Consider the following 120,201-nt stretch of genomic DNA (forward strand, 5'->3'; position numbering starts at 1 on the left):
TCCAACGATTCTGAAATTCTGTCTTGAAAGTTACTGTGCACTCTTGCGAGCAGCCTTGGTTGCCAATTGCTTTCAGGGAGCCTTTCCTCCGGCGGAGTTTCTTGCGGTTTGCTTTGTACGTGTCATTGCCGAGACTTTACTTCTCAGAATTAATTAATTAACGAGCATGTCAGCAAGAATGTAGGAAATAGTCGCAACAGGTGATACACATACATATAATGAAATGAGAGGGATGATTGAAGGACAAGAGCAGAGGAACAGTGGTGTGGTCCGGTACGCAAAATATCTAGCTCTTGTAGCTGTAGTCATGATAGGTCGATAAATCAGCCCCTCCCCCGTGATGATATTGATTTAGGTTTAGGCCTACACATCGTCCATCAGTATCAACATAGATATTTTTTGGGGTGGGGGAGATGATTATCGGACTATAGTCAAAATGGAACAAACAAATAACCATGTTTGTGAATTTTTTTACGTTGAACAAAATGTATGCACTTACTTTTTGTTGTAAAATATTTTTTTCTGCAGTTTAAAGTTCCTTGCTGAAAAAGTATATCAGAATCAGTATTAATACTGATTATTAATAATCCGCGATAAGGTTCAGTTTGAATGTTATTAAAAATCTGCATTCAAAAAAGAGCATGACTGTTGTTTTCTATAGCAAATACACAAGAACAAAAATGGTCGGCAATGAGATTCCATCTATAAATAAAATCATACCTGAACGCATCTTCGCTATCCAAGGTTCCGATATGTTGCCCTACGTTGAGAGGGTAACATATCGGAACCTTGGTTAGCGAAGATGACTTGAGCGAACAACATTGTGTTTTAACCAGCTTCCACAGTAGCTTCCATATTTCCAATGCAAAATAACTTGGAGCAGAAGTTTTGTACACGGTTATTTCTTTTTTGAAGGTTAGTAGAGATGATCATTTCTTGTGATATTTTTTTTGTGGATTGTGGCATATTTGCGCACGACATGGGCGGATTAAGGTTTTGGCGGGCCCAGACACTTTGGCCTGGGTGGGTGGGCACAAGGGCTCGTATCGTTGCTTACAAATGACCTGTCATACACGTACCATATAATAAATATTACATAGTACATACATGACAGGTCAATTGTAAGCAACGATACGAGCCCCTGTGTGGGCAGGTGGACAGGGTACTTAAAAATAAAGAGCTACACTTACACCGACTACCATGGGACGACTTCTTCTGACACCTGGGACGAGTTCTTCCAGGGCGAGTTCTCCATAATTCCTCTCAGAACACCGTCCATTAATCTGTATCATTGTAATAGCTATATTAGGATAACTATTAGATGGCTTTAGTTTATATATGATTTATTTACACGTATGTTATTTTATCCACAGCCACCGGTTGGGCGGGGATATGTCCTGGGGCAACTGATTTTATCGTCCTCAGTATCAACATAATTTTTTTTTTTTTTGGGGGGGGGGGGGTGTGTGTCTTATTTATCGGACTACCTGCGTCCTAACCTAATCCGACGCTGTTCCACGAGTCTCTATCTGCTGGCATACATGATTTTTTGTTTTAAACAAAAATGTTCGGCATTGTTATTGAAATATATTGTTTTGGTTGCTCAGATTATAAGTCATTGTGTCGCGCAAAGATGGGAACGGAAATAATCCGGAGACTGGTTGTTGATAAATTTATAAAAATACAGAGATTTTTGTAAGTTTCGCTTTTCTGCAAGAGTAGGACATCCCGTTTTAAAATTAGATGCTTCTTTTCTAGCAAATTATGTTAGACCATAAACTATTCATGTCTGCTTCAAGCTGTAATTTTTCAAATTAGTTGAAATCCAATTTAGTGCAAGACGAGCAAATTGCTGCATATTCCAGAATTGGGCAAATGTAGGTCAAATCAATTTTTATTCAGGTTATGTTTTGATAATACATATTTAAATTTCCTCAGTTGTCCAGTAATCATAGACTCAGAATGAATTATTGATTCAATTTGTTTTTTTCCCAAGAGCCATCGGACGAAAAAATAACTCCCACATGTGAATGTGCTGTCACAAAACGAATGTTTTTCTGCACTCGCAAATGTAAAGTTTGGTATGTATTCCAGCTGCCTGCTGGTAAAAAGGATGCACTCTGTTTTAGATTGATTAAAATTTACAAACCAGTGATTGCTGAGTCCGATTATTTCTGAAGATCATTTTTAATACACTTTGAATGAAGAGTGGATCATGCGATATGCATTGTAACGAGGACTCAGTAAACAATGTAATCAGCCATTTAAAACTTTCGGCAATATCGTTATATATATATATATATATATATATATATATATATATATATATATATATATATATATATATATATATATATATATATAAGAAAAACAAACATAAAGGGACCTGTTACTGATCCCTATATAAAGAAAAACAAACATAAAGGGACCTGTCACTGATCCCTGACGCAGTCATGCAACGAGTTGTCCAGTGTTTGAGAATTCGCTTCCAACCATGACTCTCTGTGTCATCTAAGTAATCATCTCTGTGTCATTAAGTTGTCGTTAATCCCGTAGCTTTTCTAATAAGTATTAACCCCTCTGACACACTTTACATTAAGCTTTACGTGCCACACAGACGCACGAAATTTTGCTTCGGTTAGTTTAATTGTAGATGTTGTGACCGACTTCCATGAGCTGCTATGTGGTTGAATGATCAGGTATAAATAAATCAGTTTCAAAGTCTATGGAATTTTTTTGCTAATGTTAGTCAAAAGGAACATGGGTATGTAATTTGGCTGAATACATGCATCTTCTTTCTTCAATATGGGCACAATATTTGCCATTTCTCAATTTCAAACGTAACTCAGAATGACTGAAGGCACACAGTTGTAAGATTTTGGAGCAGCTTCGTTTCACTTCATTGCAGACATAAAAATGTAAATGATTCAGTTAGAACTGAAAATGGAACCAGAAATTGACCTTAAAACAACAACAACTTAGAATTTACCATTTCACCACTGCTACAGAAAATAGGTCAGATATATTCCCATATTGTGAACACGAAGGACGGTCATATACTGCCTTTTGTTATTTTAACCGATTGGTTTAAATTGTAAATAAATCAGAATCTTTTCTGCAATAAACCAGTGCTGACTAAGCTCTGCAAAAGATAGGAATGTTGTATTCTATATATTAAATTATATATATTTGAAAATCAACACACGATGAAAGCTGAATCGAGTGCAGCATGATATCGAGTATTAACGATGCTCTTCATTTCACTTATTTATGCAATGGGGGGGGGGGGGGAATAACACATAAAAACCATAACTATTATAGTTATTATCCGTAGAAGAAATGCTTTAGGAAAATCTATTTGTAGCAACACTCATCTGGACCTCGACTTTCCTTGAAGGCTTATAGGGTTCAGAAATCTAATTTAATTTCTTTGCACATATTAATGTTTGAAAACTTATTTTGTGCAATAGATGGACAGTTACACTACACATGTAATACTTGGTTGAAATTAATGCAGAGAAACAAAATTGGATATTTCGCAGCACTCTTCCGAGATAAATAAACCTAAAGCGGCGTTTCGGTAAAAGCTGTATGAATCAACAGTGCTGAGCCGAATAGGCACAGGATAATTATGTAGTTCAGCAGCAGAGAGGGTGAACGACCTTTTGCTGAAACGTCGTTTTGAAAACTAAGACCTCCTACAAAACAAATAAAAAATATAAGCGTAATAACGCTAAAACAAAGCCTCTAACTTTACCGAGGGTTTCTCTAATTGGGTTAGTTTATTTGTTACTTTATTTTTGTCGTTAGTGTTTTTCTAAATCTGTATGTATGCTTTCGTTTACCGCGGAACGTTTCATTGAGGTCGCACCCTCTCTGCTTCTATAATTAAATCATTATTATATCAAGAATGGCACCAGCTATGGAGTCTTATACTGCAAGATTAGCTAGAGAAAGATTAGAAGCAATTACAAATTTTCTTCCCGTCCGTGTTTTTTTTTTTCAGACGAAAACTTCAAGAACGCCAAGAAGCACAAGTTGAATATGCAGAAGGTACAAAAAATTATTTCAACCAATTGTTGAACCAACCAAGAAAATTGTTACAGCAACTGATGCGACTCAAAAAGCTCTTGAAACACTACCTGTTGATATTGTTGGCCGTCTTCAAGCAGCTCAGCCACCACCCTGCACCACCCAGCAACCTCCTTAACCACAACCTGAAGTTCATATTGAACCTTTATCAAGAGTCAAAACTAAAATTATGGACAAATTTACGCCTCAAGGTATTGCCGCTATCAAAGACCCAAAACAAATATTTGCTATTACCTCGTTTGAAAAATATGAAAGAGATAACTATTTAAAACCCGAGTATATTAATACTCTAAAAGCTGCTGATTGGAGAAAAGATGTATATCGTGTCGTTACTAATACTCCACGAATCCAACCTCAGGAAGATATTTATAATTTTGAGGTCTTTGAGAGAATAAAGTAGATGAGTATATTAAAGAAAACAAAAAACAAGATAGAAGACAAAAGGAAAATGAAATGAAGCAGCAACTTAAAAAGCAAAAGTAGAAAGATAACCCTTAAGATTATGGAAGAAAAACACGGATGAAACAACAAGTGAGAAAGAAGGAGCAACCGGAAGTGGTTTTCTACTCAAGGAAGTTGTTTTATTGCTTGTCCTAACAATGTTCTTTCTGACGTAGATTAGAAATTCTGATCGGAAGAAAACGCGCAGGAAATAATTCTCCAGAAAGTATTAATGAAATATCTGATATATGTCAAAGATTATTTACAGGAGGCGTTATGGATCGTAATATTTATCATTCTCTCATTAACGAAATTGTAGATTATTATCACAGCGACTAAAAAAAGAACTAATTAATCAGCATGTAATTTAAAAATGATTATATACACTGCTCAACGTGAACCGATCATGGTCAGGGTGATAAACTCACGATTGCCAACTTACTAAGCGATTTACGGAGATGGACTCGGTGATGTTGTTCAAGGTTTATTCAGAAGGATAGCCCCAAAAGCAATACCGACTGCAAAACAACTACGAATGAAATCTATTGATTTTGTTCGTAAAAAAGTCCTAGCGCATTTGGTAATGTTGCTGGTAAAGCATTCTCGGCAATCAAGGACAGACTAGCACGATTAATTCGACGAAAACCACACCTTGTAAAATTACCCAGCACTGAAGTTATGCCTGCAAATGTCAGTAAAATAATAAATCAAGCTGCAAATCAAAAACTAACAGAATTGGCTAATATACCCCAGTCAGAAAAAGAAAAAAATATAATGGCAAGTTTAATAGCAGGAAGTGGTCTTCGTGTTAGACGATAACAATTATAATAAAAATGTTCAAGCGTATATCCAATCCAGCGTTCGATATATACGCACCTGTTCTTAAAGATGAATCCATACGTGATTATCAGTTTTATTCTTATGACGCACGTGTACCAAATCAGCGTGGTCGAATCGAATTACAAGTTGAAGATACAAGTAGATATTTTTTACCTGCTGAAGCGTTTATTGAAGTAGAAGGTAGACTTTTGAAAGCAGATGATACAGCTTACGGAATTGGTGATCGAGTTGGTTTTGTTAATAATGGTGTCATGACATTATTTAACAGTGTCATATGCATGATTGACGGAAAAATATCGAATGGTGTCTCGAAAATGTTGATATTGCTACGACGATATTGGGTCTGGCAAGATACAGCGATGATTACTCGAATTCAACTGGTCCGTTAATGATGTTTGCAATGGATACTACTGATCAGCCTGAGAGTAATAACGTAACACTAAATGCAGCTGGAACTGAAGATGCATCGATGAACGAAAATTTAAACTTAGGATTTTCCGCACGTAGATCAATGTTAAATGGAGAAGAAAATTTTTCATGTGTAATTCCATTATCACATATCTTTTGATTTTGTAGAAATGTTAGAAAAGTTATATTTGGAGCTAAACACACTGTGGTACTTGTAAGAAAAGCCACTGACAATGATGCACTCTGGCGACCTAATGCAGTTGATACTGGTAAAGTAATACTAGCAAAACTGTGACTATGGATGCCGGTAATGACTCCATCTCTTGCTGAAGAAGAAAAACTAATTGCTTTTATGAATTGGTGGTAAATCATTGTTATCATGATTGACGATGACTACAGATAGCGTCCAAAGTAATGCAGCTGGGTTATTCACATGGCAAATAGCATCACAGCAAGACGTTTCTGCACCACGATATATATTCATCGCATTTTAGGAAAATACTAGAATAGATTCATAGGAACGAAATCCAATGGTATTTGACACACTTGGAGTTTCTGAAGTTGCTTTGAGGATAAACGGATATCAAGAACCATCTGAAGAAGTTTTGTTAAATTTTGATTAAACTCATGTTGCACGTGCTTATCATCGGTTGATGACATTTATGGGGCGTGATCAAAATGTTGACACTGGTTTACAAATATCGCAGCGGGATTTCACAACATTATATCCGATCTATTACTTTTCGTTGGAACATTTAGATTTATTCAGGCAATATGTGGTTGATATACACTTCCAAGCTCGTGTAGCTCGACTGCCCGCTGGTGGCTATAGAGCAATCACTGCTATACTCAGCGACAATTCAATGTTACTTGAAGGTGTTGTGGACGAATGAGAGTTACTGAGTAGAAAACATGTAATTAAATTGCTCATGATATTTATGTTATATAGTCACGTTAATGTCGCTCTGACTTCTGGTCACGTGAAAAAATTACAATCAAAATTTGCAACTAAATGCGGAACAAAAATAACGCTAAAAAAAGATAAAATTTCTAGTGGTGTTCCAAACAAATTATCATTAACTAAGATTCAACTCAGACATTTTAATAAGGCTTTAGAATCAAAAACCGGAGTTCAGCTTCACCTTTCTTCGAGTTCCATTAAAGAGTCACTTAAAACAGTCGGAAAATTTCCACTTCTTGCGGCTATACCAGCGTTAATAGCCACTGCAGCTCGTGCTGTAGGAAAAGCAGCTACACTTGGTGCCTTTGGAACCACCGCTGGAATGGCATTAAAGAAAGCAACATGACATGGATTAAAAAAAGGGGGAAAGCCCTATTATTACCAGGAACCCCTTATCGGTACGGAAAAGGTCCGAGACTTCCAGGAACACTTCGTTAATTCTTCCAATGTCAGATTTTGATTTACTTGATTCTGCAAAAACAGTAAATATAAACAAATTTAGAGGTGTTTTTATGCGTGATCCGTTCTGAGTTCCGGTCTTGTGAAAAATACCTTTCAAACCAAACAATGTTGAAACAGGCATTTATTATTCTCGATACTAGTTCTGGTCAAGGAACTCATTGGGTGGCATACGCAATTGATCCACGTGGAATTATTTCGATTCGTATGGGTTGGCTCCACCAAAGGAATTTATAAATTACGTAAACACAATAAAAGCTCCAATTTGGTATACAATATTACCAACACAAACACTAACTGATCCGCCAATATGTGGTCGTGAAGTAATTAATGTGCTCATTGCTATATCTTCATCAACATTACCCCCTCATAACGTCGTGCACGATTATACAAGTAGCCGTTAATCGTTTTAAACATTTCTTAAAGTATAATGGTTGATATTTACGGAAGATCTTATTCTGTCAAACACAAGAAAAAAAGATGATACTGATTTGTCAAATTACGCGACTAAAGATGAACTTGCCGATATTATGAACCTCTCATGAGTTGACCGTGATAAGTTTTTATTTTTCAGGATAAATACGGTGTTTTAAAGACGAGTAGTATCAAATGGCATGACATAGTTCGTAGAGTTCTCGTTGATACCATGGATAATATTGCAGTATTTACTGACGGAGGTAGACTCAGAGACTCAAATATATCAGTCGCAACTATTAGAAATGAAATTGCAAGAAGTGTTGCTAATCGTTTACGATCTACCGGTGATACAATGACATGTGAACTCTGCATGAATGGAAATAAAATAGTTGTTTTAAGAGATCCATCATCTGATGAAAATGCCGCAACAAAAAATATGCAGACAGTAACTATAATACAGTAGATACTAAATTAACCACGCTGCGAGTTGAGTATGACGCTCACGTATGTTTTTAAATCTTCGTAGAAATTTTAGAAAAATTAATGAAATCGCAGAGGAATTCTTTGGAAATCCGTTGCTTGCTGACATAAAACTATTTGAAATTAACACGAAACTCTGCGATATTAAAACAGCTATATCAGATTTTGAAACGATTATAAAAAACACTAGAAGATGTTATAAGTGGAATTCCTGATTTCGTTAAAAAATTTAATCTGATTAAAATTCCCGCCAACAGATTACTAACATAGTATACACAGTTTCATCAGACTTCTCAACATGGTCACATCAAAATAACACCATAAAACATATCCCAGAAGTCACTGGCGTGTATAGGCTATCCGTGTTCAGCGGTGCAAAATTTAGCATATTTACTACGTATCCCTGGCGTCATTCAACCGATAATTTTTCTGGAATTGTGTGTATTGTGTTAAATAAAGGAGACTAAGAAACGTTTATGCTTGAATCATTTGATAAAAAAAATTAACCGCAGCGTCTTACTGGTGGTGTCTAGAATTTGTGGCTGTAACACCTCATTTGATTACTAAATAAAATATAATGAGCTTTCCGATCAACGTTCAACGTTTTAGATACAATCAAGCACGTAAAACCAAATTAAAAAACATCGTTGATGAGTATACAGTAAAAGTAAAAATATATCGCAGATGTGTAGCTATCGCTGACATAATTGTTTATTTGGCGTCTGCTGTTATTGCTGGAACCGGCGTATTGTTATCAACAATAACGATGACATCATCAGCAGTTGTAACAATTTGTGTTTCAGCTGCAACAACAATTGCTGGTATTCATAATATCATCGCAAAACAATATGCACGTCTACAAATGCAAAATTGCATGCTTATATAACAAAATTACACACAGCGAAGTTAGCATACTCCAAATTATCCTTGTTATATCAACAAGCCTTAAAGATGGAAAATATCAGATTTTGAGTTCACGGAGATGATTAAAATCTACAAAGAAGTAATGACTGATAGAATCCACGCCTCATTTAGAAACTCAGGATTTAAATAAGAATGTCAGCTCCGAACGAGCTACTTCAGCAGATTGTCAAAAACTACGATGATATCAGTGAGCTCAACTAATCCAGAATTTAGTGTTAACTTTCCAACTGCAATTCCAGTGAAACAAATCCAATTAGTACAATTACGAGTATACCATAGTTGGCCAAATATCAGATTAAAATCATTCGGTGGATTACAGGTGAAGAATTCGCTTGTATTTGCAAATAAAAATAAAGATGATGGAACACCAGACTGGAATGTTTTCGGCGTACCTACAGGTAATTATCAAATCGAACAAATCAATGATAAATTTCAACGCAGAATAAAATCAATAATCGGAAGAGAATCGAAAATAACAATAAGAGTTCACAAACCAACTTTATCAGCTGCAATTGAAATATATTCGCAAGTTTACACCGCTGATATATATTAATCACCAATCAGATCTGTTTTATGTTGGCCTGAAATACCACCAGAGTATAAAGGACTGCCGGAACCTCAACGAGATGATTTTTCCACTAAAGATTTTTTAAAACAGAACCTGCAGAATATCAAAAAACTCATCCGTGGAACATAGCAGATATATCTTATTATATTACTATGTTTGGTGGCATGTATAGCCTATCTTGTGCTGACAAATGGCGTTAAACCCTAGAACAACAACAACAACAACAACAACTGTGATCTTGTAGTGTCTTAGAAACAACTGTTTAAATGTTTTTATGTTTGGGTATGGAGGAATTTGATACGTTACATGATCACCAAAGTCAATCACAAACACAATGATCTGTTTATTGATAAACTCGAGGTATGATGCAACCTGGTTTAGATGTTGTATTGACTCAATGATCATCGTTGCTTTATATCATCGTCGTAATGTTGTGTGACACTGGAAAATAAATTTCATAATTTATTACTTACTTGTTCATTTTCTGAATTAATGACGTCGGAAAATGATTTGATTTTTTTGTTGTCGATGAAACATTTATTCTCCTCGTCTGTATCTTGTAAATTGTCGATATATAATTACTCTGTCTTATGATAGAATTATACCCCAAACTAAGATCCCTTTGTTTCTATTTCTTTGAAAATACCGATTTGGTTATATTATTTGCATTACGATGGGGGAAAAAAATAATCTTAATGGAGAAAGAAAGCTACAGAGTTGTATCTTTTCTTTAGGTCATTCGCAGTAACAAGCGAGGTAACTACTGAGTTACTCTACAAGAAAGACAGAGTGATCTCCCTTGAACAATGCTGAAATTTTATAGTAATTTTTATATTTTTCACGCCAACGGTAAAAGCCTCATATTTAGCAATGTATAATATAAACAAAAAATTAAATCAATAAATAAATATTAATTGTAATATTAGTAGCAACTGCCGGAGATATCTTAGCTTGACTGAGATATCTTCCTTCAACAATAATGAAAATTTATTATTTTCTGCTTATATTTTTTTGAAAAGGCTGATTTGTTAATATTATCTGTGATGTACTGAACCGAGTGCTGGCAAATAACAAAATTTTTTCCAGCTGCGTTCATTCATTGAACTATCATTTCTTCACCAGTTTCTGTATTTACAGTCTTGCAATTTTTGAATGTTTACGAGTATTTCCAAATCTACTGTTCAAGCTTTGTGTAATAGCTTGCAAATTATATAAGAGTTATCGAGTTTCTGGTTATTAATATGATCGATCACAAGACCGTCTTCGAGTACCCCTCAGAAACATTCATAGACGAACCTATGACTGGAATTGTTGTTGTTGTAGGGTTTAGCACCATTTTTCAGCACACGATAGGCTATACATGGCGGCCAGTATTAATGGTGGACGAAGAACCCGGGTAAATTCCGGAAAGAACCACCGACCCACGAGAAGCTACTGGTAAGCTTTCTCACATACCCACATTAACCGAATCCGAGACTCGAACCCACGCAGAGGTGAGATGGCAGTGATCCATAATGGAGAGCTCTTTAGACCACTCGGCCACTCAGGGGCCCCTCTATGACTGGAATAATGTTTATTCCCTTTAGTACTGATCATGAGATAACCAGTATTAGTGACATTAACGATGATACCATTACGAGATGCTTCATAATTCTTGATGATGGGATGTCTCACAAGTTCTTTTTTCTCCAGTTATATATAATATCATTTGTTTAAATAATAATTTGTCTAAATCATTATTTTTAAAATCTAATTAGATAATCTTTCACATTTCTTATAACTTTATCATAATTGTCGTTATTTTTTTATCATTATATTTATTGAGCTTACTGTATTTTTTACAACTACATTGCACACATAACTGCATGTTTCCTCTAACTCCAACACCACACTTCAGACTCAGTTTAGGTCCTAAACTCCCTCTCCGCACACTTTGTAAGTGAAGTCCACAGAATTCATTTACACAAGCTTTGTTACAGAGAGTTGCAGAACCTAGCATAAGCCATTTGCATTTATTCCTTGTTTGAATCATTATATATATATATATATATATATATATATATATATATATATATATATATATATATATATATATATATATATATATGTTTGTCTTATTTATAATATGAACAAACTGACAGAGATTAAAATTAATCTTTCTAGAGATAAATTTAATTTTGACAGAATATCCCCCGACTTACCGATGCAAGTTCTGGTTGATCCGACAAATAAAAGTTTGATTAATACTATTCATAACACCAAAATAGAATTTGACAAAGATGGTGCATCTCATGTGTGGTCGATGTTCAAAATCATACCTAACACCGATGGTGTCAACAAAGTCGTCGATGCTACAATGAATGACAAACGAGCAGCAGCAGTAGTATCATGTGGTAAAAATATTTGTTTGATGAACTTCTTTAGGAGTGCTGACATCAAAATGTGCATGCTGAATTTTTTTAGGTGGTGGTAGATAAATTTGCCACACTGCCTGTTGTGCTAACCATTTCTCAGCAGCAGAATGTGTAACATTTGCTGCATCAGCGAGTTTACTGATTTGTTGCTGTACCCCACCAATATCCTCTTGGGCTATAACAAATCGATTGCATTATTTCAATAATTGGTTAATTAATTACCTGCTCCAAATAATAATGTACCTTTCATTGTAGATCTTACCAGCCAACTAGTTAAAGATTCTCTGAAAGATCTATTTTTTATAGAATTTAATACATGAATTAATGTTACATCTGCAATATGTCGTTGTTGCAGATCTTTACTTTTATAAGCTACATCATGAGTGTGACATGCTTGATCAATATCATTTATAGGATACTCTCCAGGTCTTGGGTGATCTCACTTGTCAAGTCGGATAATTTTCCCAATGAATTAGCGATATCACCACTAATTTTATTATTAGAAATAAATTTATATTTATTTGTACCACATTTTACACATTTACCTGTAAGTGCATGGTTTTTATTTTTTTGTTATTATTGTTGTTAATCCACTTATGGGGGTAGATGCCCTACATCGAACACAATATAAATCCATATTATTTATTATATTTTTACAACATGGATGTCATTGATTTCTTAGCAACACGAAAACAAGAGCCAGTAAAACATATTTCAGCATTACCGAATTCTATTAGAATGATAATAATAGGTCCATCTAGGTCCATTAAAATGCAATTATTACTTAATTTGATAATGAGATGGCTCAAGTGGGACAAGTTATATTTAGTAGCACTGTCGGTTGATGATCAGCAGTGTTATGATGTACCTAAAGATTTTAATGAAAATGCAAAATTGTTAAATGAAGATGGTGACGATATTATTAATTTTATAACTGATATTGATGAAGCACCATCTGTAGATGACCTTGATGGATTTATTAATAATCTCATAGTATACGACGACGTAATGCTGGACAAACAAACAAATCCAGCTCGGATATTTTCTCGAGGTAGGAATTAAAATACTGCTGTGATTTTTGTTAATCAACGATATACACAAATACCTAAAGTGATCAGAGATAACTGTAATATTTTAGTTGTGTTTAATGGAGTTGATACACATACTCTGCAAATATTCATCAGACTTGGTGTAGTGGGGATATGGACACAATTAAGTTCAAAAATTTCTTTTCAAAAGCACAATCTACTCCACATGGATTTATAACAATAAATTTACATGATCCTAGAACAGGATATCATGTAGGTCTTGATAAGATATTTGGTTGATATAATAATGATTTAATTATAGCAGCAAAGAGGATACAACCTCAATGAAACATCCTGCGGTAAACAAAAACACTCATACAAATTTAGAAAAACACTAATGACAAAAATAAAGTAACAAAATAAACTAACCCAATTAGAGAAACTCTCAGTAAAGTTAGAGGCTTTGGTTTAGCATTATTACACTTATATTTTTTTTATTTTTTTCGTATGAGGTCTTAGTTTTGAAAATGACATTTCAGCAAAAGGTCTGTTCACCCTCTCTGCTACTACTTCCGAAAAATAAAAATCGTATAAATACACCCAAACAATCCATAGAGATGTCGAAAGAAGTAATAGCAGTCTAACAAATTTAAAGTTAAGATCCCAGCTGATGCTAGGAATAAAGTATGGTATATAACCTCACCTCTCACTTATGAGGGGAAAGAGTTTTAAAGCAAAAAAAAGTTCAGCCATTTGTTGGAAAAGGATATGACTGAATACTTTTCCACATACTTTGACAAAAGAGCATCTGCAATGGAATATTTAGCAGAATCCTAAAGCCCAACAGGTACACCTAGTACTAACTTCAGTACTTTGAGAATATTCTTCATATCACAAGAATTTTCACCCCTCATTGATGTCATCGACTTGAAAGTAACGGTAACATCTGATTTATTCTTCTGATGTTACTGATATCTGAAGGAAACATGATGGATGAAAGTAACAGGACTTACTTAAATATCACCTAAAATACACAAATTATCAGCTGAAGTATTGTCCCTTCAGTTGCTAGCTCGATAAATACAATCTGACTAATCGGAAATTAACCAGAATGATCCTGGTCTTTAAACTAGGTGATAGATTGTCATCAAACAATTATCTACTGATTTAAATTTTGACAACACTATCAGCAATATTTATATAAAAAAACATTGCCCTTCATCTACACTGTTTTCGAAGGGAATATAATTTTCTACATAACTCAAAATCAGGGCTGAGTGAAAAGCATTTATGCCAAACTGCCCTTAAAAGGCTTATTGATACATAGCTAGCAGATATAGATGACGAATAAAACATGGGAATCATTTATTTTGATTTTTTAAGGCATACAGACTCAGTGATATTTCACACGCTTACTTGATTCTTACCTCAAAGGAAGGCAACAGTGTGTTTATATGTCCAAATATGACATCTTTACAATATGTCAAAAGTGGAGTCCCTCAAGGCTCTATTCTTGGCCCTTTGCTCTTTTTTCTTTTCGTTATTGATTACTGCTGAATATCAAAGCAACTGAAGCTGATCTTTTTGTGGCTGACACAGCCTTACACATCATCAGTGATACAGTCCCTTTCCTTGAACAAAACTGACAACAGGCTGTTATACGCTCATGCAAAGCTATCAAAATGCATTTAGACATAGGGAAAACAAAGTGTATAATAATTGCATTAAGACAACAGCAAAAAAAATGTAGAGGATCTTATAAATAAACATCAACACTTGTCTTTCTTTCTGTGTGTCCCAGTTTGCATACAAGGGGTCATGAGTTTGAAACTCCCAAATTTTTTTAATACTTTTTGGGGAGGGTACTTTCATGTTCTAACTTTTTTTATCTCATCTCAATTTTTTTATTCCTGTCCTATGAATGGTAATTAACCTAGTATTAATATGTTTCTCCAGAGAGCTAAATTAAAAAACTTAGAAAATAAAATACCTTTTGAGCGATTATTGACAGGCATTATATCGATCTCCAAAAACAAAACAGGTATAATTATGTCAAGGAAAAAAACATCATCACATTTAATCATCTTTTTAAAGTGGTTTCCTTTTAATTAAAAATAAGTTACTTTAACATGGTTCAACAGTATACCAACGATTTCCTAACTCCATCTTCCAGTATCCATCCATACAATCCACAGATTATTTCAGACTCTAATATTCATCTGCCTAAATTCAAAATTACTCTGTACAAAACATCTTATACACATTCAACAACAGTGTTGTGAAATATTATTCACAATGATATTTAAAAAAAGAAAATTAAACAATACTCTTGTATGTATATTTTATGATTACATGTATGTCAGATACTGTAGTCAGGGTTTTAGTGTGCATATCTGTTACGTTTATGTTATAATATTCATTTATTTGCGGACTACCTGTAGGATTGGTTGATTCGAACTACATATATTATTCTCAGGAAATACAGTTATGCTTATATTATTATTATTATTATTAGTCATATGGCACCAGTACAAGTGATTCATAATGTAACAATTATCCATCTAGGCCAAATGCTGTCTTCTGTGTGACAACTATTAGACATGTCCAAAAGTTAAATAATATTGGTTGTTGTTGTTGTTGTGGGGTTTAATGCCATTTTTCAGCACACGATAGGCTATACATGGCGGCCAGTATTAATGGTGGAGGAAGAACCCCAGAAAGAACCACCGACTCACGAGAAGCTACTGGCAAGCTTTCTCACACCCCCACATTGGCTGAATCCAAGACTCGAACCGGCACAGACAGAGGTGAGATGGCAGTGATCCGTAACGGTGAGCGCTTTAAACCACTCAGCCACTCAGGGCCCCCTAAATGATATTGGAATGATCAGCCTGGGTTAAATGCTGTCTTTGTATTACAACTATTTGATTGGTCTGGTAGACGTACAATGCTCATGTTAGAACAATCTGCCTAGATTGATTACTGTCCTTGTAGCATAGCTATATGCTCAGTCTTATAACGGCACAACATAAAACCAATGCGCTGAAGCTGATAGCATTTTTCTGTAATACTATGTGACTGTCAAAAAATTCCGATCTTTGCATGATAATGTAACAAGCGTCTAATGCTCATTACTATTTTTGTGCATGACACACTGGACAGGTTTGATAATTGTATAATAAATAGTTCAGCAATCTGATTTTTTATTGAAAATTCTTTGTACATGTATAGTCAGATGGTTGTTGTCTTTGTGTAATAAGCATCAAAACATGTCTGATAGTTCTCATAACTCAGTCTTTCTAGGTTTATTACTTTCATTGTATGACAGTAACTAGTCCGTTGGTGCTCATCTAAACAATCTGCCTAGCATGACTTCATTTGTTATATTACAGCTAAAGTATTTGTCTGGTAGCAGCATAATTCATTTTAAACTGTTTATTATCCTTCTAATTCCACTGGACTCAGGTCCAGCCCTAGGGCAAAGCAAATGAGGCAACCGCCTTGGGCCCCTCACTTTCAGGGGCCTGGGCTTCTGACGGAAATCAACTCCACAATGAAACTTTTGGGGGCCCCGCTCATCGCTTACTGCCTTGGGCCCCGAACATCCTAGGGTTGTTTTTGACTGGACTGGTCGATAGTTACATGTATATCAACAATTCACTTTGCCTTTATTATTTTATGGTTAACAACTATTGGATGAATTCGGAAGGTGCATAATATTACAACAGTGTGCCAAGGCTAAACTCTCACTTTGAATGTAAACTATTAGAAATGTCTGATAGTTGTATTGTATTGCAAAGAGATGACAAAAGCTGAAGATAATATATCAATTTGCTTTTTCTATATCTGTGGCAACCTGAAGCATAAATACAAAGCTTATTGTAGTTTGCTGATGAGTAAAGTTATCTAAAAAGATGGCAGTCTTAATGGAATGGCATGTTATAGATACAAAATGCGAACTCAGTATATAAAGACTGACTTGTCACATGTCATTAAAAAAATGTAAGCTTCCTGTATATGTTGAACTTGGATTGCATCCAGTTTTATTCAGTTTAAATATATTGTTTTATATTTCATGTAAAAATACAATACCCCACCCCTAAAAATATAAAACCTTTTGGGCTAAAATCTCCACTTATGTTTTTGCTATGAATATGAGATGCCTCCAGCAGGTTTAAAATAGCATATAAAATGTCTCAGTAAATGTTGTTTTTTTTCTTCAAGTTAATGTGAAATATATTTTGAGAACCATTGTCCATATGTGGGATACAAAACTGCACAGATATTACTCGTCTTTACATGGGTATACACACACTTACGAATGAAAATGGATGTCATACATGCATTTGTACCTTGATTTCCAGTTGTCAGTTAGAAGCCAAGACTGGTCAGAATGGTGAGTTCTGGAATCTGATGTCTTCAATGTTATATATTTCCACAATCTGCCTAGGTTTTTTTGTTCGTTTTTTTCTGTTTTGTTTTCATTTTGTTTTATAAGAACACTATCAGCAATGTTTCAAAGTTACATAATATCACAACAGTTCATCTAGCATGATTTAATTTTACCTATGACATCTATCAGACTAATCCCAGAGCGATAGTGTCACAATGATACAATAGTTTGGTCTGGTGAATTTCTCACTTTGTATATCCTCTAACAGACATGACTAATGTTATGTTTTGCTAATTTAAATAATACAAAACCTGGTTTGGTTTAACTACTTTAATGGCTAGATTACAACTGACTAAAACAGAGAAAACACATGCACACTAGTTTCTCATGCTATTGTTATCATAATGCATATAGGGTTACAACTGAGTGAGAGCCTTGAGTTGTCCTCAGTTGACCTGTAACTGTCAGATCTTCTGTAGCAACAGAATGTTAATACCATATATTACCACAACTAATAGTAGCATTATATTACAACAATCACCCAAGACTGCCTGCTTTTTTTCTATGACAACCACCAGGCCACTACGACTGGAATATCTCAGTCATTTCAGATTTGCTGCTCTTTCAGTCAGTCAGTTCAGTCGCAGATGCTGTTTGCTGTTTCCAATTTTCAAAGTACACACACACCTTAGCTTACGCCAAAGTATGGCCTCGCTTGACAGTGTAGCCGTGTTTTCCGGACCCTTTTTACCATGTGCTCTTTCGATGAATCATTCAGCTGAAAATAATATATGCTGTAAGCTTATAGTGCATGTAAACCTTGCAAGTTTGACCTTTTAAACAGCATAGCAAACACTGGCCTCTCTTCACTGACAGTACATTGCCATAGGTTCAGTGAACATCTCAAATCTAGGTTGATGAACACAAGAATAGAATTACAAAGTGAAAAAAAACAAGCATTGAAAAAACATGATCCATATTGACATAGTATATTTTGCAATACAGTTTCATAGACAATCCCACCCTTTTGAACCTGTGAATGTTTATTTACCTATCTCTATTGACACCAAAGGGTCATACTAATGTTAAGCATACAGACTTGTGTTAATTTGTCATCGGTGCTAGATATTATTCCCATGGACATTTATAGCATTACCTTTCCCGTTAACGCCATTGTTAATTTTTTTATCTAAGATGTTACCCATTACTGCCAATGGTGTGTGTGTTGTTTGAGAATGTGTTATTTGCATCTTCGCTGTGGAGTGTGATCAACTACCCATTACCCATTGCATGACCAGGTTTTCTCTGTTAACTTTTCTTCAAAGGGGGTATCTTTAAAAAATTACTTATCCGAACCACGCTCTGTAGGAAGTTGCCCATGCCTAAATTAGAGTATAATCAATGTAATAATTGGAAGCAGAGGGACTGAACCTTATTATGTATGGTGGATTGCAATTATGAATAGTATATGCAGTTTGCATAATTTTTCTTCACAATCATCTCTAGAAATAATTTCTTGGCTGTTGGGAAACATTACACTTAACACTTATTAATGATAATCATGCAACTACTGCATCAACGGAAACTAAAGCATGAAATATTCAGATGTTTCCACTTACTACAAATTTGGGTATGACACAAGATTAGGAATGGGGAGTATAAAATACGTATTATGACTATCCTTTGAAGATGTGCATACATCAATCAATTACTGTCTTCCCATATTTTGGGGCTAGCTCGATTACATTTTTCTCTCTCTTTCTATCTGAATACAGTGTGGGATAGAATCTTGTGAATGCAAATAGTTTGTAGATTTTGATAACTCACAATGAAACTTGGAACATATTATCTTAATCATCTGATGCACATATCGGAAAATGACTATGTTCTCACAGTTTATGCTAGAATCAATGCCCCTTTTGTCCTGTTGGGGGCCATCCATTTAGAATGTACGCAAAAAACTGGCAAAGCTTGACCCTCCCCCTCTGTACACATGCATACTTTTTTATACCCCAACCTGTGCATGTATGCTTGACGTACCCCCCAATTCTATAGAACCCATTTCCTATGCATACGTCCATTATCAGTAGACACCCCCATATGCAAACATGTGCATTTGGGTTACTCCCCTCCCCCTCCATGCGTATGTACTAAATGGATGGCCCCTAGCTGATTCTTGTAAACGCATTTTGACTGGCCATGTTTTTCCCATTATTTTCTAGATCGCTTTATAACTAGGTACATATTATACATAATCTAAAGATCCACATATTTACAAATATGTCTGCTTGCATGGATTTTGTTTTAGAGTTATCACCCTTTTAACTCAGCTGGATGGATGATATAAAAGAATTATGCAAATGAAATTATTTGTTATACTTTTTAGTGGATTGCTGTGAAACATTGTACATATCATGGTCGCAACCTAGATATATGCATGTTGACCAAATGTTGTACTCCCACAATTGTCAGATGAGTTGTATCGATTTTAATAATGTGCTCATTTTTTTCTTCGTTAACTTTACACTGTCAGAATCATGCATTATTTTCCAATATGAACAACTTCATGCTGCACGACACATGTCTCTATAAAACAGCATTGTGTATTAGGAACTACTTTGTAAACAAACTATGTACGCTCATTTAATAGACATTTTAGTTTCTGGTTTATTAGATTGGATTGTGAAAGAACTAAGCAATCTGTTTCATCCATTTGAGAGTGAAGATGATAAAGTTAACGATGTGAACTAGTTTACCGAGTCACATATGAAAATATCAAACTAGCAAACGAATGAACTTGATAATAACAATGAGAACAACAAATGTGAGAGATGTGGTATTGAAATACCATTTTGATGATTTAAACAGTTATTTAGGAGAAATGTTTATAACTTTTTGCATATAGAATGGTTCAGACTATGGCCGTTGCTCTCTAGGGCCTATAAAAAGAGCATGGAAAAGCTGAATGAGGCCAAGGGCTATCGCATTTCTATGAGTAGTCCAATAAATCAACCCCACAAGTCTGTGTTGATGCTGATGGATGATATGTTACTGTAGGCCTAAACTGAAAATCAATATCATCACGGGCAAGTGGCTGATTTAAATTTGAGAAAAATGCAACTGAAGGTTTTGGTAGAAATCTATCAGTCAAGAGCCAATAAGCCAAGACAATGAAGTCACACAACAGCTGCATTGCAAATGTCCCCATTTAAGGTTTATGATACATGTAAAACGTTTTGGATTTAGGCTAACAAAAGAAGGCATACAGGTCATGTACATAGCTTGGGGCCCTCCAACAGCAAGTGTGACTGTGATGGGCATAAACATATGTCTTCTTTAGCTGGTAATAAGAATGGCAAAACAAGTACTTACATTTCTGCAATATGATTAAAATAGATCTCCATTGTCCTATGTGTAGGTTATACTTGGAGCAAGGAATTATATTTTTCTCTGACATGACTGGCCTTCAGGCAGGGTTACTGGTTTTTATAGTATATGACACACCACAAAGTCATGACATGTAGCACACCATATAGTCATGATATATACTTGGACAAAGTTTCATTAAAATATTTTCATTGTTTCTAAACTGATATGCCACACAAGGACACAAGTCAAATAATTACATACTGCTGTGACTTGATTTTGAAGCATGGGACATGGCTATGTATTCAAGACTGCGACTGGTCATGACATAAATTGGACAAAGTTTCATTGAAATATCTTAGTATCAAAAGAAATACTCCTGGGCAAGGATAATAGTCATAGAATTACATTTTGCATTGCCATGACCCAGGCCATGAGGCTGGAGCATGGCTACAGTTTCCATCACACAGCCTAGTCATGATATGTAAGTGGCTAAAGCTTTGTTAGAATATCTTCTCCGCTTCAAAATCTGGGCAAGGATTTTCCCTTGCTATGACCCTGTGGCATAGTTACCTTACCGGCTATGATGTGCAACACACTGCAGTCATCATATATACATGGGCAAAGTTTCATTAAAATATCTTCAGTGGTACAAAAATTAATGTCAAGGACAACAATACAAGACAAAGAATTACATTTTTCAGTGCCATGACCTTAAACATAAGGCAGTGGGAGTGCCTTTGGTATGCACCACACCATTTAGTTCTCATATATACTTGGGCATTGTTTCAGGAAAATCTCTCCAACCATCACAGTAAATGTTACAGATGGACAATCAAATGCTGTAAAATAATATGCCTGACTTAAGACATGTATACAGAAATCAGCAGAGGTAACATCTGAATGAAATGAGACTGTGATTGGAACTGGCCAAATCACACCTTACTTTGTCATCTGACATAAAAACCCAAGAGATTCAACTCAATAAACATGTTATTTTCTGTTTAGGCTTTAATGCTGCTTTCTACTGAATACACATGTAAGTAACATTATTCACAGGTTAGCAAATCTCCAGCAAATTTTTTTTATCTTCTAAGGCACTACATCTACAAGGCTTAATTAGTGTAGTGATACCTTTGAGTAATAATGGGGTTAGTCCATACCCTTCCATGTTTGTGCACACACTGTATACATTTTCTTTGTTTGGAAAACCAGCATACAATTAATTTGATGCTTTATGGCTAGGCTATACATCTGAATATTCAAAAGCAAATACAAAAAGTACTGTTTCATTTTTAAAAAAAGACATGAAACTAGGCACTAATTTGTTCCAAGTTTAGGTAAGAAAACTAATGTTGAGGTACTCATTTATACATTAATAAGGTGTGGAGAAATTTGCACTAATTACAGGATATATAACTTTAACATAAGTGACTAAATGTATAACTCTAACATAGATGACTAAATACTATATCTATTAAGACTATTCAGATAAATGCATGCATGACATAGAAACACACTTTAATAATATGTAGAAAACAAATATCATATTTCTTGAGACTGTCATGAATATGATTTTACTCATTACTTGTAAAAAAAAGTGTATAACTTACATTTTCATGTAAAAATAGACATAAATTATTAAACTGCCATAATTCATGCAATTTTGTGTACCTTTAATATTTTTGCCTATAGTTAAGCCACAAAATCAAAGACATTTTTCTGTACTAAAAATAATTTATACGGATTAACAATTTTTTTGTCCAAAGAGTATTTTTTATTATTATCAAAAAACTTTTCTGTACAACTTAAGTCCTTAACTGGAAGATTGGTGTGTTGAGATATAAAGTACACATGCAAAGATTTTACAAAAATAGCAGAAATAAACACTTTTTTACTGAAAATCTGTTCCATACATCAATTATTTATTGCCTGACAATATTTAAGCTTATTTACTTTAAGAATTTCTCTTGTGGTCAAGTTCTGTTGATCTTGTGGTTCACCAATCATATCATCACAATGAAATTTGTTGAAATGTATTGTTCGGAACATATTGTTACTAATAATAACTCTCCTTAATACAAAATGCAACACTTTATCTGATAGGCTATTGAAACTAAGAAGACTAATAACTCCAAAGGTCACCAAAAATATTAACTAAACTGTTACTGGTTTCTGTCTAATCTCCATGGAGTACTTTGGAGTTCTGATTTTAAGCAGATTGTGTGCACATTATGCAATCTCAAGATTGTAACTTTATCTACTTTAGGTTTCCTGACAATGACAATGAAATAATTTCTCTATAGAGAGCTCAAATTCTATCCCATCCTTAAATAAGGTTTACTAATCAACACATTTAATTCTAAAGTCTTTTCTTATGTACGGATTGGTATATACTGGTATTTTGAATTTTTCTTATTTTCATCAAATAATGTTAATCTATATGGTATAGTGTATGCCAGATGTAAATTGTAAATTTTATAACATACCAATAACACCCTTTTACTGGTACTCATCAACAGAAGTGTCTAATTTTTAATACAAAAGTATTTTGTGATTTTGGGGGTTTAAATGTCATGGGATACCTATGTCCATCACATATTTATTCAATGTCAAACTTACCTAATGCAATACATGTGTATATAAGTAAATTCAAACAAATATTGATTAATGCTCTTAGTGCAATTATGACAGATCATATAGTTGCTCTAGACTCTTCCTTGATGTCAGGTCCATTATTTTTTCATGTTAATTTAATATTAATAATCATGTAGCTGTTTTTAAGTCTTCATTGATGTCAGGTCCATTACTTTTCTATATATGATCACTTTCCAAAATCAGTGTGGATAAAATAATTATTCTTTTGGTCTACTAAAACTTACATGAATTACAGCAGTCTGCATTATAAAATCAATCTTGGTGTTATTTGTATTTGAAAAATACCATTATATATAAATAAAATATAAAAATGCATTTAAAAAAAAGAGAATAAAAATATACATTGCTATTCTCATTAACAAAATGCTGATTCAGTAATGAATAACAAAAGTACCATGAACTGCACTGTATACATCTGATCATCTTTAATAGCCCTCTTTATAGACACAAGTATGGCATAGATGACTCTGGTAATTATTGACAAACAGTTTGCAATGACCTTGACCTTCCTTTGGTCACATTCAAGGTATGAGGTTTTGAACTAAATTGAATGTACAGAAAATATTTAACTACTTAAACGTACCATAGCTGTGACCAATGTCATTTAGACCGAGAATATATAGGTGTCTTTACTATGTTAAGTGAAAACCATCCCTAAAGTTCAGTCTAGCAGTTTAGTGATGAAAAAAACGTTATTCAACAAAACTACTTTTTTATGCCATAATTACTTTGACATTTGACCCCAAATCAATAGGATTTCTTCTTATCCAACATGAAAGTCATCCACAAACCTTGGTGAAGGTATACTGTCAACAGATTTGTGCAGAGACCCTTTCTCCTTTTTCTGTCACAGTGAAATTGAATCAGCTTTTAAATTTTTTAATTCAAAAGCTCAAAAGAATTCCTCTTACCCTAAGTGTAAATCTCCTGCAAACTTTGGTAACGATAGATGTGAACAACTTGAAATCATTGTGCTGAAACCATAATTTTTTTATTTTACAGTGACCTTAACCTTTGAATTTTTGATCCACAAATCAATCAGGTTTTTTCTTACTCTGTGTCCAAGTCATCAACAAAATTTGATAACTGTAGGACAAATTGAGATACTGTGCAGAAACAAAATTGGTAACTGACAGACAAATGGTTACTGGCCAACTTGCCAGCATCACAAAACATAACACACCCTACCTTATAGAAGGTGTATGCAAACTATATGGCTTGAACATTAAAAAGCATCCACTAACATGTGGCCATACATGTGATTCTACCAGTGGTAAGACAAAAATAACATATTAGAGACTGTCTACCACTTTTTGGTTCAATGAAATGTATGCTTTCTCTGAATACTAACAAATCACACTGGCTAAGAAACATTAAAACATGTTCAGCTGTGCTTTATATCATAGTTTAAGTGGGCATGGGCAAGTAGCAAAGGCCCTGAGTTTGCAATGCACATCTCATGCAAAGTGGTTTTTAATATAGCATATTGGGAACAAAATGATATCACCAGGCATATGCAGACACCACCACATAGTGAGCAATGATTCTGCTGTAGCAAAGTTAACAAACACACACATTTTCAAAAGCCTTATTTGAGACTAGATCAAAGGTTCTGTCATTACCATATGCCAGTGCTGATATGGAGAGCACATTCTCCATTCTTTGAAAAATACTGAATGGTTCAAGGGAAATCTGAACTAGAAAATTAGTGAGAGACTGTTAAATGTGAAACTTAGTAAGTACAATGAATTTCATAACCAAGCAGTGAACATGTGAAAGTCACTAAAAATGCTTGTGAATTTTTTGTATTAAATAATCTTTGCAGTGAAGCACGAGATAAATAATTTCTCATTTTTCATTTAACTGACAATAGCCTGACTAATGTTAATTAATTATTATGTAACATTTGCCACCAGAAAGTGATTCATGTTCAGAACTTGCAGTTTTGTTATACATGTATTAAGAACAAAATCATGGCCAAAAATCCACCTCATTCATTTTCATTCCCCTTGAAACACTGTTAAAACATTTGCAATAAAAATCCAAGTGATTCTGAAACCAATCTATTGATCAAGGTCCTTTAAATCTACTAATCTGATGTTCTGGTTTTGTCACATGTGCACGTGGCTTTCCAAAAACTCCAAACATTTTTCTCCATATATCCCGTGTCAATTCTATTTCACTCAGAAACTTGGTGGACCAAATGAAAATGACAGACTTCAACATAAAACAAGACCCATCTTTTAAGAAATCTCAACTCTGACAACATACTAATTTCAAAATTTGTATATATCACAAGTTCTAAAACAATTAAAATATTGCATTCAAGATCTAATTATTTATAGTCACAATATATATAACATAACTATCCATTAGTCTGACATGTTATGTACCAGGACTAGGCTGCAGTTTTACATTAAATACAATTTGTAAAGAATATTATGCATTCTAAACAGTTTTGGATTATGCGCCTGAGGTATATGCAATATGTTTTTATGCTATAAATGCACATAAAAAGTTAGATTAAAATATAACTGAAAATAGCATTGAACTTTGAACTTTCTCCTATAGACCCAAGAAAAGAGAGCAAAACATAATACCCCTCTTGCACATTGTTACAGGTTATCATATGGAAAATATCAATTTGGGGTACAGTGAATTTTAACTAGTACTTTATAATGACAGGTGGTAATGGATTGATGGAAGGATGGACAGACTGAAACAGTCTCTATCCCCTATACCAGAGCACATGCCAAAAGTTTAGGACATTCTTCAAAATCTCATGATGAAAAAGTGAAACTATGTCCAATCTAAATCAAAGATCATCATACTAGGCTGTGTCCATTTTTCTTCCTTTACTTTTGCCAAATGGGTTAAGCACCATACTATGTATCAACATCCTGACGGAAGACCCGGGGCAATTTTCGGGTATGTAATTTAACTGCAGAGCATCTGAAATTTCTGACTCTATTTAAATCCTCCTCTATCACTTTCCACTGATTTGTTCCAAGGTCCAGGCAACACACCTTATTGTGACGTAAACCTGTCACATCATGATCACAGTTACATGTGCCACTGGCATAAATAGCCCCGTTTAATACAGTCATACAAACATTACAGAGTTCCTGTGGTAGTTCAGGGCCCTGCCGCCACTGGTTCAGTCCCATGTTGTAAATCTCTACTGTTCTCAGAACCTCCCGAGATATAGTATACGTTGCATGGGAGTATATCTGCCCACCTGCGACATATATTTCTCCATCAACAACACATGCTCCAAAATTAAAGCGTGGTGTTAACATTCCAGCGAGAGATGTCCATTCCTCTTGTTCTGGATCATAGCTAGAGAGAAAAGGAAACAAAATTTAAATAAAGAAATAAGGTGTCCTTCTCCTTTGAGTCCTCTCACAAATGATCAATCCTGGTCAAAAGGTCACCTCACCAAACACCAAAATATGTTTGGGACTCTATAAGGAAGTTCTCTGTGACACAGTTTCAGTATAAAGCTATACAGACATGGTACCTAAGTTACTTTGTGTGAGACTTGATGCTTGTAAAGTTTTCAAAGGAAGGGATCTGGAAACTGGGTTTAGGTTATAGTGATGAGGAAGGGAATGCAATGTAATAAAAGCAAATTCATTGGGGATCAATTATAATAGTTTCTTTATAACTCTTGATATGAGACTGGGGAATCCCTGAGTGGGGTTACTGCTCTCATGTATATTCAGCCTTGTCTATTTATTAATCCACAGAATTTCTTTTCAAGGACAGTATTTTTTAAATAACAACTAAACAGTAGTGTAATTTGTGCAGTTTTTTGTGTTTAAAACATTTCTAGTACATTCTAGCAAATTACTGTTTATGCTATGTATGCTGGTCAATTATGGCCATATCTGGGTAAAGGGTCAACTATAGCCATATCTGGGTAAAGGATCTAGGTAAAGGGAAGAGGGGGGAAAGAAAAGCATAACAAGTCAGAAGTTTGGAGTTATCACCTTTACCTGTTGAATAATGCAATCAAGTTCAGGGTGTCTGATAATTCATAGATCAAATTAATGGCTGCTGATGACAGTTTTATAGAGTCCATAGTGAAAGGCCATCTCTCCTATAAGGCCACCCTTTAACTCCAGAAGGGACGGTCTCATGAAAAGGAGACAACTGTATTGCTGACATTAATTTTGTAAAATATTGTCAGTTAATACAATATATCAATCAGCTAGATAGCCATCGTAAAGGTGCTGCCAGTATATGAGAGCTGGATTAATATTAAAATGACCCAACTGAAATCAAAATATCTGACCAATCTGCAGTGGGGTCCAGATTAGAGAGGGGTCAAATGAGGTTAAGAACCCCCCCCCCAAAAAAAATACATACATAAAAGAAAAACACCTTCCAAAACCTGCATTTATTGTATATGAATTCTCTACCTGATTAAGAGCCACAGAAGCTGGTTGGTTGAGCATCATAATTGTAATTCAAGGGTTGAAGGTTCAATACTCAATTAGGACAGCTTGTGCTGGCTGCCTCTGTGTGGCCTTGGAACTGGCACAAGGCTTCCATTTTTTTTTGGTATGATATAGTCAATAATGTGTTGAAAGTGCCATGAAAATATCAACCAACCAAGCTGCTTTATCAAATGTCCAATACTGTATTACATAAAATATTAGAGGATCATAAAACTTAAGGAGGATTGCTGATAAACATTAGAACAGCTGTTTGAAAATGATAATTATAGTTAACTGTGGGTTTAAAAAAATCCAATTAAAGCACTCCATCATTATAATACTGTCCATGGCAGCCAAGCAATTGATCATGTTATAATGAAGTATATCATACACAACGTAATATAATTTTAGTATTACATAATAAAATGGGACCTGTGATCATAACCACCTTATAACTGGAAACGTAATTAAGAAGGGTACAAAAGTAAGGGAGTGCCATCTATAAATGGAATAGTTTCTGCACATTTTGATTTTAAATGCCTCAAAAAATATATACAGTGATGAAAGCCAAAAAGAAGTGAAGCTAAAATGGAAAGTGGAAAGTGGAAAGTGGCTTGCAGAACACTTTATGTTTGCCATGATCCCTGAGAGATATATGGTTAATGGAATCAATGTATTGGTTGGCACTTACACAAGGAAATCTCTGTCAAGGGTTTACATGGTCTGTCTTTTGTCCTATGAGCCAATGAGAAATAAAAATACTCCATGACTGGAATTTGTCAGTACCAACTGACAATTTTTCTCATCTATTTGCTTTTCATTTTATTTTAGAAATTAGTCGTATAAATCAAGTTTAATTTTACTCTTGGTGCTCCTAATGGTTGATATACAGTTAATATGTTTTTGGTGAAATGGAGATTATAAAGTTCTCCAAATGAGTGGTTGTCAGTTACATATATAGCCAACTGGTGAAACTTGCTAGCACCTTCTCCTGACTGAGACAGGTGGCCCAACATATCCAGCCTGACATAAAAAAGGGCTGCAACTTCATGACATTCTTCTGTCACAAAGGTAAAAAAAACAAGGATCCATTATTGTGCAAATGAAACTTTTCTTAATAGATATAAAGGATACCTGCTTGTGAAGGTCACTCCTTTCTTAACTTCATTTTTTTAAAAATTCAGCCTCTGTATAAACAATCCCTATCTATAAAGGACAAAATCTTAATAATGTATAGGTAGGTTTCCCTATACTGCTAAAACAAATTTCTTGACATAACAAAATCCCACTTTGGTCCATACACAACACATATATGTGAATAACATGCCTCATTAAAATGAGTATTTCACAATATAACAAACAATTTGCATATACCTAAAATTAATCCATATTATGAATACATGGATGGTCTTGGGCATTGATTCAGTCAAGACAAAAGAAAAAAAATATATATATATATATATATATATATATATATATATATATATATATATATATATATATATATAACATTCAAGTCAGTTAGCATAAGGAACATCCACAATACATCATATTAGGCTGCATAAATAAATGACTATACAATTACCGCAGTAAATTGTTATGGGCACCAACTCCTGTTCTGCCTCCCAGAAGATATATGTGATTCTGGTACACAACGGAGCTGAGATCCACCAATGTTGTTGGAAGCATGCCGTGGTAGTTCCACCTGTTTTTCTCAATATCATATACCTCCACTATTTCTGTTGGGTGCTTGTTCTCAGTTAAACCACCAAAACAGTAAATCTTTCCATTTAGCTCTGCTAGGGTAAAGTTTGACTTTGGAAAGAGCATTGGGGACTTTTGGATCCATTCATTGTGATCATTGTCATACTGAAAGAAATCTTTTTGTACGGTGTGTTCCTTGTATTCTAACTCTTCGAAAGAGTCATCTTCTGAGTCATCAATGATTTGGTGATAGATATAGATTCCTCCTCCTGCATAGAGTATATTATCCTTCGTAACAACACTGGCCATGTCTTCCACATCATAGCAGCCTGATGCTCTGTCTTCGGGAAAATCCTCAATGTAAAATGACTCCCTTGTAACTGGGTTGTAACAATTAATACAAGGGCGTGTATTTGTTGGTTCTTTGCCACCAACAAAAACAAGGCAGTTCTCGGGCTGAAACATGCCTGAGCGCAAGGTAATGCTAAACTCTGTACCCCCGTCATAAGATCCTGGTCTGGCTTCAAAGTCAAGAAAATCCCTGATTATGCCTTGACAAACATCATCCTTTTGAAACAAAGAATTTTCTACAATTTGCTGTTTTACATACTTGGAGCTGATCAGTCCAAGTCTCACATGTGGCAGTAATTCACCAACATAGTATTTCCTGTCCCGTTCATTGTGTTTGACCCAGTCTATCACAGCATCCAATATGGTCTCCTCGCTCTGCACGTTAAGTTCATCCGACATTATGATCTCTCGCACTTTATCATAACTAAGCAACATAAATTCCTCACACGAACATACCTGTGAGAAATATTTTTCAATACATTCCCTGGCTTTCTGTTTTAGATCATAACAGCTATGAATATGTGCAAAGTAATGCATGCCAACACAATTTTGTACATCCAACTGTGTTTCCATAAATTTGGCACATGCTCTCTGGACTGGAAGGATCTGAAAGAGTGAAGCTGCAGCCAAAAGGTTCTGGGCATTGGAACGAGTAATTTTTAATTTTCCAGTATAAGCATATTCAACAATGTATTTCACAGATTTAGCATCCACTCCATGCAATTCTATACGATCTTGCTTGCTTTCAAGCAAGTCAATTGTGAACATTAACTTGAAGTAAGGACTCAGTGAAGCAAGCACATTTTTATGGCAAGAAATTTCAAACTCTTCCACGCTAAGGGTAACATCTATCAGCAACTTTTCATCATAAAGTTTTTTCATTTCTCTCATAAGGATAGAATCATGGGACTCGTGTCGAAATACTACAGAGTGGGAATTTGATCCTGGTTGAATTAAATTTGATAAATCATCTATATCTTTCTGTGACATGGTTCCTCTAGAATTCTGGAATAAAAATGAAGAAACAGAATCAAACAGTCCATCAATTATCTAACTAACCTATCAATATATTTGATGCTTTCATCTGTACATATGTAATTCCCTACTCAGAAAACTCTCCCCACAAAAGATGTAGAAACAGAATCATTTGATTAAACAATTAAATGGTCAATCAGTTAATCAATCTATCTGTCCTCCATCCACTGCTCCGGTGGCCTAGTGGTTAGAACGTCTGCCTCAGATACGGGAGGTCGTGGGTTCGATTCCCCCAAGTCATACCAAAGACTTGGGGGGTCGAAGTCAGGGTTCAAACAGATGACCTCCTGCATCCAAGGTGGATGCTCTAACCCCTTAGGATACGGGAGTGGTCAAGTCAGAAAGAAGGGGCTAACAAAGACATATGTAAATGCATTAAGACAGGCAAAAATAAATTATGTAACACATACAGTATTCAACATAGACATCACACCATACAAAATAATAGAAGTTCAGATAGGTGGAAATGATGCTAGTGATGGTGACTGCCTGAATGAAATCAAAGACAGTTACGAAAGTCTTCTTTACACTCTGCATTCTCAATGTATAAGCAACAAAATAGTGCCTGGGATACCTCCTCATACAATTGAGTCAAGTGATCCATGTGAACCATTTAATTTGCATTCTTTTGGGGAAACATAGGTACGGTAAAAAAGTGAACCTAAAAATGTACTCTAAGAACAAGGTTCACCTGGGTGCAAAAGGAACTGTATTATTACCAAGAAATATAAATCTGCTGTACCTCTATTTTGAAGAAAATATCCAATGATGTCATTTTTGTGATGAAACAGGTTATGTAACAGAAACCTGCCACCACGGCAAGGCCACCAGGTGCTAAATTTGCAATGGACATAACCACAAGCAATAGATGAGTTCAACAAATAATACAAATTTAGGTTATGGCAAGGAAGAGAATGCCAACAGTAATTCATATCTGAATATTATTTTTCACAAGCCAGTAATAAAATAAACTAAAAATTTTTTAATGTTGTATCAGAAATATGCACAGAATGCAGTGAAACTATGTGTAAATGCACAACACTAATCCACAATTTTAATTGTCAAAAACACACTATGAAACAGAGTGTAACAATTCAAGTACTAAGTTTGTTGTACAAATATTAAACTGTGCATATTTTGCCGAAATGTTAGACAAGTCACTAGTACAATCCAACCAAATTTCATGTAAAGATATATCTAGATGTTATTCCACTGAAACTTCCCCTGAGGCTTTACAATTGCACAATTTAGTTTACTGATCATGTGAAAATGTAAACAGCAATGTCAGTGTTAGTTCTTGTACTAGTACTGATTTGAATACAAATATTAGTAATACTGTACTATAATTGTTAAAAGTGAACCCTCAAAGCCTACACACAATTTTACTTTTGCTAGGTCCTGTGAATAAATTACTTCATGTTGCAAGTCTCAATATTAGACACATCTTAGGCTCAAATAAACAGTAGCACAAGAAAGAGTGAAAACAAGCTTTGAAAAATTTAACAAATAATTTATTTCCCTAGAACAATACTGTAAAAATAAAAAAATAAGAACTTACGGTATCAAGAATCAAATCCAAAAATAATTCAAGAATAATCCAAGAATAAATTAGAAGTCCTAATAATAAAATATTCTAATGACTGAAAGTTCGAGTCCCGACAAAGAATCCAAGATGGATGGCAATGATGTATGCTGTATCCTGTTCAATGTTGTTGTCTATAATTCCTTGTAGAAAGATGAGAAATAATCCTCCGGTTTTGGAAATCCAAATAAAAATATTAAGAAATGTCTTTGTTCAAGAATTATGTATGAGCACAAAAATATTTCCAGAGAAATGAATTGATCTTTTAGAATTCTAAAAAACTGAAGAAAAATTAACATATAACTCAAAAACTGGCTACAACAGAAGAAAATGACTTGACATCAGATGTTTTTAAGCCCAGAATGTCAGATCTCTCTCTAATCATCACTATTAAAACTAAGTAATGCGCAATTTTTGAAATGCCTAATTGCAAAATAGAGGATCACATGATCATCTTTACATATAAAAAATCACATAGCCCCAGTGTGACCTTGATAAAAACCAATCATTTTACTCCGAGAAAAAAAGTTGTTTACTTCACTAAAACTATTTACAAGCCTAGGGTCATGTGTTCAATACAGCCCCAACCTCAGCCTTATTATTCCCACAATAAAAATAAATTTAAAAAAAGCTTTGTCGCGTGACTTACTAATTTTGAATTAAGGTCGGGAACCAGGTCAGCCTTATCTTTATAAAATGAACAGTCAAGGTCAAACTATTTTCTGAAAAAGTATCAAATTCCTAATAAATGAAACTACATTATTTTCACATATAATGAAATTAAAAAATAAAAAGACTTTAAAGCTTACAAACAATTAAATCAGATATAAATTAATCAAATATACATAATATGGGGTTTACTATATATATATATATATATATATATATATATATATATATATATATATATATGAACAAATAAAAGACGTTGCTGTTGTTGTTGTTATAGGGTTTAACGCCATTTTTCAGCACACGATAGGCTGTACATGTTGGCTAGTATTAATGGTGTAGGAAGAACCTTCAAAGAACCACCGACCCACGAGAAGCTACTGGCAAACTTTCTCACATACTCACATTGGCTGAATCCGAGACTTGAACCCACAAAGAGGTGAGATGGCAGTGATCCGTAATGGAGAGCGCTTTAGACCACTCGGCCACTTGGGGCCCCAGAATACATTGCAATCAGTCAGCCTGAGACAATATGGATACAAATCTGTGCCAGATCAAAGTCAATACTAGTATGTTATGTCTATAGGTCACCTTATTCACCTACATGTCTCTTGGATAGAGAAGTTTGAAATTGGATTTGAGGCAGCTATGGATCATAATCTAGAAGTTATTGTGATGGGGGATTTTAGGTTGTAAGAATGCATGATTACAAAGCATAATTGAATCTTGTGGGTTGAGTCAGCTTGTTACCTCCCCTCCAAGAGATACAGAAACATCAAGTACACTAACTGATCATGTACATGTATATAGTAATAAATCAGAGAACATCATTGAAGAACAGGTTCCTTATTTCTGAGTATGTGACCATTATCCCATAATGCAAAGTAAACAGTAAGGATATATGTGATACAAAGCATAAGATTATTCTCCTGTTCATTATTCAAAATATTAAATGTTGGTAACTTTTTATCTGATTTAGAAACATCCTCCGCTTTTGTGTAGAAAATGTAGAAGACCCCAATGAAGCACTGGATACCTGTTGCACCAGTAACGACTCTGTTTTAGATCAAAAGATTGTTTTAAAAACAAAGAGTGAAAAACCCTCAAAAACGTGAAAGGCTTATGACTGAAATCAGCAAAGCCAGATAAAATAGAAACTACTTTTATAAAACAAAAGAATGTCATAACTACAAACTTAACAAAAGTACTGCCATGATTCAGTCTGCTAAATTAAATTTTTATAAAATATCTGTTGAAAAGGCAGAAACTCCACATGAAATTGGAAAATTCTGAATGATTTTCTCCAGATAATTTATGCATGATATTGTTAATAGATTCAATAAGCACTTTATTAATGTAACAAATGTGAATTCAAATATCTCAGATACTAATGTATAATATAACAAGTTTGACGTTACAAGATTTTTAAAGTCTCAAATTCCTGAAAATGTAAAATTCACTATTCCATTTATGTCATGTACAGATATAGTAAGTGACCTGAAAAAGTTAAATCTAAGAAATTGGCAGGATTGGACCAAATAATGGATCCATTCATCTTACACAAATGTGCTGATATTATTGCTCCATCTGTTACCTACATAATTAATCAAAACTTTATTAAAGGAATCTTCACATCTTGACTGAAGGCAGCCAAGGTTGTGACCATTTATGAAAATGGATTCAAAATAAAAAATCAAGACAATGATAGACCAATATCGATTCTGCCAACCATATATTAACTATTTAAAAAACATGTTTCTACATGCCTCTATGCCATTTAAATCACCCATCCCAATCTAAACGAAACCACTCCTGTCAGTCTGTGCTAACAAAATTCATGAATGAATGGTTTCTTGCAAAAGACAATGGAGATTTGATTGGAACTGTATGTATTGGCTTTAAAAAGGCATTTGACTTAATTGACCATAATTGAAAAGTGCAAATGTCCTCACATATCACTCTCATGGTTCAAATCATACCTATCACACTGAAGCCAACAACTGGTAACATTAAATCAAAACTGATGTCCATCAACAATGGAGTTCAACTGGTATCTACTGTATGGCCTGAACTATTCATATTATTAATAAATTACTTGCCCCTGTATGTACAACATCCATGCATATGATACTACTTTGCATAAAATTGATCCTAATCTTATAACCTTGAACAAAAAAATTGAGCAAAGATTTATATCAAGTTGAATATTGGTGCTCACTGAATAACATATTTATCAATCCCCTTTATTTTTGGTAATGTTACTTGGAACTAGGCAAATATTATCAGTGAACAGAAATCCAAATTTTCAATTGTACATCATCAATAATCAGACGAAAATGTTGACACAAAAAATCTTGTGGAGTTCATGTTAATAAGAATCTTGACAGGTGTAAGCAAGATAAACACATTTCTTCTGTAGTTAACTCAAGAATTCAACTTTTACAAAGGATATAATGTTATTAACCACTCAACTATTGGAAATTATTTTACACTGCATTTATTCTTCCTCTTTTTACTACTCCTGCACAATTTGAGCAAATACAACTGAAAATAATGTTGAAATAATCCATAAACTTCAAGAATGGGCAGCAAGATTATCTGAAATCTAGTGATTGATACCCCATCTAGAATTTTATTCTCAACTATGAAATCGGTCAAGTCTATTTTAATAATCAAAGAAAATAATTAACTTTGTCAACAATAAGTCAGAAGAAAAGTACCAAGGTCCTACACTGACATTAATTAAAAATTATCATTGCAAAATACCATTTCCAAAAACATCCTTTAAAGGTCATATTTTTACTCTGGTTGTGTTCTAAGGAATGAACTTCCAAATGTAATTACATCAGAAACAAACATAAATCTAAGCAATTAAATCTTATAATAAAACTGAGTTACCCTCATTAAATAAAGTATTTTATTATTATTATTATTATTGTTTATTCTGTCATTATGAGATTAACTCCACTGCTTATGTACATTACAAGGCCAATACCTGTGATAGAGTTTCAGCTAATTATTTTTCAAGTCTAAATGTGAATTTCTTATTAGAAATTCCCAATGTTTGATTTGGTATAGTAGATTAAAAATCAGTTCCTTTGAACATCTCCAGAAGAATGTTTCCAAAAATAGTGTTTTACAATTTAGTGTGAGCAAATTAGCAAGACATTATTTATTTGGATTCAACTAAATCTAGTAGTCAAAATTCTTAAAATTATGCTTCTTTGTGCACATTTTCAATGGAATTACTATCACAACTACAAAGAGACTGGTTTTACTATCATAACTACAAAGTGACTAGTTTTACTGTCATGACTACAAAGTGACTAGTTTTGCTATCATGACTACAAAGAGATTGGTTGGTGAATGTGCATGTACCGTTACTTTTATTAAGTTGCCAATCTTCTTATAATGCACCAATGTATGATTGTCTGAACACAACAAAATTAAATTAAAATACATACTCACTCTTTAAAGTATTTCTCATTTATTATGCATCAGTTTAAGTTGTAAACTGCGTTACTGAAGCCTGTAGTTTTGTATCTCACCCACCCCAAGTCGATACACATGCAATATTTTCTTCAGTTTACTGCGATGTTTCCAAATTGCATAAAACATTAAATAAAACAAAGGTACTTTGTGGATATCAACCATCATATTAAAGTTGGGTGTCCCTGTGATAGGTTCTTTGTGGTTTCCTTTTGTACTCATTAAAGGTCTTGAAAAATTGTATCTTATACCTATGGTGAATCTTACATGACATAGTTATCGTGTATCATAGGAGTAAGACATTCAACCACCCTCCTCAATAACTATCTGGGTTGACGTCCATTTGTGTGTCTAGATAAAGCTTGTACGAATATAGTCAAACAAAAATAAAGGTGGAGAACAACTTGCTGGTCTAGTACGAATACAACTAATTATTCAGTTGTGCAGTCGACTGAATATTATAAAATATCCAAGATGGGTGGTTGTCTTAATGTTTAAGATGTTGTTTCCACAGGTCGGGAACTTGAAAAGTTGTTCAGCACAGTGGTCATGTAGATCATTACAATCACAGCTTCCATTTTCGGCTATTACATGCCTGTTTGAATCTATCTTCATGCAGTTTCATATAATCTCAGAAACGAATACAATTTGATGTGTTTTATTATTAACGAAGCACGTCTTTTACGTTCTTAATAAAACCAAACAAATTATATGGTAAGCGGTTGCTATATGAACCATACTTATATGAAAGACATACGTTTCGAAATTAGGGTAGTTTCATACTACTTCTAGCTTTGCACTACATTTCTTGCGCTCATTTTTTTCGATAACACTTTCCAAACTTAAACAAGTATACTGTGAAATCAATTACAATGTCTATTTGACGAATCAAAAAGAAAACTAAGTTACAGTAATCGGCAATCACGTACCAGTGAATCGATTGTTTACAGCTGCATGCGTTTGGTTACGGAAGTGCAAATGAAAACCTTATCAGAAAAGATCTCTCACGGGCATTAACAGTACGCCGTTCCTGTCATAGCCATAGGTGCTCATATAAAATAAAAAAGAAATAGCTTTGTCTTAGTGTACTATTAAATATACCGAATAGGTATTGTGAAAATCAGCGAATTTATGAAAAGTACACGCTTAACAACAATAGAATTTAACGCTCAACTGTATGGATATATGTTATGTTTCAAGAATATACCAGAACCCTTTTGATTCCTTTAACTTTAAAGCGCATGAGCAAATCAAAACACGAATCACAACTTCCTGTGGGTTGGAGTCAGCTGAGCGAAACAATAACAATCTCGATTAGCATCAAAGTGAGCCAAAATAGGGACAAACATGTCGAAAAGTAAACGTGACTCTGCTAAAGTTAGACGAGCCACGCACTCTGGAAGCTGGTATACCGATGATGGTAGGTAGAGCGATGGAGAGAGACCAGGAGAGAAATTGAGTATTGCATATTACATGTACCACAATAGTTGATCTTAAAACAGTTTTCATTTCAACTTTACAAAGTAGTTTTATATATATAAATATAACAAATAGAATAAATTCAGCAAATTCTACTCAATAAGATTGAAATAAAGGTTAGATAGTTTCGGAAATTCGTTTCATATATGTTGAGTTCGTTTCTTTGTGTTTGTGATCATACCGAGGCTATTCACACGACAGACGTCCACTTTAACTGAGAAAGACTATTCGCACGGCCACCATGTATCTCATCAGGAAAGACTTTGCACGGCGACCTTTTATACAATTTATGTATGATTTACGTAAATCTATTCATACAGCTGCTGCATTCCTGCTCTGCGAGATAGACTCATTTTTGCAATTGATTACCTTTAATTCCATATTTACAAATCATTTTTGGTAAAATTCGTGAAATACTATATGCTCCTTCACTTGTTTTTCAAATAAATATTTAGCAACTCTCGTTTGTGAAAAACTCCAGTATTGCCATACTGTCAATGAACTTTTCTGTTGTTCACTCAGAACATCAGATTTTATTTCTGCTCAGGTGTGTTGGCTAGCTTAAGTTTATTAAGAGTTCCAAATTAGCAGATTTCTTCAGCAATGTATGCTGTATACTGTTCATGTTAAAGCAGTATTTTGTGTACATTCACGCTGTTAATCTCTGTTTCCTAAATCTTTCTTGATTCAAGATAACAAAGAATAGACTTAAAAATGTACATTCACACTGCAAATCTGATTAACATAATTCTTTCTTAATTGAACATAACAAAGCATGCAATAAAATTATTATTTAAAACAAAAAGTGACTAGTGAGATTCAGTCCTGGATGTTTTGCATGAAACGTTGGCATTTTCTACTCAAGTACAGTGATTGATATGTTGGAGGAGGATGTCAGTTTGAAACAAAATTCTGGATTTTCGAAGTTTTTTTTTCTCATGGGGAATACCACTAATCAGTAATCTGCGGTCTAACCTAAATTTTATTGCATGTCAAATCATATTTAATTACTGTAATAAGTTTACTTGCCCTATAAAATAAACCAAAACATTGTGATTCTTTAAAGATCGTGATATATTGCCCCAATGAGTGTTTTCGTAATATATGAAACTTGTCTTAAATCTTGCTGAATGAAATTTTTTTGATGTTATTCATTGGAAATTATTTAATTACCTTGTTTTAGACATCATGAATAATTTTTGATAAAGTATTTTTTTTATAAACACCACTATCATGAGGGTAATTTACTCATACTAACCATCCTTTCCATTCCTATATCCATCATTTGATCAGATCATCAGAAAAGAAGTGAGAATTCACACCATTCCAAATTTGGAAAGTTGGTTACAATGCTGTTGAATTAAAGATTTAAAATTATACTCTAATACCTGTCTTTATAACAGAATAAATACATGATAATTACAACAGACTTTTTCCTCTTCATTTCATAAGGAATATTTGTTTGGTATGAACAAAGAAATTATTAGATACATGTTTTTCTTTTTGATATGGTGTAATTTAATAAGGTCAAAGCAGAATATGAAGAAATACTTCAGGGACTGGAATGTTAATTCTGCAGTTCTCACTGTCATGCCTGCAAAGGAAAACTTTGAATGCTCTGATTTTCTGCATAGTGTTAGCACAAAGCTTTATCTGTAATACTGCTGTTACTGTCCTTAATGTTACTGAGACAAATGAACTGGATTCTTTGTCTTGTGGTCTTGAACAGGCAAGTCAGACTCTGTACAACAGCAGCCATTTTTATAAAAGGTTATTTATTGTTTTTGTCAGGTATTGCTGGCATAATGCAGATATGTTGTATAGTTCACTGGTTAGGTATATACAAGTCAAATGAAATTTCATACTAACAATTTCTTTTCTTATTTTAGCTGATGAACTGGACAGTCAGCTGAGTAACTGGTTATCCAAGGCACAGCCTTTAGAGTCCCCAGCCAGGGCTATCATAGCCCCGTAAGTTCTTTGATGTGTAGTGAACATCGTTAAGCTAGTGCATTCTTACATAAATGCTTTAGTTTAATTATTTTCATTAGTGACCCACACTCCAACTCAGACTCTGCTCAGATTTCTGACATCTGATTTGCCAGTTATTTGACAATAGTCAGTCAGACTGAAGAATTTTGAGTTTGAGTCTTGAGTCAGAATTTCATTTGATGAATAAGTAAAATATTTCTCTTTTATAGAACTTGTTTGTTATGCACTTTTTGTCAATTGTTGTTTACTTTGTGATAAAATAAACTGATCGTACATGGTTTTCTGAGATAAAAATGTTTGCTGGAGCTCTTAAGAAAGACTTTAAATCATCAGACATTGCCATGACCTCAGTTCTTTCTTTGAGCATAACAGTAAGCAAGGTATTAACCTACAAGTATAGCAATGTCCAAGCAATTAGGATTATCTTACAGTAAAAACATGTGATGGTGTTCACCCATAGAGATGCATGTGAATGCCCCATTTCAAACACAAATTATTAGTAATACAGTCAGTTTTTAGTATTGTAAAAATTTGTGGCATATATAAAAGTTCTGATTTACCAAACTGACAGATTACCAAATGGAAAAACCTTGGATATATGCATATTTGTCAGTTCTTTGTTCACTTACCAACAATCAAGCACATTATTTTAAAACCTCATTTACCACTGAGTAGATATGAATATGTGACTTGCAATGCTAAGAACTCACCTTTCATTTATCAACTTAAAATGAATGTCTAAACATGACACTGTCAGATAAAATGTTTGCTATTAGATCTACACCATAAATATTAAGGCATATGATGTAATAAATGTGCTGGGTCAAAGAAAGGTTGGATTACAATGTTTGAAGTGGAGGAAATGAGACTTGAGCTAAAGAAAAATTGTTTGATGTTTCAGCCATGCTGGTTATTATTATAGCGGAGCCACTGCTGCATATTCCTACCGACAGATGGACCCTAGTACAATGTAAGCTTCGTACATTACAGTCGTAACTTCATTTTTTCCAGTTGTATGGAAAATGTATTTACTGGTATTTTCTGTTGGTCATAGATCAGAAGGTCTTGTGGGATGGTCTGTTGTCCATAATCCATTTTTGTCATCCATCCATTCATTAGCACAAGTTTGTTTTCATTACTTATAGACTACATGGCTTGTTATGAAACTTAGCATAATTGACATGAGGTTTTCATAAGAGGACTTCTGATAATATGAACTTGGTCCTAAATGAAAAATGGTGCAGATCTTACATCCAATATGGCTAGCAAGGTCTCCATATTGAAATTCTTATCATTCAAGAATACCAGAGATGGTTTCAGCACTCAGCATTTATCTTGGAATCCTTGAAACTATTTTACTTAGCTGAGCTTCGGTCATTTTTAGGGACTCTTTTTTTTTTCTTTCTCTCACTGCTTTCAGATTTGCTTATATCTGTTGCAGAATTCATAGCCAATAAATTTTATGATGTTCAGGCAGGTTTAAGGACAAATTTAAAATAGTATATAGTTTGTTTAACTCAACAAGTCAATGACCACAAGAGCTTTTTTTTCTTCATCCATTGTCTGTTAGCACAAGTTTATTATCACTACTTCTAAATTATGTGACGTTTGCAGTGAACACATTCATTCCAAGGTTTGGTTGGTTCTAAATGAAATTGATGCCACTTGGATATCAGTATGGCAGTCATCTTGAAAATCATATCAATACTTCTAAATGAATGTTCATATTGGCATGGGAGTTTTGACTAAAAATGTGATGATCTATTTGATCCTAAATGAAAGCAATGCTAATCTGATATCCAGTATGGCTGTCATGATTATAATCTTAAAATTGTTGTTATTATACCTCTTTCTGAATGGACTTGCATTTTGAGTCCTGATTAGAGTAGTTGTTCAGTTAATATAGAATACACATTTTACAAATATGTAGTTGATCTTTATTTTAATACATGGAGACCTATTTTTGTGTAGAAATTAAATGTTTGTTTGAAAGCCTGACTCATTTTTTACCTTGTTTTTGCATGCTGAAAATTGATTACAGTTGTACTGTCTTTCAGTGAGCCACCTAATAACTAAGTACATGACACATCCAAGTTTTTGGCCACTTATTCAAATGGGGTCAGTGACCATACCTGCCTTATAATGGAATTATTTTATAATGAAGGGCATTATAGTGAGGGTGTGTTGTATTTATGTTTTGATATTTTTAATTTTTTTTATAGTATATTATTTTGTATTGTCATAATTTTTAATGTTACCATATGTCATTGCTTAAGTCAAATCAAACTGCAAACAACAAAGATCCTTATCTGCCATAGCATAACATGTCTGCAGGTCAGGGTATATGTTGTTTGTTCTACTGATTACTCCTAACAAATGACTGTACAAACCCAGATCTACTGGTGCATTATGTGACGGCAGATCTGGGACTATACAGTTTTTAGTTGGATGCGACTTGTATGTGAGCACAGATGGTAAGTAATGTTGTCCATTTCACTAATGTCTTAAAACTTGTGTAAACTGGTGGCAGATTATTCATTTGTAACTGTTCTTCTATTCTACCTTAAAATAGTAAGTTGATTGAATTTGTTGAAAAGTAAAAGTAGAAGTAAAAGGGGAGAAAGAAAATGTAACTTATTTTGAATGTTATTTTATTTTTTAGCAAGCGTGTGTTCATTCTTGGTCCCTCTCACCATGTTAGGCTGTCAGCATGTGCCCTTACAGCAACAGAGAGATACCAGACTCCATTTTACGAACTAGTTGTTGATACTAAAAGTGAGTATTAAAGCTTGATATTAAATTGTCACATATAATGTCCATAAATTTATTAAATACAGGGAACTGTATAAACAAACATCATTATTTCTGTTGACATGAATAAGTAATTCCTACTGAAATTAAGGTTGCATAAACTTGTAATAATCTCCTGTATTTATGACTTAGCGATGAAACATCCAGCACCAAAGTCCCTGTTTATATTGCTATTCATGGAATCCATAAGTGTGCTGCATTACAACATACTGAGGTACTTTGCAAGTAGAATAGGTTGATTTCTGCACAGAATCACAACAGTTGTATTTAATAAGAGCATTTTTGTAGAATTTTGTAAATTTTAATCTAGGACGACCTTTCCCAAAACTGGTGAGTCCATTACATGGAAATTTAAAAATGAGAGTCCAGGACTTGAGGTAGATTGAAGGTCCTTGAATCAATCTGAGCTCTGTTTGGTGATGTCAAACAACATTTTAACTACTTCCCATCTTTCAAGACCTAAAATCAAGTTAAAGGAAATAAGCAGCGATTATGATAGATCCATTGCCATTCTTATGTTACATGAAAGGCTGCAATTTACTGAAAGGCTGTATAATGTGAGATCACTGTACAAGGATGGGATGAACAAACAGCTATCACCTCAGGGGTGGTATTCAAAGCATGATGTATTTATACTTGTTTTATTTTTAATTTGACTTGATGAAATAGAGGAGAGCTGTTGTATTACCCCTGGAATTGGCACTGGCATTGACACATGAGACAAATACACATATGTACAGCCTCATTGTATGTCAACCATTCGTTCTTCATAGATCTTTGACAACATACTTTTAGTAGCTTTCATAGTACCTAGCCACTGGTGTGGGGGCTGAGCGGGCTAGCTTTTTACGTATACATTATTTGTACATTCTTGGTTTACTTTTGCATTTAGCTCATGTTTATTGCACCCTGTATGCATACTGTTTGTTATACCTGTTATCATGAAACTTGGTGGGGGGATATATGATGACAAACACTACACCTCAAAATAAAAAGTCAGTAATTGTGACCCGTATTGCATATGTTGGTGACTTTGGTTACATTTTTAGCTCACCTGAAAGTTAGACCAAGTGAACTTAAGGTATAGTTCAGTATTCCTTGTCAGTCTGTCAGCAGTTGCTTGCCACCACTGTGGAATCCATATGTCTTATCCTGTTTTGATCAAACTTGGAATGTGGGCTTATATCATCAAATCTAGGGACTCTAGTTTTCATAGCATTGGTTAAGTTTTTGCACTTAGTTAATGACAGCATGGGTTTTTGGCATGTTGTTTTATACATGTATTATCTTACCTACAATCAGGAAACTCAGTAGGGGAATGCATCTTGATTAAGTACTACACCCATATTGCAAAAGAGATATCTATGACCCATATTTCATGCTTTATTGTCTTTATTGAAATTTATGTTCAGTTATTGGTACTATTTATATGTTTGTCCTAGACCTGTACAACCAAAGGTCACTAGTAATAAATTATCTGCTACTATTGCATTGCATTCCTTTTCCAATACTCCAATCCCCAATCCAAGCCAATAATTCCATCTTCCAGTTAGTATTGGAGGGCCAGACTCTTTAATGACATACACATAGCATCCTATATTGCTTATCAAAATTTCGCTTTGATTTTGGTTTTAAACAAACCTTTGGCACTTCACCTACCTTCTTGTATCGACTGAGTGTATGTCTCCTTAGTTCTTGATTTATTTCAGTGTCATCTGTGTTTTTTTTACAAAATGTAAGGCATTTTGCTTGTTGCTTAGCAAACAGTGCTTGGTTAAATTATTTTTATTTAATTCCACTGCTAGGATAAGTATTTGCATGAAGTTTTACCTTTAAGAGTTTAAATTGTTGCAAGGTGTATGCAAGTGTAGACACAGGAAAGCTCTGTGGGACACTCACCCAACCTGTTATGTATGCACAGGGTGTGAACACACAGACAGTTGTCCAATTTGTCTTTGGTTTGTCTAGGTATGGGACTTCACTGATGTGGCTGCATATACACTGGGAGGAAGATGGGTCCCTCTTCATGTTCATCATCAATGGATAACCCCGTCCATTCCCAGGAGGGGTCTGGATCTCTTCCTTTGTTCATGAAGACTGCTACTCTTGTGGGGCAAGAATATTCTGCAAATTCTGCAACCTGAGTGGTTTGGTTCCACCCCAATAGAGTAAAAAAAAATCACTTAAGAGCAAGTCATACCTCTTAGTAATGAGCTGTGCCCTCTCAAAGTCTCTGTCCTGATGAATGAGATTAGTGAATCACATCTTTGGAGGGAATGGCAGCGATTTCATTTGGTTAAATCTGATCTATGCTAGTCCATCAGATTTTTGTCACTTGACAAGTCTTTGGAGACCGGTTAACATGTTTCGAACACCAGTCACTGGGGCTTGATTGTTGGTCTGGGGACAGGGATTGGGTTGATACCTCCCCTGTTCCTATGTTATTGCTTAATCCCAGTAGGGGGTTGGATTGTACTTGTTTAACTAGAGAGAAGGATCAGATCTGCATTTCTCTATTACTATGTTTCTTTTAATTCTTACTTGATCTTGGAACACCCTTTCCAGGAATCAAGTTCTTCCCCCCGCCACACACACACACATGTGGTATGGATGTCCCTTCCTTGATTTAAAGGTAGGTCACACATGACAGGTCATGGACTGACTTCATCACCTTTGACCAGGGCAAGTAGAAAGGAGGGGGACCACCACTGACTCTCTAGATAATCTAGAAGGGATCAGTGTTCCTATTTGCCTTCGAGGTCCACAAGTCCACTAGTAGGGTTAGTCCCATCACTCACTATGAGTAACTTCATGATGAGGGCAGCCCAATTTCAGCATCTTCTTGCTGGAGAGATACTAGGAGGGATAGACCTGTCTCACCGCAGCAGTAAGCTCAGGATGATGATGTCATTTTCATCATTGTGGACTCAGATGAGTTTTCTGAGTACTCAAAGTGATTGCTGGAGCCAATATCAAAGACCAATAAGACAGGCCCCTGGAAACAGCACCAGGCCCTTTGAAACAGGCCAAGAAGCATACCTACTCTAATTGACCTATCCGCCCTTCTTGCAAGTTCTTCAAGCAGATGCAACCTCAGCAGTCCCACAAGCAGCCTCAAGTCAAAGCTCCTTCTGTCAGACAGTCAGAAAGGCCAACGGAGAAAGTCATTGGACCCCACCCTCTTCCCCAGGGAGGGACGGGGTTGGCCATGGGGAGTTGTGTACTCTCTTGCAGTATTGTCCTCTTCCCAGTGTCCTGATAGGAGCCTATCTTGTACTTTTTGTCATGAGTTGGTTCAGGGATCAGGACATCCTGTTGGTTCATTCCACCTTAGAGGATGGCTACCAGCTTCATTTCCAGGAACATCATCCTCTATCACAGGCTGACTGCTTCGGTGGCTTTGTGGTTAGAGCATCAGCCTTGGATCTGGGATGTCATGGGTTCGAACCCCAGCTGAGTCATACCAGAGACTCATGAAAATGGTACTAACAGCTTCCTCGCTTGGCACTCAGCATCAAGAGGTTAGTGTTAGGACTGGTTGGCCTGGTGTCAGGATAATGTGGCTGGGTGGGACATTATGCTACATGTCTAGACATCATTATAAAATGTCACACTGCAGACATCGTAGCGATATGAATGACTGAAAAATTGTTAAAACTACATTAAAAATCCAAATCAGACACACTCCATCATCTTTCACATTTCCAGATGGGCTCAGTTAAGGGAATTGTTTACCTTTTGCTGAAAGATGCAGTCAACCTGAAAAATGCAGAAAGTTTTGTCCAATAACCAAATCTAACTGCCTTAATCCGATTTCTTCGGGAAGAAGCCTCCAAGATGGAGACTACCACCTCAGTCGGGAACGTTATAAGGTCCTGTGACTGGGTGGTCTCCATTGGTCTTCAGGATGCCTATTTTCACATCTGTTCAATTATAATGAGATTGATGACCGCTTGTTGACCATAGTCACATCACATTAACAAACTCCACTTATTTTTGCACCATCAGATTTGGAATGGTGTGCTTGCCTTGAGGCAAAGGGTGTTGTGCTTTAGTGATTTCGCACCTGGGAAAGCAGTGACCCTTAACATGAACAGCTTGGAAATGCCAGAAGTGTTTCTAGCCTTACAGGTTGTGTCAGCTTCATAAGGCATCATTTATGTCTCACCAGATCAGAGGGCCTGGGCTGTGGATGCTTTCAGTCTAAAGTGTCATCATGTGTATGCGCATGCCTTTCCACAATTAAAAAATAATTCCATAAGAATTCACTACCGTATATACTCGCATATAAGCTGAATAATTCAGGATCATAAAAAGGCCTGGAAGAAGGGGGGGGTCAGCTTATCCATGGGCCAATGGCTGTAAATCTTTGGACATGAAACAATAATTTTTTCCCATGTCTTAAGACATAGGCATGTCAAAAAATAACTTTCGGTGACCTGACAATTATTAAACTGTTATAAAGTACTGTGATTGATTTTGTTATTATTTTGCTTGTTCATATTTTCTGATTTCTCCGATTCTCCGACACAAAATTAAATAAAGGTAAATACAGACTTCATAATTCGCAGGCCGGTTGAGTTTACCCGAAAGACCAGGCTGAACTATAATGTACAGTACTTGCACAGTACAAAGCGTTCATAGCATCACTTAAATCCTTATTTATTCACAAATATATTAGATGTAGATTTTACTTTATTCATTGTTTTGACCAAATTGAATTCTTCCAGATAACATTTTAGCTAGTCCTTAATAGCAGTTTCATTTATGTTGAATCATGCAAGTTTGTTTAACTAAAGGTACCTAAATAGGCAGTCTCATGGTATTTTCCCCTTGTACATCTGACCTTATTCCCTTATTGTCAACTCGTAAAGCATTTGGTATTGTTTACTATAAAACATGTATTCTGAATTAGTTTTTTGAGGACACATTTGCTGTGTGGTATTTATTTTCATTCCTTCTTTTAATTTCACGATGGTAATTAACTTTGGTATATACGGTATAAAAATGCCAGGTGTTCACTCATGTAAATTTCTTTCCTGGAAATGGTGTTATAACATATGGAGTTACAGCAGTTGTAGTTATCATTCTTGGGATTGATTGGGATTGAAATTAAATGTGGATGGTTTTATTGTTAGTTTTTTTTTTTTTTTGTTCTGCAAAAATTGGAAGATATGAAATCAGGAAATCAGGTAGGCATGGAGCGCTTCAAAAATCGGGCTTTTTTTTCTCCCTCCCAGCGTGAAAATTGACAGATATGGTGTAAGTTCACTTACATCAAAGCAAACTGCGACTCAGCTTTTATGGTATTAGCATAATTTTCGAAGCATTGTTTCTGAAACTTCATTATTGCATTTTGGAGATATCATTAAAGTTTAGCACAATGGTGCCCATGATTTGACTCCAAGGGACGTACTTAATTCAGCATGTAATCAAACCTACAATGTACATGCAGTGGTGCCAATATGTAAATACATTCAGTAGCCTAATTGTGAGCATTGAATCGGACCATATTATTGTTCTTTCTGTTATCATACTGAGATTACATTTTAATGAGTTAGGTATTTACAATATCAAAGCAACGTAAAAATGTAATTACCGGTGCACTGATACAAAATGTCCAATGCAATAATGCATAAACAAACAATCGAGTCAAAAGAGAGAGGTAGTGTTGCAGCAACTTGCAATTGCTAAATTCTTGTCATTGTTCCATCAAATTATACACAAATCTAAATTATGCAGAAACAATAAGAAAACAGAAAATGAAATAAATTACCTGTAAAACAAGTTTATACTGTTTCTTTTTAATAATCATGCACACCAACCTCGAGATAAGTATACATGTATTTTTTTTAAAACATAAGTTTGCCTAAATAAATGCATTTAGAACTTACCTCGTGCATCTTGAGATGTCTCTGAGTTGTGGGTCAGCTTGAACGCAGGTCTCATGCACTTTTTAATGTTTATACCTGGTCAGTTTGGGGATTGGGCTTATATGCGAGCATATATGGTATGTTCTTATCTCCGTACTTCTGCTGATCTTGGTAGCACTGATCATTTCTGTGGCTCCAGTGGTGATCAATACAATAGAACCAATTTTGGAGCCAGTTGCATGATGAATCAAAAGTAGCACTCTGCTTTCAGGGTTTATGATGCAAAGTGGAGAATCTTTTGTGAGTGGTACAGTAGGAAATGTGTTGATCCTAACTTTTCCTATTTGGGTACAATTGCAGATTTTCTTGTCTTCTTTTTCTGGGAAATAGAAATATTCAGTGTCGACTATTAAGGGCTATGTGGTACCCATTTTTATCATTCTCAAGTTCTCTTGAGTGTTGTATCACATGGTTGAACCCTCATCTTTTTGATTTGATAAGGTGTTTGGAGCTTTGGAGACTGGTATCTTGCTCACTAATAATTACAGGGTTCCCACGCTACTGGGAAATCGGGGCCCCGAGTGGCCGAGTGGTCTAAAGCGCTCTTCGTTACGGATCACTGCCATCTCACCTCTGTCTGCGGCGGTTCGAGTCTAGGATTCAGCCAATGTGGGTATGTGAGAAAGCTTGCCAGTAGCTTCTCGTGGGTCGGTGGTTCTTTCCGGTGTTTTCCCGGGTTCTTCCTCCACCATTAATACTGGCCGCCATGTATAGCCTATCGTGTGCTGAAAAATGGCGTTAAACCCCACAACAACAACAACAACTACTGGGAAATCAGGAAAAAGTCGGGAGAAATGATAATTTTTTTCCCAACCATGAAAAGTCCTTATTTTTTGCAAATATTGATGAAAGTTGAGAATTTTCCACCACCACTTGACACCCAAAACAATCACAAAACTTGAGTGGTAACTAAACTGATTGTGAGTTAAATGTATCGAGTTCTAACCAGAATATTCGGAGGGTGCAGTATGAATCATTTGGTTTCTTGCAATAAACATATATACTGAGTCAATCCAAACGCCCATTGGATTATATTTATCTAGTAGACTTTTATTTTCAAATCAGCTTGATAGCCGTATCTTTCCTTACATGGAAGATTCGAAAACCATTCTAGCATCACACAAGGCCAGCATGGTGGTGGCAAAGCGTAGCTGCTTACTGGATGGCCTTGCAAACTTTAAACGTTGTTAGATCCAGTGATACATGCATGAAATCGATATAAAAATGACTTATTTTTGCTAAAATTGTGAGTATTAAAATCGTTATGTCTTTAATCTGCTGAAAGACAAAATAAAACTATGTCATTGATGAAATGTGACCTGGTACTCACAATTTGCATTGCTAGTCGCATGAGTACACAAATCTAACAACCCACATTTTCAAATGTTGTAGAGAAAAAATTAACAAAGTATTAAATGAAAGTTGTATACTGGTTGTAATAAAAATACATAAACGAAAGAACACAACATTCTCCACATTTATATATTCCGAGAACAACTTCTGGAGTTTTGTTGTATCATGTGATTACCACATTGACATGTGCTCTCTGCTTGATAAATCAGACTGGCCTGATTGCTGGTGTTTACAAAAAGTATCTGACTTTAATTTAATATAATTTAATTTCTGTACAACATTATACAGGAGTTCATTGTTTATATCACATAACTATTGGACTTCTGATGTTGTCATTTGAGATTTGTGAAGTCATGTGACTAGTAATTCAAATGGCGAGTAACTGGGTCATGTTTTATCTATGCCGTAGTTTGGTCTTGTCTGTCAGCGGATTAATGATATAATGATTATAACACTTGCCATTTCTGAGAAAATAAATCATTTTACTATCGATTTCATTCAGATATGAGTCAATATAACATAAGTTTTAATTTTTTAGGCCCACTGGTTAGTGACTACCATATATCACTACCTCACAGTGGCAGCAAATTAAAAATTTTTGATATGCAATTGCAGTCACCCCACACCCAAACATAAATGTCCAAATATAAAAAATGGGGCTGAATTATTCAGAGGAAATTCGGACTAGAAAAATGCTATTCATTTTAAGCCAAATTTGTCATCCAACTTGTTGAATCTCAGAGCTGAAATGAGAAATTGTTGTCCCTTTTATCATACATTGAAAAACGATATGAGCCCCTGTATCAGTACAGGTTTGGGGACTGGTTTAACGAATTACAAGAAAACAAGTTGATCTTACAGAAAAATTCAGTCCTTGTTTATACAACAGTATATTATTTTGAAGGTCTTTTGTCAAAATTTAAATCCACCCCTTTGAAAATGTTTTTTAAATGATGGATTTTTAACCAGATCATCTTAAGGAGATTAGGTTGTTTGAAAAATCTTGTTTGGGATTTTATTGGCACAGATAAATTCAGGGCTAAACTCTTTTCATTGCGAGACAAGATTCTAATTATTTGTGTTTATTGTTTTTTTATATTGTAATAGGAAATGTTACTTTCTATGAGATACATATACACCACTCCCTCGATAACTCATGCCCAGATAACTCGCGAACCCACTTATAAAATGTTCTTTAGTTTCATTCAGTAATGGTTATATGTGTACCTTGAAAAAAGTTACTTCATCCTGGAAATGACCTGGAAATTTACTGTTAGAAAAGCATGGGAACCATGTAATTAAAAGAAAATTGTATCTGTTTTTATTTGTTGTCAACCCCCATATGAACTTTTGAGTGAAGTGTCATTTAAAGAGAGGAGAAGGTGCAAGATTCATGCCTTGTCAGTGGAAAAGGGTTGCCTACAATGTTAATTATGATTTGGTGTCTCATCTTTCACAACCAGGATTTCTGGTTAAGAATCATCTACCTTCAGTGTCCCCTATTGATCTCCTTAGTCATATCTGTGCTGGGGATGATAGAAATAGGGTCAGTAAGAGCCAAAATGTTCTATGGTTTTTCTAAAGGGAGAAGGAATGGTCAGAGGCATCTCTTCTAATCAGTTAAAGGTTCCTCAGATATGTTGGCAGCCACTATTTCCAGGTGGATTGCCCTCATTATGAGAGACATTTCTTATGTAAGAATTTAAAAGCCCATGAAGTTGGGGTTATATTTGCATCTTGGGCCTGTTTGAACCACTCCTTGGATTATGATATGAGAGTTGCCTTTTGGTTGTCTCATGCCACTACATTAGGCTTTTACCTTTGATCTTTGGTGCATCAAGATACCAACTCTTCTGATTTGGTCAGAGCAGCTTTGAGAATTACGCCATCCTTCTGAGAAAAATCAAAACATTAAAAACTCATACTTCTGCAGACTTGCCAACTCTCATGATTTTGGCATGAATTTCATGATTCACAAAATCATGCTGCATGCAAAAACATCACAAATTCCCGAATTCTCAATCATTTTAAATCAGGAATAAAATATCTTTATTCCATTAAGTGCTAGTCAAAATAGCAGCAGTGGTCACTGATACACAGAGCAGTCCTGTATTTTCTAGTTGTGATATTAGTAGAACTATATCCAATTGTGACAGTTTGCCTTGTAGCAAGCATTATGAAGTATATAATCTCTATTTAAAACAGAAGTTTTACAAATGCTCATGAACAAAACCGTGGCCCAACTGTTTGTTTTTTAAATGGCACATGTACATACTCATAGCAACAGTAAAATTTTTTTAAACAAACACTAAATGAAGACAGCTTTTTCGAGTGGGGTAATTCCTGAAATGTTGAAAGATTAGCATATATCGTAATTTGCTTGAGTTCATATTTTGCAGCGCATGTGACAACACCTCTAATTGTTAATCTTCCATCGTTTCATCTTCTGGATTAATACCGTTTCGTAATTAACCTACATCACAGTTAAAATATTTTCACCTCCAAGGGAAAAGATATGTATTCCACAAAAAGTGAAATATAGATTGGAGTACACCAAAAATTGTCTTTGCATTCAGCCATGAAACATCGATGGACATTATGCTTTTCGCACATTTGCATGCTGCAAATTTTAGAACTGGGAATGTACACAGGTTTTCGTGTTGTTGCTTACAATTTACCCATAATACATGTACTATATAATAATATATATATGGACATGTGGCAGAACGAAAAAGCACACTGCTAGCAAAAAGCATATGGATATTGGGAAAATTAAGAGCACCCACAGCAGATTTCAGCTCTGAAGTACTTGAAGCCACCTAGTCAAGTCCTTCAAGCTGCAATGCTGAAGCATTGTTTGTGAGTTTTCTTGTTGAACATAACCTGCCTTTCTCAGTTGGAGATCAGTCACAGTGAAAGGGTATTTGCTATTGTGAGGAAAAATAAGACAAACTTTAGTTCCTCCTTAGGTGCTGAAAGTTTGCAACAATTTTAGTAACCAAGATTAAACAGCAGGCAAGAAGCCTGAACTGTTTTGGAAACAAATTTACCATAGTCCACTTGAGGAAGTCTGCCACAGCATCATATTCTGACAAATAGCATGAAGTTTGTGTATATCAGTAAATTTGCCTGCAAATAAATTTGAACATGTAATCAGTGTAAATAATGTTTTATTTTGATTTTGGGATTTTCATATAATGTGGTACTGATCATCAATGTTGATGGAGCCTGTGTCATGGTATAATTTTTCACTAATTGTGTTCATTACTCACTATTTTTTATACTTCTCACTAATTATGAGTCTGGAGGGTTGGCAGCTCTGCTTCTGCCTTCAGAAATGCCTGAAATTGTTTGGCTTTTTTATATCTTGAAGCAATTATATTTTATTTGTATTGCATTGATCATTAGAAAAACAGAGCCATGAAGCAAACAAAAAAACACCTTCAATTCTATCAGTACAGTAATAATTAATTCTTTCATTTCCATTTGCTAACTAATCGCTTTCTTAAATATTAAGCTTTTTTTATTTGTTTCTTTAAAAAACCATACTTCATCTTCAACTGACTTTGGCATTCCTTGGCTCACATTGCATGTCAACCAGTTGAGATGTTGTGAAAACATGTCCATTTGCTTGTGTCGGAATTTTAATCCATTAGGGAAAAGAAAAAAGAAAACAGTTAAGCATCATCCAATTAGACTTTAATTTATGGAAAACTGTCAATGTGGGCTACCAAATGTGTGAGATGTTCTTGAAAATTTGGCTTCTTCATGTCAGACAAACAGGAAACATGCCGCAGTGGCTTGTGTCATTTGTTGCTTATAATTACCTATTGGTCATACATGTGCTATAAAAAGTAAATCAAGGAACACGCTACACAGCACTTCTTATTTAGGCAGTAAGACATCAATTCAAGTACATAAATATCATGGTAGACATCTTACATTGTAGGATTATCTGAGTGGCCGAGTGGTCTAAAGCGCTCTCCGTCACGGATCACTGCCATCTCACCGCTGTCTGCGTAGGTTCGAGTCTCGGGCTCGGCCAATGTGGATATGTGAGAAAGCTTGCCGGTAGCTTCTCGTGGGTCGGTGGTTCTTTCCGGGGGTTTCCCAGGTTCTTCCTCCACCATTAATACTGGCCGCCATGTATAGCCTGTCTTGTGCTGAAAAATGGCGTTAAACCCTAAAACAACAACAACAAAAAGCTAACAAAGGCCAAAAGTACCACATACCAAGCACTAAATGCAAACCTATACAACATAAAATATGAAGGACAAAGGAATTTATGGGATTTATAGTGTACATTTCATTGGCATTCGAGTGGACAATAGTTTTATTTTACTCTTTGTGGAATTGTTGTAATATTATAATAACAGCAGCCATTTCTATGCATGATTTTATTTGGCATTTTAAAAAGTTCATTTGCTAAGCAAAGGCGTACGAGTTAGTGAAAATAAAATGTGAAGACAAAAGCATGCCGACAGCTGTGCGCAATGAATAACAACCCAACAAATATGCACAAGAAAAAGCATGCATGTATACAAAGATAAGGTTGAGAAGACTATAAAAAAAAGGTTAACTGAGAAGACAATTCAAAAAGGTTAACTGAGAAGACAATATGCGCAAGTAAATTGTACAGTCTTCTTCACAATTTAACTGTGTGGATCAACTAACTTTTTCTTATAGTACATTAATTCTAAGCACTGACAACTTGTCAGTCTTCTCAACCATTTAAGTTAATTGATCCACACAGTTAAATTGTAAATAAGAAATTTGAGAGATTTCATTCGGGCAACAGATAATCAGAGGCATCTCAATCAAAGTATGTTCGTCTTAATTGCCTTCTCCAGGCTTTGGTCACATCGTATTTAACAGTACCATTAGAAGATTACTTGCGAGGAATAGCTTATAACATTAACATCTAACATTTCTACTTATGATTTATACATAAATCAGGCTAGTTTTGCACAATATTCTCCTTTTTTTCTTCAATATTATAATAAGTCAGTAATAGGTTAGTTAACCTTTCACAACAAGTATGTATAGGGTACCCGTTGTGTATAGAGTAATAGACATTCTAAGTAAATAAACCAACATTTTTAAGCAAATTTGTGTTTCATTTATTTAATGCATTATATTGTAAGAACATTTGTTCACACATTCTTAGGTGTACTTATGTCTGCACGTTTATGTCCTGTGTGCTATGTTGGTGCGCATTTGTCTTGTGTGCTTTTGTCGGGTCACCCTAAAACATGCATGTGCATTAAAGACTTTTATATCTCCAAATATAAACAAAATGCACGATAGCACCATGTTCTGCACATGCCCCCCCCCCCCCCTGCTCAATGTGCCATTGCACCTTTGCCACTCAGTCATACACAGATTTTGTATTATCAAATTTTGGCATCTCTGTATCAAAGCAAAGGCATTTTTTCCCTGGGCCAGTTAGTGATGTCACAACACATGGCTCAGCCTTCTGCCAGTTACAGTAGTGAACAATTCTACATAAAAGTAAATACAGTAGTTTTCTACACTAGATTCGTTGAAGCCTTCACCTGTCCACCTAATTGGTAAAGTCACCAAATATGATAGTCGCAGGTAATGTTACGCCATTAAAATGTAGTGGGGGGGGGAGTAAACTAATTTTAGTTATGCTAAGAATGCCTGAACTTCCATTTAAACAGAGATGTTAATCCCTACTGGCTGTAGAGTATGTAATTGGTATATCCAAAAAAAGTTCTCTTAGATGAGTTACAATAGTAATGGAAGCAGTCGGGGACAGGGGGTGACTAGAACACCCCAGCAGATGGGAGGGAATGCCTCCACATCCAATAAGTCATCTTCCCTAATTTTAATTATGTAATACTTACCTGCTACTTGAAAGATTCCCTCCTCCAATCGTGCTCTAATGTCCTGTTCTCCAGGTCTGAGTCAAAACAGGATGGTATTCTGAATGTTGGCCATGACTAAGGAGTCAGACTGGGATCATGTTCTTTTAAATTTTGGTCCTCCAATACTGACTGGAGGACGGAAATTAGCTTGGACTGGAGACTTGAGTACTGAAAAAGTAAATTAGTGCAGTAGTAGCAGGTTAGTATTACATCATTTTAGAATATGTATATCCACCTGACCTCCCAGCCACTGTCCACAAAAAAACTACATTTAATGCTTTACCAACGTCGGTTAAGTATCTGTGTATAGCTCATGATCATGTAGATTCTTCTATGCATTATATATCCAAGCCTACACAGTAGGTCCTTTCTAACCACTGCAGTTAGAAATAGCCATAAATATGTTTGTATTCATTGGTGATTTTTAAGTGCACTGTTCTGGTTTTGCATCGAATATGAAAAGTCTTTTTCCACATGTGTGGATAGAACATCATTGTTACTCATTATAATTCGTCATCTAGCTTGATTCATCTTATCAGACAAACATGATTTTGTCCTGTTTCAGTTAATGAAGAACTCTTTGCAACTGGGCAGTTTGAGACCATGCATGTAGACACAGATGAAGATGAACACAGTATTGAGATGCACTTACCATACATAGCAAAAGTGATGGAAAGGTAATTTGTTTGAATGTGTAAGTGATCAATATTCTGTCTTTGTAAGAACTGTTGAAAATATGGAAAGAAGAAAATAGTTGGATGTATATTGAGATGTAGAGACATGGGAATTTCAATAAAAGACTGAATTGTTTATGTCAAAACATCTTCCAAGTAATTCCTGACATTTATTATGTAACCTCAATATTGGAATTGTCATAATTTGGTGACATTGTAAAATTTTATTGTTTTATAAACTCATTAACTAGAAAAGAGTACAAGATTTTGATAATAAAATACAATAAATTTGATCACATAGTGACAGTGACATAAATTAACTTTAAAAATATTATAGTGTGCTTTTGTTTATCATTTGAAGTTAGTTTTACAGTGAATGTCATCATGCATCATTATTCATTTTTGTTCTACTCATCATAGACCAGAAGAGCTTATGGAATGGTCTGTTGTCCATTGTCCATCATCTGTCTGTTGTCCCTTGTCCATTGATTGGTTAGAACTAGTTTATTATAACTACTCATCTTAAATTACTTGAAGGATTGCCAGGAAACTTGACACACATTTTTACATGGTCTAGTTGGTCCTAAATGAAAATGGTGCGGCTTGGACATCCAATATGGCTACCGTGTCAGCCAGCTTGAAAATCTTGTTATCATTACTACTTCTGAATGGATGGTCATATTATCATGGTGTTTTCACTGAAAGTCTTCTCATGATGTCTATTTGGTCCTAAATGAAAATGGTGCTTATGTCACTTCGAGATATTGCCACCACAGTGATCATCTTGAAAATCTTGTTATTGCTACTTCACCTTAATGAAAAATGGGGCCCCGAGTGGCCGAGTGGTCTAAAGCGCTCTTCGTTACGGATCACTGCCATCTCACCTCTGTCTGCGGCGGTTCGAGTCAAAGATTCAGCCAGTGTGGGGATGTGAGAAAGCTTGCCAGTAGCTTCTCGTGGGTCGGTGGTTCTTTCCGGGGTTTTCCGGGTTCTTCCTCCACCATTAATACTGGCCGCCATGTATAGCCTATCGTGCTGAAAAATGGCGTTAAACCCCACAACAACAACAATTAATGAAAAATAATGGGATTTTTTAAAGGAAAAAATTAATATGGTGTATAGCTGGTCCCAATGAAAATGGTGTTATTTTTGCATCGGAAAATCTTGTTATCACTATTCCTTGAATGGATGGTGGTTTTACTGAATGGCTTCTTCTGAATTAAATTGGTGCTGCTAAAACCTCCTGTATGGCCACCACACTGGCCATCTTGAAGATCTTGATTATCACTAATCCAGAGTCAAGGACCATGTCAACATGTTGTTTTCACTGAATGACTTCTTATGATGTTTAGGTGGTCATAAGTGTAAATGGTGCTAATTTGACTTACAATATGTCCACTATAGTGGCCATCTTGAATATTTTGTTTTGGCTACTTCTATTTGGCTGGTCACATCATTATTGTGCTTTCACAAAATGACTTCTTATTCTGTTCATTTGGTCCTAAATTGAAATGGTGACAATCTGATATCCAATATGGCCACTTTGGCAGCCATCTTCAAAATCTTGTTATTGTTACTTTTCCAAAACAGAAATTTATATCAACATGTGGTTTCCAGCATAAGACTTTTTATGATGTCTTATTGGTCCTAAATATAATTGGTACTAATCCAATATGTCCACAACAGCTGCTAATTTGAAAATCTTGTTATTGCTAAAGAAATAAGTTTTCAACACTTTAGAAGTAAAAGGAAGTCAGTAGAGCAATATTTACTTACTTTTGATGAATGTTATATTGTGATTTATTAAGTAACATGACTAATGATGCATGATAATTTATAAATTGTAAAATGAGTGATTTTATAAACTTAAATTTGCAGCTTAGTTGTGAGAGTATTGGACTTGTATTCCAAGGGTCTCAGGTTCAATACTGGCCTTTGACAGTTTATATCCTTAAGAAGTTAATTACTCTGATGACCTATTTTCCAGATAGAATCATTGTCTCCTGATGAGTCAGAGTGTTTTAAATATGTGAGAATTAGAAGCAATTTTAAACAAATATTGGGTTTTAATGTGTTTTTAAGTTTAAGAGTTATAAAGGTTGTCCATGTTTGATGGCTTTATCACCCTCAGCGCTGAAATAAGAGATTAGAAATATATTTTGGGTTTTAAGATACATTTATTTTCAATAACCTAAGGGTTTGTTTTTAAAAATTGTTTGTATTACTTTATTATATGCCCACAGCTTTCAGAGGGGGCATCTTGATTTGATGTCAGGGTTGCATAAGAACCACAAAATGATAACTGACTAGTGTATATAGGTGACCTGATTACATTTTCAGGAAATTTCAAGAGTTGTTCAAATTTATTTAAACATTTTTTAACTTTTTGCTTTTGGCACTTTGGTATTTTTGGTGCAACTGTAGTTCAGACAAGGAGCAAATATCACTTGAAGTAGACAAATGAAATCTTTGCAGGCATATTTGTATTCTTATGTTCTGGTTAAATATTCATGCCATAACAAAAAAAATTCCCATATTTTTAAAAAGACATTTTTGGACTTGGACTTTTTAAACAAAAGCCTTATTTGCGTGATTAAATAAATAAGTCTTGAAATAGACCAATTTGGCATGCATGTTTTTATGTAAATCGGGATGGTCCAAGTAGATTTTCATGCAGTTATTGCATTATTTAAAATGTTTCTAAACCTTATTGTTTATGGCATTGGACATTTTTGGTCTGTAATGGAGCCATATGTTTGATTTGTGAAAATTGAAAATAATTTATTTCACATCTTTTCCAGCCGTAAGGGCCAGTTTACTGTGATACCTGTGCTGGTGGGTTCTCTTTCAGCAGAGAAAGAACAGATTTATGGAAGAATTTTTAGCAAATACCTATCCAGTCCAGAAAATTTCTTTGTGGTATCTTCAGATTTCTGCCACTGGGGTATGTACTGAGTATTACATTGAAGTAGGAATTATCCTAACTTGCGGATTTGACAGAATAATTTGTTCAAAGTCATTGATGAATACTGTGGAAAGTTGGTATTATTAAATCATGTAAGTGCAAATTATTTGACACATCAGGCATTTAAGAGCTTTACTAAACAGGTCAATGTTTATGGCTGGACAAATTCACTTGCACCTTTGTTTAGCATTTATAGGTGAAACATGCTTGTGTTGCATAAATATCCACATTTTGTTCAGCTATCAAATCTTTATTTTTACATGAAAGTCTGTCACTTTCATCCTGTAGTCATTGTCAAGGTCATTCTTTTTCTTGCATTTAAGTGATATTGTGAATGCTTATTATTTAGTTTTGGCAGATGGGGAATAAATATTTATATTTTCATTTATCAGTTATATTTTAATCCTTACATGTATGTACCAGATTCACAGACTTTCTAGTCCTAACATAGCCACAGGCAGTGAGCAAGTAGACCCTTCCTAAATATGCTGACCATGGAAGCTGCATGGCTCATTTCTAGTCTAATCAAGCTTGGTGTTTGTCAGAAGTTGGCTTGTCAAAGATTGGTTTGTTGCATGTCACCAATTTCACGGTGACTAGGTGATAATTGTTGATGACATAAGTAGTAAGATTTCTGTTAAGGATTGTTTTTAAATAAAGGGCACTCATCTCTTATGATGAGACATATAGATTTCTCTAAAGGTACTGTTGTTGTAGTAAAACATAATCACCCATGAGTAGTGTTGATCAGCTATTAAAAAAATTTCAGTTTCTCAAATGGTCATGGACAACAAGCTTTATGAGATACAGAACCAGCCTTTGTGTGGTGGCATATTCCATACTGTATTTAAAATAATGAGTTTTCCAATTGTCAGAAATAATGCATAGTAAAAATTAATATTATTTTCAGGAGAAGCCTGTGTATGGGTAATCTGTATGCATTAGTAGACCTGAACATAACACCATTTTTATTGTATCACTATCACTGCATAGGTACTACTGAATGTAAACAGGCAGATCCCACCAGGCTGGATTATTAGAGTGGGCACCTACAAGGGAATTTTTATGAAAAACAAGGCAAACATCATATCATTTTCATCATTTTAAAGGTTTCCTCTTGGATAGATCATTCATAAGATATAAGCATGAATCGCCAATCTTACCACAGAAGTATAACAGTATTCTCTTTGTCAAGATATAACTCAATTTTGATTGATTTAATTATTGGCAAATAGTTTTTAATATACAAAATAAGATAAAAAGAGAACAAATTAAAGTTATTTATTTGTAAAATAAATACAAGTTTCATAAATACATCACATTTTATTTTACATAATTTTTTTAACCTTGGTGGTGATATTATGTTGTCATATTTTTGGGCAATCTCAAGTCTCCCAATGCCAAGTTCAGTTTTACGGTCAGCTTGGGCAAGCTAGACTTGTATAAAAATTTGCACAGTCCTATTGTTACTTGTGTCAAGATCCTGTGACATGCATTGTAGTCCTGTATGCTGCTTCACCTTCATGACCCACTATATTCTAGAGTCTGGGTGTTAACTCTGCACATTTTTAGCCATGTGAGCTTAAGGTATGGCCCTGCATCCATCATAATGTGTCATCCATCTGTCAGCAGTTGATTGTTTGTTACCCTTCTTATTAGTTCCAGTCTAAAATGGACTATGGATTTATATCTTAAAATCATTGGTTGAGCTTGTTACCTCTTTGGAAGCCATGTTTGAGCCAGTTTTTAACAAACTTGGAATATATGCTTATATTATGAAGTTCTTGGATGGATTCTACAATGAGTGAGATGCATGCATATTTTTGAAATATTCTTGCATCTGGCTGAGCTTGTTATCACTCTGCAAACCACATGTTGGATTTTATTATGAAAACAGACTGAAATCTGGACATGTCATCAAAATCTTGGGTAGGTTTAGTAATGAGTGAGATCCATATATAATAATGATGTAATCTTACATATGATTGTCTTAGTTTGTTACCACTCTTGAAGCCATATTTGTGATCTGAATTTGTTCAGACTTGGGATATATCCTTGTATCTTGAAATTCAAGGACAATTTTGATAAGGAAAAGATCCATGCATGTTAATGAGATGAACTTGCATCTGATTGAGATTATTACCACTCTGATGGCACGATTCTGATCCAGTCTGGATGGAATATGGACTTGTATATTCCGAATCTTGGATGTGTTCAGTAATGAGTTTGACTCATCCATATTATCAAGGTGATCTTGCAGCTGATTAACTGAGCTTATTACCATTCTGGAAGTCATATCATCTTTGATCTAACTTTGACCAAACTTGAAATATTTTCATCTGTGATCAAGATCTTGCATGACTTTTATAATGCATGTGATTCATGGAGATGAATCAGGTGATAACCACTCTGTATAATGTATTTCTTATCCAATTTTGATCAAACATGGTTAATAGGTTTAATTCATTAAGGCTTTAGATGAGTACAATTAGATGCAAGATCTGTGGGTATGAATGAGCTGATTTTGCATCTGATTGGTTGAGCTTATCACCAATTTAGAAACTATTTCTGATCATATTTTTATCAGATTTGATAAATAGGCTTATATCTTCAAAGTATATTATATGTTGTAATGTTTTAGTAAGATTTTTGCATATTAATCAGGTGATCTTGCATCATCAAGATCTTGTATGACTTTGATTGTGAGCAAGAGGCTATGAATAAAATCTGTAAAATTAGATGGTATAATGTTAAAGTGATAGTTAACATAATTGGGTTTTTAGAGTATAGTTATGCTACACAATTCTGCTTAGTGAAATGGTCAGCTACTATGTAATTCTGGTGAATGATATCAAGTCCACTTGATTCTCTTGTTTAGTATTTAAATCGTAAAGTTTGATAAATGTTACAGTGTAGAATTATGTTTTAGCATTGTGATGGGATCTGTACACCATAAATCATTGCTTCCAAGAGTTTTTTTGCCTTTGTGGATCTGTATGACTTATTTTATTTTATTCAGATAAGAATATGATTCTTTGCAGAGACATGTTTCACCAACTTGTTTTTATGTGATGTATTTCAGGAGACATGTCAGTCGCATTTATAATTATGCCTTGCATTTGCAAAGGTATATTGACTTTAATTTAGTTAAATCTCATGTAGACACTTGAATGAAATCAGTACTCTTAATATAAGCTAAATTATCACTAAGGTTTTTTTTTATTTTTTATAGCTTCTTGTCAGTCAACACTTTTTTAGCCTACTTTAGTTAAAGTGTGAGACGGAGCAGTCACCTTTCCAATGGTAGCATCAGCATTTACATTTTTGTTAAGATTTTTATTTAAGTTTTTGCTTGCTTGTATTTTTATAATGCCTTAATGAATTTTGTTGATATTTGACAATGACTGTTCTCTGACTAATTTGCTTATCCCTTTGATCTTCAATTAAGGTCAAAATGTTTACATTAATCCTTTTGAGTGCGGGCTCAATTTGCATGTAATAGTCTTCTTGTGTCTATATTTAGATTGGTACCTAAATGTTCCAAACATGTACATATAAATGTATTGCTTTTGATTTTCTTTTCCATTTACTATCGTTTATGGATACTGAAAACTTTACAAGCAATTGCTTTGACTAATTTGAAGTATTAAATACAGTTCCATGACCTCCCTATTTTCAGGTCAGCGTTTTCATTATACATTTTATGACAAGACTTTTGGTGAGATTTGGCAGTCCATAGAAGCTCTGGATAAAATGGTAAGCAAGATGAATGTACCACTATTCATAGTATGGTGCTTCCTTAATAATACGCTGTTCATGGAAATTATAAAATATCCTGTATTATAGCTAGTTAACTTATATTGAGGTATGTTAGAAGTATAATGAGGTAAAATTGTACAACATGCATCAAAACAGGATGTATAACATTTACATTGATTCTTATCGCTGAAGAACTGAAGTCAAGTGAAAAGAAGATGTTGCAGTGAAAGAACCTAATTCACATATAAACTTCCTAACAAGTCAATTTTACTAGAAGTCAAACTTCTCCCTTTTAGGGTTCCAAACCCTCCTTTAAGCTGAGGTGTATTTTGCAAGTCAGATCCGTCTGAAGGGATGAATTGCACTTTGGAAAAATAAACAAGCCTAGATAAATAGATATGAAAAAAATTACAGAACCGATGTACAATACAATTATATTATTGCGTAGAACATGTCACAAATAATATTACAACCTACAATTTGTCGAAATTAAATCCATTAAAATCCATATTGCCTGGCATTTTTTATCCATTTATATGATAAATCCATGAAATCAGTTATTGCACACATGCTGGCATATAATAATATTTCAGAATGATCAGAATTCACAATATCCAATAATATATTAATTTCACACATCTTACCATAAACAATGAAAACTGAGTCCACTTTTTTTAATTCACAGTATCCTATAAATGTCACTATCTAATGCCATCTGGTACAAAGTCCAAGAATTCATACACATTGTCTGAATAAAGTTCTGAAGACTGCTCCAGTGGCCTAGTGGTTAGAGCATCCACCCCAGATGCGGGAGGTTGTGGGTTTGATCCCTGGTCAAGTCATACCAAAAACTTACAAAAATGGTACTTACAACTGCCTCGCTTGGCGCTTAGCATTAAGAGGTTAGTGTTAGGACTGGTTGGCCTGGTGTCAAGGCAATGTGGCTGGGGTGCTAGACATCACTATAAACTCAGACCAGCCAACTCTTATGATTTTGCCGTAAGTCTTACGAAAATCACCCTTAAAATATGGACTTACGGCATAAAAGCAAAAACTATGGAAAAATGAACATTGCCAAAAAACCTGTTTAATTTATTCATCCGTGTTTCATATTGGAATAGTTAAATTGGTCAGGTAACCAGACTACTTTTACAGCAGCACCTCAGATGCTTTAAACTGCACCTAGTTGTTCATGCGAAATATACACATTTCCGAATGGGAATAGCAGCATAAAAATGTAAAAATACATGAATTCATAGTATTTTTGTATACTGCAAACATCTAGAGTTTCCAGCATTACTTATAGATTATCGATTTTTGGGGGTTTGTCATGTTTATAAGACAAACCCTGTTCTGCATGAATGAAATTTTCATTAAAGGAGGTCAATTTATAAGCTAGTATGTTATGCTAAGTTACTGGGATCCATACCCATCTCCTTCTGTATGAAGGTTACTGGGATCCATACCCATATCTTCACTCTTTGAAGTTTACTGGGATCCATACCCATATCCTCACTTTGTGAAGGTTAGTGGGATCCATACCCATATCCTCACTTTGTGAAGGTTACTGGGATCCATACCCATATCCTCACTATATGAAGGTTACTGGGATCCATACCCATATCCTCACTTTATGAAGGTTACTGGGATCCGTACCCATAGCCTCACTTTGTGAAGGCTAGTGGGATCTATACCCATATCATCACTGTATGAAGGTTACTGGGATCCATACCCATATCCTCACTTTATGAAGGTTGCTGCGATCCATACCACTATCCTCACTCTTTAAAGATTACTGGAATTCATACCTATATCCTTACTTTGTAAAGGTTGCTCGGATCCATACCTATATCCTCACCATATGAAGGTTACCGGAATCGTATATCATTATTGTATGTTGGTTACTTTGATCCATACCCATATCCTCACTTTATGAAGGTTACTGGGATCCATGCACATATCGTCATTGTTTGAAGTTTGCTGGAATCCATACCCATATCCTCACTGTGTGAAGGTTACTGGGATCCATACCCATATCCTCACTGTGTGAAGGTTACTGGAATCCATACCCATATCCTCACTGTATGAAGGTTACTGGGATCAATACCCATGTCATCAGTGTATGAAGGTCAGTGTTTGTATTAAAGGGCTCTAATTGATCGGAAACACAGATTCAAATATTTTTTTCTGTGAGGCAGAAAGAATAAACTAATCTAGAGCTACCTTGAATGGAATAAGTCATAGAAAAGAACATATTCATTAATATTTTACTATTTCATTCTCACATCTTAACCAGCACTATGCGTATCATAATATGAACTATGGCACACCGTATATATTATGTACTTTGGGAAAATGTAGATGGAATGGTCTTGTGTAGACACTACAGATTTGGAAAATTGCTCAAATTCACGTTCGTTTCAAGCATTTTACTCTTTGACTACAAAAAGAATAGATACAAAATTCTCAGAATAATTTTTTGTCAGTCACCATTATACCCAAAGTGTAGCAGAACAAATTGCATATTTTGCATAGAGAATGTTCTTTTAAAACACTTTCTCCTAAAAAAGATGTATTTTAATGCATACTTTTACCAGAAATGAAGACTTTTTATTAGCTTTTGACTGAATTTTGTATAATTATATTAATTTATGTTCGGAGAATGAATCTTAATTCTAATCTAAAATCTATATCATTTCTATATCAAAAGAAAGGTTACGTATGTTTGATGCACCTTTTTTATCTTCAAATTTGAAATGCTGTGCATTTTTAGACTTTCAAGACTTGCATGTTTCTTGGATATGCATGTAAAGTATTTTGGTACAAAATTTGTTGAAATAACATATTTCAGGAAACGTCTCATGTAGAATGCATGTTCTTTTGATTCATATTGCTTGACTGTATGATACTTTCTATTTAAAAGGGTATGGAGAAAATAGAAAATATGGATCCAGTGGGTTTCTCTGATTACCTTCGACAGTATCAGAATACCATATGTGGTAGATTTCCAATTGGAGTTATGTTAAATGTAAGTACACTGTAGCATATATGTTTCAGAATGACAAAAGGAGAAGAAAAAAACTATGTGGTATGAAAACATTGATGATCGTGACTTATGCTATAACTTTTATATCAATATGTTTGTCCATTCAGGACATTTGGGCCTTTCACTAATGGTCAGAAAAACACCCCAAGTTATGTTTCAGAAGCAACAATTGCATGCAGAGTTGAGTTTCATTGTAAATACATTCCCTAATTACATTACATTTTGGATTTTAGTGTTTGTTACTTCCAAATCCAGCTGGTGGGAGAGAAAAAAAACATTTGAATATGTATGTATATATCTATGTAAGAATTTATGTATTTATGTATGTATGTATGTATGTATGTGTGTATGTATGTATGTATGCATGCATGCATGTTTGCATGTGTGTATGCATGCAGAGTCATACCCTGTATTCTGTCCATGCTTGACAATGTTCTTGTTGGACGTTAGGTCGTATTATCTGACTTGTACAACTGGCTGGACTGAATGAGCCAAAATTCGACTTGCACAGACAGATATATGGATGGCTGTAACACACAACAATCACAGCATTTATGAATGTGTACTAGATGACTGCATGGGTCATGATTTTCTTATCTCAGACTTGCAAACTGGCCATCCATCCACATAGTCCAACAGCTGTGATATCTTATGCCAAACATACTGCACATCAAAATTGATCTGTTGGACCAAAAAAAATTATGCATTTCCATATGGAATGTTCTAGCCATGGACCATAAGTGTACAAGATGTGGATAATCCCCAGCTAAATGAAGTCCAATCCAAAAATGGAGTCGATAGAATTCAGCTTTTTGGCAGCTATTGAAGAAATGTATTGCATCCTGTCTGCATCTAAATGTCTGCCTCCATCAACTGTCATCCCTGCCTACAAGGTCAAAGACTGTTGATGATGATGTTGATGACTAAGACATTGCCTGAGTCAGCAAATGTTTCAGAAATCACTGGATGTTTCTCGGAAGAAAAATATGCAACCCTGGTAATGCAAAAGCCTTTTTTTTCATGTATCATTTGCCAGCTTGCTTGTCATCTCACTGGTTTAAGTTCAGCTCTGATGCATTCTTTTCAGAAATATCCAATGTTTACAAGCATGTTTCTGCATTTGGTATCATTACACCACTTTATTTTAAAGTGGATTGATAAGTCTGCAGTGCCACCTCCAGGCAAGTGATGAAAGTTAAATTAGCTTTCTTATTACTTAGCATCCTTGGTGATTTTTCACCTTGCTGAGAAGGCCAAAAGTGATGACACCTGGGATTCAGTGAGCCATATTGCCACGGTTATTTATAGGGCTTCTCACCACACCACGGCTAATGCCATGATGGCCTTTTGCAACTTGGAAATGCACTCTTTGTATGTTGCTGCAGCCTTGTGTACCCAATTGTTCACCTTTCCCCTTGTTTTGGGGGGGTCAGATTGAGGTCAGAAAGCAGGCAGCAGAAGAGTTACTGCTATATTTGTCAGTACAGGCTCCCTTATCTGGATGTCTTACTCCGGAGTCATTCCAATGAAGGGACAGTCATCAGCAGCAATACAGTAGAGGCAGTTCCCATAGACAATAGAATAGCCATAACCAGGTGAATTATTGGAGATCATGCACCCCCTACTTCTTGCCATCAAGCAGGGAGTTCAGATAGAAAACAACATTTCTCCTCTTCCAAACCTCCCACCACCTGTCAAAGACTTACATTTTCCCCTGCCCACTGGCGACCCATTCATGGGCACCAGACTCCTTTTTCATCAGGATTGAATCGATGTCTTGCCGCAAAATGATTGCATGATCCAAGTCATGTCGGAGGGCCTTCTCCACTTTCCATGTCCCTCTTTTTGATGGAAACCCCAACTAATCCCATGAAGGTTGACATACTACAGAGATAAATATTTTACTCATAAAGTGGGCGATGGAAGCTGCATGAAAGCTATACACTCAAGGCTTCTACTCCAGACTGTTTCTGGTGATGAAGTCCAAGAGCAAAATTGAGACCTGTGATCAATCTTAGCAAGCTCAACCAATTCATTTTGGCCCCAAAATTCAAGATGGAGATGCTAAAGTCAGTCCGTCTTTCATTGTGACACAATGACTACACAATCAATTATGACCTGTTCAATGTGCCTTTTCACATTCCAATCCACACTACATTGTACAAATATATTTTCTTTGCCTGTTGGGGCACAGTATACCAATTCTTTATTCTTCCTTTTGGTCTCAACCAAAGCCATTGGGGCTTCGCCAGAAAAAAGATCAGACTGTAATTTCAAGGTTCAGGACAACCTCCTCACAGTGACGGGAGAGTAAATAGATGACATTCTTCAAAAACATTGGGTAAGTTCAATTTTGGTCCAAGATATAAACAACCTTCCTATCCTCATGTGCAATCTAGGGTAGATAATAAACATGAAATCAAATCTTATTCTGAATATTTTATCCTTATCAAAATTCCTTACACATCTCAGTCTCATATGTCTGCCTCAGAATGCATTGAAAATATTGTTATACAATTAGAGAGGAATTTTCATCTCCTTGGTCTGTTTAGTACTGCAGCAGATTTGTTACACTTTGGCTGCCTTTACATGAGCCCATTCCAAATGGCCCTTCTATCTCAGTGGTGACCTTTCATAGGCCATCTAGATCAGAATATTATGATATTGACGCACATCAAAAACTTACTTCTCCTGTGGCGAGACAGGAAGTGGCTCACAGCATAAATACCCCTCAAAAACCCACAACCACAACATCACAATTAATTTATATGCCAGTCTGTCAGGTTGGGAAGCACGTATGTTACCAGATTTTATAACAGTTGGTGTCAGGAGATGGCTATTCACATCATATTCCAGGAAATGAAATCCATCAGCAGTGTATCCAACAATTGGTAGAATGTTTGCACAGACTTACAGACCTAATACAGCCAGACAGTTTTAGTGGTAGCCACATACTTTCTCAAACAGGGATTGAAGAAATCACCTGACCTTTGTGTCGTGGTAAGGGATTACGTTTGGTGGTGTGCCCAATACTGATACCAAAAGTAGTCCAGAAAGTGAGGGACATGAACTGACTTATAGATCTGAGAGCCCTTCCACAATGTAACAAATCCTGGATTAACAGTCTGATTTCTCAGGCAACAGATGTGGCCAGGAAAGTCGTGGCAACCTCCATCCTGCTCAGGCGAATCAGATTGCTACTGTTTCATCCATTTTAAGAGAAACTCCTTCTGCCTGGCTCTTGCCAGGGATGTTTTGTGCAAAAAGGAGTTTGGATCTTCAGTTGTGGAGAGGATTGCAACAGCTAGAAGGTCTGTCACTCAGAAGGTATACAAAGGGAAATGGAGGGTTTTGAACAACTGTAGTCACATCAGTAATGTCACATCACTATCTGCCTCCATTCCACAGCTGGCCAACTACTTTTTCATTGAAGCCAAGAAGTTAGACCCAATCATTGTAGAAGGAAACTGGTCTGTGAAATTGGATATGTTCCAACATCATGGACGAGATGATAATGAACACAACACAGACCTTTCTGACTTGTGCAATTTTGATCTATCCAGACTGGTTCACTCATGTTACTCCACAAAATATGTACAGTTTCCATGAGCCTGTCATTTGAACACAATCTCTCCATTTAAGACATAGTGGAGTCAGATGGATGGTATGCCCAGACTATACCTTCTCTGGCTTTTATCTGCAGGACATGGTCTCGCAGAAGAGAGAACTGAACTTCGATCCAAGGGTAGCTGGATATACCTTGTAAATAGGCAGTGTTGTTCACTGCCCCTTGATTCATCTGGGAAAAACTTTAAAGACGAGAGCAATTAAGTGTATAACTATGGTCTCCAGCTGTGCTAAACTAAGATTAGGAGAATTTCATCCATTAGCAGAGCATGCTCCTTCACGGTGACATAGGATACTCAGTATATTTCCTTCTCTTACCTATTTTCCTAATGTAATGTAATCAGGTACTGAATTTGCAGGAGAAAGCAAATTTTTAGGGAATTGTGTTTCTTCTATAAGATTTACCTGATCACATTATAAATTATCCCTCCCACCCTTTCCCACTATGTGAGCATCTTTTAAGGTCTTACTCAAGTAAAACAAAAACTTGTTTAAATTGGATATACCAGTAGCACCTTAGTGGTTTGAAAAGGGAGTTAATCTGTAATAGTGGCTTCCCATTGACTGGATTACATATAGACAAAGATTTGTTTTAGATGTATTTTTGGGAGGGTTGGATTAAGAGAAAGAAAGCTATCCTTATGTAAAGTAATTAGGTAAGTATTATAGGAGAAACATAATTTCATACACAATTTGCTTTATTACAAATGACATATGATGTCACAAATAATCAAACAGTTCATCTAGATCATGTAACATCACATATCATCAATGTGTTCATTGAAGTCACCTATCACTTTAGATGATTTCTTAATGTCTGAGACATAAGTTATCTTTTCTATTTTAGAAAATTTATTTCTTTTATCTTATTGAGATAATTTCTTAAGATTTTTTTGGGGGTTCTATGGTACCTTGCCATTTTCTATCAATTTGCCCATTTTGCTGAGTCTACCATGGCAGAAGCTTGACATGGTGAACACTTTGGCAGCCAGGTATGTATCCATCTGTATATTTTATTAAGTTCAAGGTTAAAGTTGTTTACTTCCTTGCTGAACATAAGTTGGGCTTGGCATAAAGGGGGTTTCCCAATATGCTGTATTACCTTATCTGAGACAGGTTTATTTGGTTAAAAATAGAAAAAGCTCAGGTTTTCATATTTCATCATTACACTGGCCGATTCTCCATCTCTGGGACTATGTTCTGGTTGTATATAACATGACTGTTATCATTCATGCAGATTTAGGTATGAGTAGAATTTGTTCAGACTTGAACCTGAAAACAACTACTTAGACAAGCTTCCCCTTGTATTACATGAAGATGTGCATATATGCATCTTCATATATCACAGAAAAAGGACAAGAGAACTCACTTGGCATTTAACATCAGCATCTTTTACTTTTTTGTTGTCAAACAAGGTACACTTAACTAGTAATGGTTTTGTCTCAGCAAGGTTGAGCCAGCAATGATTTTGCTTGCTTGTCTGTATGTGTGTGTTTTGAATTTTTTGCATAACTTTAAAAAAAATTCAGCCATACTGCTATGATATCTGCACTGGGGCATCAAGCCATAGACATGTAGCATCATGTCCCACCCATTCACTTCATCCTGACACCAGGCTGATAAGTCCTAACACTAACCTCTTCATGCTGAGCATGAAGTGAGGCAGCTGTTAGTACCATTTTTATAAGCCTTTGTTATGACTTGGTCGGGGTTTGAACCCGCAACCTCCTACAACTATGACAGATGCTTTAACCACTTAGGCCACCAAAGTGGTCATTTTGCTTGCCATTTTTTACAATTACTCTCTTTGGAGTTTTTTCTATTTTGTCTGGCCATCTGATAGCAAGTCATTTTCCTGTGATGTCCAACTTGGTACAGTTTGAATCTTATGAAGCCACTGTGATATTTATCCTGTAAGTATGACATGCAATTGTTTCCCCTAGGGTTGTAAAATTGAGAGTCAAAAGTCCCCTTTGTATCAGAACTGTGGGTCAGAATGAGAAGAAAACAAACCTTAGTGTCAGAACTTGGGGTCATATAAAAAATTTGGGGTCTCAGCTGCACAAATGAGGGTAAATGAAACATTGCATACATCCAGTCTGGCATTTCTTTCAGTTTAATTTTTGATGATTTTAATGCCAGTTAGAAAACAAATACCAAATTTTATACTCAGATTCTTCTCAGTTCCTAATTATGTTTGGATGTCTAACAAATTTAGGTGTCATTTACATCAAAGGAATAGGAGACTTGATACACATATATGTATCTACAAGGTACCACTACATATTATTTTGGAAGATCCTTTTGAATTACATAGTTTTCTTATTATCCTTATCTTCTTTTCTACTTATTATTATATAAAAACATCCTCATTTTCACTGTATATGTTATCATTATGTCATTTCAGGCTGTTGATGCTATTCGTCGAAATGGAAACGGGTTTAAAATGTCTTTCAAGTTTGTGAAGTATGCTCAATCCAGTCAGTGTAAAAGCATGAGAGATTCATCAGTTAGCTATGCAGCAGGTGCCCTCATGGTTCAGTGATGTCACTTATCCTTAGGCCCTACAATTTATAGTTAGTAAAATTCATTCTATTTTGAAGAGAACAGTTCACATGTGTGGATGGATGTTCTGTTGGGAGTTTTCGTATTTTAAATTAAGCTGCTTAATTCCTTGGTCGTTTTCAGAGTTTGAGAATAAGTTGAGCTTGTACTTATAATCTGTGTTCATTTGTGTATTTGTGCACTTTTTTGCATTTTGCATGCATATCTTTACTGGTGAGTCGAAGGAACTGTAATCATGTTCATAAACAAGTTTGTACATGTCTGGGTATTAATTCGACATGTACTGCGATTTGTTTTGATAAAATTATTGGGCTATGGCTCATTGTTTTATTTATTATGGACCATGAGTAGAAGGTGTGAATGAAATAAAGTTACTGTTTATAGTTGGATTAATGCTTATTTTCTTAAATACAGTCAGGTCTCATTACAATGATAGGGTTCATTTCCAGGCATTTAACTTTCATGTCTTATTTTTGTCAACCACATAAATAAATGAAATTAGAGTAATAAGTCAGAATATCAATAAATACTTCCTATCAGATATAATTATTTTTAATCTGAAACATATTTTCTTCCATTTACAGCTAATTTTTCTTGATAAAAATGTTAACAAACTATCCTTTGTCATGCTGTTGATGGAAGTCAAATAACAGGGAATGACAATCTCATTGTCAAGAATAATGAAGACAAGAAATATGAATGTTTGTTTTTTGAGAAATTGCAGTCTGATTCAGAACTGAATATTTCATCATGAAGATCAAAGTTACCACTGAACATATTTGTTCACACTAGTTTTCTGTTGGAACCCAGATATTCTGTTGTGTTTAATCAGCTTGTAATGAGGGTTGACTGTATTTCAAATATCTCAGAAGTTGATGCTTGAAATATATTACTCCTGTAAAAAGAAAAATTAAATAATACTTGTATAACATGTAGTTGATCATTCTCGGTCTTTGCCTTTTTATAAAATTTGTGCTCATGCATTACAGTACGAGTTTTTAAGCTGTTTGAATGGATTTAAAGATCTGGAAGTTGATGTTAATTTAATGCTTCGTGTATTATACACACAGAAGTTTTGAATGCCATTGTTATGCAAGACTTTATGCAACATATTATTTTACTTTAATGAGATATTTGATTTTTGTAAGTTACTGAATTGTATTTTGCATATTTAATTAACTGTATTTCCTCAGAGTAAAACCTTGGCACCAAGGATTTCTTCCATTATGATTAAAGTTGGATGGTAAATTGCCAAAATAGGTGGAGCATTTGGGGGACCACTGCAACAAAGATATTTTTTTTTTTTTTTTTAAAGTAACTGGGTGTAAAGTAAAAGTAGTCAGGTAAATCAACCAGCTCCTGGCTAATAGGGAAAGTCCTGTTTACTAGTATGCCATTTTTTACCCTAGAACTGCTGTATATTCAACTTCAGTTCTTTACAGGCAGGAAAGTGTAAGACTCGCTGGATTATAAGTAACTGAGTCAATTATTCTTCAGACAGCCATAAGATCATCATAATACTTGCACACGCCATAATAAATGCAAACTCTCCTATTTCGGTCAAAAGCCACGCCACAATATTAATTTCTTTGTGATTTTTAAGTATAGAATGCCTCATGGGAGGGTAGTGGCTTCTTATATCTGCCTAAAAGAATATAATTTTCTTGGAATGTACCATGCATGCCTGGTTTCTCATTTTCTCTCTAATTTGAGAGTTAAATCAGTCTAAAAAAACATGACAGTAATTAGAAAAAGAAAAAAATCCCTCAGAAGTTGAGAGTTCATAATGTAGATAATGGGAGTTAAGTTTTTTAGTATGTACAGATACATAATTAAGATATATATGACATCATGTGTACACTTATTATGATTAAAATTAACTTCGTAAAATTGATCCACAGTGCATGTATTATACAGCATTTGAATACAGTCATTATACTGTGTCAGCCTTAGCATATTGTGAAACATGGGTATTTTTTTTCTCTTGAAAATGGTGACACTTGCAGCGGGAAGATTTTGTGTCAAAATTTTGTTATGTACAAAGAGGTCATGCACTGGTTTACAAGCAAGGTATTAATATGTGGACACTTTCATCTCAAGGTCTATGGCCTTTCTGTGAATGGAAATAGCTCTCAAATAATACAATAATCCCCATATTGGAATCATTAAAGTCACATGATACAAAAATGGATGTAATCCAAGAGAGACACAATATTGTTCATGTGGGCTGGTTGGAAAAGCCATAGATGTTATGTTTGTGGTTATATGAGTGAATGGTCAGAATTTGGCCCATGTTCAAAATTAGATCATATCTTCCCAGCTTATTACATTTGAGTTATTTATTCACCTGGCCAGAAGGCTAAATTACCTTGTGGTATGGTCCATTGTGCATTGTCCATTCACAATTGAGTTATTTATTCACCTGGCCAGAAGGCTAAATTACCTTGTGGTATGGTCCATTGTGCATTGTCCATTCACAATTGAGTTATTTATTCACCTGGCCAGAAGGTTAATTACCTTGTGGTATGGTCCATTGTGCATTGTCCATTCACCTGGCCAGAAGGCTAAATTACCATGTGGTATGGTCCATTGTGCATTGTCCATTCACCTGGCCAGAAGGCTAAATTACCTTGTGGTATGGTCCATTGTGCATTGTCCATTCACAAATTACCTTGTGGTATGGTCCATTGTCCATTGTCCATTCACAAATTACCTTGTGGTATGGTCCATTGTGCATTGTCCATTCACAAATTACCTTGTGGTATGGTCCATTGTGCATTGTCCATTCACAATTGCTTTTACATCTTCTCAGAAAGAGCTGAACAGAATATTTACACAATTTGACAGAAACCATCGTTTGGATAAATCTCTCAGATTTGTTCAAATGATGCCAATATGCCATAAAACATATTTGCCATTATTCATACTAAAAAATTTTTAAAAAATTCTTGGCAAGAACCACTGAACAACATAAAATGAAATTTGATGGAAAGTGTATTCAGGTGTACGGCTGCCATAATAAGAATGATTAAAGCTGGGAAAGTCACCTGTGAGAAGGACTGTTGAGAATCATATTTTGGAGATTATATGAAGTTTATAGCAGATTTATAAAAAAACAAAAACAATTTAGAATACAGGATTCATAAATTTAAACAAATCATTTGCATTAATAAAATACTACACATTGAAGATTATATTTAATAATTTGTAATTTGAAGTTTAAAAAAAAATGTAAAATAGGAATATAATGAGCAGCACTCGAAGAAGATTGAACAAAGTATGTTTAAGAATAGCATGGAAAACAGGTGTATGCAGTCTTGTGGAATCAGTGTAGTCTGTTGTGCCTTTTGGCAAGAATCTTACTTTTATAGCCCAACAAGAACTACCCATAGTTGTTAAATTCCTCAAAACAGTAATGACTTATTATAGTGTTGGAAATATTTTTGTTTTTGTTATTGCATGCATATGTATTATTTTATGGCATTTCTTTTAATTTTTAATTTTAATGTCATTGTTCACAAATTATTTTAATTTAAATTTTTTATTAAAACGAACACAACAACCTCACAAATAGTTATTCAGTATGTTTTTCTCTTTAAACGCTTCAGATTTAATTACTGTCCAGACGTTCTAGTTTTCCAAAAGCTAACCATGGACATTTTCCAACCATAAAGTAAAAGAATTAAAAGAAAATGACAACCAACAAAAAAGATTTTCTTGAAATTGTGACCAGATTACACATATCATTTCAGTCATTGTCAATATTAGTTGACATAATATTCATTAAGAAGCTTACCATTTCTCAGTTTTTTTAGCACCTACTTGACATGGAACAAATGTCATGATTCAGTTATAGCTGCTAATTGTGATCTGTTCAGATTTGCAGCAGGTTGTATCAAATACAAATTATTCAAGTAATTAAATAGTAAGTGCACATTCAACTCTTGTATAACATGTTGAGTAATGCTGACATGGTCATTTATTTTTGGAATAAAATTAGGTCATAAAACTATGGTTCACTTTCAGTAAATAAATTAGTAAAGATTAAATCTTATTTTGAATGACCAATCCGGTTTTTTTTTTAATCGTGAAATTGGAAACACTCCTATTATGTTGTTTAGGTCTAATAGGCAGTATAGCAGTTAAGTACTCCAAACTTTTCTTTCTAGTCCACATTGTTCTATATTTATGGATTTTGTTCCCATGCTTACTTGTCAGTTACTCAGAGGAGCAATATGAGGCCTACTAGAATCTCTTGTTTTTTTGCCCGCAGAATAATCCAAGATGTTACAGTTGCATTATCCATGTTTTGTGCTTTACTATGGTGCATGTCTTTAATCTGACAAATATTCATCTCTAAACATAATTATATAGCTTTACATTAGATTTTTAGTCATTTTGCACCTTAGGATCACTTGTTTTTGTCTGCAGTATTGGTACAACATTTGTTGCTGTCATTATTTCACTTTGGTATTCTTTGTTAAACAATGTGAATTTTTCTCTCATGAAATTATTCCATCAGGCTCATATTGAAAATTTTAATAAGAATTGTGTGAATTTTGGAAAATAAGAACAAAGTCTTGCTTTGGAGTCAATAAAGGCCTTAAAATATTGTTTTGATATATATTTATAGACATTTAAATTTCCGCCAATGCTGTGGTGCAAACTTCAGTTATAGTTAATTAATTTGCTGATATGCTGGTGCAGTGGCATACTAAGGTTGGCGTGAGGGGGGTCCACCCAGGTGACAGCCAGAAAGAGGTGGGTGCCATCGGGAGAGTTGACATACCAGTACAGGTTTTCAAACTGAATAAAAAATTTGCCAAAGTAAAATTTATTTCCAATTTGCTTATGACAGCACTGTACTGTTTAAAATTCTACATGCAAACATATTTTTCTGTGTGTTTATATTTAAAATTATTTGCGGGGGTGCCAAAGGAAGGATCTGCCCTGGGTGCCAAATACTTTAGGTATGCCCCTGCTCTGGTGTATTTATTTCATTTTCCTATATACTGGTGTATTGTTTAATTTGCATATAGACTGACATATGACATTTTAATGGAGGTAGCACAGAATCATTGAATGGACTTGAATGATACAGTTTTGCTCCAGTTCTTATGGAATATTTTGTATTCCTTATAATCATTCACCCTCTTTACATTTAAACAGTGGTTAATCAACAAAATATCTTCATCAAAATTATTTCATAGCAATAAATTTAGCACTGTGCTCATTTTGAGAATTTACCTTAAATTTTTTGTTGATAAAGAATGAACAATTAGGTCTAATTGACAGTCACAACTGTTTGAACATTGTATTGTCAAGCCTGCCTTGACAGAGGTTTCACATAGAAATCACTATGATGTGTGATGCATGTCTGTCCTTGTATCCATCCACACCCTAGATCATCTGTCTTTGTATCCATCCACACCCTAGACTGGCTGTCCTTGTGTCCATCCACACCCTAGATCATCTGTCTTTGTATCCATCCACACCCAAGACTGTCTGTCCTTGTATCCATCCACACCCTAGATCATCTGTCTTTGTATCCATCCACACCCTAGACTGTTTTCGTATTCATCCACACCCTAGATTGTCTGTCATTAGCTCAGCATTAAGAGATTAGTGCTAGGGCTTGTCAACCTGGTGTCAGGATAATGTGACATGATGCTTCATTTCTGCGGCATGATGCCCCAGTGCTAGATTTCACTATAAACTGCCACACAGCAGAAATCATAGAGATATGATTGAAATTTTTTAAAAGTTACATTAAAGATCCAAATCACAGACAATCACACACATGAGCACACAATTAATTTACACAAAAAAGCATGGGAGTGAGCTCTGCATGCAGACCATGGTCAGTTTCATGTACTGGACTGGACACATATGCACTAGTGTTCATAGACTGCTCAATAATAGTCTCCATTCCAATCGCATTTCAGTGAATTATGATTACAGGAGAATACTCATATTTGTAAAGTATATGCTTTTCCTCTTGTATGTTGCAATGATGTTTGGTAGGCTCGTCATATTGCAGTATTAGAATGGTCATTTGGTCATTGATTATTAAAATGTATGTATGCTATATCAGGAAGAAAAAAATTAAGGGTCTTTTCTTTTAGATCAAAATAAATTCAATGAAAATTTGTATTATGTACAAGTTATTCTTTACTTTATTACATTTTTACCAAAAATTTGCAAATGTCATATTTTCAGTCAACACTTATTTTCAGGCTTCACTAGTATTTCCCATGGGGAGTTAAACAATCATATTTCAGTTTGTTCTGATGCATACATTTCTCGAGTGAAATGTTGATCGCCAAGAGATTGTACATCCTTTCATGTTGTCTTACTGGTAAGTTTTTTCACTAGATGATATTGATGAGATTGTTGATTTTCTTTGTGACCCAGATGGCTCTTAAAAATGTGATGTTTTGCAATTGCATGCTGTCAGATGAATTGATTGGAATTTAAAGGTTGAAATGAGACCATCATATCACTTACCTCAAAATTATTTAGTATGAAGATTTATACAATATCAGAAAATTTGGACAAGGCATGATCATTTGTTAGCAAGATATTTAGTTTTAAATTTACATGTCAGAATGTTCCCCCTAGACCATGTACAACTTTGTGGCAGCTTCTGTGATTTGATTCTGTGTGATGCACTGGAGAAACCATGCATTGCGAATCACCATTCTTGTTCATCATGGGATGGAGGTTTGTCATTGGCGGATTTATTAGTGCTATTATGTTCTTGCCATCTCAACATCACAAAATATCACAAGTATCTTGAAGTAGCAAGTTTGTTATCAGCTAAATGATATGAAAATTCAGTGTATCAAACCACAGTTTTCTTTTGTGAGAGAGAGAGAGAGAGAGAGATGAAGATGTAAGACCATTGTATGTTCCTTAACTTGGACATCTTTATTGTAAAACTTAAATAATTTAATTCTTTAAGTTATAAACTGAAAATTTAAGAGAAACTTGCTGTATTATGAAGTAAATCCAAAATGATTCTAAAATGTTCTAAAATAAGTCTAGAATAATTGAGTGTTCTGAATGCATTTCCAAGTCTCGAATGTGCTGATGTACCAGTATCTTTCAGTATGCTGAAGTGCCAACAGTCTTGATGTATTGTAATGGTGTTGTCCAAAAACAACTTGGAATGAATTCACAGTGATCACGAAATGTCCAGACTGTCATACAAGCACGTGTAATTCCAATTAATAATTTAAATAAATGATTCTTCTCAGATTAAATCTAAGCACTACATTAAATACACCTGCAGACTGATATTAAAACAAGTACATACCAGGCAATGGGAACTAGGAATCTTTGTACTTCTATCTATCTATCTATCTATCTATCTGTCTGTCTGTCTGTCTGATTTTTCATTGCAATTCATCCCACTTGACTTGTGATTCAACACAACCCACCTCACTTAATCATCCAATGGGAAATTACCCCCAAACTTACCCCAAACTTGTCAACAGGTTCAATATATAGAGCATGAAAACAAATCAACCTATTTATAGTTCATTGCAATCTATAGTCATGGAATAAAGTTAGAGGTACAATATAGATATACATAACACTGTGCTGATAACTGCTGAAGACATGTAAATCTACAATTTCAGAATACATGATATTTTGTCCACCCAAAACTATATAAACAATGCAGTATATGGGATGAGGAAGTTTCATATGCAACTGCTAGAGAAGACTTGAAGCAGGAGGTTAAACAAGTGGACGCATGCAGCCTCAACATCACACAAATAGAATATGAAAAACTAAATTGTATTGTCAGCTAAAAGTCAACTGGAAATACATGTTACTGAACCGTATTCTGGAGAGAGAAATAGAGAGAGAGATCCGTATGCAATATTACTGAAGATAGATGACTACAGCAACAGATGAATTCAAGGCAAAGGTGGTCTAGTTCCTTCCTTCACTCCCACCATCTCCACCCCCATTCTCATCCCAGAAATCGCTGACAATTTCAGATCTTAGGTACCTCCTAAACCCAGAAGAAAGAGAGGGGGCGATTAAAATTTAAATCTGGACAATTTTTCTACGTTATAATTAATTTCAGCAGTAAATATAATTTGGCTTTTATATAGAGCTGTCAATCAGTGACCAAACTTCCCTGTTAATTATTGGGCTGTTAAATATGACGCTTGCAGTCGGAGGATTGCATATAGTATGAAAGCCACCGTGTTTCCTCACATGCATCTGCATACTTTTAATATCAATAGGAAATTTACTGCAGTTTGAGTAAAATGTAAAAAAGCGGAAATAAGACAATTAGAAAACAAATTGATAGTATTCTAGTGTCAGGACTTAACATTTTATGAAACATAACCTTTAATTTTCTACCAATAATGCTGATGCATTTTCTAGCATGGTCATGATTACTAAAGCTTGTAAAGACAATAAATGACTTCGTCACAAAACTCTGAACAAATTCATATATGTCTGTGTCCTGGCCCTTCACATTTTATGCAAATAATACATATTCTCCATAAATGTAGGTTGTCAAAACCGAAAAGTAATATAAAATTCGGAATAATTCCTTCTTAATAAATATTTGACCACTTTTTGATTTGTACTCGACTGGATATCCTCTCAGATAAAGGTATTTGTATCCGGTTTTGTACAAACGATGTTGATTTGTAATCATATTTGGTGTCTGATGTTAAAACAAGAAGTATTTATATCTTTTAAATCACATCTACCAATTTGACCTTTCACGTTGTTGACAAGATGATCTATGTTCCATGTCAGACATAATTGAAAAAATATAAACTACTCGTAGGAAACTGCTCGATCAACTTTTAGCAAATCAAGTGGGAATCAAGCTGAAGTAGAGTCAAAACACTTGCATTTTACGCTCAAATGAAGATTGTCAATGGTTGTTTTTTCTATGAAAATTATAAAATTAGGTACTTTTTATGGTCAGTAAACGCTAGAAATTAAAAAGTACTTGAGTTTTTCCAAAATATTTCTTGGGGCTGAATAAAAATATATAATCTAAACTTGTCCCGACTGCACATGATTTGGCGCAACAACTGCGTTTTCATCAAAAAGCTCCATCTGATGTAAGCAAATACCTGGTAGCAAGTTCAATATGTGGAATGCGCTCACTCAGAACTTTTAGTCGATTTTCCAAAATGAACAGTCGGTTGTAACATTAGTAATAATATTTTCTGGCATTAAGATTACTTAAGTATGATTATTCATGTATCACTGTAAACTAAACTACAATGGCGCAGGATGACTTGCTACACGTGAATAACCAGGGCCAGATTAAGGCCTTGCGGGGCCCTGGGCACAGCCAACATAGGGGCCCATAGCTATCCTGCCTTGTCCATGGTTATGGTTACAGTACTATTAACTACACTGCCTGTGAAATCAAACGATAATATACAGGACCCCTTGAGCCTCGGGGGTACTGGGCACGTTGCCCAATTTGCCCTATGGATAATACGGCCCTGTGAATAACACTGTGTAACACTTCGTTGTTACAGTTACAAAGCATAATACACGCTTGTCCTGCCTTTTGCACATCCACACTAATGGTAATGGGTGTTACGTACCTTTTTAGCATGACAATCAAACACGAATATATGATGAAATATTCTAAGAAATAATTAATTTTTTTAAATCAAAGGATGCGATGGCCTTATTTAAAGGTTTTGCCATCCTTATCATCCAGACCTAGAAATACAAAGTGAGGTTTAGTAAAAATGGAGAAAGTTTGGATCAAATAGAGTAAAAGAGATGTGTACGATTTTCATTTTATTCGAGGTCTATAAGTTATATGTGGATATGTCCCATTTAACTTTAAAAAAAAATATACACAACCATGGCAAATTTCTGCAATTACGGAAAGAGTTCCGTATCCAAGCGAAAAGAAAATATTGTTACGGAACTTAAGATGTAAACGTTCCGGTGAAAATCGATTAGAGTCGTCGTATGCCACGTTTCTCTTCTTCACCGCTACCGTGTCCACCATTAATACTACTACTACTATCGTTCTCGTTTCTGTCGGAGATGGTGCTGATGTTGAAACTGTTGTTGGTGTTACTGTTGATATGCTACTGTAAGCTAGTTTTGTTGCTGTTATTGTTGTTTTTGTAGTCATCTGAATGTAAATATTATGAACTAAATGATGTGATTAGCATTCTGTATCAGTGTTATATAGTGATTTCATCTGCCAACATAATTTTTGGAGCGAACACTTAACAAATAAAGTTTGTTCTCATTCGAAGGTAATGCATAATCTAAATCAGTTTCAGATAATAAAGATTACCAAGGTTGAACATATTATATACAGTCGATGGAACACGATAATTGGAGGATTATCTTGCAACCGATGCATCATTTTCATTATTTCGTCTGTATGTTCCTTAACTTGGACAGCGTATATCAAAATTAATTAACTGGTCAGCCTGGTGTCAGGATAATGTGACTGGGTGGGACATCATGCTACATGTTTGCGGCATGATGCCTCAGTGATATACATCACTTTAAACTGCCACACTGCAGACATCGTAACGATATGACTGGAAATTGTTACAGCTACGTTAAAAATATAAATCACACACACACACACACACACACACACACACACACACATTAGGTTTGCCAACAATGACAATAACAGTAACAAAGAAGATCCAACTGTGTGTGTGTGTGTGTGTGATTTGGATTTTTAACGTAGCTTTAACAATTTTTCAGTCATTTTTTTAAATTAAATTTTGTTCTAAATTATGGCATGATTTGTATGCTTATGGCATGATTTGTATGCTTGAAACCAAACTTTGTGTTTCAGACGTGATTTATAGGTTTATTCACCAAGTAACGAAACAAAAATGTCTTAGGAATCTTGATATCGTGTTATTTATAAAAAAAATAAATTTTAAAAAGAACGAAGAAAAAGAGCTCTATGGCTACATTACGTATATGTATTCATTCTATGAGCATGTAAGTTAGTTAAAATTATAAAAGTTAATCGCTAATGATGATAAAGATGACGGTTTATGTTTTGTTTATTTACTCCCTGAAATATTTATTTTTAACTGGTGAGAATATTTAAATGTTTGATGCAGAAATCACACCCCTGTGTATATCGCATGCCAATCTGTCTTTATTTTAGAGATATGAATGCAAGAACATCTATTGATGCTGCCTATATGGAGGTTGATACATTTCTGGCTGGTTATTTGGATTTTGATAATACAATTACAGATTATTTTAACAAAGTTTCTTCGCTAGATTAAAAACATTGATCACAAAAGCCATCAAGTCAAGACAGATGTTAAGAAAGGAGGAACACAACTCATAATAATCTTGAAATACTGAATATATGTTGTAAAGATCAAGACGTGAATAAATTCTCTGTTCTTAATGTATCTCTTATTGATTCTACTGTTTCGAGAGTAGAATGTCTAAAGCCTTATAAAAAAAAAAGTTCGAAGTGATCTATATACATTCACTTTTAGTGTCGGTCATTCTTTATTGACTCTTCCCATTAATCCACGTTAGTGTTACGACTCTATAAACTAAGTAATAGAAAGAAGCAAAGCTGACAAATTTTTCTAAATCTTAACAAATAATTTAAGTCTCTAAGTTCAAAAACGAAACTTTAAGAGGAAATTACAGTATTATGAATTTAGTCCAAAATAAACCTAAAATGTGATAGAAATAAGTAAAAAAAAAAACAATCGAATGTTCCGAATGAATTTCAGATCATCGAATATACTGATCTACTAACAGTCATGATGTATCGCAATGTTATTTTTCAGAACTCCTTTTAATAAATTCACACTAGTTCCAGAATAATATTTTATTCCAATTAACACTTGGTAATTCCAATGAATAATTCAAACAAGTGTTTCCTCTCAAATTATATATAAAAACAACATTAAACACATCTGCAGACTGAGGTAAAAACGAGAAGAAAGGGAACAAAAATGACATAATTGACAAGCTCTTCCTATTTATATATGCCCATGCAACCCTATTTGTTACGTAACATTTCACAATACCCTATATCGCAAAGAACCCACCTGACCAACCCACTGAATGGGAAATAACTTAATTCTTCTAAGAACACATCCGACCCGACTATCCAATGCGAAATTACTACAAACTTGTTAACAGGTTTAATATATGGGTTGAACATAACTGATTAACACCTATTTATAGCTGAATGTCTTGAAAATGGAATCAACACCCCTTGACCAAACGAAAAAAAAAAAATAGCCATGTAGTATCTTGTTTATATAGTTGGTCACTGCAATTTAGTCATTACAAAAATTACACACAGTATGGATACAGTCATGTAGCAAAGGTTACCCAAGGGGTGTGTGTGTGTGTGTGTGTGTGTGTGTGTGTGTGTGTATATATATATATATATATATATATATATATATATATATATATATATATATATATATATATATATATTACTTACATTATACACTGAACAGATTTATAAAATATTGGGATGAGGTGACAAGAACAAAAAATGTTTACACCAATTTAAATCTCAGCGATTTGAGTAAATTTTTATTATGACGAAAAGAAACCAAAGCATTATTACTTAGTAAATAAAACCGATTTAAAGTCCTAATACTGTATGGACCCATTATCATCCCTTTTCAGAACACTAGCTTACAAAACATTTGAAATAAGATGCAAAATTGTTACTCATTCTGGATTAGGATGACTGTTTTGGCAGTGAATGTTATAGGATTAGGATGACTGTTTTGGCAGTGAATGTCATAGGATTAGGATGACTGTTTTGGCAGTGAATGTAATAGGATAAGGATGACTGTTTTGGCAGTGAATGTCATAGGATTAGGATGACTGTTTTGGCAGTGAATGTAATATGATAAGATTGGATTATTCAGAGGATATATACGTTAATTTTTGTAGATATACGGAAATGTTTCACACGTGAAGTTGAAACATTATATTGCCATGAGTGTCTTCCTGGCAATATAAGATGTTTCTACTTAACAAGTAAATGAATTCTTTACGTGTGACTGTATTGCTACATCGACAAAACAGTCCCAAGTTTTACAATAATTTTAGGACAGCGACCGTTTAGAAATATACCTTGTACATATAATGCTTCGATTTGTATACTTTGCCAAATAAATGACTGATTTCAAATGAAAATAAGAGAATTTTATTTTATTTAAAATATCTCTTGAGCGGGTTCATACAGTGAACATTGTTGGGGTGGGGTTACTATAGCAACACCATAGAGTGGTCGTAGAAAGCAACAAAAAAAAAAGAAAGAAAAAAAAAAGAAAATGAAATAATTCTTACAATGGAAATAAATTTTGAAAAACATACAAAGGAACATATATATTTCCTAAATGGGAAAAGAAGGTACAGTAGTTACAATTTTGATAAAAGTGGAATCGCTAATGTGGCATTAAAAAAGTAAAAAAGTATATAATATTCCGAACAATATTACCAGGAACAAAGTTTCAAAACTTCGCTCAAGGAAAACAAGAGGGTTTTGGGAAAATCATTAACAAATTAGAAATTCGACAGGAGAATTCTAACATGAATATTGAAGAGTTGTATATTTTTGAAAGGCCTGTAACACAGCCCCAGTAACAAATGAAAATTGGGAAGATTATAAAATCATCAATGCCTACATTACTAGTGATTACATTACTACATGTTTTACTTCATGTGTTACGAAACCTAAGAATTGTAACGCTTTTGCTATGACGGAATTGTAACCGAGTATACAAAAGCATCTTAAGTCGACATAAAACTACATTCATCTTTACTGAACGTAAACGGTAGCGAAAAACTAAACGTTGTTTCAAAGCACTCCTGTCTATATACTACATGCAGAATTTATAGGCAACCGCTATACATCATAACAATTATGCGTATGATTAACTTTCGAATGTCACGCATTCGCGGAAATACAATACATTGTCAAGTATGACATCTAATGATCAGCTTCGATGTTGATCTGACATTTTCGACCATAATTGGAAAATGCTTATAAAGACCATTCTTCAAAAAGCAGGGTGATATGATACATGGTTAAAAATAGAAGTGATGATATTAGTGATATAACAATTATATTAAAATCATCCTCTTATATAAACGCAAACAAAACTAGTTATCTGTCTTAGACAATTGGTCCAAAGAAAGAAATTTTTCCAAAATGTCAGAATACCTTTAGGGTGATGAAATCCGTTACCTGTCTGAATATGAATTCTTGATGGAGGGTACACTGAATTTGATTAAGAAATATTACATACGTCCTACTATTTTTAGGTATCAAAATTAAACGGCAAATAACGATACAAATAATAGTGAAAAATGTAATAATATTTCTTAGCAAAATTATAAATGAATTAGAAACTGAACCTAATTTTCGATAGCAGCATATACCGATTCTACATTCCTACCTGTGGCGACTTTTATATTCGAACTGAAATATATCAAAATATTTTTCCTTTAAAATCATTCCTTAGATACTCCTTGGACTTTCAAGCAACGTTTAGATAATCCATGTACTACACCCCTACTTTCTCTTCCTCCCCCCCACCCCGAAGTTTATTGTTTGGTCTCTTTCCTTTTTCTCTCTTATCCCTTTATTTAAATTACACAACGGTGGCTTCTTATGTTATAGCACCTTAATTACAGCTCATTGTTCCTGACTCATATGCCATATATGTATGACCTCATTATTATATTTTTTCTTCAAAAAGGTTTTGTTCTAATCTGTAAAGCAATTCTATTTCTGAAAATCTGATGTTGTATTAGTCGTATCTGTTATTTTGTTATTCCGGTCAGTACTTTTTTTGTAACCAAATTGATCCCTTATAATTTTAATTTCTTGATCCTTTTGTTAGATTTTGGTTCATTATTTCTCTGGTATCACTCTCTGGAGTATCGATCTCGGCGTTTGTTCTGTGCTGAATTAACTTTAAACATTGTCATATCTTAGGTATACAATCAATATTTTTTTCTCGTTCTATTTACATCGTTCGTTCTATCGCAGTAGAGATTTCTCTAAACTTTTTGAAAAGAATTCATATTCATCCACATTACTCTTTTTCTGGAATCATCAATCAGGTTATTAGATCCGTGATTTTGCTCTTTCATTTACACTCTGTTTAAAAGGACTTCACTTCTCAGTGTGTCCCCTCTATATCGTAAATTCATCAAATTCTAATCATCCAGAGTCTTAAGTATTTGATTATCAACAAACTTTGTTAGCCGCATCAACTTTTTCTGCAACATCTACTAAATTGTAATTGTTGCTGTTGCTTTGGTTTTAGTCGGTGTTTATTGTTCAGCTTAATGCAACATGTTTTTCGTGTCTTACTGACTTAATTTGCAATCTTAAGAACTTAATAAGACCTTTAAGCAGTATTTCTCTAATCGCCCTATATATTATTTGATATAGGAACGTTATATACATATATTATTCATTTGTAACCTTTTAATTTTCGTCTTTAATACTGATATTCTATCAGTTTACTATACCCTTCTGTAGGTGTTTGTAAGTATGACAATCGGATGAAATACATTTGTTTAATGAAACGGAGGAATAAAACAATTACTTCTTGAGCTACAGCATTACTATCGATAAAATGTCAATAATTGGTTTTTTAAAAGCAAATATATTAGAACTGTTGTCTTTCCTATTACACGTGCATCTGGTCCTACGTCTACTACCCCTTCATTTTTTCCTTTTGCATCTTCGTCTCGTCCAACTCTATTTCCAACTCCATGTGAACAATTTGTTGACATTAGTGAAAAACTAAGTCAAGTAATTATTTGAGCTAATTAACAAAAAAAGTAGCATTATTATGGTTTTATTGTTGGTGTGACTAATTATTTAAGGGTATTGGACAGATTGATTGTTTCTTTGCTAAACATGATATTTTGGTTGTTTTAGCGCTAGTGAGTTTGTTACTTTCATTGCTGATCAAAACTCATGAAGAAGCTCACAAGTAAGAAAGAAATTGTTGAGTACATACATATTTCTCATAGATCCAGACTTGTGAACGTGAACAGAGGTGAAATGGATGGTGTTACTGAACTTTATTTTGATATTTTATTTACCAGATTTGGACAGGGGATAAGCGAAAGCACAAGATGGATGTTTGATAAAAATGAAGTACATATATATCTATCAACCGCTCCGAGAAAGTTCGTATATATTGTTCTGAATGGAATGAGAACAAAGAGCTTGTTAAGTCGTAACCAATACGGATGAAAAATGTTTCTTTTATGCCGTGAATTCTGTCTATTGTACACCAATGACTTGTCCCTCGATCTTAACTTGGAAACTATTAACATGCCCACGCAATAGCGATATAAAGAGTTGAAATGAAATCACACATATATCAAAGATATGTCCTAGGTCATGCCCCAGCAGTAGAGGACTTGCCTCTGGGCCTTAACTTGGACACTGTTAAAATTCACGGCCTTTATACAGGAATACATTGAATGGGCATGAGGAGATAAATGTACTTTTGAAGCGCCACACATCTCTCGGTTATGCCCCTTGAGTAGCAAGGGACTTTGCCCATAACTTGTATGCTCTCAAGACCCACGTCTTTAACGGGCCACGAAAATACCTATGACTTATTTACAATGTTGCAACATTGTCCCCTAGGTCAGGTTATGCGTCTAGTGTCAAAACTTGGATGCATGATTTTTATTTCAGTTTAAATCATATTTGCTATTTGTTATGTGCTCATTTCTTTTGTACATATAGTAAGACAATGTTGATATCTTGCCCGGCTCCGTACATGACTATGTCTGGTCTTCAAACTTGCACATAACGTACTAAGTTAGAGATAAGATACTGACCCATTTATGAGCGTAAACACTGCTCAACCTACGTCAAAACGCTGTGGATTCAGTCTTAGACTGGTTTAGGTAAGACACTTTTGTAAAAATATGTTTTATCTAGAAAATATACATATCGTAGGGACGTTTTATTTTTTTTATTCTTTGAAAAAGTTCTTATCATTCATTAAGAACAATCATTTCTATATTTAGAATAGAAAAAAGGTCAGAAGATAAACTCGAGTTATTGCAAATGCTTGGTTTTGTTTGGGTATTATACATATGTGGCATGTATTAAGTGTCTGATTAGTACAAATATTAACTCATCTGGGATTTTCTCATGAAATTTGTTAATGTTCGTCCTCCCCATCAGACCCACTTCAGATATTAATCTGTTAATGTGACGGATGATTTGGACTTCTATTTGCTCACATAATTTCGATTAAGTATCAATTTTTAATTTTTTTTTAAATTTCATATCTCAAAATGTCACCGTGATAACAAGGAGAGATAATAAGAGTTTAAGTTGCACGTGACGTATCGAGGTGAAGTGGATTGATACAAAAATGCTTCGGTTGGCGATACAAGCATGAAACTCAGCATTAAAAAAAATTATACACAGATAACCGTGCCAGAAAAATACACTGATTTATTTCTCATTATGTTACACTAATAACAGTTCAAAGGGGGAAATTATTATGCAAAATGCGTGCCGAAGTGAGTATGTCTGCCGAAGTATGTGTTTCACGTCTCTATATCAGTCACGTTATTTACTTCGACTCCGATCCAACCCTCCAATAAAAAATTTATAATGAATATTTAATACTTCACAAAAGATACCCCACTGACAGAATGGGGAACATAATAGATGCACTCTGAGCTATTCAGTGTAACAATGCCTATTGCACATTTTGTATCTTTGCTTACTGTCCATTGTGTATCTTTGCCTTTTGCCCATTTTGTGTCTTTGCCTGTTGTTAATTTTGTGTCTTTTCCTATTTCCCATGTTTTGTCTTTGCCTATTGCCCATTTTGTGTCGTTGTCTATTGCCGATTTCGTATCTTTGCTTATTGCCCATTTTGTGTCTTTGCCTATTGCCCATTTTGTGTCGTTTGTCGCTTCTTTTTAAAGAAAAGTAGACATTTTAGTGGCGAATTCATCCCCAATGGCAGCACTAATATCTTACAGTTTATTTGGCACTGGCATAAATCCGAATACATGTATATTCAAGCAACCAGCAACATAAATAATGTTAAGGTCATGACGTCATAATTTTTGTGACTTCAAATGAAATCTAAACAGTACATAAAATAGTAAATAACTAAAACAACAAGAATTAAATTATGCGAGGAAGCAAAATGAGTTTAAGTATCTTTGATTTATACAAAACGGAATTTTCTGTACTACTTTACATTTCATTTTTATTTTTGTTGCTCATTTTATTACAATTTTCGTTCATTTTTTGACGAATGTTGGTATTTCTGAAATCAAGTATAATAGGAGAAAAATTATTGTATAGTATTAGAAAATCAGTTTCTAATGTTTATCATATTATAAATTGTGTAAAATTTTTAATATTAAAATACATGTACCATTTGTAGGTAAATGAAGTTTCGGCAACTTTCTACTGAAATAATGCTAAGTTATTTTGTTAGTACTGTTTTACTGTAATATACGATGATATGAACGGAAGGTTAATGGTCTTCAACTCATGCCAAACAACATTTTCTTTATAAAAAATAAATCCTGATAAGTTAAGGTGGGCTATTCTCCCGATCATTGTAAGCCGACCGCATGTTTTACCAAGTATATCTACGGACTGGATGTTCATGTGTGTGTGTGTGTGTGTTTTTTTTTTGGGAGATAATTTTATAATTTTCTCCCTGCTTAAATGAATCTACATACATTGAATAACAAGGGAAGAACTTGGATAAATCCTTAAACAGATACCATCCAGTACCAGACTTAAGAGTACATCTGACCAATTTTCGTGGAATAAAGGTAACATAATAAATTTTATCTGATTTCTCCCTTAATGACAAAGGTGTCATTCTTTCATGTCATGTAGTTTTGCGCAAAATGTTAATAATTTCTGTTTTTTCTTCTTTACAAATACGTATAAAACAAATATCATTTAAAGAATTAACCAATGCATTTTTATTGTCAGCTAAAATGGAGAATATCATGCTTTTGTTTGTCTAAATATATGAGGAAGGAATTTTTGACGCTTTGTTTCGCTGCAAAACTAGCACAATTTCAGCACACTGTCCACAGAGTAGTATGTTAGTTATAAAATCTGATTTGCACAGGTTCTTCGTGGTCATTACATTTGTGGGTTTTCTGAAATACCTGCATTGATTCTCGAAATCTTTATTATTTATTGATTTTTCGGGGTTCTACGTTTGAACTCCTTATTGGTGTTCTTAATCGACCAAACTACCTCTTAAATATTTTTATTTGTGAATTGATTACTTGATTGTTTTTCAAGTCCAGCGTTTGAACTTCTTATTAGATATTAAATTATAAAAACGATTTGATCTTGTCCGTCCCTATTAGGATCATTATTTCTACACAATTAAGGTTCAAGAAGACGTAAATAATAACATTATTGTGAAATATACAAAGGATTAATCGTGGATTGACCAGGGTGTCTAATTCTGTAAACTGTAAAAGTAGCTGATAAATGATATAGTTAAACATTAGTAATTTTAAGAATTTATTTACAGGCCAATGCAAAATTTGAAGCAAATATAGCTAGGTTTAGAGTAGTAATGACCTATCGAGGACTTGAACCTGACTTAAGGACACAATCCATTTCGGTAAATGGCATAGAAAGCTCACGTGCAGTTGTGGGGATGGTTACCGAAGCATTTACAGTTCAAATAACAAGTTTTTTCTCTATAAAATATTATTTTAAAAATTGGTTGATGTCCCACAGGTTATAATTGCCGTTCTCCCTGGCCAATTTATGATAGCTCGACTAAACTAAACTAAGTTCGAATCCCGATGAAATCCAAATTGTAAGGTGATGACGTATGATGTGGTCAGCGTCATACTGATGTGTCAACAGTTCTTTGTGTAATCACAGAAAATAATATTCCAGTTTTGTTTTAATTCTCTATAATTTTTGATAAATGTCTTTGTCCAAGAATTAATTTAGAGTACTAGTATTTCCAGGGAAAACAAACTTGAAATCCAAATAAATTGAAGAAAACAAAATAATTGGCCCAAAACTGGTCACAAGATTAAACACTTTAACCTCTCAAGTGTTAAGGCAAGAATGACTATTCTTTCTCAAAACATCAATAATAGATCTAACTGCAACGCAGAACAGATGTCCGAATGTGGGTCAATCCTCTGGAAAAACCAGAGTTTGTAACAATTGCTACATGTTGTTTGACACGTAGGCCAGATATGATCTTGACTGCAATCAATGTTTCTTACTTTTGGAATGAATAAAAAAATTATTTAAAAAAAGTTGTTTACCAGAACCTTTTATGGTTCTGAATCAAGGTCAGAAACTAGAAACAGTGTTTCTATTATTAGTTATTTATAACTGAATAAACTTCTGGACAATGTCAAATCCAATAAATAAACTTATATTACAATAACATGTAATGAAATAAAATATTTAAAACTAACAAACAGACAATTAAATTAAATCAAATATAAATTAAATTAAATATGCATAACACCATGAACCATACGTCCTACGAAGGATAATTTCATGACAATGAGATCTACACAACTTGCTCCGTTTACTAACTTGTGACTGTCTGTCTTCAACAGAAATCCACTGGTTGTGTTGGGTCATCTATTGCACTAATTTCTGAGTAGTACACGTAACAACAGGTGATAACATGACACGTAGATCTTGTTGTTGCACTATCCAGCCAGCATTTTGAATTGTTTTATTTTTATTTGCTTCGTATAGTTTTATTTTGCTTTCTTTAAAAGTCTTATTTTAAGAAGATTCGTCTTTATTATGTTTAGTTCAATTTAAATACGAGTTTAGAAGTACACAAAAGCGTTAGAACTTGTATGAGCTCCAGGGAGCGAGACTATAAGAAAAATCGTCTCTAGGATTTGTTAAAGTATAATTTAAATACGATTTTAGATGTAAACAAAAGCGTTAGAACTTGCATGAGTTCTCAAGGAGCGAGATTAGTAGATTATTATGAGGCGATAATAATGAGAGTTCCCCACTCAGGAAAGAATGAAACTAAGCTGATGTACGCAGACTTCTATCTGATATTTTTTTTATATATCATTCTAGGTATGGGAATGACATGGAATGTTCCTCTGTGGGCCGCAGTCTGTCTCTTTAATTTAGTGACCCTTGTAGCTCCATGGGACCCAGATGCAGGAATTGAAAAATCCCTGACCAAACTTAGTGGTGTTCAAGTATGGGCGACGTCTAATAATGAAAGCGCCCACAAAGTGCTAGACAACGATGATAACACTCAATGGACGTCTAGCAACTGTCTTCCTATGGACTACATCCGTCGATCGGACCAAAACATCCTATACGGTTTATGTCCGGGACGTTGTCACAGCAACAATCCTCAGGACCAGGATCTCGATAAAATAACTGACGGAAAGATTTACACTGTCTCCCAAATAAATCCATGGACTGAAACTGTGAGAAAGGCGAGTTTTCAGATAATTCTACCCGAGTCTACGATCCAAGTTCTAAGTATTTGGGGAATATACAAAGGTAACACCAAGGTCATTACTGTCGATGGTGGCGGTCATGAGACAGACATAAGATTACTCAATGCCACCGATAGTCATCACGAAATCAGGTTTAATAATTTGTCTGGTGTATCGGCACTGAAGATAGAGTCGCCACATGATCTCATTGTAAAAGAAATCTCGGCCTTAGGTGCGAAGGGGTGTGCGGAGCGAATCATTGTTGATTTGGGGCAAGTTCAACGGATTGGTGTTGTGCGGACGCGTCATTGGGCAGGAGCTAAAGCCGCTATTTCGGCAAAACTTGTGATGTCCAATGACCAACAAGTTTGGACAACGGTCAAGGAGTTGGTTCCAGACGCACTGGGAGCGGTGGAAACTGTTTTCTCCCCTCCTGTCGGGTACCGATACATTGCTGTTGACTATGAAGTCTTTTCTGCCAATTATCGCCATGTCTACTGTTGGGAGATCGATGCATGGGGTGAACATAGTAAATGGGGTCCTTTGCCAACACCTGTTCCTCAAGAAAATACTGTTCGAGAAATTTTGGGAGTGAATGGCATCTGGGGATGGGGTCATAACAAATACAGCGATAGCTTGGTCGCAGGGGAAGGTCCCTTCCTCTATAATCAAATGTCATCACATGCGAGGAATTACCACAATCTGAACTGGGACGTTTTAGACCCAGATTTTAGTCCCCGATTTGCGCAAATGGCTGAATTTCATGGTACAAACGCGACATGGTGGTTAAACTGGGACCGGGAATATAGTACATGGCATAAGGCTGGATTATATGTGGATGTTTCGTTACAGTTTACTGCCAAGGACTTCCCAGAGTCTTCTTGGAATACTCCAGAACAATCTGCTTTTCAATATGGCGAAGAGTTTGCATCCCATTTCGGTCCGGCCATTGGTAATGGATTCGTCAACGCTGTTGAGGTAGGAAATGAGCCATGGGATTATCATTCAAGTTTCTATGCATCTTTACTGAAAGCCATGGCTTCAGGTATTCGTGCGGTAGATCAAAACATAACCGTACTTTCTGGAGCCTTCCAAGCCCATGACAAAAACGCCGACAACCCGCCATCAGGCAATTATATTGGAACCAGAGTAAAGGAGGATGCCATTGGTAATGTTAGCGTTATAAACACACATGCATATAGCTTTATCACCAACGAGAATGGCCAAAGAATCGCTACGTATCCAGAAGATCAAACATCATCTTTTAACAGTATCAGAAATATTTTGAGATGGAGAGACACCAACTGTCCCAGTAAACCAATATGGCTGACTGAGTGGGGTTGGGATTCTGACGGCGAAAGTGAAGCTTGCAAAAACTCAGAGTGTGTTTCAGAAAATGCTCAAGCTTTGTATGGAGTCAGAGGATTGCTTATGATTACGCGTCATCAAATTCAAAAAGCAACATGGTACTTTTATGCCAACCTCGACAACTGTGACACTCTATTCTGTCGCAGTGGGTTGACTAGTTCCAGATTGCATAACTTCACGAAAAAAGCTGTCTTTCGGGCCTTTGAAACCGTTTTGCAACTGATAGGTGACAAATATTTTGTTAATGTTTTTAAAGAAGATTCTGGTGGATACGTCTATTTATTTGGCCAGCAAATGAATAATCCTGATACAACTTCCAGCAAGGTAAACAGCTTCGAGAAAGCAACTCACATTGCCGCTTGGCTTCCAGTTGATGCTGCCAACACAACATCGATAAGTATAACTCTGGACTTTCCGAGAGCGGTGAATATTCTGAATGTCTGGCGAATAACTGGAGCCACGCCACCAAAGCAGAATGCACCTGGAGACATTACAGTTAACGGAAAGCACGTATCACTTAATATTTCTGCAAGACCATTGATCATGGAGATCGTACATCCAGATCACGTTGGCGAAATTGTGGGCTAGGCACAAGGCGGTGAACAGTGTCACATTTATTTTGTACTCGTTCAGCATGCGATTCTAGTTCCTGACGATGTAGAGAAAAATCAAATGATGATGGCCTAAGCACGTTTCATAAATGTTATCATTGTTTTAGTTGATGCAACTGTAAAACATGTGCAAATAAACATAATAATCTTTCACATATTTTTTTACTTTAAGCAACGTCCGTTTATTCGTGACCTTTTAGCTCGGTGGCTGGTCAAAGAGGAGAGGGAGTTGAGGTTGGAGAATGACGTGATAATAATAATAATAATAATAATAATAATAAGAAGAAGAAGAAGAAGAAGAAGAAAGATAAGGAAGCTGCAGCTGCTGCTGCTGATGATGATGATTCATACAGTGAACACAAAAGTACATATATAGGTAGAATGTCACTTAAAAACAAACTAACTGCGTCTTACCGATCCAATGGCCCAGGGAGTTAAAGTATCCTCCTCGGATGCGGTAGGTCGTGTGTTCGAACCCCAGCCGAGTCATGCTAAAGACTTATAAATAATTGAACTAACAGCTGCCTCAGCATTAAGAGATTAATCACATTAGTGTTAGGACTGATCGGCCTGGTGTCAGGATAATTTTATGACAAGGTGGGACATGAGGCCACATATATGCGGCAAGATGCCCCAGCGCTAAACATCACTATCAACTGCTACACTGCAGACATCATCACTATCAACTGCTACACTGCAGACATCGTAGCGATATGACTCAAATTGTTAAAGCTACGTTAAAAAAACACACACACACACACACACACACACGCACACACACACGCACGCACGCACGCACACACACACACACTGCGTCTTGATCCAGAAGCGACCTCGTATCCTACAACCTATGGTTCACTAGTAGTGAATTCAGGTCCAAACTGAATGAGTGTCCTTGGAATAACAAAGTCCCTACTAAAATCTAATGGTGTACATTGGTGGTGTAACTGCAGTAGCAGCATTACACAATAGTATCAATAAGAAGGGACTCGGCTGATAACGTTTATGTCGCCATGGTGGCAAATGTGATGCAGATATACTGGCGAAACGTGCATGGAAACCACAGTTTTACTGGCCTAAGGTGGCGTAGTTAAAATAGTTCCCTGTGTTAAGGGATAGTTGTATAGTTTCTACGGCGTAAACCGCTAACGTTACGGAAACCTAACGAAGAGAAACCATGCAGATGTGCGGTTGATAGATATTTGGCAGGTTGTAAGATCTGTGAGCTTGCAGTGATTAGAGTAAATATTTATGTACAGAACTGAAGTTGTGTGGAAGTCTTTGGAAATTAGGGGTAAACTTATGACTTCTAGCATGAATCGCGCCAGTGTTTGACACCGCTCGGTCAAGCAAAAACCCCTGTCTTGTAACAATATTATCCAGTGTGTAATGTTAAGGAGTACAATATCTGTTGACGCTAGCAACAGGTAAACTCGCCGAAGGTTATCAAATTTCCAGATGGCATTTTCCAATGGAATATGCACAATTTTAGCAATTCAAAGTTTCGAGTCAACTCGTATTTATCTCTGGCAGCTACCGAATTTGCATGGAGAAAAACACTTTTTTAAAACTGGATGGCTTTTTCTCGCAGAAAATCGAAACATTAAAAAATCTCTGCTCTTTTACCTTTTGAATTATCGACAATCTGTCTCTGGAATTGAATGATTGGTTTACTCTCACATTGTTCACGAGGCACAGTGCTGTATCCTTGAGGAACCAACCTATACACCATTCCTTATAGATTCATAGAACCATCTGCCACTGTCCACAAGAAAATACTGATGTATACGAAGATTCAACAAATAAATTACCGAGCTCAAAATTTCAGCTCACAATTATTTAACATCTGATAATAGGCTATCTTCTGTGCTGTAAAGATTATGAAAAGCCAAAATGCAGTTAGCTCAAATTCGATTTATTTAAAATATGATTTATTAATCTCCAGTCATTCCTTTTTATGCTGATTTCTGATAGAAAACGACCTTCATACTTTTTTTTTAATGCAATATGTTTAACTATTCACGAGAAATGGAACACATTCTTTGATACAGAAGTACTCGTTCTCCTTTTTAGATGCTATGCAAGTTATCAAACGAGAAAGATTTGCTTTTGTAAAATATTTACTAACTATTTTCGCATGTGAAGCCCATATAATTTTAGGTAGTCAGTTGTGAACTGGATAAAAAAATGAAATTATTAGCTTTACTACTTCTTCAACATCTATTCATCACTGTAGGCCAATTGTAAACCTCAGTAGGGTTATTACAAACATGTTGTGGCCTATAGTCGAGAACAGAGTTTAATGTTGCATGGAAAATTGTGTTAACAATAAATTTTGTTTAGTCTATATTTCTCTCTAGATAGATAATGTTATGCAATTTATTATTAAAAACAAGTTTAATGATTCAGCAATATACATTTCGCTTTCCCTTCGCCTATCCAACGTTAACGATTTTTTCCGGTAAAAATTCAGGTGATATCGTGTAACTGAGTGTGAACTAAGCAAAAATAGAATAAGTCTACCTTTTTTTAAATACAAATATCCGTGTTTGATGGTGGACATATTTAAATTTTAGCACCCTCGTCTAAACCAAAATTGAGTAAACTATGAAAGCCGATTTAAGTGCTGTAGTATAAACAAAATTAATAATTCATTTTAGCTACTGGTAAAAGGTTATCATATTTATCTATTTACACCATTTAGCAGTTAAGTGCTGCAGTATAAACAAAATTAATAATTTGTTTTAGCTGCTGGTAAAAAGTTATCATATTTATCTATTTACACCATTTAGCATTTCAGACATCCGACTGGACAGAGTCTTGTCGTGTTGCAGTTTGTGTGCCTTTGTTGATCATGATCTGAATAGAAATATATAAAGATGGTAAATGGAGTGTTTATTTGCTCAGCCAAAAAGCTGCAAGATGGCTTGCTTAATATGGATGATACTCATGATCGAACTCATTTGAGGTCTTGATGATACAAACACATACCATATCTGGTCAACATTTAATCAGAATATGGCATCTAGCTTAGCAAATGCAAGATCGCCTCATTAATCTGAGTTGATTTCATCTCATAATTGATTAAATCCACAATTTGATGATGTATTCTTACAAATCAAGTCTGATCAAAATAAAAAGCATGGCATCTTTAGTGTTCACAAGAGTAGCCAAACACATATAAAATCACTTCATTAATATCCGTGAACGACGCTCATAAATTTTTCGAGATGTTCATAAAATAAGTTGCACACCAAATCAAGTAAAAATAAGATTCAAAATCACCTTGATCTTGATGACAAAACGTATGTATGCCTAATTTGATAAAAACGTTATCAAAAAAATGGTCTCTGTCGTGTTCATAAGATCAGTTTATCACGTGCAAAATCACCTCATTAATATGCATGGATGCAGCTCATAATCGAATTCACTCTGAGATTTTGATGATATAAGCTTACATACAAATTCTGATGTTAATATAATATGGCATGTGGAATGTTCACAAGGTTTGACAATCACTGCTAAATATCCTCTGGATTTTAAGACTGTTGATCGAAGCTTCGCTTCTTCCGTTCAATGACAATACATACAATTAACCAGGAAATATATATACAAAGAACATAAGAACCACTGAATTACGGGTAGAGAATCTAAGATTATAGGTGACGAATACAACAGAAGAATTAAAAGCGGAAAACTCGTATCTGTAGTGCAAAGGTTATTCACTACGCAAGGGGAAATATAATTATTGGCTATGTTAATGGAGCAGTATTTGTCAATTAAAAATTATAATCTTTGCAATCCGATGCTGAAACATATGAAAAATAGACTGAAGAGTTCAACAAGACATAACAGAGAGCCAAACTAACAAAATGTAAATACAGTCAAAAAGTGTAAAATGTAGAAAAGCACAAGTAATTCGATATATAATAGAGTTGGAGAGCGCTTTCAGAAACAATGTTAAAAATTAATTCAGAAGTTAGAGAAAATTGCCTTTAGGTGAAGGCTGAAACGGCTATTGAAAGAAAAGTATGTAACAATGGCCGTTATTGCCAATGCACTTGGCATGACCATATCAACAGTAACTCTTTCTATAACATGTCCAGTTCGTTTTAAGAGAGAAGCGTATTACATTGTGAATAGTCCCAGTCAATGCTGCTGGTGTTGCATATTTTGGATGGCTCAAACAATTATGAACATTTATTACACCGTTTTCTTTTTGTTTTAAATAAAAGCATACCAATGAACGATTTAGCTTTGCTTCGTATATGAGCACTACCGCCATATTTAAACCCTTTACAAAATTAGAAATTCGATCTGTATGGGCTCTTCCATCGTTCTGCTCGGCTTGAGAGTGGAATGAATACTGGAAGGGAAAACACTAACTCTTTATATATAGGCTGATCTGACATGGATGTAAAGTGACCCACGGCGTTTAAATTGAAGTGATTTGACTTTTCGCAGTCAAGATGAAACGATCGTATCATCTCGTGCAGAAAGGAGAAGACAGTTAGAGGCAGAAACGTGATTTATGGCCTCGTACAATAGCCGAACTCTTGGCACAAATTCATGCCAGTGATTTTGAAGATGACTTGAGTGAGCCAGAATCAAGACCCAGAGAGTCTACACCCAACCAAAATCCACCACCATTAGTAAACCCTAAAACTACTACCACATTCAAGAGACGGAAAAGCGCTCCTCTAGAAAATGTAGAACGACGGCTTACACTTACACGGTGAAGTTTAAAGATCTCAAGTCCGCAGTACGGTTGGAGAAAGCAGAGGGGTTCATCACCGATGTGTGGGATTCTGTGTTAACCACACTGAAACGACAATATGAAGCCAATGAAGACGATCGCTTGAGACTTTCCATTCATCACGATAGTTTGACGTCCCCCGTTTGGATCGAGTTTAGCAGCCCAGCAGAACTGACACCTTCCAAAGTCGTCGATAAGATTCAATACGTGCAACAATCCAACGACAACTTTCACATCATCGATGGAAAAGCCACACTGTTCATGACCCACGTATCTCTTCCCCAAGGGACTGGACGCAAAAAGGTAAGCGTGTCCACATTAACAACCCTGAAGACCATATGTGTTTAGATCGTGCCATCGTGGTGGGACGAGCGTATGCCAACAAGAACGACAGGGCAGAATGGAAAAGAGCCTGGAAAACTATTCGATAATCGGACCGAGCCAAACAACGATTAGAAGCAGGGCTGTTCTTACAGCAAGCTGGGCTATCCAAAGAGACACCATGTGGCATTCCTGAAATGCAAAAATTGCAAGATGTCTTTGTTTCACGCTACACCTTGAAAGTGCACCCTCAAGAAGTGCGCGGACCTCTGTTATTTCGAGGCAAATATTTCAAAGACGAAAAATACATTCACGTCTATTATCACGATGAACATTTCGAAGCCATCACCAGTATCACTGGATTCCTGGGATACAGTTATTACTGTGAGAAATGTGACTATGGCTATAACAATCGAGAGTAACAGGCATTGTGGATCGAAATGTGAGGGATGTTTGGCCTTTCAACCCTGTCTGGACGAAGGACAAGAACGAGTGCATTTCCCTGCTTGCCAGCGCACATTTGTCAGCCCTGCCTGTTACCAACATCTGAAGACACAAGGTTCACAGCAGAAAAGTGCTGTTCAAGTCCTGCGATTGTGCCCTACTTGTGGACAAGACATACGTACCAACAGTGTCAAGGCACACGTATGTTCAGGAAAGAAACGATGTCACATTTATCACCAAATCTTAGACTTGGAACACGAATGCTACTTTCAAAAATACCATTCCAAACATCAAAAAGAAGACAATGACCAGAAGAAAGGCAATTTCATCTTTTTCGATTTCGAATGCATACAGGAGACTGGCGTTCACATTCCTAATTTCTGTGTGGCTCATCGAGCGCGCGAGAAGTGCATCCAAGAGCCTATCTTTAGTCATTGTCATCATTTCAGCAAGATTCCTGGACTATGTAAAAAAAAGTCTTTCTGGGCCCGAAGACGCTAGCCGATTTCACCCAGTGGAACTTAAACCCCATCGACGAGACGTGGAGTCAATTGGACATCGAACGTTACGGAGATTGTCGTCGCCATGCCACTGTGATGGCTCACAATTTATCGGGATATGATGGGCAATTTCTTTTGAAATACTATAAGGAACAAAGTACCGAACGTCCTAAAGTCACTTTGAATGGAGCCAAAATCATTTCCATGCAAGTGGGGCAAGTACTGTTTAAAGATTCGATGAGCTACTTGGCCATGCCTTTGAGTCGGATGCCTAAAACGCTTGGAATGACTGAAATGACCAAAGGTTATTTTCCGCACTTTTTCAATACTGAAGCAACTCAACACGCCGTTCTACCCCATTTGCCTGAGGCTCACGACTAGGACCCCGACAACAAGCGTACCGAACAACGAGAAGCTTTCTACGCTTGGTACCAGGCTCACTCCTCGGACCCATTCGACTTTCAGGAAGAAATGTTAAAGTATTGTCGTTCCGACGTGGACATTTTACGGCGTTGGTGTGGAAAATTTCGACAACTGTTCATAGAACATGGAGGGATCGATCCTTTGAAAGAAGCCTGCTCAATCTCCAAAGCGTACTCCTTAGTGTACCGCCAACGATTCATGCCCGAAAACACCCTGGCTGCCATCAGTCCTCAAACGACCAACTTTGTCAATCGTCAATACTCGGTCAAGACCCTACACTGGCTACATTACTTGTGCGACAAGGAAGACAAATGGATCCAACATGCCCGCAACGGAGGAAGCCAAAAAGTCCATAGGAACGTATTCGGTAGATGGCTGAGACTTAGAAACCCCCAAGATCGGGTACGAGTTTAACGATTGCTTATTTCACGGATGTCCCCTCTGCTACCCTCAACGTGACACTAAAATCAGTTTTTAGAGCGGACCATGGAAGACTTGTACCAGGCCATTTGTCAGCGACGCTTGAGGTTAGAACAGCAAGGATACCAAGTGGTAGAAATGTGGGAACATGCGTACGATCACCGTCTGAAAACTGATCCTTAGATAAACGCATCGTTGAAAGTTACAAACTGGTGGACCCACTGAACCCGCGGAATAGTCTGTACGGAGGAAGGACAATTGCCACTTGTTTGCTGTACCTTCCGACGAAGAGAAAGGAGAAGGAATCAAATACTTGGACGCGTGTTCGCTGTATCCTTACGTGTGCAAATATTGTCATCTTGCCGCAAGGCACCCGCAATTGCTGGCGGGACACATTGACCTGGACAACATTCGACAATACGAAGTCTTGCCACCCACGGACTTGTACCATCCCGTTTTACTTCACCATTGCCAAGGAAAACTGATGTTTCCCTTGTGCCGTACTTGAGCCGAAACGTGTAACTAAGACCACCTTTGTCAGCACACCCAGGAAGAACGCACCTTGACGGGAACGTGGATCAGTGTGGAATTGTTCAAAGCTCTGGACGTGGGATACCAACTGCTAGAAGTGTACAAAATTTACCACTTTCCCAAGACAGAACAGTACCACAAGGGCGACGAGACTCAGAAAGGCATTTTCGCAGACTACGTGGATGTCTTTTGAAACTGAAACAAAAAGGCAGTGGATATCCTTCCTAGTGCCAGACTCCAGAAGACCAAAATAAATTAAAAGAAATACCGGGAACAGGAAGGCATCGCTTTAGACCGCGTGGAGAAAAACGAATGATGGCAATCGTTTGCCAAATATATGTTAAATTGTGTGTGAGGCAAAATGGCACAACGACTGTGTTTACCCAAGACAGAGTATTTGACAGAACCTTCCCGTTATTTTCAGATGATTCACGACAAAACCAAATACATGAAACACGTGGACGTCGTTCGTGAGGACTTGATCTTAGTCAATTACGAAGAAGAACTGGACTTTGTATAAGCCGACGAATTTGGAAATGTGATCATTGCGGCTTGCATGACAGGCCATCGTCGCTTAAAATTGTACGAAGCTTTATAGCTGTTAGGTGATCGCGTCCCGTATTTTGACACGGACAGTTGCATCTACATTGATCGCCTGAGTGAACGTCACCATGGCATTGAAAGAGACCGTTTAGGAACCTCGACGGACGAACACCCCGACGACAAGATTATAAATTTTGCTAGTGGTGGTCCTAAATATTTCGGCTACGAATACCGGGACAAACAAGGAGAAGTGCACACGGAGTGTAAAGTGAAAGGATTGACTCTCAAAAATGGCATCAAAGCGTAAGCAATATAACGTAAACCTTCATCCTATCCAGTAACATTCGAACGTGAATATTTAAAGAGCTTTTTTGATCATTCATTCTAAATAATATCAACATCTTTATATTGGATGCAAGTCATCATGATAAAATGTGTTAATGTGGAGAAAAAATATGATTAACAGAGTACCGTATGCCTCACAGGGGCATCTTATCATTCGAGTCTCTCTGCTGCCAGGCAGTATCTCCATCAACTCGGCGACAGAGTACTTCTCTCATGTTCAGCGTGTGGTCATAAGTAGTATATTGGTTCTGACCGGCAATACAACTTTCTCGACAACAGCAACCCTTTTTGTCTCCGGATTCTAACTATCTACATTATCAAGAAATCGTCTAAGGTTTTTCCTCAAGGTCTATAGTAGTATACGGGACAACATCGTCATCTTATACCAGCGAAGGAGAACGGGACGTTGATGCATGTACCCTACTACAGTGTTCCACAAATATATTTTCCAATTCCTATTAAAATAATAAACCTAATTTACACTTAAATCACTAAAGCTTTGAAGAAATAGTTATTTTATTTAAAAGAAAACAAATTAAAATAGAAACATCATTTAATGTGTAGTTGCTAACTTTTTTCCTTTTATTTAAACTTGTGGTCGTTTATATTTTCCCTAGAGTCTTGAATAACAATTGTTAATGTAAATAGCCAGATAATATATTTTACTACTTCTGATTAGATAATGCAAGACAATACCGATTGACATACTATAATTTACTTAAAAATGCCGGCCAAAAAATCTACTGAAACAAAATCACACAAGTTTATATTCGAGGGTCATGAAATAGTTCGCCCTACATTATAAAGTTACAGTTTACTATTATAGTAAAATAAATATTGAAATTGCGTCTTTCTGTTTCTTCTTATTGTTATAACAAAACCTTCTAATTATTCTCAGGTTTGAATGAACTTTTGCAAACTTTCATGACACAAAATACTTGCTTGTCAGATCGAAGATTAACATGTTAATTTTACCATCTTCAATTCTTCTTAAAATGACAATTTTCCTAAGGATCAATTTTAGTTAAAGAAACAAGGGAAAATGGGGGGGGGGGGGGTAGGGTAGCGACAATGTGAATAGAACCGGTTACCTAGGATAATCAAATAAACATTTTGCAGATCCGCCGATAGTTCTACTGCTTACGCAACCGAACCTACTTTTGTTTAGTCATACATATATCTCCTACTGTCTTTGCACTATTTTACGGAACTCAACAACTTTTCGTCTCGTTAGTTTTTCTCGCATGGTCACAGAAAGTATAAATGATATTGCTTCCGGTTGGGTGTCTTATCTGCACCTTCGCGAGTCACTGAAGAGTCAAACCATAGAATGACAGTCTATGCTGCACTTGCTTAAGGTGAACGTTGACGCTTGTTGAGGCTGTTGTTTCGCCTTCCTCCTGGCTCTCTTTGCAGCGACGTTTGTGTTTCTCGCCTCCTCAGCTTCTGAACGCCCTGTGTGACAGCTAGGCGCTAGATGGAGCGGTCGTCAGCACAGCTCTCCCAGTCGTTGACGTTGATGATGGCCTCCTCATGACCTTCTTTCAGACATCTTTGTAACGCAGACGTGGCCGTCCAGTCAGTCATGCACCTTTTGCTAGTTCGCCGTATAGCAGGTCCTTGTGAATGCGGCCTGGATCCATTCTCCTGACGTGGCTGAGCCTGCAAAGGCGCCTCTCGCTCTGAATGGAGAACATGATGTTACTGTTGGCGCGTTCCAGAACATATGTATTGAGTACTTTGTCCTGCCAATGGATGTGCAGAATGCGCCCCATGTATCTCAGGTGGAAGCTGTTGAGTTTCCTCTCGTGGCTCGCATAGGTGGTCCATGCTTCGTCGATGTAGAGGAGTGTGCTGAACACGCAGGCCTGGCAGACGCACAATTTGATCTTCTCAGTGTGCTGGGGTTGTTCCAGACCCTCTGGTTCAGTCTGGCCATAACTGATGATGCTTTCGCAATCCTGCCGTTCACTTCAGCATCAGTGGAGAGCAAGCTGAAGATGGTGGACCCGAGGTATGTGAAGTTCTCAACAACTTCCATGTTGTACCCATCGATGGCGATGGTGGGAGGGGAGTCTGCGTTCTGCGCGATGACGTTCGTTTTTTTCTCAGACTGATGATCAGTCCAAACTCCTTACAGGCGTGGGAGACGCAGAATATCAGCTACTGTAGTCCATCTTCCGTGTGTGATGTCAAGGCTGCATCGTCGGCTAAGACCAATTCACGGATGAGAACCTATATGACTTTAGTCTTAGCATGGAGAAGGGCGATATTGAACAGATTGTTGTCAGCCCTGGTATGGATGTACATGGAGAAGAAGATGGTAAAGAACGTCGGCTCAAGGACGCAGTCATGTTTCACTCCGCTGCTGAGGTGGCGCTATACAGTTTCGCATTTTGCATAGGGTTAGGAATTTAAAGAAAAAGAATGTCCCCGGCTTTCCTCACTGGTTATACTGGCTATTTAAAAAAGACCTTGTATATCTTAGGTATAATGCAAAGAACCTTTAATTCCCTTTATTTTGGTGTATGATTGATGGGTGTACTATGGGTTATAGAGTACACAGCTTGGCCTTACTTCAAATGTGCACCTTTCAAAAAAGTGCTAGCTCTACTTGGTCATTTTCACTTCCTGAACTTCAGAGGTTAATTGTATAAAAAAGAGCCGATAACTTTTTTTACATTTTATATATTTGGTAATTTATTCATTGCACTTTCAAGAAGCTGGTATTGTCTAGTCTGGCAAAATTCATTTTCCCTATTTTAATAGCTGCTATGTATAGTGTACTTTAGACTAATTCAGACTGATTTTTTAACACAAGGGAGCACTCATTTTAGTTAGCAGTGTGCTTAAATCATGTAAAATTTCCAAAAGTACAATATCCAAAAGAAATATCATCCACATTACATTAATGTAGCATAGAGGTATGCAAACATTCTCTCCACTGTGCATGTTTTAAATGCGAACTACTTCACCTTACATAAGTCACTCTCTCAAAAGTACATATTATCTGGTGAGCGCCACCTGACTGGGAAGGCCTCCGATGTTGCGCCATTGAAGAACACTGTGCTGTGCATGTTCTCGTGGAACGAGATGACGACAGCGAGCAGTCGTAAAGGGGAAGGGGGGGGGGGCACCCGATCTTCTGCAGAAGAATGAGGAGTCCACTCCGACTGACAATGTCAAACGCCTTCGTCAGGTCTATGAAGGCGATATAGAGGGGCATCTGCTGCTCACGACACTTCACCTGCAGCTGGCGTAGTGAGAAGATCATGTCTATAGTTGTCCGACCGGTTCGGAAGCCACACTGGGACTCTGGGTAGACTCGGCAGGCTAGGGTCTGCAAGCGCGTCAGGGCGACACGGGTGAAAGCCTTTCTAACGATGCTGAGGAGTGAGATGCCCCAATAGTTGTTTCAGTCGCTATGGTCTCCTTTGTTCTTGTACAAATGACATGTTGGGAAACCGTATGTCCTGGGGGATGTACCCCTGTTCTCAGCAGAGGCAGAAGAGTTCTTGCAGGGGCTGGGGCAGTGCATATTTCCTGTTATTGTGGACTTCAGTTGGGATGCTGTCGCTTCCAGGAGCCTTCCCACAAGCGAGGCAATCGATGCCTTTTCCAAACTGTTCCAGGCTGGGAGCTGTGTCTAGTTACTCCATGACTGGCAGGTCTGTGATAACGTCCAGGACGAAGTCGATGTCGACGTTTTGGGTTGCATAGAGTTCGAGATACTGCTAAACCCGTCGCTGTAGCTGTTTCCCCATGTATGTGATTACTATGCCCGTCTTGAACCTGAGCTTGGGGGGTGGGGTGGAGGAGGCGGTCTTGGAGGTGTGTGTGTGTGTGTGTGTGGGGGGGCTGTCTCCTTCTTGATCCCCTCGTACATGCCTCTTTCATCCCCGGTGTAGGCAGCGGTCTGTATACTGGTGCAGACGTTCATCCAGTAGGTGTTGGCGCAGCTGAGGACGGTCTGCTGGCGTTGTTCCTGGCAGGCGCGATGACTTGTAGTGTACTAGGGCTAGGTGCATCCTTGTATACCAGGAGGGCTTTTCTCTTCGCATCAGTTTCTTCCCAGTTGGCATCATACTAGTCGGCATTTTTGCACTCCTTCTTCCCGTAAGCAGTGATGACTGAACTGTACACAGCGTAACGGAGGTGGGACCACTTGGAGTCGATGGTGTTATCAGGTGTCTCTTTGGTGAGAGCCTTCTGAAGTTTGCTGATGAATTGCTGGGTCTTCTCCGTTCTGCTTGCACAGCAGGTGTTGATGTACGGACGACCCTTCTTCTTGGCGTGGTGCAGCTTCTTGGGTATTATTCGCACCTTGCTGGGAGTGGTCCGTGTCGCAGGCGGTACTGTGGTGGCTGCGGGTGAGGAGGACACTGGCCCGTTCCGCACGCAGGGTGATGACAAGGTCTAGCTGGTGCCCGTGGCGGGAACGCGGATGTCTCTATGACACCTGGTGGATCTCCTTGCATTTGAAGGTGTTGGTCACACAAAGGCTGTGGGAGCAGCATATCTCCAGCAGTCGCTGACCATTCTCATAGATCTTGCCTCTTCCGTAATAGCCGAGACAGGTGGGCCATACCGCATTTATAGGCGGTTTCCTAAGATAGTAGATTAATATATACGGAGAAGACAATTCACATGAGATGCTTCGATGTAGTACCGGTGGAATTTACAAACAATAAGAACAACAACAATGGCGGCCTCCATAACAAAAGCATGACTTGATTCGCGTTGACTTCAATGTAAAAGTTAGTTATATGTTAATGTTTAATTTTATGGGAATATAACATATATTTTGTTATTTCTACATCCGAAATTTTGTTTCATTTTACTTTTATTCGCTGTTAGCAATTGACACTGTGAATGTGCGATGCACCACGGAGTCAATAAAGTACGGCGAATATTACCGATAAGGTGATTTCATGTTGTCAGAGATTTCGCCGTACTTTATGGATAAAACGTGAGACTCCTGTGGATGCACCGGAGCTCATATAGTTGCTTGCAATTTATATGTACTTTGTGTTTGTGCGAGTGTGTATGTGTATGTATGACAGACAAATTTTAAGCAACGATACGAGCCCCAGTGCAGTGATGTAAGCACTAACCCATAATTTACGGTTACAAACTTGTCTACTTGTATTATTCTATTTGACCATGTGTGCATACCTTTCTATTTCCAGTCCGGGATATAGGTACAATGTCAGTACGTTTGGGCTATAAGACCATATTTAAGATTGCTTAGCACAACACAGGAGAGTTGTTGTCATCGTTGCTTATTTGCCAAACTATAGTAGGCATGCTTAAACAATGTGTGGATAACTCTAATATGCTTTTGGTAATTAACATTGGACCCAAAGATCAAAACAGGTCATTCTTTTACACCACACCCTGTGACCATGTGATAACGTTTTGCATGGAATTATGAGTATTTATGCAGTGGCGTCACTCAGGTTGGTGTCACTCAGTGCATTAGCTCATGGTGTCACCCCCATGGCCCTCCTTCCGTAACAGACCATACAGAATCCTTAGTAATGTCATTTTGGTGTCACCCCTTCTGATGGTGTCACCTGGTGCAGTCTGTACCCCCCGCATCCCCCTAGTGACGCCACTGCTGTGTCTGCTAGTCATGTATTTAACTATGATCGGTTATCCGCTTATGAAATCCGACTAGACCGAGCAGTGTGTGCTCTGTAAAATTTGCAATTTGTCATTTTGGTGTCACCCCTCTGAGATGGTGTCACCCGGTGCGGTCTGCACCCCCTGCACCCCCCTAGCGACGCCACTGTATTTATGCCAAGTAGATCTTCCAATTCTTGCTTATCTGGCTTTATTATAATTTTAGCATGCATTTTTTGTTGATTAAAAGAACAGAATCTTCAAATTACATTTGATCTTCTTAATCTGCCAAATATTTGCTCTACACCAATTTTTTTAAAGAGCAGCATTTCAAATCTTTGTAAACTTATTTTTTAAAAATATAACTGTTGCGCCTTGCTTGAAATTGAATTTTCAGTTAAGTGTGTAAGAGTGTCATTCAAGGTGGAATAGGCAATGACAGACAATGTGCCAGAAGTAGTACCTGAATATATTAATGCTGCATAACTGCTGCTAAGTACATGCCAAAAACAGTGAATTTTGGTAGATCATGTCTATATTTGGTGGTGAAAACACAAAACAGACGTTGAAAAAAATAGTGGAGTTAATTTCTTCTGTTTAAAACTTGCCAGTGCCAAATTTTGATAAGAAAAAAATGACATCTCTGATTATGTGGTGTGCCAAAGTAAAACTGCACCATGGACCTATTCTTCCCAAATGTTGTTCTCGAAAAATTAATAAGCTGCCTTAGAAACTTATATTTCCATAGTAAAAGACAATTGAATTTATTGTCATGAATTCCTGAAGTTTGTAGAGAAAAGAAAATTTCCAATTGGTGACGTCATTCTTTTGGAATTGAAAGTAAGTTACACTTCAAAAGTATATCAATGTTTGGACCAAAATCAGCACACAATATAACTATTTTATAACTTTGCAATCATTAGTTAAATGTAATTTTTAAGGAACCAGTTGCCAGCTGAGGGGTATAAACTTCTGGGCTGTTACTTTTCATGGTTGTTAGCCCCAACCTACAGAGTTATAAATATGGCTTAACCCCTTTGCTCAGGTCTTTATAGCCTTAGTCTTTAATTTCCTATGTAGTGTTTAGCATCAAGGATGCATGACTTTGAAACAGTGGATAGTTACAGGCATTTTGTTTTTTTACTTATTTCGCCTGATTGTGCTTCTATTTGGAAGTAAATTAAAGCAATGTGAATTCTAATGTACAATCAGTGATGATTTAACCCAATAATGATACATAGGAAATAATTTGAATCCATATTTTAAATGTCTTTTTTTATATTTTATGAACATGAGGGTTTTCACTAAAAGAATTATAATGTCTAGTTGGTCCTAAATGAAAATGGTTCCCATAGCTGTCCGTCTGGAAAATGTCATGACCAGTTCTTGTAAACAAAGGTATTATTGGCATGGGATTTTCACAAGAAGTCTTCTCATGATGTCTGATTAGGCCACAGTGAAAATGAGGCTGATGTCAAATATGGCCTCTGCAGTGGCCATTTCAGACATTCTGTACACCTGCCACAATGGCAGTCTTGAAATGCTTGTTATCACTATAAATGGTCATGTCAGCTTGGGGTTTTGATTGAAAGATTTCTTACGGTGTCTAATTGGTTGTAATTTGAAATGGTGTCAATCTGACTTTTAAAATGGCTGCCACAATGTCCAGCTTGAAAATGATATCACTGCTTGGCTGTTTATACATGTAGCTTCCTTGTGCTTTCACCAAAACACTTCATATGATGTCTAGTTGGTACTAAAAAGAAATAAAGCCAGTCTGTTCAATATAGCTTCTGTGGTACCCATCTTGAAAATTTGGCTATTGTTACTCCTCTAAAATGGGAAGCCATATCAACATGTGGTTTCCACCAGAAGACCTCTTATGATACCTTGTTATTCTAAAGAAAATGGTTCCAAACTGACATCCAATATGTCCACCACAGCAGCTAATTTGAAATCTTATCAGAGACGATTTCAGCACTCGGCTGTTAAAGAAAGAAATGGTCTTATTTTGAATTCTTTCAGTCAGTAGAGCATCAGTCCCTTTGAGAGACTCTTATTCATTTTTGGGAGTGGATGAGAGTGGTTGTGAACTGCTGTAGGGTCTGATTGCTTTTATTTGCCGCTTTTATTTTTTGTTTCTATTTATTGTAAAAATCAGGATTCTCAGCTTCATGTGGATATTATTTACCAGTACATGTATTTGAAGTTTAATAATGCATGCTTGTGTTTTTGGTGACTTTACACAAATGTTCTCTTGCTGTAAGTCACTGTTTGTTATGTATTGTAGGCAGCTTGCAACCAATAAATTTACTTTTCTTGACTGATCTTTGTATTCAGATGGTAAGTCTAATTTCTATTGTCAATTAATTGCATAAATCTTTCTAAACTTTCCCATTTGCTTTGATCAGTCCATTTCAGACTCGATCCTCTATCCATCCAGCAACTGGTGAACTCTGGTTCAAACTGTTGACAAATGTACTGACACCATGCAGCCCAAATTTGCAGATGTTTAGTTGCTCATGGTCATGACAAGTACCAGTAATATTTGAGAAAAAGTGGCAAACATATTGATCATACACATGTATATATGTGTATGCATGTATATTGTGAGAGTCTGATCACAAATAGCACTAGCTATGGATTTACTGATTGAGAAATCTGTAATTATATTGATAAGATCAGTTGACATTTCTGTGAATAACTTGTGACGAAATTATATGGCCTCTGTATGCTCTCAGTGTCATAAAATCATTCGGTCTCTTCTTGACAGTAAATATTAGTATTGTTTGGTTTCATTTAAAATTTCATATATATCTTAATGTTTAGAATATGAGAATTCTTTATTTCATTTAATTATATTTACATTTTCATTTGACAGTTTCTTGGTGCTGAACCGCTCCGGTGGCCTAGTGGTTAGAGTGTCCGCCTTGGATGCGGGAGGTCGTGGGTTCGATCCCTGGCCAAGTGATACCATAGACTTACAAAAATGGTACTAACAGCTGCCTTGCTTGGCGCTCAGCATTAAGAGGTTAGTGTTAGGACTGTTTGGCCTGGTGTCAGGATAATGTGACTGGGTGGGACATCGTGCTATATGTCTGCGGCGTGGTGCCCCAGTGCTAGACATCACTATAAACTGTCACACTGCAGACATTGTTGCGATATGAATGAAAAATTGTTAAAGCTACGTTAAAAATCACACACACACACACTTGGTGCTGAAGATCCAGGGATAGATATTGAGGTTTCATAGGAAGCACAATCTAAGAACATTGGTGGTTAAAAACTAGCATTTGAAGTTGTATCTGAACTGAAATCCGTTAATTGATTGTGAAATGCATATCATGCATGTTAAGCTTAGTTCCTCTTGCCACAAACTTATTTCCAATGGTTGCAAAACAAAGCTTATTAAAGTAATGGTTACAGTTGAACAGAACTTTTCTTTCTTGTTACGAGTTCTACGAAAATTATATCCAAAGTTAATATAGTTGTCTTTCCTGTTGTGTTACTAGTTCTGTGAAAATGACATCCAAAGGAAAGCATATATTTGTCTTTCCTGTTGTGTTACCAGATCAATGAATATGAATTTCAAATGAAAGCTAATATATTTGCCTTATACAGAGAGGGTATATCAAAGCACCTTTCTCATTACATTGTACTCAGCAATGTAAAGAATTGCATCAGATAATGTAAGAGTGTATAGTCGAACAGACTGTCAGCAAGTCTTTGTCACCAAGCAATCTGACAATTTTGAAAAAGCAGGTTGCACATGTTAATTAAGACTCCATCTAGAATATTTTAATTTTATATTGTATGGTATACAAAAAAGAATTCAAAGTTGTAAAAAGAACCTGTTACTTTCTAACCAGGAAGTAAATTAGTCAGTTTATTAAATTTTTAGGGGCCCCAAGTGGCTGAGTGGTCTAAAGCGCCCTCTGATATGGATCACTGCCATCTCACCTCTGTCTGTGTGGGTTCGAGTCTCAGATTCAGCCAATGTGGGTATGTGAGAAAGCTTGCCAGTAGCTTCTTGAGGGTCGGTGGTTCTTTCCAGGGATTTCCCGGGTTCTTCCTCCACCATGCTGGCCGCCATGTATAGCCTATCATGTGCTGAAAAATGGCGTTTAACCCAACAACAACAACAACAACAAGAAGTTAAATTTTTAACTAAAGCTTTTGAGACATGATGTTAACATGGAACCAATCTTACGTTATCTTTCAGATACATGCTTGACTAGCTTCTATTCAAGAACCCCTTTATAAACCCGATAAAAGCATCATCTGTGGTTGGAAACAAATGTGCAAGTTGTTTCATTGTCAACAATGCCTCTAGTAGATTTCATAACTTCTTTAAAGGACAATCCTTATTTTGGAGCAGGGGCTGGGCTGTTTGGAGTGGGTGTGGCTACTGCATTTTTACGTAAAGGTTTACAGATAAGTATGATTGCTTTCCGCAGGCATTGTATGATTACATTGGAAGTCCCAAGTAAAGACAAGAGTTATTTTTGGCTGTTGAATTGGATCTCAGCACGTGGAACAAAAACTCAACATCTTAGCGTTGAAACATCATTCAATCAATCAGAGACTGGGAAGATCAGTACACAGTTTGATTTTGTGCCCAGTATAGGAAGTCATTTTTTTAAATACCAAAAAACATGGATACGAGTTGATCGTAATCGTGAGAAACAAATGTTGGACATGCAGCGTGGAGCTCCCTATGAAACAGTTACATTGACAGCACTAGGCAGAAACAGAAACATGTTTGTCAGTATTCTCGAAGAGGCACGGCAATTAGCATTACAACAGCAAGAAGGAAGGACAGTAATGTACACTGCTATGGGATCAGAATGGCGCCCATTTGGGTACCCTCGACGGAAAAGGCCCCTTCAGTCAGTAGTTCTGGATAAAGGGGTTTCTGAAAGTATTGTTGCAGATGTGAAGGAATTCATCAGTAATCCTAAGTGGTATATGGACAGAGGAATTCCCTATCGTAGAGGATACCTACTATACGGCCCACCAGGATGTGGCAAAAGTAGCTATATTATGGCATTAGCAGGTAGGGATTGATTGATTCATCAATTCATTATATAAAAGGCTTGAAACAGTAAAATGAATCTTTTTCAGCAGATTTTTTTCTTGCAATGACCACTTTGTGTATGCTGGTATACATGCATTTAAACCATAATATGCATCAAAACATTGATATACATTGTTTTGTTTTGTTTAGATGTATGAAAACATCAGTGGAATACAACTTTTCCTGCATTTTGTGGTAGCTTCAAACCACAAATTTGAAGTCACTTATTTTTTAAGTTCAGGTACTCTTCTTGTTGGGGGCAAAGACAATCTGGGATAGTAATTCTTGTAAAGTCACAAAAAAATGACACCCATAGATGTGTCTGTATTACAAGTTGTTAAATGAAGAAAGTCTAGATTGGTGTTTGCATACCATATAGAACAAACATGTGAATCAATTCTCATTTTTATGCCTGCCATAAGACCCATGGGTAGCCTCATTTCCCTATTAGTAGCCTCGCTAATCTGATCTGGTCTGCTGAATCTTGACCTCAAACAGGTGTTAATTTGGAATGATTGAATACAGCCATAGCATATTTAATAAGCATATAAATACCACTACAAAGCCATGTGATTCTTGTAATAATGGAAGTGGAAACAAAAATTAGAAGGAATCGCTTAACTAGTGGTATTAATTGATAATGGAATATGGTACTGCACTTGTACACAAGTAAAATCAGTCATCAGGTAAGTGAACAATACATACTTACAATCGTGAAGATATCTGTCTGTCTGTCTCTCAGTGGGGGGATACAGATTATTTGTTCATTAGGTGCAAGAAGAAAATTGTGATGGAATATTTCTTTGTCATGGTTATTCATCTTCTAATTTGTAAATTCTAATGCACAAATATGTAATTAAATTTAAAAAAACGTATATTACAAACAACATACATTAATGGTGCATGCTGCTTTAGCGCAATTACATCTGATTTATGTTAATTTTTAATACTGACGATCCTGTAATTGTTTAAAATGCTCACTGTGAGATCCTATATTTGTTCATACACTATCTCTTCCCCTAAATGAAATATTTTGTGCACATTTTGTAATGTTGGATAATTATTTTCCATAAGAAAAATGATAAAAGCAATTAAGATGATATAATCCATATATAAGTCAATTCGGAGTATAAGATGAAACTAAGATTTTCTGGTGAAAAGTATCGTCTTATAGGCCAGCAAATATGGTATATACAGAGTGCAAGTTGCCGGTGTGGTAAATTTGCTAAATACAGTACTCAAATATGTTCAGTTTCCTAACTGATCATAATTTTATGTAATTCCTATTTATCAAAGTTTTCATTGTGTTGCAGGAGAGCTAGATTACAGTATTTGTGTGATGAACCTTAGTGAGCGTGGTTTTTCTGATGATAGATTGCACCATCTGCTAGCCATTGCTCCAGAACAAAGCATTATTCTTCTGGAAGATATTGATGCAGCCTTTATAAGTCGAGATCTTACTAAGGAAAGTGAGTCACAAAACTTTAATTTCCATACGTTTTTCAGTGAAGATGACATGATCATTTTGATTCTCGCCATTCCTACATGTATTAGTTTATATCATTGCATGCAAGTGTAATATAACACACTGTTTTCTAATATTGCATATTGCTGAAATTTAAAGTTTGCATTTTGGCATGCGATCAATAATATCAAGTGTTGGTTATTATAAATAGCACTTTCAGATCACTTATATCATCAGCAGTTAGGATAAAGCAATATTCCATAAGAAATAAGAACGAGGTACTGACTAAAATGTTTTTATCCCCCACCATTCTTCTCAGATTCTGAGACTGAATCTTCACTTAAAAGTGAAGGTGGGAAGTGGATTTGGGGTCTTGTAAGTTCATTCATCACACTTTCTTTTCCAACATGTAACTTCTATGCCATTTTAGATATTTGGTTGCTACTTTGATACACTAATTTTCAGTCATAAGTGGTATGTTGCACACCATATCATTCCATTTTTACTGTCAAGGTTAAAGATCAGCATTTGTTAGTTTTTATTTCTACCAAGTTTTGGAACTGTGTGAAGCAGAGGAATAAAACATGGTACAATTACATGTGTCTTGAGAAGATCAATCAGATATCATGTTTGGGTCTATCATCAAGTAAAGTGTTAAATCATGTCATATTTATTCTCAACATATTGGGCATAGGGCATGAATTCAGTAAGTTTTCTTGTTTTAGACAGTATTGATTTTCTTTGATCTCCTTTGTACAGATCCTGTGGCATACCAGGGAATGGGACGTCTGACACTAAGTGGCCTTCTGAATGCTCTAGATGGAGTGGCATCAGCTGAGGCGAGGCTTATTTTCATGACAACCAACTTCATTGACAGGTAACAGCTGGAAGAATGTAAATGTTCAGGTTTTTCTATATTGATGCTTTTTATGTCAGATTTCTTCTTTGGTGTTGAAGCACTGTCCTAAAATATAACTAGCTTGGTGTTGAAGCAGTCTTAAAATATAACCTGCTTGTTAATACTTTAGTTTGGTCTGAGTTTTTTCATGAACTAGTACTTGCTTCAACGTATTTTTACAGTTCTTTTTAGGGGGCCCAGATTGACTAAGTGGTCTAAGGCGTTCACTGTTACTAATCACTGCCATCTCACTTGTCTGCATCGGTTCCAGTCTCAGGCTCAGGCTCGGCCAAATGTGGGTACACGAGAAAGCTTGTCAATAGCTTTCTATGGCACAGTGGTTCTTTCCAGGGTTTTTCCTCCACTAGTTACACTGTCTGCCATGTATAGCCTATCTTGTGCTGAAAAATGGCATTAAACCCCATAACAACAATTCTTTTTATATTGAAAATATAGCCATTTGTTTGTTCAGAATGATACTGCAGAAATACAGCCCCTCCTGGCAAGTGGAATTTGAGTCATAACAAGTGTGACTTTGTAAAAGCTACTTAGCTATTCCCACGTTTAAAAAAACTAGTTTGGAGCACTGTAAACATTCATTATCTTGGACAATGGTTCACCTCCACCCCTATTAAAAAACTATGTCAGTGCAACGAAAAGGAGGCCTAACTCGCTGCGACTTAATTTTCAGTTCAAGTAATGATTTATATTTTGTTCCATCTTCTGTATCATTAACATTATTACATGTGTGTGATTTGGATTTTTAACATAGCTTTAACAAATTTTCAATCATATCTCTATGATGTCTGCAGTGGAGCAGTTTATAGTGATGTCTAGCACTAGGGCATCATGCTGCAGACATGTAGCATGATGTCCCACCCAGTCACATTATCCTGACACCAGGCTGACCAATCCTAACATTAATCTTTTAATACAGAGTACTTTCGAGGCAGCTTGTCAGTACCATTTTTCTAAGTCTTTGATGTGACTCGGCAAGTGTTCGAACCTGCGATCTTCCACATCAGAGGTGGTAACTCTAACCACTAGGCCACTGGAGCAGTCATTATCACATGTAATGAATTTTTTTGCTTAGCATTGACTTGGTACTGGTAAAACTTTTTAAATTGATACATCTGTCAATAGTACAGGCAATATACTGCAGTTTTTTTTTTCTTCCTCCACATGGTGACTCTCATTAGCATAAATTCCCAGCCAGTAGCTGACAAATTTTAATTCCATCCAAACTAGTCTTGGTCGGTAGTTTTGGTGAAGGGATTCATTTTGATGAGTACTAATAATGAGTTAATTTGGGTACTGTTGTGTTAATTTAGCTATTTTATTCTGTTTTAGGCTTGATTCAGCTTTGATTCGGCCAGGTCGAGTAGATCTTAAACAAGAAATTGACTATGCATCAATCCACCAGATGCAAGAAATGTTTCTTCGATTTTATCCCGAGGAGCCCCCTGATAGGGCTGTAGTGTTTGCTCAGAAATGCCTCGCTCATGGGAAAAATATTAGCCTAGCCCAGATACAAGGACTGTTCCTGATGTTCAAATCAGACTCACAGGCTGTGATAGAAAACACAAGCCTTCTCTGGAGTAGGTGACAAAAAAATATTTGAAAAGTAAAAAAATGAATATTTTTTGGAATCTTTTGTGTAAAAGTTATTCCTAGCAAATTTTCTGTTTTGATATATACTGAGGACTGCGTCAGAAATACATGTTGTAGACAGGAATAAAGTTATTTGTCATATTGTGGATGCTGTTCTTGTTTGGAGAGAGAGAGATCTAAATGTTGACCATGTGACAGAACCATTCTGTACAACAGCAGACGTTCCAATCTCAAATCACAGTTCATTACTGCCTCCCCCGCCATGACTTCAGTAGCTCTTTCCTGAGGGTTTTGTTCTCTTTACTGAGTACTCTGATGCTATCTAATGATTGGAACCTCCGCATTTGCATACAAGGGTTTCGTCATATGGTCAACATTTAGTTGATCACATAGCTTCAGTCCAGAAGTAATTCCTCTCATGAAGAGCTTGTGATAAGGTCGAAAGCTAAGGAATCATAACCAATTATGCTACAGAAAGAAACATGTTCTTAGTTTCACTGCGAGTAAATTGCTGTAGCAGGTAATAGTATTCATTCTATTTTATCTTAAAATTGAAGAGCAAAATAAATATGAAAGTCTCCTGATTTAATCAAGTGTATAACATGTAGACAGATAGATTCTTGCTTGAACTGCAATGAAACCTGTCAATGTACCGTTATATGACTCGACCTTTGGCTCTTGAAGAGGTCATAACAAAATCACTTAGGTCACCTTTATATAGCAGTCACCTCCTGACTTGGTTTGTGCTAGATTTATGAAGATGTTGCCAAACTTTGGTTAATCTGTGTACCAGAAAACAGTTGCTATATGAAATTTTCAATTATTCTTTGTACCTGAAAACAGTTGCTATGTGGAAATTTCTGTTCTGGAATCTTGTTTAGATGTAGTCTATACCCATTACACTTTAGGGTTTTATTTGACCATTGTCTTCTAATTT

The 120,201-nt window shown here is 35.7% G+C and overlaps 4 protein-coding genes across 10 annotated transcripts; 3 read left to right on the forward strand and 1 right to left on the reverse strand.

The window, feature by feature from the left end:
• Positions 1 to 21,784: 21,784 nt before the first annotated feature.
• LOC149805442 (kelch repeat and BTB domain-containing protein 8-like) lies at positions 21,785 to 37,788 on the reverse strand. Of its 2 annotated transcripts, XM_089950027.1 has the most exons (4): positions 37,651 to 37,788; positions 33,638 to 33,754; positions 29,477 to 30,951; positions 21,785 to 26,788 (listed from the first exon to the last, which is right to left on the reverse strand). In XM_089950027.1, the coding sequence occupies exons 3-4, from the start codon at positions 30,934 to 30,936 to the stop codon at positions 26,335 to 26,337; spliced, it is 1,914 nt and encodes a 637-aa protein (XP_089806153.1). In that variant the 5' UTR covers positions 30,937 to 30,951; positions 33,638 to 33,754; positions 37,651 to 37,788; the 3' UTR covers positions 21,785 to 26,334. The 2 variants fall into 2 exon arrangements, with proteins under 2 accessions (XP_089806153.1, XP_089806152.1); XM_089950026.1 differs by lacking the exon at positions 33,638 to 33,754.
• A 136-nt stretch (positions 37,789 to 37,924) lies between these two features.
• Positions 37,925 to 78,967, forward strand: LOC149805443 (protein MEMO1-like). Of its 2 annotated transcripts, XM_089950028.1 has the most exons (9): positions 37,925 to 38,141; positions 40,090 to 40,171; positions 41,094 to 41,162; positions 42,855 to 42,967; positions 56,746 to 56,857; positions 59,656 to 59,798; positions 63,499 to 63,575; positions 66,502 to 66,606; positions 72,659 to 78,967. In XM_089950028.1, exons 1-9 carry the CDS (start codon positions 38,069 to 38,071, stop codon positions 72,794 to 72,796), a joined length of 912 nt encoding a protein of 303 aa, XP_089806154.1. In that variant the 5' UTR covers positions 37,925 to 38,068; the 3' UTR covers positions 72,797 to 78,967. The 2 variants fall into 2 exon arrangements, with proteins under 2 accessions (XP_089806154.1, XP_089806155.1); XM_089950029.1 differs by lacking the exon at positions 41,094 to 41,162.
• Positions 78,968 to 89,619: 10,652 nt separating this feature from the next.
• LOC149805444 (uncharacterized) lies at positions 89,620 to 96,458 on the forward strand. Its single transcript, XM_089936224.1, has 2 exons — positions 89,620 to 89,763; positions 93,950 to 96,458. The coding sequence occupies exon 2, from the start codon at positions 93,952 to 93,954 to the stop codon at positions 96,280 to 96,282; it is 2,331 nt and encodes a 776-aa protein (XP_089792350.1). The 5' UTR covers positions 89,620 to 89,763; positions 93,950 to 93,951; the 3' UTR covers positions 96,283 to 96,458.
• Positions 96,459 to 108,905: 12,447 nt separating this feature from the next.
• On the forward strand, positions 108,906 to 119,405 carry LOC149805445 (mitochondrial chaperone BCS1-like). Of its 5 annotated transcripts, none has more exons than XM_089950032.1 (6): positions 109,267 to 109,345; positions 113,095 to 113,244; positions 114,436 to 115,269; positions 116,604 to 116,759; positions 117,515 to 117,632; positions 119,004 to 119,405. In XM_089950032.1, the coding sequence occupies exons 3-6, from the start codon at positions 114,537 to 114,539 to the stop codon at positions 119,257 to 119,259; spliced, it is 1,263 nt and encodes a 420-aa protein (XP_089806158.1). In that variant the 5' UTR covers positions 109,267 to 109,345; positions 113,095 to 113,244; positions 114,436 to 114,536; the 3' UTR covers positions 119,260 to 119,405. The 5 variants fall into 5 exon arrangements, with proteins under 5 accessions (XP_089806160.1, XP_089806157.1, XP_089806161.1 ...); XM_089950033.1 differs by having other exon boundaries at positions 109,322 to 109,339; XM_089950034.1 differs by lacking the exons at positions 109,267 to 109,345; positions 113,095 to 113,244 and adding an exon at positions 108,906 to 109,165.
• The last annotated feature ends 796 nt before the right edge of the window (positions 119,406 to 120,201 follow it).

Source organism: Sinohyriopsis cumingii, chromosome 2 (genome assembly GCF_028554795.1).
Source record: "Sinohyriopsis cumingii isolate HCF-2022 chromosome 2, ASM2855479v2, whole genome shotgun sequence".
NCBI lineage: Eukaryota > Metazoa > Mollusca > Bivalvia > Unionida > Unionidae > Sinohyriopsis > Sinohyriopsis cumingii.

Bases quoted from the DNA above. Each gene is read 5' to 3' on its own strand.
- LOC149805444 (XM_089936224.1), top strand. From the start codon at position 93,952: ATGGGAATGACATGGAATGTTCCTCTGTGGGCCGCAGTCTGTCTCTTT.
- LOC149805443 (XM_089950028.1), top strand. From the start codon at position 38,069: ATGTCGAAAAGTAAACGTGACTCTGCTAAAGTTAGACGAGCCACGCAC. The intron at 41,163-42,854 runs GTAAGCTTCGTA...TTTATTTTTTAG, and splicing joins CAGATGGACCCTAGTACAAT to CAAGCGTGTGTTCATTCTTG. The intron at 66,607-72,658 runs GTAAGTACACTG...ATGTCATTTCAG, and splicing joins CAATTGGAGTTATGTTAAAT to GCTGTTGATGCTATTCGTCG.
- LOC149805442 (XM_089950026.1), bottom strand. From the start codon at position 30,936: ATGTCACAGAAAGATATAGATGATTTATCAAATTTAATTCAACCAGGA. The intron at 26,789-29,476 runs GTAATTGTATAG...TTTTCTCTCTAG, and splicing joins GCCCATAACAATTTACTGCG to CTATGATCCAGAACAAGAGG.
- LOC149805445 (XM_089950034.1), top strand. From the start codon at position 114,537: ATGCCTCTAGTAGATTTCATAACTTCTTTAAAGGACAATCCTTATTTT. The intron at 115,270-116,603 runs GTAGGGATTGAT...ATTGTGTTGCAG, and splicing joins CTATATTATGGCATTAGCAG to GAGAGCTAGATTACAGTATT. The intron at 117,633-119,003 runs GTAACAGCTGGA...ATTCTGTTTTAG, and splicing joins ACAACCAACTTCATTGACAG to GCTTGATTCAGCTTTGATTC.